The 139,432-nt window shown below is 30.6% G+C and overlaps 5 protein-coding genes across 7 annotated transcripts; 3 read left to right on the top strand and 2 right to left on the bottom strand.

Moving 5' to 3' along the window:
- Positions 1–46,305: 46,305 nt before the first annotated feature.
- On the bottom strand, positions 46,306–57,718 carry sax (type I BMP receptor saxophone). The gene is made up of 8 exons (XM_089598529.1): positions 57,176–57,718; positions 54,806–54,953; positions 54,487–54,724; positions 54,128–54,411; positions 53,513–53,881; positions 52,197–52,468; positions 47,035–47,269; positions 46,306–46,957 (listed from the first exon to the last, which is right to left on the bottom strand). Exons 2-8 carry the CDS (start codon positions 54,890–54,892, stop codon positions 46,820–46,822), a joined length of 1,623 nt encoding a protein of 540 aa, XP_089454655.1. The 5' UTR covers positions 54,893–54,953; positions 57,176–57,718; the 3' UTR covers positions 46,306–46,819.
- Positions 57,719–68,036: 10,318 nt separating this feature from the next.
- On the bottom strand, positions 68,037–133,589 carry Syn (synapsin). Of its 2 annotated transcripts, none has more exons than XM_089598304.1 (9): positions 133,417–133,589; positions 122,921–123,251; positions 120,223–120,494; positions 119,406–119,541; positions 119,203–119,307; positions 71,347–71,552; positions 70,687–70,951; positions 70,055–70,352; positions 68,037–69,720 (listed from the first exon to the last, which is right to left on the bottom strand). In XM_089598304.1, the coding sequence occupies exons 2-9, from the start codon at positions 123,164–123,166 to the stop codon at positions 69,524–69,526; spliced, it is 1,725 nt and encodes a 574-aa protein (XP_089454430.1). In that variant the 5' UTR covers positions 123,167–123,251; positions 133,417–133,589; the 3' UTR covers positions 68,037–69,523. The 2 variants fall into 2 exon arrangements, with proteins under 2 accessions (XP_089454430.1, XP_014209297.2); XM_014353811.2 differs by having other exon boundaries at positions 122,921–123,233.
- Timp (Tissue inhibitor of metalloproteases) lies at positions 75,335–117,044 on the top strand. 2 transcript variants are annotated; one of them, XM_014353843.2, is made up of 5 exons: positions 75,335–75,518; positions 114,079–114,208; positions 114,628–114,713; positions 115,094–115,324; positions 115,774–117,044. In XM_014353843.2, the coding sequence occupies exons 2-5, from the start codon at positions 114,079–114,081 to the stop codon at positions 115,981–115,983; spliced, it is 657 nt and encodes a 218-aa protein (XP_014209329.1). In that variant the 5' UTR covers positions 75,335–75,518; the 3' UTR covers positions 115,984–117,044. The 2 variants fall into 2 exon arrangements, with proteins under 2 accessions (XP_014209329.1, XP_014209330.1); XM_014353844.3 differs by lacking the exon at positions 75,335–75,518 and adding an exon at positions 97,509–97,764.
- Positions 82,278–83,217, top strand: LOC106639996 (uncharacterized). The gene is made up of 3 exons (XM_014353845.2): positions 82,278–82,446; positions 82,540–82,737; positions 82,820–83,217. Exons 1-3 carry the CDS (start codon positions 82,293–82,295, stop codon positions 83,017–83,019), a joined length of 552 nt encoding a protein of 183 aa, XP_014209331.2. The 5' UTR covers positions 82,278–82,292; the 3' UTR covers positions 83,020–83,217.
- Positions 129,461–130,714, top strand: LOC111643011 (uncharacterized). Its single transcript, XM_023389969.2, has 3 exons — positions 129,461–129,594; positions 129,714–129,893; positions 129,972–130,714. The coding sequence occupies exons 1-3, from the start codon at positions 129,540–129,542 to the stop codon at positions 130,142–130,144; spliced, it is 408 nt and encodes a 135-aa protein (XP_023245737.2). The 5' UTR covers positions 129,461–129,539; the 3' UTR covers positions 130,145–130,714.
- Positions 133,590–139,432: the final 5,843 nt, after the last annotated feature.

Here is a 139,432-nt window from a genome sequence, read left to right as displayed (position 1 = left end):
CGACAAAGAAAGTCCGTGGCTAAATTCTATAGTGTTGCTATTCCATACACTAAGGTAGAGATGAGCCATCAGAGATAAAGGGTTCGACAAAATAAGTAGACAAGGTAAGCTTCATAAACCACCTCCTCCAATCGCAAATCAAGGACTGTACTTGTAAAAGTGTTAAAGTGAGATTGTTAGATCGTGCTACAACGATGATTCCTTGCAACTACTCTAAGAATTATTGGATCCTGTTTTTTGTCTTTAAAAATATTGAAATACGTGTTAATGGGCGTGGATTGTCTACTTCCTTCACAGGACCTCCACTCGACTAGAGATCTATTCTGAAGTGGGAAACAGAATTCTTTGTCTTTTCAAGGTAGTGCATTATAATATATTACTAATACGTATCGATAATATACAATACTTAAAATTGTTCAGTTCAAATTGTTCAGCCTAGTAGTGTTTGACCCTCGTACAATTATAGAAAAAAAATTTTGTTAGTTCAAGACCGCCCATCTCCTATCCAAGAAATTTCTATTGCAACTGTAACTATAACTAAATTGAGAAGATTATCGGTCATTATCATGATATAAAAGTTGCGTCACTAAGAACATCTTGTGTCATCCAAAAAGAGGTCAACTTTAACATTAGTAAAACTTACTTATTATTTGGTAAAAAACTAGAAAATTTACCTACAATCTAATTCATTATCTCATCTGATTCTGTACAGTAAAATTAAATTTTTTTTCTGCTGTACGTAGTAAAATCTATTTTTAATGTAACAAAGCTTTTTATTGGATGTGAATACGTAAGAAATACTTTCCAAGTATTTTTTGAATATTTTTTAATTTAAAGTAAAGGTTTTCAATACTTAAAAGAAAAAACGAACAACTAATTATTATAGAAAAAAAAAATTGCTAGAGCGTTTAGCTCAAGTTCAACAAATTTTTTGATAATTTTTTTTAAGAACAATTTTATTTCGTAACTTCAATGTAACTTTTTGTATTTGTAAGCTCACAAAATGTATTAATTTAGTACTAGACAAATGAATATTTGTTATGTAAGAGAATCATAATTATCTTTAGAGATACAAAGACGCCACAACATAAATATGTTGTTTAGAAATTTACCAGAGAAATAAAGAAAATAGTGATTTTTGAGAGGTTATTATTAATTAGACACTGCAAAGAAAATTCTTTAGTAAAGTAAATACAAAAAAACGCAAGAAAATCAATTGCATTTTTTGTATAAAATCAATTACAAATTCTAGAACAAAAATTGTAGATTCCATGTATAAACCAAAAAAGATGTGTTACGTAAAAACATTTTTCGGTGGAACAACTCAATGATTAATCGTTTAAAAGCTGCCAAAAACATAAAAATGGCTACATTAACAAATTAAGAATTTTTGGATCTGTGTACAATATAGGATATGGTACGTTTATTAATTATGTGCGGCAACAATAATGTTAGGCACGTATTAGATAGAAAAATATTCTAGTGTCTTTAATAAGTAGATTAATACTTTTTTTGTTCTAGCGTCTCGAAGAAAATAATACGGTACTTAAAGACCACAGTAGATGATTTGATTTGACAGTAATCTAAGCCATTGTTTTTAGAAGATGATTTTAATTCATCTAGTTACGATATTAACCTTATCTCCACTGATTCCAAGTAAAAGTTCAACAGACAGTAGAGAAAATAACGTGTATTTAATAACCGATTTACAACAGTTTTATAGAATTAACAGTATTGTGATTATTTATACCGGTGATGAAAGTTAGTAAATTAAATGTTTTTGAAAATATTTTTCAAAGCAACTTGAAAATTCTGTTTTTTTTTTTAATGACAGATACACGATTTGTTATGGATATACTCAAAGATATTTCGCATATGCAGCACTATTCGATCGCCATTCCAGGATCAGATCTAGTTACAAAATTTCCTAAGATGAATTTATATTCAAGAACACTTTTCGTCATACTTTTGAATAGTGAAAACGATTTTGAAAAGTTTGTCAATTTTTCGAGGGAGAACAGCTTATCCCCCCACGTCTGGCTTTTGCTTTTTCAGTCGGAGGATAGTCATCAGATAGACAGTATTTGCCGGAATCCCTTAGAAAACTATCTTGGCTTGAGTTTCGCAAGCGAAGTGTTAGTAAAATGTGGTGATGATTTCACTATAAAGGAGTGGTATGCTGTAGGACTACCAAATGAGTTACACATTCAGGAATTCCTGGAGTGGAGAAAAGGGACTCCGTTAATCGTCAAAAAACATCCAATATTATTTGAGAGACGAAGGAACCTGACTGGCGTTCAAGCAACAGGTGATTTTGAGGTGTGGAACGAATGTGATAAATAAGTTTTTCATCTTGTATGATTAAAAGTTTTTGTATGGAAAAAAAGTAAAATTTGATTAATACTGTTTGTAGCAAGATTATTTTTCAGAGATAATGGAGGAGTTGGTATGGATATTGGGATTTGACTTGAAATATCAGAACAAGAGTTATACGTATGCCGATGGGAAAGATAGTGAGAACAATTTCACCTACGACTTAGGAAGAGAATCAAATGAGCACAGTATTGTTATTTCTGTTGTTACAACCAATGAAAAACGTTCTTACATGGATGTTACGATTGAAGTCTTGAAAGTTCGAGATGCATTGGTTTTTAAAACACCAGAAACAATGGATATTCCTTGGAAGGCATATTTTGAGGTAAAAAGTTTGAATAGTGATATAAAATTTTTATTTACTCAATAAAACCTTACTTTTATATCGAACAGGTTTTCAACAAGCACATTTGGGCTTTTCTGATTGCAGTTATTATTTTTTCACCAGTGATTTTCATTTTAATGATAGTAATGCTTGATGGCAAACGACAATTAAGATTTGATTTGTTTAACAATTATATGCACGTGTGGAGAATATTTTGTTATCAGGGACTCCCTGGTAAAGTATTAGTTTTGCGTCTAAGTCTGAATAAACTTGTTTTAATTTTTAATATACCGACGCATCAGTCGTCATTCACAAAAATTTTTCTTTAATGTTTAGAATAATTCAGAAGCAAAATCACTTTATATTGCTTGTGTTTTCATAGGAACATTCACAATATGGTTTTACTTCAACTTTTATCATCTATTTTGAATAATTATTAACTATTTTTACAATGACTGTATCTTATATACACAAAAGATAAAGCTGGTATCAAACAAATCATTAAATTATTGTGTACAGTAAATTCACACTCAGTGATATGTTTATACAAATCCTCAGCGAAATTACCCTTTTTTTTGTGCTCTACAGTTTTTAACTTTTTAGAATTAGTTATACATTAAATATTTGATTAATTAACAAGGTCTTTCCTTACCTAAAGGATTGTTACTCCTAATAGTAAAATTTACGGACTCATTATCTTTTTTTATTTACGATATCTAAGTTAATCACTGACTATTTACATTTCAAAACCATCATGCAACGACAGGGAATTGACTAAAACATCCTTGAATTTGTGCAAATTTACAGAATTGCGTTTGAGTTCATTGTCATTCAAGTTGGCTCAGTTGACGCTGTTTATATTTGCATTCATAATCACCTCAGTTTACTCTGGCTGCTTCACTAGTATTGCGACTATTTCATTGCCTACCATACCGTTCCGAGATTTTCGTGGATTCATTGAGGATAGGACGTATAAACTTATAGTTGTAAGGCAGCATGTAGACTTGAGATTTTTCAAGGTAAATTTAAACAGTCATGACTTTGTGTGAGAATTCACCGGAAAAATTAGGCACAATAAATAATTATGATTTTTTTAGAACTCAAGCAATGACATATATCACAAAATGAGTCTCCTATTAAAAAACGAGAATGAATTACCAGCAACTGTGATGGAAGCCTTTGATCAGGTACTCATTAAAAATTATTAATGTTGTAGGTTTTTAAATTGGGAGAAAACTGCGAAGCAGTTAATGATATATTTGTCTTAACAATACCATTGGTAATTAAATTTGACAAGAGAAAGGAATCAGTCTAAATTCTGTGAATTGAATCTGGCTGAAAATGGATATATTTTTCAATAATATTACGTTGATCTACTTGGATGAAATGAAAATCAGTATCATATTAAAAATTATTGCTAAAACAATGTTATCGTTGATATGTTTTAGGTTGCATTAAGTAAGTAAATAGGGTTCCCGGGTTCTAAGAATTCCTATACATCTTTAGATAGATGTTTGAATTCTAATCAGCTGTGAGCTTCTCTGAGAAATACATAGAAACAAATACTTTAAAATATAGGTTTTCGTAATCAGCCCGATTTGATAGCATATGGTATTCGGGATGACCATGTTTTTTAGTAAAATTTGTATTGAGAATATCTGGGAGTCTTTGTAGCTAAATTATTAATTAACTATTTTGAACATGAAAGGAACCACTAAACATTAAGTGTTGTTTTTAATACTTAAATGTTAGCTATAGTTATAAAGTAATAAAAAATAAGTTAACTTGATATTAGTGAGAGTTGTGTACTAACTTTTTAAGCTTAGAAGGTGATGATCTTGTAATACTCGTCGAACGATTTAGCATGACTTTAATTTTGTGATCATTTAACTAACAGCTGATTTTTTTAAAAACCCAAATTTAAATTAGAGATTATCAGTTAATTGTGATGTTAAAGTAAAACAGTACACGGCGATACTAGTGCGTGGGGAACGCGATTTAGAGCAATCTAATGTGGCTCTGCAAAGACTTCGACGTACACACGCACTTGTACGAGTGCACGAATTTCGAGATCACTATGTTAATTAGTTCCTATTGAGCTCAGACCAGAAATGAAGTATTATAAAAAGCACGAATTCCATAGGCAAATGAGATATTTGAATTTAAGCTTCAATCTGCATGTGATCACCAAATCATTCGTAACATACATTAGGCCCTAATAGATTTTTTTTCTTATTTTAAGTTCTTTAATAAAAGTTCATTCAAACAACCTTCGGTTGCTTTTTAATTTATACATATATACTATATATATACATACCTTTACTTTAAATCGTACGACAGTCCTGGATGGATGGTACGTGTGTGCCAAACATTGATTAACCTACCAAGGGCACACCCAACCCTAGAAAACGCCCGATAGAAAAAAAGGATAATAACCTTGGTAGATCATCAATACTTGCGTGTGCACGTTAAATCGAGTAAAAATATTTTTTACAACAATAGTTATTAGTTACATCTTTTTGAGATTTCGATACATCTTGACACGAATACAGTTTCAATCAGGTTTTAAAAACTTTTGCTGAGAGCAATCAGTATTAATATGATTGATTTTATTTTTTAATAAATATTTGTGCTCAGTTTCTTAGCTACAAATTGTTCTAAGCTTTAAAAAATATAACTGAAGCATATCTTTCTCCCTAAACTGAAATATTTTTCTTAACCTTACAAAGTAAAACAACACATATGTAGATAGTCTTAATTCTCTTTTTCGAATACGAAGTCTCCGTACCTTCGTCAACTACTCCCAAGTCAAATCATATTTTTATACTCATTGTAAAAAATGTGGTCCGCAGTTGTATTGCGTTTACTGAAACTTGCGTCGGTAATGGCAGTTGGATAAGACATTTAATGAACAAACTGGCACCTGTTTCTGTCAACATTTAGAGTTTGTTAAAATCGATAATTACATAATCAGAAGATTGTTTTTTAAGTTTTCGTTATTTTCTATCATCGGTATTCTTACAATAAGAAAACACTTGCACTTATAAACCATACATTTAATTTTTCCACCCTATGGTTTAAATTAGTATTACCTCATTGTTGCTGACTAAATATCTGTGTCAGATTTGCATTTGTAACTTGTACCATAAAAATGTTATAATAAATGAAAATAATACAATTTTGAATTAAATTTCCCAATTTACACGTTTTTGTTTCTTTATTAATTAATAGAAAAAAAAAAAAAAAAAAAAAAACGCTTAACCTGATTCACGTCTAATCAAAGCGGTCATGGAAAATTTTTGGAACCTACAAAGGTTTAATCTACTTGAATATATTATTCTTTAACCAATAAATCATTAAAAGTTAATACTCGTTTTAGGTATGCAACGAGAAAGTAACTTTCTATGTAACTACTACACAACGATATTCAGGAGCTGATTTCATGGTTTGTAAAGTGCAGATTTTCCTGCAAGGTAATACACGATACATTGGTATCGGTTTGAGAAAAGGTGATCCACTCCTTGGATTTTTTAATTATTAGTGAGTATCTGCAATTACACAAAAATTTTTATTAGAAACCTAAACAAACTTATTTTTAGCATCCAGAAATTCAGAGAGAATGGAGTAATGATTCGAAACCTTCACGATTATGAACAAAATTTACATGAAGGTACCACGTTTATACCATTTGGTATGAGAGAAGTCCTTCCGCTTTTCGTAATTCTTATTACCGGAAGCATTTTGAGTTTAACTTTATTTTTATCTGAATTACTGTACAACAAATTAAAATGTAAAACATCCATTAAAACTGTTCACGAAATCAGATTCAAAATTTCGCCCCTCTACGGTCATCTTCGAGAGCAGCAGTCACCTCCTTTATGGCCTTATACACCTTAGATTGTATTTTTTAAATCAGTGACTATAATTTTTAACTATAAATAGTGCACTTTATTATTGCATTTTATTGAATTAATTTGATGAAATCATTAAATTTAAAAAATTTTAAATGTAAGTGATTATTGAATCTAAAAGATGTAATGAAAATAAGTATTGAAATAAAGTATCCATCTTATTAAGCTTTATCTCGCGGTACGTATTTTTTTCTAAAGCCTATAGTATTATCTGGTTTTATGTTGAATCACTTTTTAAGATTTTGTATACAGACAAAAAATTCTGCAGATTCTGATACTATAATTCATAGCTACAAAACAATTTTCACTTTAAGTTATATTTAATCCACACAAGGAGCTTCATTATCTTTTTACATATATTTTATAACAGACCTTCAATTTTTTTTAAATTTGCATGCATTTTTTTTTTTTGCAGTATGGTTAGAAATGTGTTTATTTCTCTTTGATTAATAGCTAAAGCTTGAGTCATAAGATCCAAAAATTTATTTCCAGTATCAACCATATTATGTATTATCTCTATACATTTCAATCATCTCAATAGTTGTATGTAGTACAATAATTCTTTGGAAAGAAATCAAATACCGAATTATCATAACAAGACACATTCTGGATTAAAGTGATAGCAACTAGGTCTCGCAAGTTCCATGTAATTTTTCTACTATTTTATAAACAAGTAGTAGATCTTATAAAACATGGTTTTGAAGAAAATTATCATATCTTTTGCAATATCGTTGTACGTAAAAAGTTGTTTTTGCAGTAGGAATTATAAAAACTGTGTACATAAAAAATTGTAAATGGTTGTAGAATAATGTATTATAATTGTTTGGATATCCTAAAACTTAAGTTTCTACAATATATCAGTTTAGATAGAAACAGGAAACATTTTATGTTGAATAATTTGTATTTCATCTAAAAAACTCCATTACTACAGCTTTAACTTAATTCAATGAGGTGATATCCATATGTATTATCACTGGTTGTTTTACCCTACATGGCTGTTACAGACCTTCAACTTCTCAGAGCAGTGTTCCGTAGTATAATTTGGATTTGGCATCAATAATAATTCTGATATGATAAATATTTAAAATGCTTTTGTAATATACTGTGAAAGTTTTTATTTTTATTATTTTAGACAAGGCATATTTGTTTTATCAAAATGCAACTAAAAAGCCGTAGCCTATTGTAATGCAGAGTTTATTCATCAAGATCTTTGGTAAACAATTTACACCTGTTTCGTGTCAAAGAACATATTGCCAGATACATGACAAAGAAAAAAAAAACACGGTTAATGATAATGTTGCTGTTCATTTTTTTCTACGAACACAAAAATACACTTGCTTTGAACAGATGGCCGGCAACACAAAGTAAATACTGATTGATTCAAAGAACAGATTATGAGACAAAGCACATGTGAAATGTACACATTTTATGCATATACGAATAACTTTGAATGCTTTGTGATATGGTTACGTATAGTTGATGGTAGAAAAAAAATGGATATGTAATGTCCATTGTTCGCAGCATGACAACAAATAAAGTTTTTGGCTTAATTGTGTAGTGTTATTACTTTTTTCCATACACTAAGGTAGAGATGAGCCATCAAAGATAAAGGGTTTGGGACGATGAGTAGACAAGGTAAGCTTTATAAACAAGCTCCTCCAACCGCAAATCAAGTACTGTACTTGTAAAAGTGTTGAAGTGAGAGTCTTAGTCTGTGCCACAACGGCAACTTTATTGCTATCGACAATAAACTTACTTGCGACTTGTCAAAAAAATATTGGACCCTGTTTTTTGTCTTTAAAAATATTGAAATACGTGTTGATAAGTGTTGATTATCTACTAACTTGACTGGTCCTCCACTGGATTAGACAACTATTTAGAAGTAAGAGACATAATTCTTAGTCCTTACAAGGTAGTATATTATAATTATATTCTGCCAATGTGAGCTCGTTTTTCAATGTAATAAACCTTTTTATTGGATGGAAACACGTAAGAAAATACATACCAAGTATTTTTTTAATGTTTTGTAATCTTAAGTAAAGACTTTCAATATCAGTAGGGAAAAAAATGACCAATTATTTTAGAAATAAAAAGGTTATGGTTGTTCTCAATGTTGCAGAAGCGTTTAGCCCAAGTTCAACAAATTTGTTGATAATTTTCTGAAAGCATTGACTTGCATTTAAAAAATTTTCAAGTTTAACAGGCTTCATAAGTCAATTTAAGTTGTTGTAATAATGCAGCAATTATAAATAAGCCTATGGAAACAAATTAAGCTTTACCTAAGTGTTTGCTGACAAAGACCACATGTATAACAATATTCTTAAAATTTGGCAAGTAAAACATTTTTTTAAGTATCGTTCAAAACAATTTTATTCCGTAATTGCAACGTAATTTTCTATTTTTATCAGCCCACAAAATGTATTCACTTAGTATTAGACAAATGAATATTTGTTATGTGAGAGCATCATAATTATCTTTAGGGATACAAAGACGCCACAACATAAATAAGTTGTCTCGAAATTCACCAGAGAAATAAAGGAAATGGTGATTGTTAAGAGGTTATTATTGATGAGACATGGCAAAGAAAATACTCTAGCATAGTAAATATATAAAACGCAAGAGAATGAATTACATTTTCGTATAAAAAGTCCATCGACTTTTATAACTCAACTATATTATTATAATCAAAAATCCAGAAAGATGAAACTCATAATTGATAATAAAATTGTGAGGAGGATCCGTGCAGGTCACATAGAGTATGTAGGTTAATGTTTGTGTGTGTACAAATTTTTTCACTAGCTGTCAGTTTCATAAAAATTTAAAAATTCTCTATTTAGAGAACTACAAATTTTATAACAACAATTGTTGATTTTACGTATAAACCAAAAAAGATGCGTTATGTAAAAATTGTCTTGCAATGGAATTTAATGATTAATCCTCCTAAAGCTGTAAGGAATACTAAACTGTTTTAACGAGTACATTAACAATTTGAAGTTCTTTGGATTGATGTACAATTTAGGATATGACACATTCACCCATTATATTGGGTAAAAACAATGTTAGGCGTGTATTAGATAAAAAAATGTTCTAGTTTTATTGTTAAGTAAATTGATACTCTTTTTATTCCAGTTTTTCCAAGGAAATAATAATACGATACTTAAAGACAACAGTAGATGATTTGATTTGACAGTAATTTAAGCAATTATCTCCGGAAAATGAGATTCATTTATTTAGTTATTATATTATTCTTAGCCTCACTGGTTTCAAGCAAAAGTTCAATAGACTATAAAAGAAATAATGCGTATTTAATAGCCGATTTACAAAAGTTTTATAGAATTACCAGTAATGTGATTATATATAACGGTGATGACAGTTAGTAACTTGTGTGTTTTTAAAGATATTTTTTTTAAATAATTTAAAAACTCTGTTTTTTTTATGATAGACACACAGTTTGTTATGGATATCCTCAAAGATCTTTCGCATACGCAGCTCTACTCCATAGCCATTTCTGGATCGGACTTCGCTGAAAAATTTTCTAGGATTAAAATCTATTCAAGAACACTTTTCGTCATACTCTTGAATAGTGAAAACGATTTTGAAAAGTTTGTCAATTTTTCGAGGGAGAACAGCTTATCCCCCCACGTCTGGCTTTTGCTTTTTCAGTCGGAGGATAGTCATCAGATTGACAGTATTTGCCGGAATCCCTTAGAAAACTATCTTGGCTTGAGTTTTGCAAGCGAAGTGTTAGTAAAATGTGGTGATGATTTCACTATAAAAGAGTGGTATGCTGTAGGACTACCAAATGAGTTGCTTATTCAGGAATTCCTGGAGTGGAGAAAAGGGTCTCCGTTAATTGTCAAAAAACATCCAATATTGTTTAAGAGACGAAGAAACCTGACTGGCGTCGAAGCAACTGGTGATTTTAAGGTAAGGAACTAATTAGATAAATAATTTTTTCATCTTGTATGATTAAAAGTTTTCGTATGGAAAAAAAGTAAAGTTTGATTAATACTGTTTGTAGCAAGATTATTTTTCAGTGATAATGGAGGAGTTGGTATGGATATTGGGATTTGACTTGAAATATCAGAACAAGAGTTATACGTATGCCGATGGGAAAGTTAGTGAAAACAATTCGACCTACGACTTAGGAAGGGAATTAAATAAGCATGATATTGTTATTGCCAGTGATTTGACCAATAAAAAACGTTCTTACATGGATATTACGATTGAAGTCTTGAAAATGCAAAATGCATTGATGATTAAAACACCAGAAACAATGGATATTCCTTGGAAGGCATATTTTGAGGTAAAAAGTCTGAATAGTAATATAAAATTTTTATTAACTCAATAAAACCTTTCTTTTATATCGAACAGGTTTTCAACAAGCACATTTGGGCTTTTCTGATTGCAGTTATTATTTTTTCACCAGTGATTTTCATTTTAATAAAAGTAATGCTTGATGGCAAACGAAAATTAAGATTTGATTTATTAAACAGTTATATGCACGTGTGGAGAATATTTTGTTATCAGGGAGTCTCTGGTAAACTATTTGTTTTCTGAGGGATCATACCCAAATGCCGTGGATGATTTTTTTTATTTTTCGACCCACCTTTCGCCTTGTGATCTTTGTGTAAATCAGAATTAACCCCCTGCGCAAAGTTACGTTGACTTAGTTTTATTGTCTTAATTTTCGAAAAAAAATTTTAAGTAATATATCTTTCAAAATGAAAAATTTTTAAAACTTAGCATAACAGCAAACAAAGAAACGTTAGTCATAATAGGTATTAATATAATTATTAGCATTTTTATTAATTTTGTCGAAGAATGCCTTAATCAACAAAAATCATAGTGGGATTTCAAAAGAAGTGACTCTAAACAAAATACAAAATTTTTGTACTTTAACTATTAGGTAACTGTCATTTAAAAGCTAATATTTCACGATAAAAAAAAGAGTGTTTTGTAACACACAAACTTATTTGCTGTCCATCTCCTCTCCTAGCGTAAACATCCGTAGAATTTAGCCAAACCTTCCATTCCCTAAAACTGTCCACGGCATTTGAGTACAACCTCTTACTAAGTCCGAATATACTTGTTTCGATTTCAAAAATACTGACACATGGGTTGTCATTCCAAAAATTCATTCTTTGATGTTTGGAATACTCAATTTAGAAGCAAAGTCACTGTATAAAAATTGTGTTTTTAAAAGAATATTAACAATATGGTTTTACTTTAAACTCTGTTATCTATTTAAAAATACCATTAACTATCCTCACGACGACTGTATTTTAGGTACACGAATAATAAAGTTAGTATTCAAAAAATTAAAAAATACTTATGTACAGTAAACACACTTCAAGTCATATGTCTATACATAACATCAACGAAATTACCCTTCTTCTAGTGCCCTACATTTTTTAAACTTTTTCAAATTAGTTATCCTAAAGACTCAATTAATTAACAAGGGCTTTCGTTAACTAAAGGATTGTTATTCCTAATAGTAAAATTTACGGACTCATTATCTTTTTTTATTTACAATATCATTGAGTAAATCACTGACTATTTACATTTCAAAACTATCATGTAATGATAGGGAATTGACTAAAACATACTTGAATTCGTACAAAATCAACAGATTTGCGTTTGAGTTCATTGTCATTCAAGTTGGCTCAGTTGACACTGTTTATACTTGCATTCATAATCACCTCAGTCTACTCCAGCAGTTTCACTAGTATTGTGACAATTTCATTGCCTACCATACCGTTCCGAGATTTTCGTGGATTCATCGAAGATGGGACGTATCAACTCGTAGTTGGAAAATACAGTGAAAATTTGAAATTACTCAAGGTAAAACAGTCTTAACACGGTAGACATTTACTAAAAAATAAAAACCGATAAACTAATGATTTTTTTTAGAACTCAAGCAATGATATGTATCAAAAAATGAGTCTCCGATTAAAAAACGAGAATGAATTACCAACAACTGTAAAGGAAGCCTTTGGTCAGGTACTAATTAAAGATTATTGAAATTGCATATTATCAATTTGATAAAAAACCATGGAGCATTTAAAAATATATTTTTCTAACAATACTGTTGATGAGAATTGAATTTGACTAGAGAAAGGAATCAGTCTTAATTCTAAGAATTAAATCTGACTAGAAATCGATATATTTTTCAATAATATGTAGCACTTGAATTATTATGAATTTTAACAAAACGTTGAAAAACGATGAACACTTTAAAACTATTATCAAACTTGGGACTTACAGGGCATATAACATTCTTTGAAATGGATTCTGTTGAGCCACGAGAGTATAATGAAAATCAGTGTCTTACACAAATTTGTATTGCTTGAACAAATGTCATCGTTGATGTATAATTGGTTGTATTACATAAGTAGATGAATCAATTGATTTTTACTTATTGTTAATTTAGACTGTGTGTATTGATGCATAGATCCTATGAACTATGTTGTTTTATTGTGTTCAAAAAACTATTTTTTTTAATGATATATCTTTGGAAGTTTCCTGGGTATGTCTCCAAGAGTTTTCCTATTTTCACTGACTTTGTTGCTTTTTGCGAATTTTGCTTTCCCGATTGTGTTGTATCTCTTTTCTTCACATCAAATTCATTGTTAGCAGAATCGAAAACACGTCACCCTTGACACTGTTGTTCTTCAACATGGACTATTGAGATATCTGGTGGCCTTTCATGATACTCTAACATATACAGCTGTGGTTGTAGTTGTACATTTATGTGGTAGCAGTAGTAACACTGATTTTTACTGAATTTCAAGATCACTTATACATTATTTAGTCACAACTGAGCTTATAGACAAAGTATCTTAGTACCCGCAAGTTTCATAGTCTAATGAGATTTTTAACTTGAGTTTTAATCTTTGTACAACACTACGCCCAGTACATTAGTGAGACTTAATAAGATCCATAATGCAAATTCGTTCGAACAATCATTTTTTTTTTTTAGAAAATATCGTGTACATGACTTTATATTACATGTAAATAAATAACAATTTTTTTTTTTAATTTTGTCACACTACAGTATTACCATTGTTTGTAAAATCGTTATTTTCGGAGCAAAATGGAAGTACCATTTGCCAAATCGTAGTCCATAAGGCAAGATAAAAAAAATAAGCTCAGGTACAGCATTAATACTTGCGACTGTACGTAAAATCTAATAATAAAAATTTTTATAACAATTGTTACACAAAGAGGCATATTTTTCTAAGATTTTAGATGTATTCGCACAAAAATACAGTTTCGATAAGACCTCTTGAAATGTTATCATGGAAGAAATCCATTTATAAGAGCAATTTTATTTTTCAATAAATATTCGTGTTCTGTTTTTTAGCTATTCATTGTTTTTGGCCTTCAAGAAAACTTAACCTGACCATATTTCCCTCCCTTAAGTGAGAAATTTTTCAGTACTTTATAAATTAAAATAACATGCGCTGGCTTTACTTAGTCTCAGCAGCTTTTTGTTGAAAAAGAAGTCATCTTACTTTTGTTAATTTTTCTTACCTCATACATGATAAAGTGTAGAGTTTTTAATGATTTTTTTGGACACATAAACATAAGAAAAACATTAACTGGTTAAAAAAGTAGACATGTTGTGTACATGATAATAAAACTTGAGAAGTTTTTCCATCCATGGGCAACGTTTTTATTTAATATTTTTTTTTTCTATACTTAATCTTACTTAACCACTAATGATATCTGTGTAGCTTATGTATACCCGTAATATTTTTACATTAATCGTAAAAAATGTTTAAGGTATGCAACGAGAAAGTAGCTTTTTATGGAGCTACTACAAAGTCACATTCAGGAACTGATTTCATGGTTTGTAAAGTGCATTTTTTCCTGCAAGGTAATACACGATACATTGGTATCGGTTTAAGGAAAAATGATCCACTCCTTGGATTTTTTAATTATTAGTGAGTATCTGCAATTACACAAAAGTTTTTATTAGAAACTTAAACAAACTTATTTTTAGCATCCAGAAATACAGAGAGAATGGAGTAATGATTCGAAACCTTCACAATTATGAACAAAATTTACATGAAGATACCACATTTATACCGTTTGGTATGAGAGAAGTCCTTCCGCTTTTCGTAATTCTTATTACTGGAAGCATTTTAAGTTTAACTTTATTTTTATCTGAATTGCTGTACAAAACATTTAAATTAAAAAAATCCAGTAAAACTACTGAAGAGATCGGATTAAAAATTTCGCCCCTCTACGGTCTTCTTCGAGAGCAGAAGTCGCCACCTTTATGGCCTTATACACCTTAAAATAGATTTTTGAAGTTGATATCTGTACAACTATAAGTTATAAATTAAGCATCTGTCACTCATAATCTTTGATGTAAATTGCGGGAACCATAGAAAATTACAAACCAATGTTATTAGTGAATACAATGGTGGATAGAAAAAAACGGTATTTGTTTATTTATTTTATTTTGTCCTATCATTAAATATATGTTTTTTTTTTGGAAGTATCTGAGCACCTCTTGTTCGTCAATACAATTCTGATATTTTAACTATCATACGATAAGTATTGAGATTTTTATTTTAAATAATCATATTTTTGACGTAAACATTTGATTTTGAAAAGGGATGTGTAAAAATTTTTTTGTGTGCCATCGTGTTACCAAAACCATTCAAATCGAATGAATACAAAAACTCGTAATATTGTGCGACAACCAAGCGTTTTTTTGTCTCCAAATTAATATTACGTTAGATTATCTAATATGTACTTTACTAAGTTTTATTTTAAGGTCCCAACGCAATAATATGTCTTTATCATAACTTTTTCAGACATTTTTATTTAATTAATGCAATAATTCTCTTTTATTTTCTACTTAGATTGTCTGACGCATCACTTGATTTAAATGTAAAATAAGTTCATTAAATGAGTTGACTATTATTCTTATTGTTGTTTGAATTGCATCGAAGACTTGAGCGAGGGGCTGCGCACTCTGAAGTCTCTTGGAGACTTCCGAAGTCTTCTCTATGAAAGTCTTAAAATGACTTATAAAGTATTTTTTAATGACTTCAAGAGTGCACAGCCCCTCTGAATCGAGCTGTCAGACCCACTTGAGATTTTTCAAGTTTCAACCATATATTTTTCATCTAAGTTCAAATAGTTACTTACAAAAGAAATCTGTACATATGATATGTATGGTATGCCCTTACAGTACATGACATTGCGAGCAAAACAGATGTTGAATGAAAGTATAGGTTGCCCGTAAACAACAACAACTGAATGTGAATAAGTTAAAAGCAAAGCTGCCAAACAGTGGACAGAAAGACTCGACTGTCAAACACATTGTGCACGGTATTTACAGACAATGGAGCGATGAATGCACAGTTTTTCTTTTGTGTCATTATAACGAGTGTTGTGTACTCTCACACTTTTCTGATCAGTACAGGGGGAAAAAAATCAGTTACAAGAGAACTGTTATTTTCCGTCTCACTGTTGTTCTTAGTATTAAGAAACATAATTTTTCCCTAACAAGAATTTTCAGATTTATTCTAGATCTTGATACGTTTGTAGTAAAATGAGTAATGAGAGAAAAAATTAAAACCCTTCAAAAACTTTCAAAAATGTGACAAATTTTATGTCAACAACTGAGAAAACAGATTTTTGAATTAATTTTGTGTATAAATCCAGCAAGACTTACACTTTTTTTAAATCAAATAACTATCTATACTACATGAAATACAAAGAGAAAGATCAAAATTTTTTGATTATTCCACCATATTTTTGTTTTTATCCCTAAACTTTTGTTCCATCGTTACAACACCCATACCGAGATCGATATTGTATAACAACGTTTTTACGTCTGAAGTATAAACATTCGCACCATCCATTGATAATAATTAACTGAATGGATGTGTCAGTTTCATTGAAGTGAAAATTACATTAAAATGTGACGAATTCTTCTTTACTTGGAACATTGTAATGAAACTGCTTAGTTTAATAAAGTGTTTAAGTAAAGATCTTGGTTCGTGTAACATCCTTTAAAAAGAGGGCCAAAAAATGGATACCAAAGAATTTAGATTTCATGCATTGAACAAAAAATGTGTGTTATTAATACAAATAGTTTTCAACAAAACAACTCAACGAATAACTCAAATCCAAACCAAACAACTTCAACAGCTGTAAGAACATAAAACTATTTTAACGGTTACATTAGAGGATCTTTCGATCAATGTACACTTCAAAAAATGACACACTTACAAATTATGTTGGACAAAAATAATATGAGGACTGTATTAAATAAAAAAATATTCTAGTTTAATCGATAAGTAGAGTTATACTCTTTTTATACCAGATTTCCGTAGAAAACAATACTTTGATACTTTTAGGGATGATTCGATTTGAGAGGAATCCAAGCAGTTGTCTCCAGAAGATGAGATTAATTTATTTAGTTCTAATATTATCCTTAGCCCCACTGGTTTCAAGCAAAAGTTCAAGAGATTGCAGAAAAAATAATGCGTATTTAATAGCCGATTTACAAAAGTTTTATAGAATTACTAGTAATGTGATTTAATATAACGGTGATGAAAGTTAGTAACTTGAGTGTTGTTAAAGATATTTTTTTAAAAATAATTTAAGAACTCGGTTTTTTTTATAACAGACACACAATTTGTTATGGATATTCTCAAAGATCTTTCGCATACGCAGCTCTTTTCGATAGCCATTTCTGGGTCAGACTTTACTGAAAAATTTCCTAAGATAAAAATTTATTCAAAGACACTTTTTGCCATACTTTTAAATAGTAAAAGCGATTTTGAAAAGTTTGTCAATTTTTCGAGGGAGGACAGCTTATCCCCCCACGTCTGGCTTTTGCTTTTCCAGTCGGAGGATAGTCATCAGATAGACAGTATTTGCCGGAATCCCTTAGAAAACTATCTTGGCTTGAGTTTTGCAAGCGAAGTGTTAGTAAAATGTGGTGATGATTTCACTATAAAGGAGTGGTATGCTGTAGGAATACCAAATGAGTGACACATTCAGGAATTCCTGGAGTGGAGGAAAGGGACTCCGTTAATCGTCAAAAAACATCCAATATTGTTTGAGAGACGAAGGAACCTGACTGGCGTTCAAGCAACAGGTGATTTTGAGGTGCGAAACTGATTTCATAGAGAGTTTTTTTATACTATATTATTAAAAGTTTTTGCATGGAAAAAAAGTAAAATTTTGTTAATCTTGTTGGTAGCAAGCTTATTTTTCAGAGATAATGAATGAGTTGGCACGGACATTGGGATTTGACTTAAAATATCAGAACAAGGTACATTCTTTTATGAATAATAATGATAGTGAGAAAAATCTGACCGACGATTTAGGAAGGGAATCAAATGAGCACAGTATTGTTATTACTGTTTATACAACCAATGGAAAACGTTCTTACATGGACATTATGACTGAAGTCTTGAAATTGCAAGATGCATTGATTTTCAAATCGGTTGATACCATGGATGTTCCCTGGCATGCATATTTAGAGGTAAATAGTTTCGAAATTTAGAATAAACCTTCTATTCACTCATCAAAAACTTATTTTTTATCAAACAGGTTTTAAACAAGCATGTTTGGGCTTTCTTGATCGTAGTCGTTATTTTTTCACCAGTATTATTTTTTTCAATGACAACAATCTTCGACAGTGAACCATATACAAGATATAAATTATTAGATAGTTATATGCACGTGTGGAGAATTTTTTGTTCTCAGGGATTTCCAGGTAAAGTATTAGTTCTTATACTAATCCAGTAATCATGACAGTGAAAAAGGGATGTTTAGGATGGTAAAATAATTCAGAAGTGAAATTATAAAGATTGTGTTTTTATATGATAATCTTTTGTACAGATGCACCTCAACTTTATTTTTTGTAAAAAAAATTAATGACTGTCCTTACAATAACTTTAATTGTACTTGAAAATATATAACTGATATCTAAGATAATTGTGTAAAATTATAAGTCAATCATGTGTTTAAGCTTTTATTAGACCTAAAAAGCAGAAGTAAAGAATGTCTTTTATCTCTTGAGGGGAATCCAAGGACATCAAGCATGAGATGGGAGGTTTTTTTACTTATTTCCTTTGGTCAGAAATTACTATCTTTTTTGAAATTCTAGTAAAAGTTTATATTAGTTTTCTTTCATTTCTAAAATAAAATCATACACAACACCTTAATTTCAACGGTAGGTACGTAGTCAGGCAGACGGGCTAAGAATTTACAAAAATGCAATAAATGGTGTTCTTGTTGTATGCAAAAATTTTTGAGAGTATTTGAGTACAAAAAACACATAGTATCATGACAAATAGCATGAATTTTGAGAAGCCTTGATAGGTCGAGTTGTTTTTCATTAAATTAAAAAATATAATATTGACTATATTAAAAAAAAAATTTAATACTCTCATTCTAGACAATGCAAACTATGTTTAAAAAATATCGATTATTTACGTACTGTAAAAATTGAAGAAATGCAGTATGAACTGTTCAGAAGAACGAGAAAAACTTTTTCTTTTCATAATAGTCGAATTTTTCCTGTAAACCGCATTAATTCAGTAATACAGATGTCATTACAATAATGTGGCAAGAAAAAGACCCATAATACTTACTGAAGATAATAACATATAGTGAAGAAAAAAAAATTTATAAGTAAAATCTCACGTCTTGGTCACAAAAGCCGTGGTAAAGTGTAAGAGAAGACACAGAGTAGTTTAAAAGTTCGTTATAGACGTAGCCTTTAAATTTTTTTTATAATAATCACCAGAAAAAAAAAGTATAAGAAAGGAGTAATAACTCCATTCAAAAATGATTTAAAATTTCGCCCCTCTACGGTCTTCTTCGAGAGCAGAAGTCGCCACCTTTATGGCCTTACACACCTTAACATTGATTTTTAAAATTGATATCTGTACAACTATAAGTTATAAATTAAGTATCTTTCGTTCACAATCTTTGATGTTAATAGCAAGAACCATAGAAAATTACAAATGAATGTTATTAGCAAATACAGTGGTGGAGAGAAAAAAACCGTATTTGTGCTCCATAAAAAAGACTTGGATTACTTCTTAATTGTAATCCATATGGCAATCAAAAGATCCAACTCATTGATGATCTACAATCTCTCTACATATAGCTTCCTGCCAATAGACATTCTAGAGGGTGAGTCTAACGTTGATGTCTGTAACACTATTTGCTCATTTCTAAACATGTGCAGTTTGGTTGTTTAATTAGTTACTGTTATTATATGATAAATTAAGCTATTTATATAATATAATATTATTGTAGTTGTTATTACATATTGCATTCTAATGCTATACATTTGAATATTTTTACGCTTATGAAACTAATGGGCTTTTGGCCTAAATGGTTAAATAAAAAAAATAAATAAATGAATAAAAGCTTGAAAAGCTTGTGTTATTCAAATTGATGATGCTTGTTGACTAACAAATGAACAGTCAACTTTATAATAATTTAACGCCATCAACATATTTAGTTTACTGTAAAAAAATATAAAATTAAATTTTCTCAGCTATTATGTACCTTAGATGCACTTTGAAGTTCTTAATAATTTTTTTTTTTTTTACTGTATACCATTGACTTCAGAGCAGCTTATAATATACTTTAAAACTTGTGTAAATTTTTTGGTTAGGAAAAATAGAACAGTGTTAATCGTAAACTCAAAACTTCTATAGCAGTAGTGACAGTCTGATAATAGAAACTGTTTTCATACATCTACAAATATACATAAACATTTAAAACTTTATTATCAATAATGATGTGTAAAAGATTTTTATCAAACGTGATTGAAAGATCAACTACTGGAAGTGAGTAAATCTCATTGCAAAATAACAAACCAAATGTTTAAAGGATATTATTATTATAAGTCTATATAGTGTACAGTTCTAGTTTTTTCTGTATGAATGAAAAAAATTAGTTTTAACTTTAACTTCTAAAATTCAGAAGATTTAAAATATTGTTATTTTGATATAATCGTAGCAACATCATGTAATTACATATCCTAAAAATATTGTAATTTTAAATTATGGTGCACTGTGTCATAGTATGCATGTCATGCAACTATAAGCAAGGAGCTACTTTTAAACAATTCATATATTTTTACATTTATTCTTTCTATACCAGCACAAAAGAGTCGAACATCCAATCGATGGCATTGAAGACCAAGGGAACTTTGATTGATTTGGAGAACAGATTGGGAGACAAAGCAGATATTGAATAAAAGCATAGGCCATCTATAATCAAATAAATGTAAATAAGATACAAACAAAGCTGTCCAACAAGAAGACTCGAGTGGCGTACACATTGTGCTCTATATTTACAGGCAATGGAACGATGAATGTACAGTTTCTTTTGTGTTAGTACTTGACAAGATAATTAGATATTAACATTAATCTTGGGAACAAATTCGGTAAGAGTAACACTCTTTTAAAATGTAAAATATTTACTATATAAAATACAAAAAAGAAAACTAATACTATTTAATTCTTTGAATATTCTTTTTAAAAATTTTTTTTATTTACTAACTGCTGTTTCATCGTTAGAACACCCTTACTTAGATGCTTAGATCGATAATGTAAAACCAAGGGTTTTTTCATATAAAATACTATTATTTGTACCTTCTATTGATAACGATAAACTGAATGGATGTGCCAGCTTCATAGAGGTGAATATTACATTAAAGTTTAATGAACTTATCTTCACTTAAGATATTGTAATAAAACAGTTTGATTGAATTATCATTTAAGATTTTGCCATAAAAAATAAAGACCCACCACATTCTTTTATGAATTTTTAATGAAAGAGCTACGTACACAAAAGAAAAGAAACAGAGAAAAGAGGGGCTAGCAAATGCTCAGTCGATTGTCTCCAAACCAAACAATAGTAAAGTGTGTCACACCTAATGAGTAGTGTAACTATATATTATGTGTCTAGCAAAGGGACACAGCGAGCACATGAACAGATGATTCAGCACATCATCCCCTACTCATGTTTTTCTAGCATTCGAGCTTCTCCAATACGCGTTGATGAGTGTGGATTATCGACTTCCTCCACTGGACTACTGAATACTTTTATTATAAATTTATCGATAATATACAGCAGTGTAGCTCAAATTATTCAGCCTAGTAGTGCTTGACCTTCGTATAATTATAGGCAAAAGTTAATTGATCAGTTTAAGACCACCAATCTCCTATCAAAGACAATTCTATTGCAGCTGTACTTATAGGTTTATTAAGTTGACGATTTTTTAATTAGGTAAAAAATAGTGTGATTCATGTATTGTAGCACAAGATAAAAAATATTGTTGTTTTATTGTTTCAAAGTTTTTTTGTTCCAGTTTCTTGAAGGAAGTAATACTATGATATTAAAAAATATCAGAAGACGACTAAATTTGTCAGTAATCTAAGCGATTGTCTCTGGAAAATGAGATTAATTTATTTAGTTACAATATTATCTTTAGCCCCACTGGTTTCAAGCAAAAGTTCAACAGACTATAAAAGAAATAATGCGTATTTATTAGCCGATTTACAAAAGTTTTATAGAATTACCAGTAATGTGATTATATACAACGGTGATGAAAGTTAGTTACTTGAGTGTTTTTAAAGATATTTTTTTAAAAATAATTTAAGAACTCGGTTTTTTTTATAACAGACACACAATTTGTTATGGATATTCTCAAAGATCTTTCGCATACGCAGCTCTTTTCGATAGCCATTTCTGGGTCAGACTTTACTGAAAAATTTCCTAAGATAAAAATTTATTCAAAGACACTTTTTGCCATACTCTTAAATAGTAAAAGCGATTTTGAAAAGTTTGTCAATTTTTCGAGGGAGAACAGCTTATCCCCCCACGTCTGGCTTTTGCTTTTTCAGTCGGAGGATAGTCATCAGATAGACAGTATTTGCCGGAATCCCTTAGAAACTTATCTTAGCTTGAATTTCGCAAGCGAAGTGTTAGTAAAATGTGGCGATGACGTTACCATACATGAGTGGTTTGCTGTAGGACTGCCAAATGAGTTGCTTATTCAGGAATTCCTGGAGTGGAGAAAAGGGACTCCGTTAATTGTCAAAAAACATCCAATATTGTTTGAGAGACGAAGGAACCTGACTGGCGTCGAAGCAACTGGTGATTTTGAGGTGTGGAACTGATGTGATAAAGAATTTTCTCATCTTGTGTTATTATAAGTTTCTGTATGCAAAAAAAGTAAAATTTAATTAATACTGTTTGTAGCACGTTTATTTTTCAGAGATAATGGAGGAGTTGGTATGGATATTGGGATTTGACTTGAAATATCAGAACAAGAGTTATACGTATGCCAATGCAAAAGATAGTGAGAAGAATTTGACCTACGATTTAGGAAGGGAATTAAATAAGCATGATATTGTTATTGCTATTGATTTGACCAATAAAAAACGTTCTTACATGGATATTACGATTGAAGTCTTGAAAGTGCGAGATGCATTGATTATTAAAACACCAGAAACAATGAATGTTCCGTGGAAGGCATATTTTGAGGTAATAAAGTCTGAAGCGTAATATAAAATTTTCATTTACTCAATCAAATAACTGTTTTTTTATTAAACAGGTTTTCAGCAAACACATTTGGGCTTTTCTGATTGCAGTTATTACTTTTTCACCAGTGATATTTATTTTGATGATAGTTTTGCTTGGTGGTAAACGACAATCAAGATTTGAGTTATTAAACAGTTATGTACACGTGTGGAGAATATTTTGTTATCAGGGATTTCCTGGTAAATTATTAATTTTCTGACTAAGTCTAAATAAACTTAATTTGATTTTAAATATACTGATCCACTAGTTATCGTAAAAAATATCATTATTTAACATTTATAATAACTGTGTACTGTAAATACTTTCTTAGTCTCATGTCGATAAACAATTTAAACAGAATAATCCTTCTTCTAGAGCCATACCGTTTTTTAAAAAACCTTTTTAAATTAGTTATATTTATTTTTTGAACCATTTATAAGGTATTTCATTAAGGGTTGTTAGTTGTAATAGTAAAATTTAGGGTATCAATCTATGTTAATCCCTGAATATTTTAATTTAACAATCATCATGTTATGACAGGTAATTTACTAAAACATCTTTAAATTCATACAAAATTTACAGAATTGCGTTTGAGTTCATTGTCATTCAAATTGGCCCAGTTGACGCTGTTTGTATTTGCATTCATAATCACCTCAGTCTACTCCAGCTGCTTCACTAGTATTGCGACTATTTCATTGCCTTCCATACCGTTCCAAGATTTTCGTGGATTCATCGAAGATGGGACGTATCAACTCATAGTTGGAAAATACAGTGAAAATTTGAAATTACTCAAGGTAAAACAGTCTTAACACGGTAGACATTTACTAAAAAATAAAAACCGATAAACTAATGATTTTTTTTAGAACTCAAGCAATGATATGTATCAAAAAATGAGTCTCCGATTAAAAAACGAGAATAAATTACCAACAACTGTGAAGGAAGCCTTTGGTCAGGTACTAATTAAAAATTATTAATATTGCATGCTTAGTTATGTGGTAAGAAACCATTAAGCATTAAATAGTATTATTTTCTCAAGAATAGTCATTTTTAAAATGAAATTGAATAAAATATTCAATTGAAGTGAGATTTGAAGTCACCATGTTTTTTAGTAGAATTTATATTGGCAATCTATCTGGGAGTTACTGCAGTTGAAACATTTATAATATATTTTTCACATGTAAAGAACGTTAGAAATTATCTACTGGTTACAATACTAAAGTATTCGCTATATTGATTAAGTGATTAAAGATTTTCAAGTTTGGTGTTAGTAGGGGTAAACGTAAATTATTGCGGGCTTGTATGTATTATTGTACACGTGTTATTGTGGTCGATTCCAATGCTAAATTAATGGAGTATCCACAGAGATGGGCAGTATTTGACAGAGTTGAAATACTCTGAAATACTTTATTTAAACTTTAATTAAAGTTATTCAAATACTTAATTACTTTATTTAAATAAAATATCTTAACTGAATACTGCATTTATCATTTCATTTGAAATAGTAGTTGAAATAAAATACTTTAACAAATATTTCATTTAAAATAAAATATTTCATCTATATAAAATTGCATATAACAATAATTATTATTTTTATTTAAAATACAGTATTCAAAATATTTTACTTTAAATAAAAATATCAAACCATTTGTGTTTTTAATCCATTTGTAAAAAGTGTAGAAAATATTAAATTCAATATTTGAACAGAAACTATTAAAATGACTTCATTTTAAATAAATTATATGAAATGCATTTGTATTTGAAATACATTGTTTAAAATACAATTGTATTTGATTAAGTATTTTAAATAATTTGTTTAAATACATTTGTATTTTCTTTACTTATTTTGAATACCTTGTTAAATTACAATTGTATTTGAAAATCTATTTTTAAATATAGTATTTTAAATACGAATGTATGAAATCAAAGCGTTTTGGAACCGTTCTCATATGGGTCGTTCCCGAATGATTTTTGCACCCACAGGGTACCTTCCTGGCGAATGTGTAGTGGTATTCCTGGACAACCTTTCCCATTTCTTTTCCTAGTTTTATTCCTCTCCCTAGTTCCAAACCATGATTTCAATCATGTATGTATGAACACGCGCTAAGGTTAATAGATAATGAAATAAAATAGATCTTAAATTTTAAATGTATAATAAATTTAAAATAAAAAAATAAAAGCCACTGGTATTAGATCCACTAATCCCTACTTATTGTAGCTCCAACACTGTTTCACATTTACCCAGGTCCAAAGATCTATGGGGCAAAGAAAAGATCCTGTTTTTCACAGCCAACACCACTTGGTATCTTTGTCAGTTACTCGCTAGTTAAGTGATAAAATGAGAAAAATTTTTTTATCGTAACGTAAAAAAAAAGAAAGATTATTCGTTGATTCTTAAAAAGAGTCATGTGACTGGTGATAATAAAACTTACAACTTTTGCTAAATAAGCCCGAGTTTTTTTATTCACTTTTTTATGCGTATTTTTACACAACTCTTAAAAATGTAGTTTGAATTTAATTTATAAACTTGGTCATTTTTATTTATTAATCAATTTATTCAAATTATATGCACTTAATCTAATGTATGCGAAATCGAAGCGATCGTTAAAAATCCTTGAAACCTACAAAAATTTAATCCATAGTAATATATATTATTTTTCAACCAATGTATCATTAAAATTTAGTACTTGTTTAAGGTATGCAACGAGAGAGTAGCTTTTTATACAGCTACTACAAAGTTACATTCAGGAGCTGAGTTCATGATTTGTAAAGTGCATGTTTTCCTGCAAGGTAATACACAATACATGGGTATCGGTTTGAGAAAAGGTGATCCACTCCTTGGATTTTTTAATTATTAGTAAGTATTTTTGGCTCAAAACAATGTTAATTGAAAATCTTAACAAATAGATATATTTCTTAGCATACAAAAGTACAGAGAGGACGGCGTTATGATGCGAAATTTAAAACCTTGTGATCAAAGTTTAATGAAAATCAATACATTTACACCATTTGGTATGAGAGAAGTCCTTCCACTTTTCGTGGTTCTTATTACCGGAAGCATTTTAAGTTTAACTTTATTTTTATTTGAATTACTGTACAACAAATTGAAATGTAAAAAATCCATTAAAACTGTTCACGAAATCAGATTCAAAATTTCGCCCCTCTACGGTCATCTTCGAGAGCAGCAGTCACCTCCTTTATGGCCTTATACACCTTAGATTGGATTTTCAATATCAATGACTATAATTTTTAACTTTAAATAAAGCCTTTTATACTTGTATTTTACTAAATTAGTTTAAAGAAATCATTAAATTCAAAAAATGTTTAATTTATGTGATTATTGAATCTGAAAAATGTAATAAACATAAGTATTGAAATAAAGTATCCATCTTATTAAGCTCTATCTCGTGATACGTATTTTTTTCTAAAGCCTGTAGTATTATCTGGTTTTACGTTGAATCACTCGTTAAGATTTTGTATACAGACAAAAAATTCTGCAGATTCTGATACTATAATTCATAGCTACAAAACAATTTTCACTTTAAGTTATATTTAATTCACACAACGAGCTTCATTATCTTTTTACATATATTCTATAACAGACCTTCTATTTTTTTAAATTTGCATGCCTTTTTTTTTTTTGTAGTATGGTTAGAAATGTGTTTATTTCTCTTTGATTAATAGCTAAAACTTGAGTCATAAGATCCAAAAATTTATTTCCAGTATCAACCATATTATGTATTATCTCTATACATTTCAATCATCTCAATAGTTGTATGTAGTACAATAATTCTTTGGAAAGAAATCAAATACCGAATTATCATAACAAGACACATTCTGGATTAAAGTGATAGCAACTAGGTCTCGCAAGTTCCATGTAATTTTTCTACTATTTTATAAACAAGTAGTAGATCTTATAAAACATGGTTTTGAACAAAATTATCATATCTTTTGCAATATCGTTGTACGTAAAATGTTGTTTTTGCAATAGGGATTATAAAAACTGTGTACATAAGAAATTGTAAATGGTTGTAGAATAATGTATTATAATTGTTTGGATATCCTAAAACTTGAGTTTCTACAATATATCAGTTTAGACAGAAACAGGAAACATTTTATGTTGAATAATTTGTACTTTATCTAAAAAACTCCATTACTACAGCTTTAACTTAATTTAATGAGGTGATATCTATATGTATTATCACTGGTTGTTTTACCCTATATGGTTGTTACAGACCTTCAACTTCTCAGAGCAGTGTTCCGCAGTATAATTTGGATTTGGCATCAATAATAATTCTGATATGATAAATATTTAAAATGCTTTTGTAATATACTGTGAAAGTTTTTATTTTTATTATTTTAGACAAGGCGTATTTGTTTTATCAAAATACAACGTTATACTATAATTGTTCCTGAAAAGAATGTATGTAAAGCCGTAGCCTATTGTAATGCAGAGTTTATTCATCAAGACTTTTAGAAAGCAGGTCCCTAAAAATGATTGAAAAAACATATTCTCATCACATGAAGTAAGCCATTGACGGTACAAATATACACACATTAATTTAAAGAAGAATTTTACAGCTAAAAATGCTCAACCATCGAGTTTCGATGATTTCTTTTCATCTTTGGTAAACAATTTACACCTGTTTTGTGTCAAAGAACATATTGCCAGATACATGAAAAAGACAAAAAAAAACACGGTTATTAATAATGTTGCTGTTCATTTTTTTCTACGAACACAAAAATACACTTGCTTTGAACAGATGGCCGGCAACACAAAGTAAATACTGATTGATTCAAAGAACAGATTATGAGACAAAGCACATGTGAAATGTACACATTTTATGCATATACGAATAACTTTGAATGCTTTGTGATATGGTTACGTATAGTTGACGGTAGGAAAAAAATGGATATGTAATGTCCATTGTTCGCAGCATGACAACAAATAAAGTTTTTGGCTTAATTGTGTAGTGTTATTACTTTTTTCCATTCACTAACGTAGAGATGAGCCATCAATGATAAAGGGTTTGGGACGATGAGTGGACAAGGTAAGCTTTATAAACAAGCTTCTCCAACCGCAAATCAAGTACTGTACTTGTAAAAGTGTTGAAGTGAGTGTCTTAGTCCGTGCCACAACGGTTACTTTATTGCTATCGACAATAAACTTTCTTGCGACTTGTCAAAAAAATATTGGACCCTGTTTTTTGTCTTTAAAAATATTGAAATACATGTTGATAAGTGTTGATTATCTACTAACTTGGCTGGTCCTCCACTGGATTAGACAACTATTTAGAAGTGAGAGACATAATTCTTAGTCCTTACAAGGTAGTATATTATAATTATATTCTGCCAATGTGAGCTCGTTTTTCAATGTAATAATCCTTTTTATTGGATGAAAATACGTAAGAAAATACTTACCAAGTATTTTTGTAATGTTTTTTAATTTTAAGTAAAGACTTTCAATATCAGTAGGGAAAAAATGACCAATTATTTTGGAAATAAAAAGGTTATGGTTGTTCTCAATGTTGCAGAAGCGTTTAGCCCAAGTTCAACAAATTTGTTGATAATTTTCTGAAAGCATTGACTTGCACTTAAAAAATTTTCAAGTTTGACAGGCTTCATAAGTAAATTTAAGTTGTTGTAATAATGCAGCAATTATAAATAAGCCTATGGAAACAAATTAAGCTTTACTTAAATGTTTGCTGACAAAGACCACATTTATAACAATATTCTTAAAATTTGGCAAGTAACACATTTTTTTAAGTATCGTTAAAAACAATTTTATTCCGCAATTGCAACGTAACTTTCTATTTTTATTATCCCACAAAATGTATATACTTAGTATTAGACAAATAAATATTTGTTATGTAAGAGCATCATAATTATCTTTAGGGATAAAAAGACGCCACAACATGAATAAGTTGCTTAGAATTTTACCAGAGAAATAAAGGAAATGGTGATTGTTAAGAGGTTATTATTGATGAGACATGGCAAAGAAAATACTCTAGCATAGTAAATATATAAAACGCAAGAGAATGAATTACATTTTCGTATAAAAAGTCCATCGACTTTTATAACTCAACTATATTATTATAATCAAAAATCCAGAAAGATGAAACTCATAATTGATAATAAAATTGTGAGGAGGATCCGTGCAGGTCACATAGAGTATGTAGGTTAATGTTTGTGTGTGTACAAATTTTTTCACTAGCTGTCAGTTTCATAAAAATTTCAAAATTCTCTATTTAGAGAACTACAAATTTTATAACAACAATTGTTGATTTTACGTATAAACCAAAAAAGATGCGTTATGTAAAAATTGTCTTGCAATGGAATTTAATGATTAATCCTCCTCAAGCTGTAAGGAATCCTAAACTGTTTTAACGAGTACATTAACAATTTGAAGTTCTTTGAATTGATGTACAATTTAGGATATGACACATTCACCCATTATATTGGGTAAAAACAATGTTAGGCGTGTATTAGATAAAAAAATGTTCTAGTTTTATTGTTAAGTAAATTGATACTCTTTTTATTCCAGTTTTTCCAAGGAAATAATAATACGATACTTAAAGACAACATTAGATGATTTGATTTGACAGTAATTTAAGCAATTATCTCCGGAAAATGAGATTTATTTATTTAGGTATTATATTATTCTTAGCCCCACTGGTTTCAAGCAAAAGTTCAATAGACTATAAAAGAAATAATGCGTATTTAATAGCCGATTTACAAAAGTTTTATAGAATTACCAGTACTGTGACGATATATAACGGTGATGACAGTTAGTAACTTGTGTGTTTTTAAAGATATTTTTTTTAAATAATTTAAAAACTCTGTTTTTTTTATGATAGACACACAATTTGTTATGGATATCCTCAAAGATCTTTCGCATACGCAACTCTACTCCATAGCCATTTCTGGATCGGACTTCGCTGAAAAATTTTCTAGGATTAAAATCTATTCAAGAACACTTTTCGTCATACTCTTGAATAGTGAAAACGATTTTGAAAAGTTTGTCAATTTTTCGAGGGAGAACAGCTTATCCCCCCACGTCTGGCTTTTGCTTTTTCAGTCGGAGGATAGTCATCAGATTGACAGTATTTGCCGGAATCCCTTAGAAAACTATCTTGGCTTGAGTTTTGCAAGCGAAGTGTTAGTAAAATGTGGTGATGATTTCACTATAAAAGAGTGGTATGCTGTAGGACTACCAAATGAGTTGCTTATTCAGGAATTTCTGGAGTGGAGAAAAGGGTCTCCGTTAATTGTCAAAAAACATCCAATATTGTTTAAGAGACGAAGAAACCTGACTGGCGTCGAAGCAACTGGTGATTTTAAGGTAAGGAACTAATTAGATAAATAATTTTTTCATCTTGTATGATTAAAAGTTTTCGTATGGAAAAAAAGTAAAGTTTGATTAATACTGTTTGTAGCAAGATTATTTTTCAGTGATAATGGAGGAGTTGGTATGGATATTGGGATTTGACTTGAAATATCAGAACAAGAGTTATACGTATGCCGATGGGAAAGTTAGTGAAAACAATTCGACCTACGACTTAGGAAGGGAATTAAATAAGCATGATATTGTTATTGCCAGTGATTTGACCAATAAAAAACGTTCTTACATGGATATTACGATTGAAGTCTTGAAAATGCAAAATGCATTGATGATTAAAACACCAGAAACAATGGATATTCCTTGGAAGGCATATTTTGAGGTAAAAAGTCTGAATAGTAATATAAAATTTTTATTCACTCAATAAAACCTTTCTTTTATATCGAACAGGTTTTCAACAAGCACATTTGGGCTTTTCTGATTGCAGTTATTATTTTTTCACCAGTGATTTTCATTTTAATAAAAGTAATGCTTGATGGCAAACGAAAATTAAGATTTGATTTATTAAACAGTTATATGCACGTGTGGAGAATATTTTGTTATCAGGGAGTCTCTGGTAAACTATTTGTTTTCTGAGGGATCATACCCAAATGCCGTGGATGATTTTTTTTATTTTTCGACCCACCTTTCGCCTTGTGATCTTTGTGTAAATCAGAATTAACCCCCTGCGCAAAGTTACGTTGACTTAGTTTTATTTTCTTAATTTTCGAAAAAAAATTTTAAGTAATATATCTTTCAAAATGAAAAATTTTTAAAACTTAGCATAACAGCAAACAAAGAAACGTTAGTCATAATAGGTATTAATATAATTATTAGCATTTTTATTAATTTTGTCGAAGAATGCCTTAATCAACAAAAATCATAGTGGGATTTCAAAAGAAGTGACTCTAAACAAAATACAAAATTTTTGTACTTTAACTATTAGGTAACTGTCATTTAAAAGCTAATATTTCACGATAAAAAAAAGAGTGTTTTGTAACACACAAACTTATTTGCTGTCCATCTCCTCTCCTAGCGTAAACATCCGTAGAATTTAGCCAAACCTTCCATTCCCTAAAACTGTCCACGGCATTTGAGTACAACCTCTTACTAAGTCCGAATATACTTGTTTCGATTTCAAAAATACTGACACATGGGTTGTCATTCCAAAAATTCATTCTTTGATGTTTGGAATACTCAATTTAGAAGCAAAGTCACTGTATAAAAATTGTGTTTTTAAAAGAATATTAACAATATGGTTTTACTTTAAACTCTGTTATCTATTTAAAAATACCATTAACTATCCTCACGACGACTGTATTTTAGGTACACGAATAATAAAGTTAGTATTCAAAAAATTAAAAAATACTTATGTACAGTAAACACACTTCAAGTCATATGTCTATACATAACATCAACGAAATTACCCTTCTTCTAGTGCCCTACATTTTTTAAACTTTTTAAAATTAGTTATCCTAAAGACTCAATTAATTAACAAGGGCTTTCGTTAACTAAAGGATTGTTATTCCTAATAGTAAAATTTACGGACTCATTATCTTTTTTTATTTACAATATCATTGAGTAAATCACTGACTATTTACATTTCAAAACTATCATGTAATGATAGGGAATTGACTAAAACATACTTGAATTCGTACAAAATCAACAGATTTGCGTTTGAGTTCATTGTCATTCAAGTTGGCTCAGTTGACACTGTTTATACTTGCATTCATAATCACCTCAGTCTACTCCAGCAGTTTCACTAGTATTGTGACAATTTCATTGCCTACCATACCGTTCCGAGATTTTCGTGGATTCATCGAAGATGGGACGTATCAACTCGTAGTTGGAAAATACAGTGAAAATTTGAAATTACTCAAGGTAAAACAATCATAACGTAGTAGACATTTACTAAAAAATAAAAAACCATACACTAATGATTTTTTTAGACCTCAAGCAATGATATGTATCAAAAAATGAGTCTCCGATTAAAAAACGAGAATGAATTACCAACAACTGTAAAGGAAGCCTTTGGTCAGGTACTAATTAAAGATTATTAATATTGCATATTTATCAATTTGGTAAAAAACTATGGAGCATTTAAAAATATATTTTTCTAACAATACTGTTGATGAGAATTGAATTTGACTAGAGAAAGGAATCAGTCTTAATTCTAAGAATTAAATCTGACTAGAAATCGATATATTTTTCAATAATATGTAGCACTTGAATTATTATGAATTTTAACAAAACGTTGAAAAACGATGAACACTTTAAAACTATTATCAAACTTGGGACTTACAGGGCATATAACATTCTTTGAAATGGATTCTGTTGAGCCACGAGAGTATAATGAAAATCAGTGTCTTACACAAATTTGTATTGCTTGAACAAATGTCATCGTTGATGTATAATTGGTTGTATTACATAAGTAGATGAATCAATTGATTTTTACTTATTGTTAATTTAGACTGTGTGTATTGATGCATAGATCCTATGAACTATGTTGTTTTATTGTGTTCAAAAAACTATTTTTTTTAATGATATATCTTTGGAAGTTTCCTGGGTATGTCTCCAAGAGTTTTCCTATTTTCACTGACTTTGTTGCTTTTTGCGAATTTTGCTTTCCCGATTGTGTTGTATCTCTTTTCTTCACATCAAATTCATTGTTAGCAGAATCCAAAACACGTCACCCTTGACACTGTTGTTCTTCAACCTGGACTATTGAGATATCTGGTGGCCTCTCATGATACTCTAACATATACAGCTGTGGTTGTAGTTGTACATTTATGTGGTAGCAGTAGTAACACTGATTTTTACTGAATTTCAAGATCACTTATACATTATTTAGTCACAACTGAGCTTATAGACAAAGTATCTTAGTACCCGCAAGTTTCATAGTCTAATGAGATTTTTAACTTGAGTTTTAATCTTTGTACAACACTACGCCCAGTACATTAGTGAGACTTAATAAGATCCATAATGCAAATTCGTTTGAACAATCATTTTTTTTTTTTAGAAAATATCGTGTACATGACTTTATATTACATGTAAATAAATAACAATTTTTTTTTTTAATTTTGTCACACTACAGTATTACCATTGTTTGTAAAATCGTTATTTTCGGAGCAAAATGGAAGTACCATTTGCCAAATCGTAGTCCATAAGGCAAGATAAAAAAAATAAGCTCAGGTACAGCATTAATACTTGCGACTGTACGTAAAATCTAATAATAAAAATTTTTACAACAATTGTTACACAAAGAGGCATATTTTTCTAAGATTTTAGATGTATTCGCACAAAAATACAGTTTCGATAAGACCTCTTGAAATGTTATCATGGAAGAAATCCATTTATAAGAGCAACTTTATTTTTCAATAAATATTCGTGTTCTGTTTTTTAGCTATTCATTGTTTTTGGCCTTCAAGAAAACTTAACCTGACCATATTTCCCTCCCTTAAGTGAGAAATTTTTCAATACTTTATAAATTAAAATAACATGCGCTGGCTTTACTTAGTCTCAGCAGCTTTTTGTTGAAAAAGAAGTCATCTTACTTTTGTTAATTTTTCTTACCTCATACATGATAAAGTGTAGAGTTTTTAATGATTTTTTTGGACACATAAACATAAGAAAAACATTAACTGGTTAAAAAAGTAGACATGTTGTGTACATGATAATAAAACTTGAGAAGTTTTTCCATCCATGGGCAACGTTATTATTTAATATTTTTTTTTTCTATACTTAATCTTACTTAAACACTAATGATATCTGTGTAGCTTATGTATACCCGTAATATTTTTACATTAATCGTAAAAAATGTTTAAGGTATGCAACGAGAAAGTAGCTTTTTATGGAGCTACTACAAAGTCACATTCAGGAACTGATTTCATGGTTTGTAAAGTGCATTTTTTCCTGCAAGGTAATACACGATACATTGGTATCGGTTTAAGGAAAAATGATCCACTCCTTGGATTTTTTAATTATTAGTGAGTATCTGCAATTACACAAAAGTTTTTATTAGAAACTTAAACAAACTTATTTTTAGCATCCAGAAATACAGAGAGAATGGAGTAATGATTCGAAACCTTCACAATTATGAACAAAATTTACATGAAGATACCACATTTATACCGTTTGGTATGAGAGAAGTCCTTCCGCTTTTCGTAATTCTTATTACTGGAAGCATTTTAAGTTTAACTTTATTTTTATCTGAATTGCTGTACAAAACATTTAAATTAAAAAAATCCAGTAAAACTACTGAAGAGATCGGATTAAAAATTTCGCCCCTCTACGGTCTTCTTCGAGAGCAGAAGTCGCCACCTTTATGGCCTTACACACCTTAACATAGATTTTTAAAATTGATATCTGTACAACTATAAGTTATAAATTAAGCATCTGTCACTCATAATCTTTGATGTAAATTGCGGGAACCATAGAAAATTACAAACCAATGTTATTAGTGAATACAATGGTGGATAGAAAAAAACGGTATTTGTTTATTTATTTTATTTTGTCCTATCATTAAATATATGTTTTTTTTTGGAAGTATCTGAGCACCTCTTGTTCGTCAATACAATTCTGATATTTTAACTATCATACGATAAGTATTGAGATTTTTATTTTAAATAATCATATTTTTGACGTAAACATTTGATTTTGAAAAGGGATGTGTAAAAATTTTTTTGTGTGCCATCGTGTTACCAAAACCATTCAAATCGAATGAATACAAAAACTCGTAATATTGTGCGACAACCAAGCGTTTTTTTGTCTCCAAATTAATATTACGTTAGATTATCTAATATGTACTTTACTAAGTTTTATTTTAAGGTCCCAACGCAATAATATGTCTTTATCATAACTTTTTCAGACATTTTTATTTAATTAATGCAATAATTCTCTTTTATTTTCTACTTAGATTGTCTGACGCATCACTTGATTTAAATGTAAAATAAGTTCATTAAATGAGTTGACTATTATTCTTATTGTTGTTTGAATTGCATCGAAGGCTTGAGCGAGGGGCTGCGCACTCTGAAGTCTCTTGGAGACTTCCGAAGTCTTGTCTATGAAAGTCTTAAAATGACTTATAAAGTATTTTTTAATGACTTCAAGAGTGCACAGCCCCTCTGAATCGAGCTGTCAGACCCACTTGAGATTTTTCAAGTTTCAACCATATATTTTTCATCTAAGTTCAAATAGTTACTTACAAAAGAAATCTGTACATATGATATGTATGGTATGCCCTTACAGTACATGACATTGCGAGCAAAACAGATGTTGAATGAAAGTATAGGTTGCCCGTAAACAACAACAACTGAATGTGAATAAGTTAAAAGCAAAGCTGCCAAACAGTGGACAGAAAGACTCGACTGTCAAACACATTGTGCACGGTATTTACAGACAATGGAGCGATGAATGCACAGTTTTTCTTTTGTGTCATTATAACGAGTGTTGTGTACTCTCACACTTTTCTGATCAGTACAGGGGGAAAAAAATCAGTTACAAGAGAACTGTTATTTTCCGTCTCACTGTTGTTCTTAGTATTAAGAAACATAATTTTTCCCTAACAAGAATTTTCAGATTTATTCTAGATCTTGATACGTTTGTAGTAAAATGAGTAATGAGAGAAAAAATTAAAACCCTTCAAAAACTTTCAAAAATGTGACAAATTTTATGTCAACAACTGAGAAAACAGATTTTTGAATTAATTTTGTGTATAAATCCAGCAAGACTTACACTTTTTTTAAATCAAATAACTATCTATACTACATGAAATACAAAGAGAAAGATCAAAATTTTTTGATTATTCCACCATATTTTTGTTTTTATCCCTAAACTTTTGTTCCATCGTTACAACACCCATACCGAGATCGATATTGTATAACAACGTTTTTACGTCTGAAGTATAAACATTCGCACCATCCATTGATAATAATTAACTGAATGGATGTGTCAGTTTCATTGAAGTGAAAATTACATTAAAATGTGACGAATTCTTTTTTACTTGGAACATTGTAATGAAACTGCTTAGTTTAATAAAGTGTTTAAGTAAAGATCTTGGTTCGTGTAACATCCTTTAAAAAGAGGGCCAAAAAATGGATACCAAAGAATTTAGATTTCATGCATTGAACAAAAAATGTGTGTTATTAATACAAATAGTTTTCAACAAAACAACTCAACGAATAACTCAAATCCAAACCAAACAACTTCAACAGCTGTAAGAACATAAAACTATTTTAACGGTTACATTAGAGGATCTTTCGATCAATGTACACTTCAGAAAATGACACACTTACAAATTATGTTGGACAAAAATAATATGAGGACTGTATTAAATAAAAAAATATTCTAGTTTAATCGATAAGTAGAGTTATACTCTTTTTATTCCAGATTTCCGTAGAAAACAATACTTTGATACTTTTAGGGATGATTCGATTTGAGAGGAATCCAAGCAGTTGTCTCCAGAAGATGAGATTAATTTATTTAGTTCTAATATTATCCTTAGCCCCACTGGTTTCAAGCAAAAGTTCAAGAGATTGCAGAAAAAATAATGCGTATTTAATAGCCGATTTACAAAAATTTTATAGAATTACCAGTAATGTGATTATATATAACGGTGATGAAAGTTAGTAACTTGAGTGTTTTAAAAGATATTTTTTTTTTAATAATTCAAGAACTCAGTTTTTTTTATGATAGACACACAATTTGTTATGGATATCCTCAAAGATCTTTCGCATACGCAGCTCTACTCGATAGCCATTTCTGGATCGGGCTTCGCTGAAAAATTTTCTAGGATGAAAATCTATTCAAGAACACTTTTCGTCATACTCTTGAATAGTGAAAACGATTTTGAAAAGTTTGTCAATTTTTCGAGGGAGAACAGCTTATTCCCCCACGTCTGGCTTTTGCTTTTCCAGTCGGAGGATAGTCATCAGATTGACAGTATTTGCCGGAATCCCTTAGAAAACTATCTTGGCTTGAGTTTTGCAAGCGAAGTGTTAGTAAAATGTGGTGATGATTTCACTATAAAGGAGTGGTATGCTGTAGGACTACCAAATGAGTTACACATTCAGGAATTCCTGGAGTGGAGAAAAGGGACTCCCTTAATTGTCAAAAAACATCCAATATTGTTTGAGAGACGAAGGAACCTGACTGGCGTCGAAGCAACAGGTGATTTTGAGGTGTGGAACTGATTAGATAAATAATTTTTTCATCTTGTAAGATTAAAAGTTTTTGTATGGAAAAAAAGTAAAATTTCGTTAATCTTGTTGGTAGCAAGCTTATTTTTCAGCAATCATGGAGGAGTTGGTATGGACATTGGGATTTGACTTAAAATATCAGAACAAGGTACATTCATTTATGAATAATAATGATAGTGAGAAAAATCTGACCTACGATTTAGGAAGGGAATCAAATGAGCACAGTATTGTTATTTCTGTTGTTACAACCAATGAAAAACGTTCTTACATGGACATTACTATTAAAGTCTTGAAAGTGCGAGATGCATTGGTTTTCAAATCGGTTGATACCATGGATGTTCCCTGGCATGCATATTTAGAGGTAAATAGTTTCAAAATTTAGAATAAACCTCCTATTCACTCATCAAAAACTTATTTTTTATCAAACAGGTTTTAAACAAGCATGTTTGGGCTTTCTTGATCGTAGTTGTTATTTTTTCACCAGTGATATTTTTTTTAATGACAACAATCTTTGACAGTGAACCATATTCAAGATATAAATTATTAGATAGTTATATGCACGTGTGGAGAATTTTTTGTTCTCAGGGATTTCCAGGTAAAGTATTAGTTCTTATACTAATCCAGTAATCATGACAGTGAAAAAGGGATGTTTAGGATGGTAAAATAATTCAGAAGTGAAACTATAAAGATTGTGTTTTGATATGATAATTTTTTGTACAGATGCATCTTAACTTTATTTTTCGTAAAAAAAATTAATGACTGTCCTTATAATAACTTTAATTGTACTTGAAAATATATAACTGGTATCTAAGATAATTGTGTAAAATTATACGTCAATCATGTGTTTAAGCTTTCTAGACCTAAAAAGCAGAAGTAAAGAATGTCTTATATCACTTGAAAATTATCTCTTGAGGCGAATCCAAGGACGTCAAGCATGAGATGGGAGCCTTTTTTACTTATTCCCCTTGGTCAGGAATTACTAGCTTTTTGAAAATTTAAGTGATAGTTTATACTTGATTTTATCATTTTCTTTCATTTTTAAAATAATATCATACACTACACCTCAAGTTCAACGGTATAGGTACGTAATTAGACAGACGGTTGAAAAATTTACAAAAATGCAATAAAAGGTGTTTGTGTTGTATGCAAAAATTTTTGAAAGTGTTTGAGTACAAAAAAATACGTCATATCATGAAAAATAGCATGAATCTTGAGAAGCCCTGATAGGATGAGTTGTTTTTCAGTAAATTGAAAAAAAAATTAAATATTGACCCTATTTTTAAAGAAATTTAACACTTTTATTCTACACAATCTAAAGTACGTTTTAAAAATATCGGTTGTTTACGTACTGTTAATATGAAGGAATGCAGTATGATCTGTTTAAAAAAATGAGAAAAAACTTTTTTTTTGTAATAGTCGAATTTTTTCTGTAAACCGTATTAATTCAGTAATACAGATAATATTATAATAATAAGGCAAGAAAAAGACTCATAATACTTACTGAAGATAATAACATAAAGTGAAGAAAAAAAACTTATAAGTAAAATCTCATGTTTTGATTACAAAAACCGTGGTAAAGTGTAAGAGAAGACATTAAGTAGTTTAAAAGTTCGTAATAGACGTAGCCTTCAAAATTTTTTTATAATAATCATAAGAAAAAAAAAGGATAAGAAAGAAGTTGTAACTTTAAATTTTATTAAAATTAAGTACAATTTTATAAAAATCGACCTTTAAAAAAACTTTTTTAAACATAATGCCACAATAATCCTTTGGAAAACTTGAATTTGTTTGTATTATTGTTACAGTCTATGAAGAATATAACTGTTTCAACATATAGTTGTACAACAATAATTAGGGAAGAGTAAAGTCAAAAATATATTTTTAATTCTTAAAAAACTAAAAAAATCAATACTGATTTAATACACATGGGCTTATATTAAGTAAAGTATTATAACATATGGTTGTAACGTATACGGCTTAGTTATTGGTTTATTTTTAAACATTATTATTTAAAAATTATCATTCAATTCTTAAGGAGTTGTCTAAGACATTCTTTAATTTTGCACAAAATTTACAGAATTGCGTTTGAGTTCATTGTCATTCAAGCTGGCCCAGTTGACACTGTTTATATTTGCATTCATAATCACTTCAGTCTACTCCGGCTGCTTCACGAGTATTGCGACAATTTCATTGCCCACCATACCGTTCCGAGATTTTCGTGGATTCATCGAAGATGGGACATATAAATTAGTAGTTGCAAAATACAGTGAAAGTTTGAAATTACTCAAGGTAAAACAGTCTTAACACGGTAGGCATTTACTAAAAAATAAAAAACCATAAACTAATAATTTTTTTTAGAACTCAAGTAATGATATATATTATAAGATGAGTCTACTACTGAAAAACGAGAATGAATTACCAATAAGTGTGGAGGAAGCCTTAGATCAGGTACACATTAAAAATAATTAATATTGCATATTTATCAATTTGGTGAAAAACCATGGAGCATTTAATAGTATATTTTTTTTCCGCCCTCCGGTGGTTTTGGGAGGCTGGTACTTCCTCGGGCAAAAAAGCAGTTTTCCGGAACTCGTTCGAAAAGTCTCCTTTACGAACCTCGTTACGTCCCTCACCTTCGGCTCGGGCCGCAAACCTCTCGGTTCGCAAACAAAGACTTTTCAAACTCGTAGGAAAACCACTATTTCGCAATGGTGTGCGGAAAATGGGTGTTTTCCGCACTGGTATTAGTGTGGAAAATCGATTTTCCCACACAGTTTGCAACAAAGGTGTGCGGCAAAGGTTTTTGTCACACAGTGTGTGGAAAAAGTGTGCGGCAAAGGTTTTTGCCGCACAGTGTGCGGAAAAGGTGTGTGGAAAAGGTTTTGCCACACACCGGAAAAAATTTTGCTACACACTGGAAATCAAAATTCAAACCTATTTTGTACCTATTTTCCTCACACATTGCGAAAAAACTTGTACGCAACTCGTGCGGGACGATTTCCCGCACTCGTGTGATAGACTCGCACTCGTGGCCGGTGACGGTAACTCGTACCTTGCGATCACACTCGTGCTACGCACTCGTGTGCTCAACTGGTACTCGTTCCCGTCAACTCCGGCACTCGTGTGAGTCAATCACTACTCGTGCGGGAAATCGTCTTTTCCGCACTTGTTACGTAAATAACTATTAGCAATACTGTTAATGAGAATTGAATTTGACTAGAGAAAGGAATCAGTCTAAATTCTAAGAATTAAATCTGACTAGAAATCGATATATATTTCAATAATATTTAGCATTTGAATTCTTATAATTTTAAAAAAACATTGAAAAACTATGAACACTTCAAAACTATTATCAAACTTGGGACTTACAGGGCATATTACATTCTTTGAAGTAGATTCTGTTGAGCCACGAGAGTAAAATGAAAATCACTATCATATACAAATTTGTATTGCTTGAACAAATGTCATCGTTGATGTATAATAGGTTGTATTACATAAGTAGATGAATCAATTGATTTTTACTTATCGTTAATTTAGACTGTGTGTATTGATGCATAGATCCTATGAACTATGTTGTTTTATTGTGTTCAAAAAACTATTTTTTTTAATGATATATCTTTGGAAGTTTCCTGGGTATGTCTCCAAGAGTTTTCCTATTTTCACTGACTTTGTTGCTTTTTGCGAATTTTGCTTTCCCGATTGTGTTGTATCTCTTTTCTTCACATCAAATTCATTGTTAGCAGAATCCAAAACACGTCACCCTTGACACTGTTATTCTTCAACATGGACTATTGAGATATCTGGTGGCCTCTCATGATACTCTAACATATACAGCTGTGGTTGTAGTTGTACATTTATGTGGTAGCAGTAGTAACACTGATTTTTACTGAATTTCGAGATCACTTATATATTATTTAGTCACAACTAAGCTTATAGACATCGTATCTTAATACCCGCAAGTTTCATAGTCTAATGAGATTCTTAACTTGAGTTTTAATCTTTGTACAACACTACGCTCAGTATATTAGTGAGACTTAATAAGATCCATAATGCAAATTCGTTCGAACAATCATTTTGTTTTTTAGAAAATATCATGTACATGACTTAATATTACATGTACATGGATAACCATATTTTTTTTAATTTTGTCACACTACAGTATCACCATTGTTTGTAATATCGTAATTTTCGGAGCAAAATGGAAGTACCATTAGCCAAATCGTAGTCCATAAGGCAAGATAAAAAAAATAAGCTCTGGTACAGCATTACTACTTGCGACTGTACGTTAAATCTAATAATAAAAATTTTCATAACAATTATTACTCGAAGAGGCATATTTTTCTGAGATTTTTGATATATTCGCACAAAAATACAGTTTCGATAAGACCTCTTGAAATGTTATCATGGAAGAAATCCATTCATAAGAGCAATTTTATTTTTCGATAATTATACGTGCTCTGTTTTTTAGCTATTCATTGTTGTTGGCCTTCAAGAAAATTTAACCTGACCATATTTCCCTCCCTTAAGTGAGAAATTTTTCAATACTTTATAAATTAAAATAACATGCGCTGGCTTTACTTAGTCTCAGCAGCTCTTTCTTAAAAACGAAGTCATCTTACTTTTGTAAATTTTTCTTACCTCATCCATGATAAAGTGTAGAGTTTTTAATCATTTTTTTGGACACATAAACATAAGAAAAACATTAACTGGTTAAAAAAGTAGACATGTTGTGTATATGATAATAAAACTTGAGAAGTTTTTCCATCCATGGACAACGTTTTTTTTAAATATTTTTTTTTCTATTCTTAATCTTACTTAACCACTAATGATATCTGTGTAGCTTATGTATACACATAACATTTTTACATAAGTCGTAAAAAATGTTGTTTGCACTTCTATGGCATTTACTGAAACTTGTGTCAGTGATGGCAGTTGGATAACACATTTAACGAATAAACTGGCACTTGTTTTTGTCAATACTTAGAGTTTGTTGAAATCACTAATTTCATAATCAGAAGTTTGTCTTCGAAGTTTTCATTATTTTCTATTATCGAAATTCTGACAAGAAGAAAACACTCGCACTTATAAACCATACATTAAAATTTTTCACCCTATGGTTTAAATTATTATTAGCTAATTGTTGCTGATTAAGTATCTGTGTCAGACATGTATTCTGTTACATGTACTATAAATTTGTGTGTTTTTATTTATTAATGAATTTTTTTTTAAAATGCACTTAAACTGATACACGCCTGATCATAGCGATCTTGAAAAATCCTTACGACTGATACATAAAAATTTATTATTTTTTAACTAATGTATCGTTAAAGTTTAGTATTTGTTTAAGGTATGCAACGAGAAAGTAGCTTTTTACGTAGCTACTACAAAATCACATTCAGGAGCTGGTTTAATGGTTTGTAAAGTGCATGTTTTCCTGCAAGGTAATACACAATACATGGGTATCGGTTTGAGAAAAGGTGATCCACTCCTTGGATTCTTTAATTATTAGTAAGTATCTGAAATTACAAAAAAAACTTTCATTGGAAACTTAAACAAACTTTTTTTTTAGCATCCAGAAATACAGAGAGAATGGAGTAATGTTTCAAAATTTTCTAGATTCCAAACAAAATTTATATGAAGGTACCACATTTACACCATTTGGTATGAGAGAAGTCCTTCCGCTTTTCGTGGTTCTTATTACCGGAAGCATTTTAAGTTTAGTTATATTTTTATCTGAATTGCTGTACAAAACATTTAAATTAAAAAAATCCATTAAAACTACTCAAGAGATTAGATTCAAAATTTCGCACCTCTACGGTCATCTTCGAGAGCAGCAGTCACCTCCTTTATGGCCTTATACACCTTAGATTGGATTTTTTAAATCAGTGACTATAATTTTTAACTATAAATAGTGCACTTTATAATTGCATTTTATTGAATTAATTTGATGAAATCATCAAATTTAAAAAATTTTAAATTAGTGTGACTATTGAATCTAAAAGATGTAATGAAAATAAGTATTGAAATAAAGCATCCATCTTATTAAGCTCTATCTCGCGGTACGTATTTTTTTCTAAAGCCTATAGTATTATCAGGTTTTATGTTGAATCACTTGTTAAGATTTTGTATACAGACAAAAAATTCTGTAGGTTCCGATACTATAATTCAGATCTACAGAATAATTTCCTAAATATATTCCAATAATTTTAATAGTTGTTTTTAATAGTTGTTTATAGTACAAAAATTTCTTGGAAATAGAAACAAATACCAAGTCATAACAACAGAACACGTACTGGATCAGAGTGCCAGCGATAAGGTATCGGTGGTCGGCGCTGGTCGACAACCACAATTTTTCTCATATCCTCTAGCGTTGGTTCTTGATTTTCATTTGCAAGCCATTCCAAGTGATAGAAACTCTTAAGGCACTACGAATCAATAGTGGTATTAAAGATGACTTATCGCTCACTCGTTATTTATTTTCCATGCACTTAAAAACATTGACGCTCTTTCTTGTCAACATCCAGGATAAAAATTATCTTGAGAGAAAAAGAAAGTTTTATGATTTAAAATTTACTGTGTAACTTTGCTATAATGAAATGCTAACGTTCCTATTATGCTTTATCTTAAATGCCTACTGACTAGTTGGACTATATTGTGAAGAAGATATTTAAAACATAAAAAATGAAATTGTCGATACAAAAACATTAGAATTTTCTATACATATCTTGTAGTTCATTGGCTGAAGAAAAAAATTAAACTTGAATTTAAATTTATTGTTATGATTGTTACATTACAAAATACTAACGAGTTTGTGGCGATTTTAAGAAATCCCTGTCATGTTGGGGTTAATATTCTCTTTATCTAATCTTTCACAAGGAAAGTCCCTAAAAACTATTTAAAAAACAAAAAAAAGTCTAAGTTTATTGCTAAAAATACTCAGCCATCGAGTTTTGATGATTTTTTGTCATCTTTGGTAAACAATTTGCATGTGCAATGTGTCAAAAAAAATATTACCAAATCTATAACAAGCACAAAAAAGCATAGGCAATAATTATTATTTGGTTCATTTTTTTCTTTAAAAACAAGAATGTCCGTACCCTCGATCGATTGCTTCCAACACAAAGGAAGGACTGATTGATTTAAAGAACAGATTATGACAGAAAGCTCGTGTGAAACGTACGCATTTCACGCACATACGAATAACTGAATACCTTATGAACATGGCTACGTAGCTGATGATGGAAAAAACAAGTGTCATGCACATTGTCCGCAGCAATACAACAAAGAAAGTCCATGGCTCTCTATAGTGTTGCTTTTTTCCATACACTAAAGTAGAGGTAAGCCATCAGAGATAAAGGGTTTGGGACGATAAGTGGACACGATATGCTTCTTAAACACGTGGATAGTAAGTACTATTTGTATCCTTGACTTGAGAAGAAGGTATGTTGAAGGGAGTCCTTTTTTCTATTTGTATGATTTCTTTATCCTCGTGCGGAGGCAAAGCGTTTATTTTTGACACTGGTGTTAATTTTATGGAATGTACAGATAGTGCAGTACAGTTATGGTATTAAAGATTGCCACTTCCACTGGTGTATTTTTTTCCTCCTAAAAAATGTTAATCGCTAAGATCTTTGTCAGAGTAGGCAACTTGATTCGGGTTATCATGTACATATGGATATATGGGATTCTTTTCTCATTGTTCGACACTTATAGTGGTTTTAACTCTTTAAACATCCTAATTTTCTGATTTTTTTACAAATTCAGTTGGGAATACGCAATCTTTAACAACGACTGTTTTAAAATATAGACCTTCAAAGAAATGCAATTTAATATAACCTGGTCTTGTCTGCCTGATTTAAAAATTTTGGTGTCACAATTTAGGTACTTGTTGCCCGTCTTGAAATTGTCGCCTCCTGTTTTAATCGCCGGAAATATTAATAATAAAAGTGGAAATTTGTGAGGGGTGCATTCGTTGGCATGTATGGTCACAGATTGGCGTGGATATTCTCCCACTCTAGGACCCTCTGGAGACCGAGTGTTAAAATATATAATTGAAAAATAAAATTAAATAGTGAAGCAAAACTTTTTTCGCAGTAAAAAGAATTTTTAAATAATATCATTAAGCCTTATTTAATATAAAATTGAATGAAGTATGAGATATGGCTAATCATGTGTATCCACTCATGTATATTTTTTATTTTTCGTGTGAATACATTATTCTCAGATTTTTTTATAAGAATCATGCTGAAACACGAATAAATACCGTAAATAGTCTCATTAAAAAAAATTCATTGAAAAAAACGAGATAAAAAAAAGTTGGAAAGAAAAACTTAGATTTTTTTCCTTAGTTATCAGGATCTCAAAAGAAAATATGTTCGGAACCATAACTTGACATCGAAAAGAATATAAGGAATATCGATATTTTAAGACGGGATTCCAACCTATGATACCTCAATTAACCCCACCAAGGAGGTAATTGTTTTTATTAGTAAATAGTAATTAAAGTATTTTGAAATACATGCACGAAAGTTCAAGTTCATAAGTTATCAGTTTATTAGTTTACTTAAAAATTCCAAAAATTTAATTAGTGTACATTGTAAAATGCAAGTATTAACTTGTCTAAATAAATAAGGCAATATCGAAAACTATTGCTGCTGTAGTTGAACTACTTGCAAAGTGATGCAATTGCATCGTATGATTTGTTGTGAAACTGACTTCTGGTTTATTCAAAATAATTTATATAAAAACTTTTTTAGTGGTTTATCAACTTTTTGTAAAAATCATAAGTGCATTCTAGTTCGTTCTGTAATCTTGCAAACATTTTTTTAGATAAGGTACCTTAAAAATGATGAGTTTTTTCAGTCGTACAATAAAATTAAGTACCTCATTGAAGAATTTTTACATAGGTTGACAATTACAAATCACGAAAAAATTCCGTTATAATCTAATTAAAAGTTGTTTTAAATAATTATCAAAATTTTTTTCTAAATGAACAGTCATCCGACAGATAGTTGTGCTTTCTGGAACATTATTAAAAGCAGTAGGATCATTAATCTAGAGATAGACGCACATCTGGATTGTTGGAGGCTAACTTGACGAGAGTCTTTTTTATTCGGAGAATAGGAAGGCGAGCGTCAGGTTTTGTGTGCCAGCACTCTTTCATCATTGACCCCATACCAGTTAAAGACTAAAAATTAAAAAAAAAATTATCATATCAGTAAGATGTTTCAATCTAATACCAAATCATTACAACAGAACACATACTGGATCAGAGTGCCAGCGATTAGGTATCGGTGGTCGGCGCTGGTCGACAACCACAATTTTTCTCATATCCTCTAGCGTTGGTTCTTGATTTCCGCTTGCAAGCCATTCAGAGTACGGAGCGGCATAATCGAAGGCAACGCCGTTACTCATGCATCTTCGACATATTTCCCAGAATACCAGTCCAAGGCTATAAATATCAGCGTGACGGAAACTTTCAAGGCACTCAGGATCAATCCTGCAATTGAAACAAAAAAAAAATAGGAAAGAAGAAAATATGAATGGCTTCGACGAGAAAAATATTACTGACAAAAATATTTTAATTATACCTTTAAAAAATATCAAGCAGTAAGTTATGAGGACAAAAAGAGAGACTTTGAAATTATTAACAAGAGTTTTCAAACAATGGCAACATACATTGTATTTCCAACATTATAATACATAGATGACTTTGTATAATTTACTATGTATCAAATTAAAGGCTATTCAAACTTATTTATGATAAAAGAAAATTTTGATACCTAATTTTTATACTTTGGAAGTAAAATAAGTTAGATAAGTTGTAGTTTCATGATGTGAAATAAAAATTTTTGTTATATCAAATCCAAATTTATGTTAAATCAAATATTTGTATTATAAAAATTTTTGTTGTATAATTGTGTTAAAAAAAAACTTTGTAATTTTCATATTATATTTGAATTTACCGTGTAATGTACAATACATACTCAAAATATTCTGAACAGGATAGGTATAATAGTAAAAAAAAGAGAAACTTGTGAAACAAATTTGAGCATAATTTATTTAAACAAAGAGTACAATTCTACTTTTAAACATAATACACAATACGCGTACTAATTGTCACGCTATCTATAAAAATCTGACTCAGATTGCGTTTATTAAGCGAAAAACAAATTAAGTTATAGTTGAACCAAAATTTTTCAATGTAACTGATTTTCATCGTATAAACAATATTTTATTATTCTATTTAAATATATAACTACCAAACCACTATTTTCTATTGGACCATTACTTTTGCTTTTTTTGAAATATTTTTCTTAATAATTACTAAATGTATAAATGATGCTGACGTAAGTTTTTTCTCTGAGCATAATGTGAACCCAACGCACTGTAGAGCTGTCAGAAAAAATTATCAATATAAAATGAACGTCATCACATAAGTTGGTATTTAAAAAATTTGCTGAATTACATTTTTTACAAATAATCGTCAGTTATATATACTGCTGGGAAAAATTATAATAAATTATTCATTCACAGACAATCAATAATGTGATAGCTTAATACAAAAAACTTGTCACAAAATATTTAATATTTAAAAATATTTCGATATGAATAAAGTGTCTTAGGTGAACATCGTACAGTAAATCGTACTAATGTAATAATTCATTAATGTTCCAAACATGGTATCAATAACGTAAAAATTTACAAATGCTGAACAGAAACAATCAATTCTGTAGTACATACCCAGGCTAGAAAGTAAACTAGTCATCGCTTTCAGCAGGTTCAGCAATTAGCCGTACCAAAGGTGGTAGTTTACTTTCTCGCCGAGATGCATACACGTTTTTTGTAGGATACACACGTTAAAAGTGAATGTTTTACTGAAAATTAAAACTGTTAAGTTATGTCATACACTCGTTTAAATCATTCTTGTTATGTTTTTTTTTCAGTAGTTTTTTGTTAATTAATTAGTCAAGGGACAGTTTGGCAAACAGTGAAATGTGATCCTCATATCAGCTGCGCCATTTTAAGTCATTTCACTTTATTTAGGTATAACACTCGTAGTGAAAAGTATATAGCGTACAATAAATAAACATTGGATCACCCCAATCAAAATGTCTATGCATAGTGAAATGCCTTAAAGATGGTATTCATCCGCAACGCTGTCACTTAACCCACTGTAGAGAACAAAAACTTTTTGTTGGAGATACAAATAACTGCGTCTGAATTTGTGCAACTATTTTAATTCACACCTATTAACAGTAATTTTTTCCTCTGACTAAAATTAGTTTGTTACGTAGCTTGTGCCACAGCTCATTAGAAATTCAGTCTTGCTCAAGGGCTTGTTTAACGATACATAATACTGCTTGTTCAGTCTTTATTGAGCATGATAGAGTTTGACTAAAACATTGGTAACACAGAAGGCATCTTATGCATTTAATGTTATTCAATTCTCGTGTGTATCTAAGTTTATATTTACAAATACCCTTGGGTGTTTTAATTTTCACTATCATCTATCATAGGCATCTTTGGTTCGTTTGAAGGGCTCTAAGAGTTTACATGAATACTCACTCATGTCGGTGACATTGATAAAATCAAACTACAGTCGACAGAGTATGTAAATTAGCAATTCCACAAAAAATCATCAGTTAAGTAGTGCTGGGAAAAATTATAATAAAGTTTTTTTTGTACTCATTGGAAATCACTCCTATTTTTTTTTCAACGTTGTATCTCATGAGAGGTTTTGTGTTTGTCTTAAAAAGCTTATCTAGTACTTGTTCTGACTAATTTGAAATTTTGAAAATAAGTTTCAAAGCTAAGTCTACTTGTTTTTTCAAAATTCTGTTTTGCATCAAATTTACTTCCTCCAAAAAAAACCAGACAACGTGATTAATCAAGCAACACCAACAAGGTCCGCAATGCACGCAACCATGAGTATGGAAATTTGCATGGTTGATAAAGTATTTGTAAGAGCAGAGGTGACTACTTGTGCTATTTTAGTTTAACTAATTTAGTTAAAATTTTAATAAAAAGGGATTAATATGATGATTTTCATGAAGTACTTGGGTATATATTTCATTTCGAAAAAATAAGACTAAATTAGTACTTAAGAGTTATTAAGGAAAGTTTATAAATGAATTAGAGAAATACCTTATGTCATATTTTCTGCCCCCAGACCGTAAATTAAAAATTCACTGATATTGCTCAGAGTTTATTACGCAATGTAACAGCCCTTATTATTTGCGTGTGGCTGAAAAGATAGTGCTTACTATGAAACGCAACATTTACATTATGTAAAAGTATGCTACCAAACTTATATTTACCTAATTCGACTTTAAACAGATGCAAGAGCCCAACATTATTGTTCCAGTGCGGTACAAAAAACTGCTGTATCAAATGTAGTATCATCGTCGATTATTACAACTAGTATAGAAAATTTGGATAAACTATATTAGTTATTAGTATCCATAATGATGAAAAGAGGGGAATAAAGAGAAAGAGAAAAAAATTTTTTAGAAGTCTTCACTTCTGGAATCGAAAACCTGTGATCTGACACTCTTTTAATTTTTTCTTAATTCCTTGTTCAATTGATTATGATTAATTTTCCTTGAAATGTAATGTTAAGTATTAATTTTTATTGACTCTTCAAGTATAACTAATTATCTCACCCTAGCTATTAATAAAATAAATTTTTTTTTTTTAATTATTCAAATATAGCTTTCTTACACTCGTGCTGTGTGAGTATTGTACATAATAATTTAATTCAATTCTTGCCTCAAAAAATTAAATACACTAAAGTTATTTCATGAAGGGCAAATGAATCAAATCAGTTTATCATTTCAACTAAATAATTTAGTATAATGACGATATCCAAATTATGAATAATTATTCATACATACGAAGTTAACACAAAACTATGAGAAAATTTGTAAAAACAATTGTGACAAAATTATTTAAGTTATTATTATCATTACCATGTGAGTGAGGTGGATTCCTGAGACAATTTTTACAGTCTTAATAAAGATTATCACTGTAATTAAATATAAAGATGATACATAGTTTTTTGTACAGTTTTGCCATTTTACGGTTCTACCCCATCGAATTTGTAATGCAAATCATACAGTTGTACATATTTTACTTAGCGGGGAATCCATCTTTAATACAATATCTGCAGAAGCCAAATTTGATTGGCGAAACGTCATAGATTAGTATTTAATAAAAATGAATAATCAACAAATATTAAAATGAAAAAAAAAACATGTCATAGCACGAACAACAGTAATGCAAAAGAATTTTAAAAATCAAGTCTATTGCCCACCGAAAAATTTAGTGGCAATTTTTCAGAAAACATAAAGCTTCTTAGTGCTACAATTGTCACAGAGTTGGCCACTCAAGTCGTAACTGCTACCTCTCATGAGTTAAATGCGATTCGCAGTACGGTCGGGAACAATATAAAGATAGTATGATGAGTGAAAATATAGATTTTGCAAAAATTAAATTTTTTAATTGCAGTGAGTAACATCCTGATAATTTTATAGAGATTGCAAGTACCTCATGCTTGCAAAAATCTACCTAAGTGATAAAAAGAACTTGGAACTCAATAAAAAAGTTGAGAAAAGTATTTTTCCGCGTTCTCACCTAAAAGTTTAGTGGCAACTCTTCAGAAAACATAAAGCCTCTCAGTGCTACAATTGTCACAGTGTTGGCCACTCGAGTCGTAAAAATAATAAATAATTTAAACTTTTTTTACACACATAGTGTCCTGAAGATAACAGTGATCTTATTGTTGAAATATTGACCTAGTTTCATCTGAAATCAGCAAATTTTTATGTTTACGTGTAAACAGGAGTCAGATGAGAAACTTATGATTACTAATATTTTCTGCTTGGCTGATAAAATCTGCTGCTACAGAGTGGTTTTTAAGAGTTAGCGAAAGCAAAGATGCATTATTACACATAGTTTTCTTGAGAGAAAAGCCGTACTCTCTCATTATTATAATTTTCCCAACATTTAATAATCAATTATGGATAGGTATTTCTATTACGCACATAACATATATTTTTAATCTTTCGTTTTAGGGCACACTTACCACCAGCTTTTGCTAGGAAAAAACTACTATTGACAAAAATCCATACATTTCAATATTAAATAAATTTGTTCCTTACATCTCACAGATACCAAAATAGTGTATCACATGACTATAGTGGTTACGACTTTACTCTTGCTCTTAACAATACGAGGAAGAAAGTAAGATTAGTTCCAAAAGTGTATGTAAACTTTGGTTTCAACTATGTAACGAATAATTTTTGGTGGAATAGCACTAATTACTTTTTAAAAATATAGATTTTTATGTAAGCCCCCCTCTTTTTTTCCCTTATCCTGTTACAAAATTCTGATAGGTCTCGGATGTGAGTACATGGTCAACTTACGTCTGTTCCAGCACTTCGGGGCTCATGTAGCGCCTGGAGCCCGGTTTGAGATCAAGTTTCTCCGTGAGTTTCTCCTGAGTGACAGCAAGACTGAGATCAGCAATGACGCATGTACCATTTGCTTTCATCAACACGTTCTTGGATTTAATATTACGGTGAGCAATTGCTTGTTTGCCACGGGTACCGTACACACCAGTGTGGAGATACAGCAGTCCGTATGCTATGCCCAGACACATGTGGAACATCTGATGGTGGGTTAGAGCTTGGGGCAGCTGTTAACAGAGACACACATTTTTATTAAACACTAAAATTATTTTATATCACCTTACATAGTGCTAACATGTATTATTTCATGTAGCATCATTTCCAATGCGTTTAAAAAATATATATTTTAAGACAAACTAATTATGTTAGATGCACTTCTCGGGCTTTGATTATTTTGTTATTCGATTTGATTTATATTTACGAATATTTATCTATTTTGTTATTCAGTTTTAATATACAACCGAACAAAATATCTTTTCTACATTTTCTATCATGTCAAAAGTAAGAAAAATTAATTTTCTTGCTATTTTTTATTCGGATCCTTTCTTCAAACTAACAATTGTATCAACAATTTTTTATTTTAAATGTAAGTTTTAAATATAAGTAATATACTAGCTCTTAAAATGACAATTTCATTCAAGAGTACAATTAAATTAAATAGTATCTAACTCCAGAAAATTGTAACAACATAGACTAATTTTTTATTTCAATTATTACTTCGATTTAATGAAATTGATCCTTAAAACAATTTTTTTCAATAAACTATTTGATCTATTTAAATCCAAAAATACCGATTATTTTGTTATCTTATACCATAATTATTTTAAATATTCAACATTTTCACATTCGACCGCTCTTTGTGAGTCTCGTCCAATCACAGAACGAATAAAATGGCTTCAGTCACGTGACAATCAATCTTTTAAGATGGGATCGTTCTTCAAAATAACCCAAAACCTTTTAAAACCCTAGTTATGTCCGGAACCGAGAGGTACCATAAACCTGGTAGATCTCAAATACAACGTTTCTACTGAAATTTTTGTGAGCTAATATGTTGCTGACCTTAAATTTTAGAAACCTTTCTGAAACGTTGTATTTGAGGTCCAACGAGATTTGTGATATCTTATTGTTACTGACGTACTCATGTTTTTAAAATATTTTATAACTGATTTCAAGCTTATTTTGTTTCAAAATGCACGTTTCTGAAACCCTTTGAGAACGACCAATGTTGTGTGGCTAATGAAAACTTTATTTATATTACGATGAACACAAACCTCCATCAAATAGTTATAGAGCGAGCCAAGCGGATGATAGGCGGTGACGAGCAGGAGTTGAGTACAACTTGAGCGACTAGTCATGTCGCTACCGATGTAGCCCAGTATGTTGTCGTGTCGACTGAGCAACAGTTTAGAGTAGAACTCGGTTTCACGGGCCCACATGGCCTCGTCACGCGAGGGGTAAATTTTAACGGCAACGTTGACACCCTGGTAGATACCCCGCCAGATCTCGCGGCCGAAACTGCCACCACCCCGGCTTTTGCTCAAACACTCGACCAGTTCCACCTGCTTCCCTAGAGTACGCTGAACCAGCAGTGGTAGGCCAGAGCCAGAGCCACTCGTCAAGCTTTGGCCCTCCAGATATTCCTGTGCACAATAGGAGGAGATCCATTAATTTTCATACAAGCCATAATACCATATAATTTGTACTTATTTATAATTAATCTATTTTTTTTTAGCCAGGAAAGTAGTTCTCAATTAATTTGTACGCAAAGCTTCCTTCAACTCTTTAATTAAAATCATTTTATGAATTGTCTACCTCAACGATAAAATCTTTCAAAAAGTTAATATTATACGTTACAATTTAATCTAATTCAGGAAAAAAAAGTTTACCTTTAGTGTACTATCACCAGCAGCTGTAGCTCTAAGCTCATGTGAACAACTCGCGTTGCCACCAGTCGAACCAGTGGAAAAGGCAAGTAATGGTGGGTCCATGCCTGGCTCAATGAGTTTTTTGCAGCGCCGATTTGCCAGAAAAGTTGTCGTTGAGTTATCGCGATTATTGTTCTTTCGATTCCTATAGTAAAGATAAATTCCGAAAAATACGAGGATCAATATAACGATAGGTCCGAGAACTATGAGTGTGATTTTGAGCGCGTTGTTTATGCCGGTTTCATCTGTAAATAGTTGAAATAATGATTACTTACGTTGCTGTAAAGTGATTAAAATTTTTTAACAAATGATAAAATTACCAATAATCGGGTCCTGGAGTACGGGAAATGAACCGACGTTACATAAGTTCTCATGGCAGCACTCGGTGTTAAACGGATTAACAGCGGTAGGTCTGTTGTTCGAGTCACTCGTTGACGAGGCTGTTACGTTGCTTAATTGTACTTTGTTGCATAACAATGGCACTTGGTCAGGATTAAGGATACAGCCTCGGCTGCCTCTTTTGGTACCATCTGGATTGCGGACAGTTGATTTCCAACACTGAAAAATTGGGTTTTATTTAGAAAATTTTTTTTTTGTTGAAAATCTTTCTCAACAATGTCAAGAATTTTGATACATTACCTTCAATGCATTCTCACATATCGTTTGATTGTTAGGGACATCGCAGTTATCACTTTCGCACACGTAACATTTTAGTTTATGTTGCATTTTAATTTTTTAAAGTGTACTTCTTGAACGATTGATTAAGGCCTTTTTTATTTCAATGTAGCTGTAAAATGAAAATATCTGTTTGTGCTATTGTTTTTTTGTTGATAGAAATATATTTAAAAAAACATTGTATAAAGTAAGCACATAATAAAAATTATAGAAATTATATAAGTATAAATATAACTTAGCAGAAGGTATCATCTCAACAATTTATCGTTCAATTGCAATGTCTCAAATTTTATTGAGAAGCACAAATCTAAAACTATATAAAAAAAATTTACATCAACTCAGACATTTTTGATAAAATACATCATCTAATGTGAGAAAAACATTTTGCCAGAAATTTTTAAACTTATTTTTAATTGAAATGTATTGAAAATTTTCTTTAAAACCACATTATCTTACTGTAGTTTAGAAAAATGCCATCTCATTAAATATTTATAAAAAAAATTATCGAAATAAAATTAATTTAAAAATTAAAAATGTTTTAACTTCAAAATTTATTAAACAATTTTCATTATTTTATTAGTAAATAAAACATTCATAATGTCAGAGTGAAGCCCATGTCTAAATAAAACAAGTATTTGAGCTGTATTAAGTCAAAAGATGTAAAGTCAGCAGAGAAGGTAGGCATGTAAGTAACTGAAAGTTAAGGCAATAGTTGTGAAATTAATAATAATGTACGTAAGCAGGTATCCTACTTTTCTTTAATTATCAATAAATATAAGCTTGTTCATTTTTAAAAAACTGGGAAAAAAATTATTACTGATAACGAAAAGCTTATAAAAATTTTACTTTTAGCTTTAATTTATATTAGAAATCGAAAAAAAAAATGTAACTACAAAAATTCATTGAGTGTTAATTACTTAAGCTACTAATACGTAAAACTAATGACAGAGAGATGTAAAGATACTATAAAACATATGAAAAAAGAGATAATTTTTAAAATAGTCGCTAAGAACATTTTTCAAGTTACAAATAGTTTAATATCTAGTAATAGCATAAAACTAATTTAAGTTTGATCTGTTAATATTTGCTAGATTTTAGTGACATATACTCAGCGTAATATTCAGAACTTGAAAATGTAAGAATTTTAGTAAGTAAAAAATGTCAGTTGAAATGATCTAAAAAAAGCTTTTCATCAATTAAACTTCTGTAAACAGTTAGCCATAAATTCACCTTATAGACCTCAATCCTTATATTGTGAAATCATTGTGACTTTGAGTATGTCGAAAATTTGACTAATTAAAAATATAGCTACAAATTTTACTGTTATACCAGTTTTTAAAGAATTTTTCGAAAGGTTTTATCATGAAAACTACATAAAATTTTAACGTTTACACAAAGCAATTGATAAATGTTCATAAATACTTATCAACGTCAAATTTTTTAAAAAAGTGTACGATTTAATCAGTATTTGTTAGTCGTACATATGCATAAATTATAAAAGCTGTTTCACAAAAAACATCGCCTATGCAAAAATTTTGTTTAAATAACTGTACAATGATAATTTTGAGAGTAAGATATATTTTTTTGATTTCTATTAAATGTTGTGTATTTTTATACTTCTAATTCTTATAATTTTTATAGTTGTTTTGTATTTTTCTTTTTTTATATTTATTTTTTATTTTTACATATTTAGTTCGATATGTACATGTATTTTTTTTTTTTTAATTCTAATACACGCTTTAAAATAAAAGTCAAAGGTAACAAATTTTTAGGCCCGTTTTCGCGAGAATGTGTTTCATTTAATTGCTGTAAGATAAACTATTTAAAAACATAATTTTAAGATAGGTTTTTGAAAAAAAATGTGAGATGTATTTTAGTATTGTTTGAGATGATTTTTCTAAATTATTTTGTAACAATGCGTTTGTTAATCAAATATGTCAAATTATACGTTCCACGATAAAGTTATTAACGCAATAAAAAATTTAAATAAAATGTGATGTTAAATTGTTGTAAATATAAAAATTATGCCTTCAATTTCATTAATTTTATTTAATTAAATAATATTATGAAACATATATTTTATGAGATGTAGTAAATTTATAGGCTCTCGTGACGAAATTTGTTTGTAAAATTAATAAAAGAAATGTGAAATTTATTTGTAAAGCTTATGAAAGACAAAAAAATCAAAAGTTATATTAAAAATCTTGATTTTATTGTTAAGGTTGGTTTATTTGCATATGAATATTAATTTTACTTTGTTTAAAATAAAAGTTATACACTAATAACTTAGGTATATAAAGTAAGGTCCTGTATAAAATATATCTATACACTTACATTTCGGCGACGCTTTGGCGGCGGCTGGATGTAGGAGATAACGAAGAACATAACCTTACAAATCAACAAAAAATTTTAAACAGTAGATTGTATCTTTTATTACTATCTTGTGAGATCTTGGATAGTGTTGAAAGTCTGTTCATCCTGTGAAGTTGAGTTCGAACTTTTTTTTGAGAAAAGTAAGGCATTTGTTCGTATATAGTACGTTACAGTAAGTATTAAATCTTCCAACAAAATCACTTTGACTAATATTTCAACGATGCTGCTTTGTAAACAATAATATTCACGTCCATTCCAAATTATGAGATAATAAAATATAATGATAAACTTTGAGGTTTCCTATACTGAAAAGAATACTTGGTTTTTTATCACGATATTGTGTCCACATTGCACAAAACACAAGCTACAGAGAAACGAACGACAACGGCCATGTATACATGAACTAGCTGCGCTGGTGCTAGCCTAGCTGCTGCTAGCAAACTTCGAGAGAGTCTCACACTACTCTTAGTATAAGAGTTACTCTGTCCTTGTTTCAATGTATGCGCTGATCATGGTTGAAATTTAACTAGCCAACCCGAATTCGTTCGTTTCTGCGCCTTCCCAATGTGGCTATGTTCGTCTACATTTTACATCGTTTCATTGGTTAGTACCGAATGTTTTCTTAAAATGGCTAATTTTGGGAAAGCACGCGATTGGCTGATCATTTTGTAAGATGCGCCGGAGCACATTTTCTTTTTATTCTATCATGATGGAATTGTAGTTTGTCCAGGTTGGCGTCGAGGTAACTCTGTGTGCGCCGAGTATAACATCGTTCGTTTGCGCATCTTTCGTTGCTCTTTTCCTATTGTATATCTATGTATATAAATATACTACAACACGAAAGTACTGGATCCTTTTCCAGGGTCCAAACAGCAACTAAAATCGGCGGGCTCGACGTTTAAGTACAGTCGTTTAGTCCATTGACTGCAGATTTCAGATTGCGCATTGTCTCCTCCACTGCCTACGGCGGGGCGATTCAAATGTTAAGAGTGTATTAATCCACATAATCTGGATAGCAGATTTGTGCTGTATAATTTATAAAAATTGGATTTTGAATAAAAAGATTGATTTTATTTTAAAGTAGCGTAATACCTAGTTTCACTAAATGTCAATTAAGCAACAATTTTGAAAAACTAAATAAATTTTTAAGGAAACTAAATGAAGTGAGGTAATATGTATCCAAAAAGTACCATGTTTAACGTTTTTACAGAACATTTTAAAAAAAATTTAATGAAATATATTGTTTTTCACTATTTAAAATTTAGGTACACATTCTGCGTATTGCTGTATAAATCTTATAAATACTGCATCATAAGCTTTTGAATTATGTATATTTATTTTTAATGTATTTTATTAGAAAAATTTTAATTTGTATTTTAAGTACGAGTTTCTTACTTGATCGAACAAAAAAATTAACGATTTAAAATACATAAACTTAACAGAGTAAAAAATATATTTTAAATATTGTATTTAGATAACACAGAACCACAATAAACTGTCAGTCTCATAACAAAAAAAAATTGATTCGTAGCCAAAAAAAAAAAAATTTAATTCGCTCTTCAAAAGTGACTTCTCAAAAGATACAAAAAGTTTAGAAAGTTGAACTGTCAGAGTTCTTTAGTAGACCATACAAGTAGACAAGTACATCTACATCAGGGGGCATCACACTATCTCATTATCTGTTCATATATTGTAGAGGCACTCATGAGGTCATCTCGCTTTCTTCTCTCTCCCCACTCTATCTTTGAACATCTCTCTCTCTCTCTCTCTCTCTCTATCTCTCCTGCTCTTTCTTATACTCGTGCTCGTGGGCCAGTTATACTGCGTACTGACTGCCGTTGTATTTGTGAATTGCTTGAAAGAAATACTCGTAAAGAGAAGGAATAAGGTATAAGATTGGATGAGATCGTTATTCATAAGCATTGAACAACATTATTGAAACAGTTGAAATAGATTAGGTAAAGAAATTTTTAACATCTTTAGTAAACTATATAAGAAATCAAATTGTAGAGGTATATATTTAAGAAGGCTCTGCAGTGACTTTGAACATGATGCTAATTTTATAAGAAATACACTATGAATCTGTAAATGCTTTTTCAATGAGTAATAAAAAAACGATTTAAGGATTTTGGATGGACACAAATCAATCAGTCTTTTCATTTCAAAACTTTACCACTTAGGTAGAGTCATAAAGGATTTCGTATCTAATCCAACTAAAACTCAAATAGATTCTACGTGGACCGATTGCCAATTTACTTAAGAATGTTTTTTTCCAATCAACAATTATTAATATTATCTACAGCACATATAAAAATTAGTACTCACGGTTGTCATCCACTCGATAGTATAAAAACAGATAGGTTTGATTGTTATACATTAAATTATCGATTTGTAATTTCAACATAAAGTGCTTGGACTGGTTTCTGTTTGTGTTATACTGATGCTTATAATGCAATGGATTATAATCAGAAATATTCAGCTGTAAAAATTTATTATTAATTAATATTGGCATTTTTAGAATGTTAAGTTATGGACTTCCCCTAGCAAACAAATTTTCTGGAGATTTCTTGTAGATGTCTTGTAAACTTCTAATGCCCATCTTAAAGTGATCTTTGAAGGTGAAATTTTTCAAGGACATCTTTAAGATATACATTAGAAATCCAAGAGAACTCTGAAAAAATTTGGCGAAAAAGTATTTTTGCTGGGACGTGGAAGCATTATGGATTACGTTTAAATTTCATATAGAATCCTTGATGGATCAGTGTGGTACAATCAGACGAATTTCAGGATGATATAGTTTAGATTGCTTGTAGAAACTTTATAAGGCACGAAAGATCGTGTGAGTACCACCCATGAGAGTAAATACTTAGATTAAATATTACACTAAGTACAATTAATACAAGTACAAGTGAAAGTAATTTCATGTAGGTAATAGCCTTATAGCTGACAAATAAATGAATAGTAGATGTAAATAATTATTATTATAAATAATTAAAATGCCTATAATATATTTTTCTTTTTGTTTATTTTAATCATTGTTTATTGGTACAGATTTGAATAATACATCAAGTGTGTTAACCATGTTTCAACAGATGCAGATGTCTACAATAGGACACTTTTGGAGTATACATCGTGTCTTGGAGATAATTAATTATTACTAAATGGTAAAGGAATTTTCTTTTCCTTCCACATCAATGAGCTCTCTGCCCCTCTTTTTTTAATACGCACACAATACGCACACCTCATAAAGTTATATACGTGCTAACCGTCGACCTAACAGCTCATGACCCTAGATCAATCGAAAATTTCACAATAAAGAAAAAATTCAATTTCATTGTCGCTGTTTTGAATAAGTATTTTATTTTTCAAATTTTTCTGTTTGTCAATATGTAGCGTTATTTTTAATTTAATGTCAATTTCACGTATACGATAGCAAGTGCATTTGCGTCTTGTACATACGCCATTTCAGTTCAAATAGTAAAATCATTTTGAAGTCTACAGTGTTACAATGTGGGCCAAATTATTGAAAAATAAGATGAAAATTTTTGCTTTCAGTATTAATTTAGTTTGATATTTTTTTTTTTTTTTTTTTTTTACGGACAATGGCTTGGTATGTTAGACTCATCAAGCTATATAACTAATTTAATCAGCAAAAATTAAGCTTCTGTAACCTATGAAGTCAGAATTTTAATCGGTTTTTTTCCATTCTATAATATTTTTCAGATCATTGTTTTAATTGATATCAAGTCAAAAATGTGTCTATAATATTAAATACGAGTACATGTTGCTCATTAAAAAAAAAATTAAATTTAATATCAAACATCACATCGTTTGTTGCAGGGCACATGATCCGTACATTATTTGTCTGCTTGTAACTGTACATTGAATTTGTGGGACAGTCTACGAAAATGATTTGGTTACTTAAGTTTTTGCATTTCCCAAACATAATGTAAAAACTTCCATAATACATTTATTTTCAGTGCGTTATTTCTGTACGTTAGCGGAAAAGTAAAATTCTTCAACCTTTTTTTTTTTAATTTAACACAAGTTTTTAGCCATAAAAATGTTTATCACCATGGCCTCTAAAATCACAAATTATTCACAAATGAGACAATCATATACATGTTCAATAAACTGCATAACAACTAAAGAGCTATAATTTTAGTTTTTTCTTATAGTAAAAACAAACAAACTTCTCCTAGCTGCAATAAGAATACTGCATCTTACATGAAAATTATGAATAGTTAACAGATAATCATATTATATAGGTACGATACACACTAGTTTAAAATGATGACTTCATCAGACAAACGTAACATCGATAAAAACATTTTGGTGTTTCGTTTATTTCCTATTATGTGAGAAATGAACAGGAAATATGTAAAGGTATTTATATATATATATATATATATATATATATATATATATGTATATATAAAACTTGTACGAGTCGTAGTATCCTACTGTAATACATGATACTTTTGTTTAACGTTTTGTATCAATTTATATCATGTTCATAAGGATTAACATAGCATTTTTTATACGATGTAAGTAGCTTTTTTGCCTTATGTAATGTTCGTGTATCATAGAGGACGCAAAACGCAAGTGGAATTGCAAAATTGCAACAACAAAAATTGTGAATTGTGATATTTGCAATTTTATGGCTTTATGCTTTTGTCTAAAAATTATGTAATGCATTAAATAATCTGTGGTTACAAATAAAATGAGTAAATCATAAAACGCTGTTTTCGAGTGAATCAATAAGTTTGTCATGAAATCTTGCAATTTTGCAACAGCAAGTGATTTTCTCCTCCAACCATTGATGATTTCTGACTTAAACTCGTCACAATGAGATTACTAAATGGTATGTTTGTGCTTTATGTATAATGTGCAAATGTCACTACCGATTCTTTACTAACTCGTGACTGCTGCCAGTGATGTAATTCTTTTTTTTATTTCATCTCATCTCGTAATTATTTTCCCATTTCATTCAACTCTATTTTTAATGTGCGCTTTTTCCTGAATACAGAACATTATATGTATAATCCCAGCCATTAATACCAAATAACGCAAACCGAGCAATATCAACTATTACTGTTATTATTACTATTTTTTTTGTTCATGCTGGCTCTCGTAGCGTTTTCACACTTAAAAGCTAAAAAAATTCCAACAACGGAAGGGCAATCCAACCAGTTGCTGTAGCCTTCACTACTGAGTAATAATATTTTTTCCATAATCAATTACATAACAACGACGAAATTAGATACAACCCACAATTTTTGTTCCAAATTTTTTTTTGTTTTCATCAAATAGACATGTTATGTATAATCGGTTAGAATAAACCATTTTTTAACGTCATTTCCCTCGTGATGTTCATACTCTTCTTCCAATGTCCTTTCACAACCCGCATCCTCATTTTTTTTTGCAAATATACAATATGCTTTTTTTTCTCTAGTTTTCTTTTCATTTTTCTACTTCTTTATGCATTTATTTGTTTTTTCGACAAAAATGACGCGATAACAACAATAATGACGGTTGCATCTAAGCTTCCTTCGATTCATACTCATTTTCACATAGTCTTGATAAGGATTCGTTGTTCTACTTTCCTTTATCTACTCTTTCCAAAGTTATGTGTTATAAATTTTTCAATCTATTCTTGTATATTATAGTTTTACAATATATTATAATCTGTCATCTATCATATAATATATATGTGTGAATACTTTATGAGTTTTTTTAAACAATTGTTATAGAGGCACCTACATTTGCAATCTCTGTATGTAAGTATATGTATCGTTCATTTTTTGGTTCACACCTTCGATAAATAATTGACCTAAAATATAATTTTTATTTTTTTTTGTCAAGTACCTATAAGATTAATTGAAGAGAAACGCAACCAGTTAATAGAAATATCGGGTAGATTCACCGTTCTATTTAGTTTATAGATGACATATGTATATTCATTTGAAATTCAGTTAAAAATAGTATTTTTCCAATACAATTATTTGGTTTGTACTCGAATTACATGATGACCTGCAAGCAATATTGATTCACTAGAACGTGCAAAATGTGAAGGTAATCTCTCCTTGAAAGAATTATTTATAGATGCTTCTTGCTAAAGAATATTAGGTATATTGAATTCTGACTACAATTAATTTCTTGCAACGATATTTCCACCTCTCATTCCGAGACACTCAGAAACACGAAAAACATCTTGTTTTATAAATGTAAAAATTTTTCAGAGGATCAACAGCGATAACGTACACTTAATATCATACATTTATACTGATATAAGCCTCATAATATAAATTCTATGTGAGGTACAAGTACCTACTACATTTTTATTGAAAAAAAGTTTGATCTAACTATACTGATGATAATTATTTTCTCATGTTAACATGAAAAAAAATCCAATTACCAGTTAACTAAGTACACCAGTTACATCCTGCCTGATTTTTATGGAAACCATCACCCATATCTAAATAAAATGATCATATAAACCTTTTCCCTACCAGTAGAGATGTACGAGCCTATCATCGCAATCATCAACTTCAGGTACGCATCCAATATACACCGAAACTTGATCTGCGTACTGTGAGCAGATATGCTGCATTGAATTTAATCTGGATGCGTACGCGTGGGTGAACCCACGCATAGAGTCATGAACGATAAAGTTGTAAAAGGTGGTAAGATATAGTTGGGGGTATCCGTGTATAAATACAGAAGAGTTTCCATTGATAGAGACGATTGTTAAGTCAAAGGGAATAATTCACTAACAAGTGTTGTTTTAAAAACTTGGAATCATGGAATCCTACAACAATGTTGAAGACTATAATACTTGATACTAGTTAGAGAATCGTTGTTCTTTTTTGTTACAGTTAGTCCGTATTTTGAACTTTCAATCTTCAAGCTAATGTTATCAATCGAATGTTTGTTTATATTTCAAAAAAAATGCGGAACGTTTAAACATGTATAGCAAGTTTGAGTGAACCATTAGCGCTTTTTTTAAGTTTATTTTTTCTTTTTTTAATATAATATATAATATATGTTCTTTACTTCAATAATAATTTGTAACTTTAATTATATACATTTTATGTATACATGTATTTTTTTATATATTAAGTAATGTATAAGTGTATGGTACATGTGCATGTGAATTCTATACTTGTATATAAGTTATGATGCGTTTACACATTAATCATAATCACATGTATACGTAAATGTATAAGGTGTGGAAAAGTTTGTAAAAAGTTTTTCTATTGAAAAGCTGCCGGAAACTGAAAAAAAATTTTTTTGAAGTACACTTTTATACCAAGATCTTCAAAAACGTATGAGAACTCTTTAGATACTTTAATCAAATGAGATTTCAGTACCACTATCATATTTTTTTTTTTAACCATGTAATTTTTGCAACGATGATTTTTTTTTTGTAAGCTAGTGAATTTTTTTAAACGCAAAAACAGACGTGATTTCCGGAAAACAATTCTGGGACGTTTATACTTCAAACCAGAAACAAACTTTCATTTTAAGCTGATGGTTACCCAGACAAAATAAAACTAAGAATTTTATTCTTCAATTATCGAAAAGAATTGTAAGAAAATGTCTTTAATTGTAAAGATGTTTCACTTTTTGAGCATAATTAAAAATTGTCTTATGTTTTCGTAGAGAGTAAAAAACTTATGTCCTGAAAGTGTGCCTCAAAAAAAAATTTTTTTATCATTGAGCACTCCAAAGGGAAATATTTTGTAGCATATTTGTGTTAATTCATCCAGAGTATGGGGCAAAATTATTTTTCAAGATTTGTCCCATGATTTTGCAATAATAAAAAAAAAAAACTAGTTTTATAATTTTTAATTTCGACTTGATAGCACTTTATTGTTTCCAATCAATTAATTTTACTATATATTAATATAGTAACACAATAATTTGTGAGCACTATATTATATTACAGCCATGAGATACATCAATTGGTGTTTTTAAATATTCCGAATTAATTAGAACAAACATTTTCCAACCAAAATCTTACTAATTTCTGATCATCCGTGTATCGTAGATCTATTTTCACATTCATATACTTGTATGGTATGTATTAAATATATACACTTGTATATATATTATATATAAGTGGCTAGCACGCGTTTGAAATCAAGGAGGTACAACGTGCGTGTGAGAGACGCGAGGGCGCGCCTTCTCTACCATCGGCACGTCTACGTTTGTTTGTATATATTCATGATTATTTTTATTACCGTTATTATTTTTACTATAATTATAAATTATTATTATTATTATGTAGCTTACATCTTTTTTCATTTTTTCATTCATTCATTCGTTTTTGCATTATTTTTTATTTTATCCATGTGTTTTTTTACAATAATAATACACAAAGTCATCTAGGACATTTGGAAAAGTTGAGAAAAATATGATGTACGGTTATTTGAAAATAAAGGTGTTCAAAGTCTGATGTAAGACACAACTAACGTGAAATTAACGTCAATCCAGTTGTTCGTGAAAACAAGTTGAAAAAAAATGATTGAATAATTCATGTGTCTTATTATCATTCAAAAGTTTTTCGTCATGCACAAGCCGAATAGACGGTTTTTTAAATATACCAAAGACAATAGTTGAATCTTGACCGGCTCGGTGCATGCCTTTGAATAATATTGTGATCGAATACTGAATCATACCTATTAAAAGATCAGCGAGTTTTTCCTTGCTTTTTTTTTCTTTGAAAAGGTTTATAAATTTGATTATAGTGGGTGGACTCCTTATGAATGGGATTAAAATGCTCGTGTGGATCTCGTAACGATGTGATTCACGTATTTTACCGATGATGGAATAAATATTTATAAAGTCTGTGGATTCAGTATTTTTTTTCCATCATAAAGATTCGCAAAAGTCACCGCGTAAATGAAAAATTGGTATGAAAACGCCTTTTGGTGTTTGATTTTACTAGAACAGGGTCTTAGAACATTTTATCTCTTATGTGCACCATACTGTTTCTATAGTATTCATAAACATTAATGATTTTTTCGAGGTCACGTACACTTCAACAAGGATTGCTTGACAAGAACGGTTACTACAACCAAACACAAGTTCTCCAATATATTGTTTCCTTCTAGATATTTTGACACTTTTCTAATTAAATAAAAGTGCCAATTTTCTCCTTCGTTTAGCTAATCATAAATATTATTACCACTACTCTTATCAAATACAGTAGGCTCTTTCGAAATTTTAAATAGAATTTAAATATCTTTTATCAGGTATTCAGGGGATATGTGAAACGTTAGAATTGTAATGCAGGATAAACAATACAACGTATTTGCTACACTTGTACTGCTTTAAAATAATCCTCATCTCTTACACTTGCAATGATTGTAATCTATATTTTTTCCAGTATCTGCTAAACATTTAATTAACACGTACTTTTTCTGTATTATTTTCAGTAGCCATGGAAAAACAGGAAAGTATAAGAGGTATAAACAAAATTTTTAAAACAAGGTATACCAAAATAGCCATGGAAAAATTCTTGGGCTATAAAGTTTTGACCTACATTGAAAAGTTTTGGCGAGTTTCCTTCAAGTGCCTGTACTATCACTCACTTCTTGAAACGTTTGTCATTTTGGACAGTGCGTGTGTAGAGATTATTTTCAATGCCAATATATATATATACTCATACGTATTATTGCTTTTACTCTTATTATTTTCACGGCCAAGTCGACCGGCATTTTATTTCTTGTCATTTTTCCTACAGTAAATTTCGTTTTTTGATAATAAAATCAAATTGTAATAGTGTAAATTATTTATAAGCAACATCAAAACAATCTATAAAAAAAACAATTGTACTACTTTCAGCATTTTTAAAAATAGGTATGTAACATTATGTGCGTTGCGTTAAACATATGCAGTGGCTTCTAATATATTTATGCTCAGGCCAACGTTCTACAACAAAATCAACAAAAATTCGATGAATCGTCAAGTTTTTTCAACTTTACATTTATATAACATCATCAATACATTTCGTCAAAGGCATCAGTCACCACCATCTGATCTTTATATTTTGTGTTTTGTGCACACATCTATGATTACGTAACATCTATCCTATCCTAGGCAAACTACTAGCTCCCATTATTATCATTATTATTCGCGTTTATTTCGTCGATCTGCAATTATACACAACAACACTTTATTCCTTCCGCTGCCACATAATAAGTAACCGGTCTTTATTTTATCTGACATTAAATTCCTATCCCCCTCTTGGCACTCAAGATACGGAGCTACCATTGCAAGCGACTGGTCTTCTATTCTTGCTGTATCACTGTTTGTTTGTTTGCTTGTTAGTTTTTTTTTCTTTTCTAATTGGGTCCAGCCACGAGGTTCATTAACAAAATTGTTGTACATGTAAACGTATCATTTATGGATGCATATAATCCCATGTGTTATGTTTTAATTTTTCTCTGTACTTTTATTTTTCTTATGCTTCTTAAATGCATGGATCTACATGTAATATATGAATATATTTTGCGCGATTTCGATGATATGATACATGTGTATGCAAGCAACATGTCCTCTTTCCTCATTCATTTGCATTTTTAATTTTTATATAAATCGACGTAGCCCGTCATCAGATTGGTCTTTCCCTTCGGTGGTGAGCTTCTACACTATACTTTTAAGAATGTGCATTCCTCATACTTTAGCCCGTAGGCTTATCTTTTACAACAACAAGACACCTCAAAATCTTAGTACTAAAATTTGTGTTTTTCTGTTTTAGCTTTTTTTTTTTTTTTTTTTTTAATTTTTTTATATTTTTTTACCCCTTTGATTATATATACTCAACAGTTATAATATATAATAATAGTACGGCTAATAATATATCTCGTACTTCTTTCTTCCTCACCATCAACATGTTGTATACTTTATGCGCGTAAAGCAAAACGCGGTTTAAATTTATCGCCTTTTCTTGAACCTTACGTTAGTTGTGTATATATCAATCATATAAAGACTTAACGTGGATATATTAATACGCCTGCATTAATACAAAGAAGCAACTTATATTACGTATGTGGTCGCTAAGCATGTATTATCATGAAATAAGTTGATTTACGTTTTGTTTATTATTTTTAGTTTTTTATCTTTTTTTATTTTAATTTTATTATGTGTCTCATTCACGAAAATGAAAAAAGGAACATTATTTTTCAATAACATCATTACTCTCGTGCTATTCCCTGATTATACGTAATATAAAATTCCTCCTCGTCCCCAAAAATTTGTCCAAAGTCACGATTGGCTTATACAAGAGTTACCGAAGAATTCAAAGATTATTGCTATTTATTTTGGAGGAAAAATCAGCTTTCTTGGCTGTATGTAAGCGAATTATTTTTAACCTTATTTTTTAAATCTTCTAAATATGTCCCACTACTCATATCGTCCTGACTCCTCTCGGCAAGAGCCGAAATGTAGAGTTGCCATATTGTACGTCGTTCGTCCAAAAAGTCATAACTATGTGAATACGTGGTCGTTAGGAAGTTTTAAACTACTAATGGTGGCTACTTCAGAAAAAAAGTACATACATTTTTTTAACCATCATCAAAACAATTAATTTTACCGGCCCTAAATTGATGAAGATAAACGCCAGCTAACAAAAGAGATAAATGGTAAAAGGCTCAAGTGACATACAAAGTAAAATCAACAATTTGACCATCAACAATACAACGAGTCATTTAATAATGATAAAAAAACGAAGGAAGACCACTTTGTCGATAAAACAACCTAAAAATATCTCCGACACGTATACATATTTCAGATTTTTATTTGTAAAAGGGAGCAAATGTTCGAACGTTAGATGTTCATTCGTGCTTCGGTTGGTCGAAAGAAAAACGTAAAAAATGTAAAAACAATAGCAACTATTTTGCGCTGCTCAAGACCAATGACCTCGAGGACGGTGCAAAATTTTTGGTTCTCTTCATACATCGAGAAAGCGTAGGTGATACCAAAAAGAAACGCTGCAAAAACAAGTAGCGCTTTTGATATCCCTTTTACTTCCTTTGCTATGGAGTCTTTGGAGTTTTCAGATTTTGTGCATTTAACGTTACTTACACGTACTTTTGTATACATGCTTTAAAAACAACGACGTGGAATCGTTTGAAACTCAAAAGAGCATCAGGAAACGTGTCTCTGTCAGTCTCGTGAATGCAGTACAATATTTTCAACATTATATCGATAAAGGAGAAATAATGTGTGTGTATAATACGTATATAACAGCGCCTGCTATTAAACGGAACTTTCCATGATATTTCGCTTAACGACCTGCGCTTACATGTCACCGAAAATACCGGCAAAGGTCTTGCGCAGATTTTTCATAGTATCCTCCGTGTCTTCGCTCGGCGCCTGCGATTGGCTGCCCTGGCGTTGGAATGGCATCCGCGAGGTTGGCGGCACTGGTGGAGGCTCGTCCGGCTGGCGTCTACTCACTGATGGCGCCCCACTGCTCACTGTACTCGATTGAGACGCTGTGAACATTTTTTTTTTTTTTTTTTTTCTTAACCAAAACATGTATGCAGGAATGCAAGAAGGGTCATTCCATCACTTGATAGCACTGCGAAGCACGTGAGATAAATCTAGCTAAATATGCATCTTGAAAAAGCAGTATGACATGGCGTTTTCTGCAATATCCGTACAACTTTCGCAACTTTAATCTTCGAAATCGAATAATTTTTAGAGAAACGAGGTTGTTAAAAGATTTGAGAAACGGAGTTTTTGAGATTGTACTTTTTTTATGGTTCTGAGGAATGAGCCATTGACATCCTTGAGCAAGCACGGCCAAGTCCTACCACGTATACTGACCTTGCGAGTCCCGTCGTTGGAGTGGCGGATGTTGATCCGGGGGCCCAGGTGGGAGCATCGACGGTGGCCCCGAGGTAGTGCTCGTGTCGATGTTGGCCGAGCTTATCGAGCCTATACCGCTGGTGACCGAGCTAATGCTGCCGTGCGAGCCGGTGGCTGTTGGAGCACCGCCGGCACCCACCGACTGACCCCCGGAAGACAGGGTGCGTTCTTCCGTTGGGCTCGTCAGCTGGGAGGAGCTGGACATCGAGCCCCGAGAACTTGTCTTCGTCAGCACTGCCGGTGGCCGACAGAAGGCCTGGGATTGAAAAAACCAAATTAATCAAACGGCTTTCCATCTCCTTCAAATACTCTAGAAGACATTAAATGTTGTTCCATGTCTTTTGAATTTTCAGACATTTTAATGAGACTTTGAAGTGCGAAGACCTTGTTTTCGTTAACTTCATTGATTCTCATTCAGAATGAAAAAGGTCATTTAATCCAAGAGCGGTTTCATGTTAAAGAAAAGGCTCATGCATTTTTTAAAACACGTGAGAGTTTGAGAGCGACGAACTTTTAAACGTATCTTAAGGATTGAACGAAATGAATGAAAATTGATAATTTTCCAGAAGCAAAAAAAACGCCGTGATTACCTGCATCTTAGCGATAACTAAATCGGCGATCTGGCGCCGGTCCTCTTCCTGTGTGTCGCCCATGAGCGAGAGCGCGCTGTCGTTGACCTCGATAATGTACTCTTTGTTGTCTTTGCCGACGAGCAGTTCGATGGCGCATATGTCCAAACCACCAAACATCTGGGCCACATGGTCGACCCAGGTACGATGTCTCTCGGTCACCGTGACCTGTTCCAGCATCGCCGAGCCCGTGTTCGACTTCCAGTTGCCGCTGATGCTCTTGCGCCTGTGCATGTTTTTTTTTGTTTTTTGTTTTTTTTTTTTGTTACTATTTAATTACAACTGATGCAGTGCCAAAGTGGTTACTGTGATGCTCTGATATTCATTTTTCGAAAATTTAATGAAATAAAACAAAAAATATTATGCATAAAGAAAATGAGTACGAAAAATTTCACGGACGTTATTTACTCAATTGTGAATAAAACTCAAGTGTACAAGTGCTCATGTATTACGAAAAGTGCAGACCCTTGTAAAGTACTGAACATTTGGTGTTTATTTTGTGAACTACATAAATCAAGAATCTTGAATGTCTCGCAATTTAGTAAAAAATTTACATTACAGTCTTGTTTTTATGAAATTAAAAAATTAAAAAATTCGCAAACCACGAGTGAGAGGACTCACATGAAAGCCTTGTAGTTGGTGCCGATTTTTTGGACGTGAACGTCGAATTTTGTATCAATGTAAGGCTCGCTCGTACAGTAGCTGTTGGTGAGGGCAGCAAGCGAAGCCAGGTCTTGGAATTCCTGGACGTTTTCGGCTTTGGCTTTGCCAACACCGCTGTGAGCATGGCCGAGCTTTACCACTACTGGATAGCGCGCTGCGTTTGTCTGCAAATGTGGTCAAGAACAATAGAAAGCATGAATAACTTATTTGACTCACATCCATATTTACTCAAGTATTGATTATGTTAAGATTTAATATTGTTTATCAGAACTTTGGTGGCTTAGTGTGGTTAGCATTATAGCTGGAGGGATTCGGGGGGTTATTTAGGTTTCAATTCCATCGATATTTATTCGACGAACGCGATGGATCATTCTTCAATGTTAAATGGATCTTTCATAAAATATCCATTGTTTTGTGACTACAGCCCCTTCGTTTGTTGCGTGATGGCTAAAGATTAATCAAGTACAAATTGATTAGAAATTTCTTTTGTTGATGTTCCTTACAATATGAAAATGTAATATATATGTATGTATACATAATATTGAGGGTTAGCCCACTTAATGAGCAGGGGGTGAAGCCCCTTAAATTATTGAACTAGTTCTAGGTATACTTATCTTGTACTTTGTAAGTATTCGTTTTTAAACATCCATTTCAAGTTCATAATATTAATAAACCAACCAAATAGTTATGTATACATGAATTATGTAATAATACAAGGGAAGTGTAGTTTACAGCTGACCACATTGTTAAAATCGATAGCAACATAAGTTTTTTTAAAATAATAAAAGCTCTTTGTACTCGGACTCATACAGTGGGTAGTGTTTCAGTTGGAAACAATCGTCAAAGAACAGAGAACCATTTGTGCATTGTATATATACAGACCCTCAAACCGACACTTTTCTTCAAGAAGCGTTAGTTATCGACTTCTTTTCTTACTCCTCTTTGTTTTCAGGAATATTTGGGGGTGGGAGAAGTCATTTCGCAAGGCTATAGAGTCAAGTTCTTCTGAAACAGTTTCAACGGAAAATGGAGTACACAATTTGTAGTTATTACGAGGCAAAGAGTCGAGGAAAGACCGTGAGATACGTATTTCACCAACTGTATACCTATAATAGCTCTTGGAGGGCAAAAGCAGTTAGTAAGTTTTTAACAGGTTTTGTCAAGAGCTACCTTGACTTTTTATTTGAACGAAATCTAAGGATCCTTACGTTTTTATCGCATACGTCGCAACGTTTGACATTTAGCTCAAGTAATTGGATACGAAAGTCGTGTTGCTGAATTTAATTGGATCTTTTTTTTTTCATAACATAGATCAAGTTTAATTTAATAAACTACACGCTATTTTTTGCTTCTTGTTGCTGTGAGTGATAAGTGTTATTACCTAGAGTTTTTATTTGATCTGATATATTTTTGATTAATATTTTATTTTTAGTGGCTTTATTTTCAAAGCTTACTTTTTATTTGTGAAATGGCATAAAAAAAATAAATGTTGCTGATTTCTATGGAAAATAAATTAATTGCAAAGAACAATGAAATGGCTGATAGAATTTTCATGAAAATTGTGGGATAGCACAAATTTCCTTGAGATCCGTCAAATTCGGTTCACCCACTTTTTGACGACTGTAAGCTGTACGTTTCAAACTTGGTTGCTGAGTCTTTGGAATTTTTAATAAAGACAAGTGCTGTGACTTTAGTTCAAATTGACTTTAATCCTCAGCTCATTCACGTCATGCTAGACCGCAAAGTTTAATATCGGTAGTATTATAACATGGATGGAAGAGAGTGATAATATTCTTCCCATTATTTAAGTGAATTAACACACATTTACAATCTTTAAAATATAAGTAATAATTACTTGGATTTTCTCTGTAATATAATTTAGAAAACACTAGCAAAGCAGGCAGTACCAATTGCCTTAGTATTTTAAATACCTATATAGTTACAAAAAAGTAATTTTTAAGATTTTACCGAGATGTATTATATCTATATCTAATAAATAATGATGCCCTTACGGTTCTCTAGTACATTAAAAAGTTTTTAATTGCTTTTAGGTTGAATAAAAAAACTCAAAACTTTAAAAAAATTTTAAGTGATCTTAAAGCTTTTCACTTGTGATGATACAAACAACGACACAATAACTTACTATCTTCAAAGAGAGAAAATAAAAATAACCCATGGCAGTTTATATTGAGTATCGTTTGTAGAAAGTGTGAGAAAAGCGATTTGGATTCACGTAGTAACGTTTTCAGGGGATAACCCCTCTAGCGTTATCATGTATATTGTGAACTTTCTTATGTAGCAGAAGTCAAAAGTATAAGTTATGTGATCGCGCAAGAGTTCCTTTTCCGTTTTTATCTTTAAGGAAATTAATCGACATCGAATACGTACTCATGTTTGTAGTGATAAAGTGTTGTATGATTTATTGATTTCATGGGAATGTGAATAAAGAAATTTGTTCATTTTGTAGGTATAAATGAATTTTTTTTATTCATCCCAAATACTGTTTTGAATACAAACCATTTACACGTAATTTTACTGTACTATAAAAACAAACATATTTAGTAATATATTTCAAACTAAACAATGCAATTTGAATATTTGTATGGTTTGATAAAACAGGAACTAAGCATTTGAAAATACTACTTTTATTATTCTTAATTACTTTTTCTTTTTTCTTTTTTTTTTACACAATTTTGAGTTTACACTCATCACCATTATGATAAAAAATTTTAATGCTCTTTTGTCTTGGAAAATTTACCCTTGGGATTTACTGTATACCATAATAACCATCATTTTATCCATCCCATTGATATTATTAATCGATAATTATTATTTTGGGTTTTTAACATTTTTTTATTTTATTTTAACAATGTTTGCAAGTCTCTGTTTGAAAACATATTTACAGTAGTCATCGATCGCACGATCGGTTTTAACTAATTGATAAAATAAATTATTCGACAAAATAATTAATGGTAAAATTATACGCCTAACTTACTGATTCGAGAAAAATAGAAAGTGGAAAAAAAAAAAATTTTTAAAACCTAAAAAGTAACAGTAAAATCCTGCATTTGTCGATACGCCCATACATTCCAATCGTATTAAAGTTTCCGTGAATGCAAGTATGCCGTACATAAATCACCAGCACGTTTCTTCCGTGAAAACGAAAATGAGCCTTACGCTGCCTACACCTCACACCTGCCTCGATACTAAAAATAAAAAATAAAAAAATCCAGAAACAAGGAATTCCCACCAGATAAGCGAGCAAGTGTCCAACAACCAGCATCCACGCGCGCTGAAAGTCTTTGAATAAATTATTCTCCATCCCGCCTTTCTAGTTTCCTCGACTTGCCCTTATCGCTATCACAATGCAGGTATACATTCATATCAAATGATACTCGTGTAAATGGTAAAAAAAAAAAAAAAAAAAAAAAAAAACCACTTGATTTCAAGATCCGCTCCAAGGGAAATAAATACCAACCCAGCCGTCATCACGTTTTCCTCCCACCTTTCCAATCAACGAAATACCTGCACCAACGTGGGCAAAAGAAACGTCTTTGCAACGGTTGTACAGGAACAATAAGGGAAGTAGGTGTTAAGCGTCCCGCGATAATGAGCTCAGGACAATAGACGAGGGGGGGGGGGCTGTGTGTGCAGTCGACGTGAGGTCGGTGGATGGCGATACGATCAAAGCTCGTGGAGTCGGTGGCTGGGAGAAGCTCGCGATCGTGTATGTAAGTACTCGCGGTGGAGGCGATCATCGAGAGAGGAGAGACGAGGAAGAGAGAGAGGTGACGTAGGTCGACCGCGTTTATGTGTGTTTTGGTGCGGAGGATGGAGGTACGTGGGCTCTAGAAGGAATGCGAAGGAGGGAGAGAACCCAACGGGGGTCCAGCGGCGCGGAGATGAAGACGAGTTCGCGCAGTGGTGTTCGCGCTTTGCACGCGGATGGACGTTTAGTCGCGTGGCTTGTTTTGGGAGTTGCTTTTTGTTTTTTTGAAAGCTCGCACGTGTGGGGTTTCGTGGTGGTATCGGGTGGAGTGCTTTTTTTTTCTTTCTCTTAATTCTTTAATTGCTCCGGCTGCTGTTTGTTTATTTTTATTGCCTCTGAAGAGCGGAAGGATAATTTCACGGTGAGTTTAAGTACGCATTTACATGGAGATCGGGATCTCTTGTCATTGACGATCTTGGGATGAGGTGGTGTGCCAAGTAGCCATTAGATAATAAGTCACGGAGAAATCGCAGGCTTGTAAATCAATGTTGTGCGTGTATGCGATAAGATTATCTGGTAGCACGTGTACGTATGTACCTGCTTTTTCTCGTCTGATTATCGTCACGCGGTTAACTTCTTTCTAATTGTAGACTTGATCCAGATCGTAAGTCATTTGAGTTATGTCACTTTTGCTTCTGTATGACATAGGTCCCCCTTTTTTTTTTTTTTAATTGCTTTGCTCATGTAATTGAAAAAATAATTGAACTTTCTTGTGTTGTTGAATACGAAAGTAACGCACGTATAGCAATCATGTATAGTGACGTTAATGTATTCAGTACTGATGCATTGTACAAATTGTTTAATCAAAGTAAGTATACATAGACTATTGTTATTTAATCTGTGAAATATAAGTTGTAATAAAAAAAAATTCAATTTCTCTGATTACTTATGTATGTAAAACTAATAACATGAGTTGTCTTTTTGGTTAATCATCCGTTGCTGTTGACATCTTTTAATTGTGTCGAACTTATTTTAAAAAAATTATTTGTAATCCTGAATGGAAAAATTTATTCAGTGATTTTAAATGGTTTACTAAAAATTAACAAAAACTATCCCATCCAAATAAGAGTTTTAGGGCATTTTCTCTGATGAAGGAAATTCATGGTGTAGAGCTTATGTATACGACTGAAGAATGTTGATTACACTCAATAAAGGTTTAAAAAAGCGACGAGCTATCCCTACTCAAACGACGTGTAATAAATACCAATAATTGTAATGCTTTGTTGCATTTTATTTTATTTTATTTTTTACAGTAAGTATTCACCAGTAATTTGTAATTATAATTGAAATTTAGCTATTGTATTCATACCCTTGTACGAATAGTTTTTTTTTTATTTAACCTCGATGATAACACAAGGTTTAAAGAAATCGTAAATGGTAGGATTATCATCAAAAGAATCCAACCATAAAAAAATAATGCCGTCTAATATAAAAAAAAAAAAAACAGTGCAGGTTAAAAAAAAGTAAAACGTATCCAGCTCACCTACGTGATGGAATATACACTTTGACCCGAGATTTTGCATTTCACCGCGAGTGTACACGAGAACTACGGCACTATCCAAACGAATTCCCATCGGAACTAGCTCCCACGTGTCCTCCTTCTGTCAAATGAATTTTAAAAGGTAGGCAAACACTGACCACCACTTTTTTCCCTTGACTCTTATTTGCGTTTATCGATTTCTAATTTCACAATGGTGCTTCAATCATCAGGTTTTTTAGTGGTATGTATCTTTGCGAGCTATCCAAGATTAAAAATAAAACATCATTTTACAACCCATGGAGGTATCAATGAATGCTAGACCAAGTTTTTCTGTTAATATTCCTGTACTTGAACAACATCACAACACTATTATAAAAATTGCTGTGGTTGTTTTTTCCTGTGCATCATTTTTCACCCCAGTGATATTAAACACTTCTATTGCGTTTGCACAATTTTGTGCACTAACCTTACATGCAAACTAAATATATTTAGATTTAATGAATTAAGCAATAATAATGGTTGTATGGATAAAAGCACTATTTTTATACCTCTGAACTGACAGATAAATGAATTCTGAAATCAAAAAACAATTGGATAAGTATTTTTACACTCGATGAATGTTTGCCCATCAATAAATGGTCAATATCAACATTAAATCATTTAGCAACAGTTGCATGTCCCAAAAGTCGTGTGGACAATAATTATTCGAAGTAAATTACGCTTTTAATAGAAGCATACGACACCGAAATTCGTAAATATTTCATCAGAGTGTTTTAAAATAGCTCAGAGAAAATAAACAACGAATGCTAAATCATGGTTAATGGAAAAAAGATACTTGTAGATTGAAAGCAATTATATTTTTTGAAGTAAAACTATTTAGTATATGACAGAAAGAATTCTGATAATTTAGTTGGTGGACGAAGAATTTGACTCTTTGTAAACTTGTTTGTAAATACATTCAAAGTATTGTACACATGTAGGTGGGGAAAAAAAAAATTTAGAATCAATGAAAACACATTTTTTATTTTAGTTTATTACATGAATGTTTTGACACTTTTATTCCTTTACTTTGATCTTTTTCTTACTTTAAATACTGGATGTCTCATAGTGGTTTTCCAACTTCCAATGATTTGGTGCTATTTGGCCAGATTATTTATAGATATCAAGATCAAAGGTAGACTGTATTCAATTGATTTCGCTAGTTTGGAATGTGACATTAAATGAAAGTGATACGATAAATATTGAGCAGAGAATAGTTAAGAAAATTTAAAGTGACAGAATCACTTTGGGATTCTTGTCTAAAATTAGAAACAGCACTAGACGTGGTTGAAAAAAAAATTACTGCTTTTAGTCAGGATTATGTTTAGTTGAGCGAATATATAGACTCGAAAATGTGATTGGTTAATTTTAAATGATGCCCAGCGTAATAATTGTGCATACGAGAAAATATGTCACACCAATAAGCAACCGCTAGCGAGAAAACCACCTTTCAAATATACGAATATGTATAACGCCAGCGCGTTTCTCTCTTGATCACATTCCATCGTCTGAAAATTTAGCCTATGCGAGCTACCATACCATTATGTTGTTAATAAATCAATTTAATGTAAAAAAAAAAAAATTTTATATTTAACGCATTGCAACTTCATTATTCAAAAGTATAATCACTTTATTTTGACATAATATCGCTCAGTTTTTAAAACCTTTTTTATGATTTTTTTTTAAGACAATTTACAAATATTTTGTTGATTTATAAAACATTTCTATCATTATTATTTTTTATTTTTCATGTACAAACAATACAGATTTCTCTGATTTTGCATCATAATCGTCCTTTGAAAAATGGTATAAATTAATTGTATTTAATGATGATTAACAATTAATCTTGACTATGTAGATGCCTCACCTACATGACTCTCCAATCACATTAGTCGATAAAAATCCATTTTTAATTGTTGATTTTTATTCTTTCTCGTAATTTATAAAACAGAAGCAAAACTTTTTATAAACCATTAAACATCGTCAAATAATTACTTTTGTAATGCAAAATTTTTTTTTGTTTAAAGTTAATTTTTATTTTAATAAACAATAACTTTTTTTTTGCTGACACGACTAGCATGTCATATTATAAGATAAAACCGTGTAATAAAAATTGTAATAAAAAGCTATTGAGCGATTGCAATTAAATGAGCAATTTAAATCACAAGTGTAGACAAGTTTATTGTCCCCGAAAAGGCGTTACTTCAACTACTGTGTCGTACATTTGAAAACGATCATGTGTAACAGCTATCATAAAGCAGTGGGTTTGCGTTAGTTATATGAAAGTAAGAACTTTGTTAGCATATTCACTTCCAGCTGGTTAGAAAGTTAATTGATTCGTAACGAAATCCAAGAAAAATCGGTATTTTCGGGACTTAAAAGAAATTATTTCACCATCGAAGTACTCCTCAACGCAATGGGCTATTTCTGTTATGTATGTCGTAAGTAGTACTAGAAAAATTATAATTATAATAAGATGTAGAATTTATTTGGAAAATAATTAGAAAAATCGTAATTACGTTGAAATACAACTTTAGGTTGAGAAATTAAAAATGCTCGCTTGAAGTATTATTAGATCGAAACTATTTATATTTGTAATATTTTCTGCACTTTTTGGATTGGTATTGTTTAGCGCACTTCATCATAAACTATACAGTCGACTTTCATCACATCAGAGGTGCCCACAAAGGCATTCCATCGGATAACCCCTTGGTCCGATCGTAAAGGGCGATAAACAGATGATCCCCTTTCCCGTCCTAATTTACAAAGCCACGCGTTTCACGCTATTTGCCCGTGTTGTGTAACGCACAAGAAATACAAATTCAGCTTCGTGTCCACGACTGTACGTATAAATTCCTCTTCCAGAATTGAATGGAATAAAGTACAAAAGTGTTTTACAAATGTCCTGCCAAACGGTGTACACTTTTATCGTTCACTTTCAATTACACGATATAGCAACGCGAGCAAACCCGCTTGATGTTTGAGTTCCCCGTGATTTCGCGCGTTCGCCACGTATACGATCGAGTTTCGCAATAACCTCGTCGCTGTTTTCATGCAAATTTTCTCGCGCCGATTATTCAATTTCCTTCTCTGCGTTTTGTCTTAGCACCAAATTCCTCATTAGGTGTACATACGCTTTGCCAATAATAAATCGCACGGGGTAATTAGCACCGAAAAAAATTGACCATTTGCAAACTAAGACTGGAGGAAAAAAAAACCAATCACGTTACCATTATCGGGCGTACATACATTATGCACGTATATAATGTAAGGGAACGCACGTGCAGTGTGTGTTCCCGAGAGTAGTGCCGAAGTCGCGAGACGAGAGAAAATTATTGCGGCGCCAGGGACCGAGAGAGATTATACACGTTGTATGTGCCATATTATACACCAAGTAGCGCCATGTCCCTGCCCACGTGTTTTTAGGCTTTCGCAAGCACCGTATACAATACCTGCGTACGTAAGTACATTTATGCGAGCCACGCAAGTGTGCAATGCAGTCTCGATATACCCTCCCGCTCTACGAAAAGAGAGAAACCTGATCCTTGTATATGAATTGCCGAGAGTGATTTTTCTCGCTTCGATAAATCCTGCACTGCATATATAGATCTGCGTGTGGCCTTTTTCGAGCTTGTTGGCTATATATACGATGCGCGCATGTGGTGTCTACGAACCTATCAAGTGCACGTCATACATAGAGGCAGAGATGCTCTAATCGAAGCGCTGCCGGGTGTAGTGTTTGATGTCTTGATTGAGGAAGATCGATCTGGCTCCATGTGTATGCCCAACACTACTGTTTGCCTGGCACCTATATGCTATGATGTATAACTAACAGTAGAACGGGTTATTGAAACGTGGCGACGGGCCGATGGAGAAGTAAGCGCTGATTGACGATATATGTTTGAAGTTGCACTTTCATAGGTCTACGGATGCGTTTTTTAATGCATCAGAGGGACCGATTACTCTCGATCGTGGATGAAGATTGTGAATATTGGTTAATCGTATCGGCTCGTCGATGTGTTGGATCATGGACGACATCTATATTTGAAAATTACTATGTGCTTGTGGTACTTGTAAACAAGTGGATTCGTTGATATTAGCTGTGGAAAACAATAACACCGAATATAGGACGATATAGCCCACGAACACGTAACTTTTGTTGATTTCGTCGTCCCGTTCAAGGTGTTGCGTGTGATTGATTGCTTATGACACATTTAAGCCCATTGCTATCGTCTAAGTGGTAATCTAGAGTTTTCTTGTCGATGTTATTTTGTTGGACTCTGCTGAGGAATTTTTTTTTTCAACGGTAGAGTTAAATAGTTTTTACTATCACGTTCCACTTTAGTTCAAAAGGTTATCATAATTTTGGTGTCTTTCATCATTTTTTCCAAAAAAATTTCCTTCTATAAATATAATTATGTCAATGTTATCTACCCACAATTACTGTGACCTTAGCCAAGTCAAAAATAATACCGCAGTTTTCCAGGTATTCATTAACAAATACTGTTGTTGATGCCTTATGCTTTTAACTTTCCAAATTTTCGTATACGTTTCATATAGCTTCTATGAAAATACTACCGTAGTTTTTTATGAATAGCACTACAGTTTCTATTATTAAACAAAAGGTCAAATGTATGCGTTTACTAGTTTCTTATTAGATTATTATAGCAAAAAAGCTCAAGTATATGTATGAACTCTAGATTGCATTAAGTATTGAGAATCTTTTGAGAATGTTTTTATGGAAAACAGATAAATTCCATAAGGCAATCTTGTAAAAATGGATAACATTGAGTAGAGTTGGCAGGAGATGACACTATTAATCTCGTGGATGCAGAAAAGCGAGTTGCCCATTTATTTCCATTTAAATTTCAGCAATCAACACTCTAAGGAAAAGTTTTTTTGATCAGAACTTCTCACAAACGTAATAATGTATGATTCTTATTTTTATTGTTCGATTAAAAGTACAAGCTTTGACGCAAATAACAACTGACATTTACTATACTGTTTATTAGAACCGTTAGAAAGGAGGATTATTGTCAATGGTTTTTATTAAGCAATGTATAACAAAGCCTGGATTGGGATCTTTATTTTATAAAAATGGCAAAGTCTTACTAAGTAAGGGGTACAGAACATTGAAACTTTTATTGTGACAGAATACACACACGTATTTTGAAAAATTTTCCAAAATAGAATTCTAAAAGTTGTATTTGTCGTAAGTCATAAATGGCTGTCTAAAAAGGCAAGCCAACCCAGCAGCATACTCGACGTCTACGGAGCTGCAAGGGAACCTGTCATCGTATCTTTGTAAATATCATTTCTAAAGTTTCTTCTTATTTTCATAACTTTGTAATCAAAGTAGATGTTGACTTGATACATAATCGTAGTTTAAACGTCCAACTGCTTTCAGCAAAACTATATTTTCAGAGAAATCAATTCCCCTATCCCACGACAGCCCACATTTACAATCAAAAGTACAAAGATTTAGTTTGGAATTACCCGAAAATTGTACTGTAAATCGTAGTAAACTATGTTCACTCTCAAAATTTCCAACCAATAGCGTTACGGTGACGAATCTTCCGCGCGGCTAGTAAGGGATTTCGAGAGCTATATAAGGGCATGGCCCAACCGTTACGGTGTTCAGTGCTTTGTCTGTTGCCAAACGGTGAAGAATTATACCAAATACCTTTTCAATCCCTCCGCACTGAAATGTTCTCTCATAAGGGTGTCATCTGTCTCGCTCTGGTTGTTGTTGCCAGCTCGATCAACGAAGGTAAGATTTTTGTATTTATACTGTTCATTTGTACATGGAAAAAATTTTAGCCGCAAGTTAATAATTTGTATACGTCATCTGTTATCATTACAGCCTTTGGATTCCAGTGTTATCAATGTAGCGAAGAAGGAAACGTAAATGGAACCTGCCGAAGTTTTTTGAATCTCACCGCCACTGAATGCGATAACCAATCTTTTGAAAATCAATATAGGAAAACGTACTTTCAGAATGCCGCTGAGATACCTTTGACTGAAAATATCACGACATGGGCGTGCATAAGTGGAGTATCAAGTAAGTTGATCATTATTTCGTACAAAATCGATAAATACTAGATGTCACGTCAATTAAACGCACGTTTGTTTGTACTTTTCAGAAGTGGGAGTGAAAGAGTTCTACGTAAGATCATGCGCACCCAAGGCGCCCAAGGACATAATTTGCAAATCATTGAAGGATAATAATGACACTGCCTTGCACTGCTGTGACGAGCCAGCTTGTAACTCATCGTTCAAAATCAACGCTGGATTATTGACTCTTGGTGCTTGTTTGATGTTTATCAATTTGTTTTGGAAGTAAAAATTAACGTGAAATAAGACATTTACAGTCACAAATTGTAAATTTTTATAATTAGAGCTCCATAGTTTACTTTACAGTTGACTTTATCTTTGTTTAGTCTTGATATTATAATGAATTTTCATAAGTATTTTTTTTTTTTTTTGAATGAATTAATATTATAATCTTTTGTATAGTATCAATAAATTTAATTAAATGTAACTTTCTCTTCTATTATTCATTTATTTACCTTGTGTTGTAGTTTACCAAAACACAGTGTCAATGGCTAGACTAAAATAGTTTAATTAAAAATTCTTCATTACTTAATACTTTTGCAATATTGATAAATTAAAACTTTAATTATGCATGTAAAATATTCAGTTTATTTGTAAGATTTAAAAAAACTAATTTTTCTTAAAATATTATTTACAAAACTTATTAAAGAATAGTTTTTCTATTGTTGGAAGTGAGTTAACAAGCCCATAATGGTCATACTTTACATTTTACTCATACAGAGATACTTTGAAAATGAAAATATTTCCTATTATGATTATATGTACTTACATAATTTACACGAGGAAAAAGTTTACACATTAGAAAACACCACGAAATAGTTTTACAGGATACAAAATACATTTTCTCTCGGTCTTTGTTAGCAGAAGAAATCAATGTCTTGACTCTCAATTGCACAAAGTATCATTGATATTTAATAAATTTAATTAGAATATAAATTAAAGTTTTTCTTTTAAAATGTAGTAAAAATGTATAAAATTGATTTAAAAAAATATTTTATGTAGTTCCACTAGCTGGATATCTCATGATTTTTTTTTAATTTTTTTTTTTTTTTTAATTTTTTTTTTTTTTTTTTTTTTTTTTTTTTTTTTTTTATCTATAAAGTTAGCCAGACATTTTCATTTGACTCGTCTGCAATCTAATAATAACCCGCGAAAAGACCACAATGTAAGATTAAAAACGAAGAAAATAATTTTAGCAGTTAACTCATTATGAGCTCATCATTTAGCTGGAATATCTCTCTGTCTCTATGTCTCTATCTTTTTCACTTGTTACAAATCATACGTGGTCTATGAAATAGTTGACCTAGATACAACGAAAAGGTGTGGAAAAAGAAAAAGGTCACTGTCAAAGTCGCAATAGCTTTTCAAAATTTAACTGTAGCTTTGAAAAACAGAGCTCAAAACCACAAGTAAATATTAAATCCAGTAATCCTTGTAATTCAAACGTATAAAAGCTTGTGCTTCGAATTCCAATACCTCGATATCATGATATGACGAGAGACACTTCTGAGGTGTGAGTAAATAGAATTTGAAGTAAAATCCTATATGGTTGTATCAAAGATTATTTATTCAATTATTAAATATCGAGCGTCAAAATCTACATAAAGTGATGGGACGCATTTTTTTCCATTTTTTTTAAAGCACATTAAATCTGCGACAGAAATCGTTCATTACGCTTTATCTCTCGTACTCTTTTTATTGGCAAGAGCTAATCAAATCAGATTTTTAGTTATTGTACACCAAAGAACCATTTAAAATACATTTATAAATTTTACAAATAAGTAAAAAATACACATAGTAACCTTTATGTATAGCATTTATTTTGTACGTTTACACACATGATATTTGTAACTTTTGTATCAGAAACATAAGAATTGCCTTTACAAACGATGCTATGCTTGAAAAAAAAACACTTGGTGTGTGATTTTCTTTAGCTTACATGTATATTTATGTTTTGAAATTCTTGTTTTCTATTTGGGTACTTATTTAATTCCTTTATTCTTTTAAGTTGCACCCATTTCTTGTTTTTGTTTTTCAAGCTTTACAAACTCCGTTTAGCAGTTCAAAATTATTCACGTAGAAATGAACATTATTGTTTGAACTAAAAAAAAAATTTTGATATCTTAAGATGATTTTTAAAATTGTTTAAAACTTTTTTCTGTCAAGTTCTTTAACTTGACGTATAAAAGTAAAATCATTGTAAATTAAAAAACCTTTTTGTTCCAAAATATTAAGTTAATAAGTTGTGTGTAACGTTATTTAAAAGCTTCTTCTCTAAGGAAAGTAAATATTGTAATCAAAATCAGCTTTTAGTAAGGTATATCATTTGATTTTTAATGAATAAATTAAAAATTTTTTAATAAAACAACTCACCAACTTTAATAATTTTTAAATAGAAAACCTTTTTATGATTCTTATTCAAGACAATTTCAAGGAAACTACAAAAAGTATCGAAATTAAAACTAATTTTTAAAAACAAAAGAATTCAAATGAAGTAAAAAGTATGAAAAAAATTCTATTCTTCAGTAAACGTAGACACAATAGTAAGCAGATTATAGATGTTCTTTAAAATTAACTACTAAAGCTATGGCCCTTATGACTTCATAAAATCTTTTTTAACAGCCAATAATTTTGTTCAGTAACATTGGTAACGATCATTAGAATATGCCTTTATTTTAACGCAAATGTAGTATTTGACGAGAGAAGTTTTTAATTTTTCAATTGAACAGAAAATTATAATTCATTATAGCCTGCGTAAAATTACTTTAAAATCTTAACATATTCGTATCACCCTATAACGTTCTAGAAACGACTTTGTTTCCATAACTAATAAAATATGCTTCACGCGTGTGGACATAAAACTTTCATCGTCAACATACAAGTCCATTAAAAAAGCAATAGAGATATAATTTTTCTAATTGTAACCAAATTATTAGACAAAATATTTATTGTTATAAATATTTTGAAAGAAAATTAAGTTTCAATAAACTCTATCGCTTCAAGCTTATATAGGCGATTAAAAATATGATTCATGAAAATTCTTTGGAGTCAAAACTTTGGCCTTTTTATTTTTTTATATGTGAGCTTGTGAATTTATTAAGCTTAAGAGAAAGAAATCTTTGTTATGATAAGTATTCATAAAGTTGGTATTCTAAAAGTCAGTTATTTTGATTCATTTAATACTGTAAATTTTTTTAAGTACAATTAAACTTTTTATAAAAAATTATGTGATTGATTTTTCAATCCATATTAACATTTCAGTGCATATTTGATAAAAAGTACGGTGAATCTCATAGAATCGACTGTTGAAACAGTAATGGTAATTATGGAATACGTGAATACATTTGAAACTTCATTTAATTATAAAGTTACGACACTCCTGGGGTGACTTAATTTTAAAACAATTTTTAATTCAACAATATTTCCTTGAAGTGGCCAATAAATCAGTTCTTATTAAAATTTCTGAGATTCATAAAATTTTGTTTTAGGTATTATTTATTGTATGAAATAAAGTACGTTTAAAAGTGCTCAAAATTAATTTGGAATCAGGTACGCGCTTTTTTTAAATTTACAAGTGAAGTGGTCTATTTGGTATAAAATTTTTTTATAAGTAAACTATTTTCCGTAAGAATCCATATTAAAATGACAGTTTTTACAACATTATTATCTTTATTGTAACAAGATAATATAAAAATTCAAAGTAGAATTCATCATGACTCATTAAGTAAATAAAATCATACATACAAAAATTAAGACAGAGGAAGAAGATAAATATTCCTCACAGAAGCATGTAAAAGTTATGCTAAAACTTTTGTCCAACTTGTCTTATTTGCGGCTAGAAAAGACCGCACGCGACGGTCGTACATTTCATCAACGCGTGAACGGTTAGAAATGTATAGGAATTCATACATACACATACACACACACATATATCCTTTTTTCAGTACCATGATGAACTCGCGTACATGCACCACACACTTTATAAATCATTTGGGCGCTCATTGACGGAATACAAAGTGTTAACCACGTTTGGGTGCACGTTGTACACTAAAGTGACTTCTAAACATGAAATATGACCTTGAGTTAAATTTTTTTTTTCTCAAATACCAAGCCTTGTAAACGCTATTGGCGCGTTTTTGATAACTTTTGTATGATTCTTGTATGTATTCGTCGTCAAGTTTTCACTTTTCCGACACTACAAGTCACAAAAAATACGGATAAAAAAATCGTAGTGAATTTTTCAGGTAAAAAAAAAACACGGATACCTACGGATACCAATTGTACCCAGAAATAACTACGTGCGTGTGGAAATATTTGTTATCTCGTGTGAAAGTACACACAAGCGATAGCTTCTTTCTTTCGCTACTCAAAAAGAGCGTGCGTGGGCCTTTTTCGAGGAAACTTTTTAATGAAAAGAGCGAGAGCTTTTTTTCCATGGTAAGTGAGTATAGTCATAACAATTTGGGAGTGTGAAAAAACAATTCACAGCGTGCAGTGATTGAGAATTGGTAGCAGTGCAAATAATTTGAGAGAATCTGAGAAAAAAGGGGAATCCCCTTTTTTCACCAGGCAAAGATGCTGCACACGCTTGAATCATTTCTTGGTTGGATACTCACTCGGATTTACATTTTTGTTATTTTGTGTGGATAAGTACATCATTGTGGTAATGATACGAAGTTCCATGAAATCAATCGATCAGAGTCGCAAATATCGATCAATCGATAGTTGCACTTGACCACAAAAAACACACCTCGAAATTGAAATGATAATTTTCATAACGCGGCCATAAATCAGTCAGCGAATCTTGATAGAACCTAAATTTTCTCCTCTTATAACTACTCATTTATAAAGAGAAAAAATTAAAAGGAGCATTATCACCATTGATTCTTCAAAAGATAAATGCTTTATCCAACAAATTATCCACGTCCTCCATTGTTCTAACCTCTACCGTTCAACGCATGGAAAGCTTCATTATACTCGTAATTTTAACTCGGATGTATATGTATACAAAAGCATCAGCGTCATCAGTATGATGCTGTATTCGCAAGTTTCACCAACTAAACGCCTGTACACGTAGCAAAATCGACCACAGGCACTATAGGCTACGTTGAAAGCTTGAGAGAGAGACACGCGCGGTAAAGACGGACGAACGCTGATTTCATCTCTCAAAAGCGACGACGACGCAGTGGCAGCAGTGCTGGGTGTTAATGGGCTACGTCCTTGTACGACCTTACGTGTATATGTGTGTTATGTCAATGACTATTTTTGATGGCTGGGTATTTTGGTTCGGCTGTTTAGAGACCTTTTTTGGAGAACTACGTCTCAGTTATTAAGTAACCTTAATTATGCACTATTTTTCTACAGAGGTAAATCACGAGACTCTACAATATTGATTTTTTTCACCTGAATCAAATGTTTATGGCTCAGGGTGGGAACAGACAACTAAGATATTTTTCTGATTTTCTTAAAAAAAAAGGGCAAAAAGTTGACTACTGTCGCGAAAGAAAGTGACAAAATACTCGTGATTACGAAGTACCGATCTTTCCTTGCACTTATGCAGTCACTCGAGAAAGTCTTGAATAACGAATGCTGATTTACGTAACGTTAAACTGGTGAGACGAATTTAAGACACTTTGATTTCTCTTTTCAGTTTTCGAAAAAATGAAATAATATGAGATCTATTGTTGGTTAGCAATGTAAAATATGAAAAAATAAAAATTTCAGCAAACAGTAAAAATTTCGCCAGATATTTCTCAAAAAACAGGAGATAAAGTTAAGCAAATGTTCCAGACATTGGCACAAATACTTTTATTTTTTTTCAAAAAATGTAACGCATTATTGATATTAAAATTTTTTTTTCAATTATAATTTGTAAAAACATATTTCAACGAAAACATTTTCGAGCAAAAACCATGCAGTGCAATTTGAATAAGAAAAAATTTAGAAACAAAAAAAAGCCAACGTATTTAAAAAAGTATTTATGTATTTGCTTTGAAATACTGTAAGAAAACACTTAATTATAAATCATTGATGCATCTAAGGAAGTAAAAAAAAAAATATCGTACGTTTAAGTTACGAAATTTTTTTAAGTATCAAAGACGCTGGCCTTTACGTGTGTCCACGAGTGCAGTTACATATTTACGAGAAAGATCGGAGGATCGGTCGCCGTCTGTTATTATCTCGCCGCTCTTTCTTGCCTCGATTTACCCACTCCGTACTCATGCGAATCTTCAATATTACTTTCTGCCATTTTACGCGTACTTTCGTTTTATGCTCATACCACAAGTATACGGACTGACGTAAAAAAGTAAAATTGTATTTTTTCCGAAAGGACAACGTTGGTACATATAATAGTGGGTTACCACCCGAGAAGAGCGACAAAGGAAAGAAGTAATATAATAGACGCGACTATTCTGGCAACTTTATTGGCATTCCACATCCGTTTGATGGGCTCGTAAACTTTTCCGCTCCACGTGAGCGATTTATGTTTTCAATAATGAATAAGAGCATACCACGGGCTAATCTATATTGATGTGACGTACTTAAAATGCACGTTTTATGCTGTTGTGGTCATTGGGTTGCTTTTACGATTCATTTTTCGGATTTTCAGTCGCTTTTCTGCAAACGTAAATATGACATATACTTTTATGATATTTTTTTGTATGAGTAATAAAAGCTTTGTGATCAATGAGTTTTAAATTTATCATTTTCAATTACATTGCTTCAACACCCATATTCAGGATTTACTGAGAAATAAATTGGACGCTTCTCTGACAGGAGCCAACCTTCAAGCAATTTACAAAATTTTGGTTTGAAAGTACTGGAATACCGCGTAATTAATCATGTTCCTAGAATTGTCAAGTGTATTAGATGTAAACGTTTATTCTGTAACTTTCCAACTATTGATAGCGTTTTGGTTACAAACCTTTTCCTCAGTAATTTATGAAGAACATCGATAAATGTCTCTCTGTGACGCTGTGGTGATACTCGAACAAAAGAAAACAAGAACAAAACTTTTCCATTCATGAGAACTGAAGCAGTAGAGTTAATAACATATTTTTAAAATTAAAATATTGACAGTATCAATGCGTATCAATAACTGAAAATCTTTCAAAAATTAATTTTTTTTTTTTTTTTTTAATTATTTGATTTTTTAAATACCTATTTCATTTGTTTAGGAAATAGAATATTCTGGTTAATTACTTGTAAAAAAAATCAGTTGGATTTATGAGGTATAGAAATTGTTTAAAAATTGATTAATTGATTAATTTTTAACACTGCAAGAAATTTTAGTATCAGCTCGCAAAAGTGAAATAATATTTTTTATACAGTAAGCGTTCTTACATAAAGGTACATTTGTTTGAACTTTGCATCGGTGCTCATTGGTATGGTATACCTACGTGTCGATACTTCCAAAAATGATAAACGTGGAATGTAGCTGTCAAATAGTATTTTTAACTACTTCAATTAGTGTTAACTTTCATTTCAAGCGGTGAGGAAGTCACGTATACTGTAAATCAAACCAAGTCTAAATGTTTTCTCGTTGAAATGTCATAGCGCTTACTCTGATTATGTTCTTTACTAATGAAGGTAACAATTTGTTTTCTAGTTATTGAAAACAGTAAATAAATACATAAGTAAATAAAAATAACCTAACATAAACGTATGGTAAATAATTTATAGGGCGTGGATGGAAGTGTTATCAGTGCCATGACGGTGACGGTGAAACAGAGTGCCAAAATTTGATAAAAATACGTAGCCAAGATTGTAGTATCGAAAAATACAATAAGCTCGAAATGCAGCTGGGAATTTTTAGAAAAATGAGGTTGACTGGTAAAGTCAACTGGAATTGCAGGAATGAAACAACTAGTGAGTTGCTCGAGGGTAAAAAATTGGTATTTAAGAGTTGGTGAAGTCTACACTTGATTTTCTTACGTTGAGTGAAGTGATTTTATTTACGCGAGAATTTAGAAAGTTTAAATTAAAATTTTAAAGAAAATCTTTTATACATACGGAAAGAAAATGATACAGAATATAGGTATTCATTATTTATTCGTAGTCATTATTCGTAGTAATATATGTTATATATCATATCAAACTATATTAAACGAGATGCCGATCGATTCAAAATTGTATGAGCTTTCTATTGTTCATTTTTTGTAACTATATGCCATTTTCAAATGCCTCTTGATAAGTGAATAGATTCAAGAGTTTACTGCTTTTTAAAAGTGGCTATTTTGTAAAATTTAATATTCAAATAGCTATTTTTCGAGATTTTTACCACAAACCTCATCTTAAATTGGTTAAGATGGTGTTTATAACTTTTTGTACATCAAAAATGATTTTTCTAAGTTTATTTTATTTTTTTTTGTTATTATTTAATTTTATTCGCAAATTTTTCAACTTATTACATAGGACCTACTCAAACTCATGTTGATTTATAAATTTCATAAGTGGGAGAAAAAGCGTTTTATTTAAGATCATGTGCACCTGTAGAAAAATGCTTGGAAATAGAGGAGGGCCAAAACCAAACCTCCTTGGAATGCTGCTTTAAAGACTCCTGCAACTCATCGTTTAAAATCAATACTGAATTATCAACTTTTTGTGTTTGTTTGTTGTTCATCACTTTTTTCTACATAAAGAATTAATGTGACTATTTTAGTTATTTGTTTATTTTTTTTAATAACTAGAAAAGTATAAGATTTTATTGTTAATCAAGTACATTTCTTCAAAGTACTAATTTTCGTAAAAAAACATTTGAATTTAATTTGGTATAATATTAACCATTTTTGCCAGTAGCTTTTTAACGTAAGTTAGATAATAAAATTTAAAAAACAAAATTTTAAGACGAAAATCCAATAAAAGAGAATTGTTAGTTTAAGAAGATAACGCTATTTATTACCTCAGGTTAGACTAAAAATATAAAAATATCATGGTCAAATAATTATTTTTTTTCATTAAATTACAGTCTTGTACAAGTATATTTTATCATGCTTAAATAAATTTATTATGACTGACATAAAATGATCATCGCTAAGATACTCTTATTTATCAATCGAGAATTTCATGATAAAAAAAGCTTTTTTTTCTCATCGTGACGACATTGTTGGCGAGTTTAAAATAATGAAGTTAACAATTTTTGTACATTCTATTTATATAAATAATGTCATTACTCGTGATAATAGATATGATTATTTTCCATTTCCATGAAACGTCTATCAGAAAAACATATGTATTATTGTACGATAGTATCATCAACCCTTTATAAAAACAAAGCGATTCTCTCTGGGACATTTTGAAAAAAAAAATTGGTAAATGAATTACAGTATGGAATTTACTTCACAACTTAAGACACCTGATTATTTTATTATACAAAAAATTCTAAACCACGTAAAATCGATAATGTAAGCATTTCAAAATAAATTATTAGTTGATTTATTATTGCTAAAGGTTAAAGAGGGTAACAAATAGTTACCGGTGTACACAAGCCTGCAATCGGTCTTTGAGTCAATTACGGTTTCCCGAATGCCTGGCCTCAGGCTCGTATCTTAAATCAGGCCGCACATATTGTGGTATAAATTAGAGGGACGTAATGGAGATGCACAAAAGGAAGAGAGAGGGAACCGCGCTAACGTCATTTCCCGTCAAAGAGCCACGAGTCGCAAAGTAGGAAGCTGCGCATCGAGTCTATACTTGTGACGAGAAAGTTCCGTACCTTTCATTTTATCGGAGGACCGTGAAGTGATCGACTATTGCATGCTTTGTGCAAGTACACATAGGATAATAGAACCTTTCACGTAGGAAATTATCTAGGCCAAAGGGGAAAATGTGTAGCTTTTCATATCGATTGATAAATTTTTATGTGACGGTTAAATTTTTTTATTGAGGTTTTAGATGTTATGTTATTAGTGGAGTTTATAACAGCATCAGAATTATAAGTTATTTTTTAATTAAAAATAATTATTTGTATTACGTCTTTCTTGTTGATTCTTGATTTGTTGTGAAATTTAAATGTATGTGTTATTTAATATTTGCATAGGAATTCATTTTATGTTTCACGTCATTCAGTTAGTAATTGAAGAAAATAATACGTTTAATTGGTCGTATTAAAACATCCTTACTTTTGTATTGGAATTTTATCTATTTTTTATTTCATATTTCATTTTTTTTTAATTTTCTGCTACTGATTTGCAATCACAAATTCTTAAACTACTAATTCCTTAGTGAGTCACTAATATATTTTAAATCTATTTTTTTCTAAATTATTAGAAAACATGCTATCGTACTTAACACCTTTTTTTATTTAAAACTTTTTCATTATTAAAGTAGGACAAGCCATTAATAGGCAAAGAAGTTAAAGTGACTTAACTTGATCTGACCATTCTGTTGAAAAAAACTTTTATTTACAAGAAATTAAAAAAAAAAATTTATTTTAATACAATAACATCACACTTTATTATATAGATAAAGGGGTATAGTAAAGTAATGTTTTATTTCTGATATCGCGTTCAATGTGATTGATAACTGGAACGAATGTAACAATGAACATTTAAGTAGATATGTAAAATATAATATGAAAATGTTCGGCACTGAATCATAACATCAAAAATTCTTTTGTGTAGAAACATAAATAATGAGTGATTTAGAGTTTTGTTTTAGAAAATTTAAAAACTTACACGATGTTTTTTAATACAGCATGACTTCCATACTGCATGTCCCTTTTGCTTGGTTACCAATAAAAAAAAATTATTATATGAAAAAAGCTATATCTAAGAATGTTTTTGTTCTAAATGATTTCGTTTTTCAGCCGATTTTTTTTTGCACAAGTTAACACAAAACTTTCACTTTGGGATACGAATTGCAAGCTTTATTGAGAAACTTGAGATTTATGATCTGCACGTACTCGCGTAAAGGAAAAGTACTATATTGTTCTTTGCATTTCAAATGCAATAATCTTCGACTGAGTGATTTGTTATTCTTTGAAATTAATTACACGCTGTGTTGAAACATAGAAATGCATCGTAAAAAAACAATGATTCCTATGTGACGCTGGCAAAACCAGAGACTTATTTTGGAACGATGGAACTATTCACGTACAAGTCTAGATGATAAGTTTTTGGCAAACATCTTGTTAAATGATTGTCGAAACCACAAAAAGTTATATAAATCTTAAAATAACAGCTATTTATTATTTTTATGATTTATTTTATTATCATCTTTACACCTTTGATAAAGACCTTTGATAAAATATGAGGTTTTTAATATAAACTGAAGACTACATGTAACTAAGAACAGGGTGGATGTAGGTACCAAAAATCTAACGTTTTTTTAATCATACACTTTTGACGAAAGAAAAAAAAAGAAAAAATTTATTAATCCAAAAAAATCGTGCACTGAAAATGACGTACGATCGTGAAATCACGGATCACATCACAATAATCACACCATTTCCATACTAGCTGTAACATCCACAACACACGTTTAAATAATCAGCAGTACAAGATTGCTTTGATAGTTTTGTTCAGCGCAACACAACGTTTACCATCAGCTCGTTGACCCTCTATATTATACACTCCATAAGCTTATTACCAACGCTCATAGGTATATACATTTTTACACGTATATATATATATATACACATCAACTTAATGCCCGTAATGCACAGCCCTCCAACTTATTAATAACATACACGTCGTTCCTTTCGCATGCTCCATGCATCTTTCATTACAGGCCATAAAAACGTATATTATATATATATATATATATATATATATATATATATATATACATATACGTTATACATACGATGTCACTCCCCTCCTTTGAGATCAGAAGATTTTAAATCACTCTGCCATTACCTCTTCTTCCTTCACCATGCATCTATTGCGACCTAATGGTATACTTGAACATTTTATTTTACTTAATTGGGCTCTATAATCACTAATGCCACTGTTAATTAATCGACTCGCGTGCAGTGAAGTGGCTAGTCATATCGTTCGCACGATGGCTAAAGTCGAGTATTTTTCAATACGTGTAATTAATACCCAGCCTGACTACCTGTATGTGTCTACAAGTAAAATTTACAGGTATGTACATGGGAATAACTGCCGGTCGTGCGCTAGAATAAATTATCTTGTTACCGGCCATTTGTTGAGAGAAACAGCGGCTGCCGCTGGATGACCAATACATTGCTTGAAGAAGTACGCGTGTGTAGGTGCGTTTAATTAGAGGTTTTGGTCGCGTTATTCATCACTTTATTAGTTTGCGTGCGCTGTTGTTGTTGCTCGCACATGCGCCAACGTGATTACTTTGTAACGCAAATTGATTCGACTGGCTATGGGGGGACTAACGAATTATCAAGAGCTCTCGAGGTGGTATTCAGTTGAATTAATTTTCAATCGAGATGGAAGGTGTATGATTATTTTGTCGGTGGATCTTTTATAACTTATTTAACAGTATGCCACAGCGGTGTGATGAATCATTGGTACGATGATTTGCATTAAAGTAAATGTGCAACGTATATTTAACACTACTTTTTAAATGTTTCATCTATATTCGTTTGTATTGGATTAATTTATATTTTGAGAACAGAACAAAAAATAATAATGTGATTCAATACCGTGGCAAAGACAAAAAATACAAAGAGTTTCTAAAATTTGCTTACTTCGGAAAGTGAAATTGCTATAAAATATTTTCGATGATATCGATCATTGTATTTTTTATTGAGAAATGTTTTACAAACTGTATAATTTATTCCGGTTTTGTCATGTATATTCACGAAAAAGCACAAATCAAAACCTTCTATTTATGGATACAACGTCGGCATGATAATATTATTATATCATGTACTATTATTTTAATGGCTGGTAAGGTTTTTCTAGTGTAGTTGTCATCTTAAATGTAACTTAAAATAATATGCAAACGCATTAAAATAAATAATGTATTTTCTCATTCTGGACATCTGAGATTACATCAACCAAAAATCTGTTTTACTCTGTCAACAGTGGTAACTATTTTTATATGAGATTTCTGCTAGTACCAAGTAGAAGTTTTTTTAGTCATGAAAACAATGTAGTAGTATTAATGATAATCTTGATTAATCTTTCTGAATTGTTTCCGCATTCGATGAGAAAGACAATCAACATCTTGCACAAAATTTTGTAAATAAAGACTTTGAATGAAGATTACTTAATTAAGAATCGATAATTCTAACAATAATGATAAATTTTTTACCAAAGATACATCTGTACAGAACAAATAATTTTTGTTTTATATAGAACAACCGTGAATCATTATAGGAAATAATAAAAATGTTGACTCACTTAACAAAAAGGTACATTAATAATAAATAAAATTCGGGGGCGTAAACAATTTAAAATTACCTTTACAAGGCGTAATTAAAAGTATATAGTACGGTTTTATACTCGATTTTATTTAAGTCATTTTTATTATCTTAAGTGGAAATATTGTGATAAAATAATTAAAATAATAATAATATTCTTTAAGTAGAAGAAGAAAAAAACATTGCAAATCTCTTATTTTTATGCCATTTGTCGAGATAACTACACAATGTTTAAAATGAGAAAAATGCTTGTATTTGTAAATAAAATTAATCTTATCAAAAATTAATGCACCACTCACTCAAGCCTGTAGGGATTTTGATTTTTTCTTGTGTTGACTTTACCATTAGACCAAATGTATATCATTAAAGCTCAAATAACAAATAATTTTAATCACTTTTATAATAAACCTGCTGCTTCAATACTCGTTTTAACCAATAACCCAACAAAAGAATAACAAATCATCTATTCGGGATCTTAGACTTCCGACCAAAAGTTGTGGTTGAAGAAGAACTCAAAATTAAACGACTGTTTAGCTCGATATCGATTTAAAAATTTCATTAGTTATTGATCATTACCAATTATATGCGCTTTATGATTTTTTCGCATCAACTGAATCACTTGAGCAATCTCTTTTATTATGACAATAACAAGTAGCTGCTTAAACTTCGTACTTCTCGAAGGTCAAGATAAAAAAATTATGAGAAGCGGATAATGAAATTACAAGCAAAGTTAAAATAATAACTACAGACGTAAACATGAACGCATGACTGTACAATGTTTGCGCTGCTTATTACACTTTTGACGAAAGTTTCTCCTTTGATGAATTGAACACGTCATTTCGCCAAAAGAGATGTGAGACTACTGTTACATTATTCACTCATTGTAATCATGAAAACTCGTAAGGATAGAATTTCCAAAAATTCTCATTTATAAGAAAAGGTTTGTAAGATAAAAAAAACAATCATCCATATTCCTCCAAAACCTTTCATATACACGACCATTTAGATCATCGACCCCAAACATCTGTGGATTCACCGAAAGCAAAAACAAACGAAGCCCACACGCGCGTGACCATAGGCAGGCCCGCTCTCCTGTCAGTGAGTTAAAAAAAAAAGGAGCTAAAAAACCAATCAGCGTCATCGGAGGACGTGACGACAAACGTGTTGTGCCGAACATAATCCCAAAGATGCAGCAAGGCATGTGCGTGCGAGGTGTGCATTTACCTACGAGTGAACGGAGCGTGTATGTGCGAAGTGGAGGGTATACGACTGGGTGTATATCTATACCAGGACATGGGAGAAAAGGTAGGGAGATATAATAGCCGGTAATACGATGGAACTGGGCCAGTCTCGCTTGGAGCCGTGGCTAAGGAGCTTCCATCGGCTGGTTCGTGGTCTCTCTTGGAGCCGCATATACTATATGTAGAATTTTGAACACGCGCGTGTGACGTATTAATTGATTTGAGTCAGATTTTTTTTTTTTTTTACTTTTAAAATTGTGACCAAAAAAGACAATTCTTGTATTAGCATCGACGTGGGAGTGATAGGGCAGACAAGAGGTGGGGAATTGCCGAGTGACAACTTTCATTTTGTATTGGAAGCTGAGCAGTTTTCTGAGTCCCACACGTCAAAGTTAGTATATCTAGCGTCTTGAGGAATATTACGAGTCTTGCTTGCGAGTTTTGAAATTTTTTGGAAACAATTTTTACTTATTGTTATTATTATTTTTTTCTCTCAAAGCTTTGATATTTTTTCCGTCACACCAGCCGTGAAATAACAAAACGGGCTCTGTTGTTCTTGCGATGACAAAAGTATCTATTGAGAACGTACGTGCTTGTACTCTACGAATGTTAATTTAATTAGAGAAAAGTCGCACGTAGTTTCGAAATTGTAATACAAAGTTTTTAACGCATACGTATTTTTCGAGCAAATAACAACTAAGGAGTGTTTTTTTTCTCGTTGTTTTTTTAGTAGAATTTGAAGAATTTTTATAGAGCGTTAAAATTTTTGAATTACCACGTGTCATATATTTATAGTTGCAGTCGGTAGAATTTAAAAATAGACTGCGCTCGCGCAACACTTTCGTTCATCATTTACTAGATCTATGTCTTTGAGTATAATGATTTTGGTCTATTCGGGTCTGGTTTTATAATATACCTATGTATATTTTGGACTGGATTCCGAATTACAATTTTATCCAGCAACAAAATGCGATTGAATTGGCCTTTTGAAGTGAATATGCAAAATTTTCGTAGTTAAACATTAATTTGAATTCGGGATTATTAAAATTTACGTATATTTTGTAGAAAGTGTAACAGAAGTTTAAAAATGTTATCTTCTTACATGCACGCATAAATATGAAAATGTATTATTTGTTCAAGAGGTTTGTTTTTTAACCTTGATAAAAATATCATGTTTATGTTTATTGAAATTCCAATGAATTCATCAATTTTGCTATAAAATACTTGAAACTCATTAGTCTGATAAAACTTTGAAATTGTCTTGACATAATTATTAAAAAAAATTAAAGTATGTATGGTACAAATTATTTCTTAAAATTAGATTACGAAGAATTAACAATGGAAGTAATTTAGTTAAAAAATTTTTTACGATCTGAATCGTATGGTATCGGTAAAATTTTGCTGATTTGAGGGATTATTCAGATATCATGTTTATTGAAATATACCGATTGTGCTTCAATATAAATCTCTACGGCTTACATTTAATTGAAGTTGAAACATAAAAATAAAGATTACACACGTCTCAACCGGTGACTCGATAAGTTATTACGGTCTATGTCCTTGACCTTGAAGAATGATCCTATTTGGATTTCTTTACCATGTAGGTTAACGAAAGCCATATTTACAGAGTATACGCACTGACGACTTGTAGAGTTTAGTAATATGTCAATGATTTGTCTTGGAACAAAAATTTTTTCCTCTTTCTTATGCACAGTGTTTTGTACTATCATAAGAAAATGTATTGTTTTGTATACATAAATTATGTGAAGTTATGCAAAAAATTTTTTTTATATGATAGACTTCATTACAAATTCTTGTGAGACACTTTTACAAAAAAGTTAATCTTTATAAATGGGAAATTATTATGGTGCTATAAATTTTAAAACAAAATTTATCAGTTTCATTTTGAGAGCTTAAATCAATTTCTGAATTCGCAAATTAGATAATTACTATTATTATTATTATTATTATTATTATTATTATTGCTATTATTACTATTATTATTATTACTACTATTACTGTTATTATTATTATTATTGTTATTATTACTATTATTAATATTATTATTATTATTTTTATTATTATTATCATTATTACAACTATTCATAGTAAAATGTACAAAAAATTTAGTTCCTTAAGAGCATATTCAAAAAAAACTTCTGGACTAGTCACTAAGAAACTCAAAAGCCACAGTGACGTGGATTAACAGCTTTCACTTTAAAAAAAAAAAAGTTACCTAAAATTGACATGAAAATTAAATTTTCATCAATACGGCAGTATTGTAAAAATGCAGAGCCTCATTTTAATTAATTTCATCAAAGCAGAACGTCGTGTTTGACAATCTTGTAAAAATGAATTTTTTCTCCAAAGAAATCATAGGCCAATAGTCCAAAGAAATCAGTTAAGCATAACATTAGAAAAAAATGTACCATTTCAATCCTCAGTTGCTACCCCATTACATGTGAAATGACATAAGCTCTCCGAATATTAATAAATTCATGCACTGGCATGTAGAGTCGTGAAGAGATCGACATAGATTACCGTCGCCACCGAGTCACTTAAAGTAAAAAAAAAAAAAAAGTTAAAAAATGCTACGATAAAAAAAAAGGGACGGAAAGAAAAGTGCGTGGCTGTCCCAAGGGTGTTGTCGCCGATCACTGCAACTGGCCGGTTTCTTCGCACGTGCAGGTAGAAAGGGAGAGAGAGGGCGAGACAAGATTTTACGATTCCTTAGGCATGCTAAGGAGTGCTGTAGATGTTTATGCATGTACACGTAAGTACATACGTGTTGCGCGGCGCCTATTGCCTGGGGGTGCGTCTGCAAGGTTCAATGCAGATGATAGCAGATTGTAGAGTTTTTCTTGTTTTTCTCACAAGAAATTGGCTGAATGGATAATTGAGGCTTGACTTTATTTTTATTAAAAAAACGTATGTATGCATACATATCTTGTTATAATTCAGTAATATTTTTCGTATTTGCTGGATATTTTTTCAAGAATAAAGTATTGAGAAATTTTTTATGAAATTAAAGTAGGCTTAGGATTTGTTTAGTTAAAAAAAATTAGTATCTGGTTACTAACCATTTGATGCTTTTAACATTCATCATAGAAAACGGCGTGTTAAAGTACAATGTTATCTGTGTGCAACTATTTTAATACGTTTTGTGCATTAGAATAATAAAAAAATGAAAAATTGTATTATTTGACTAGAAAAAAACTTACACTAGTTATTGTTGGGTTATTGTACAACAAAGTGAAGGATACACAACGTTTCGTGTAATAATAGAATGAATTTTAAAAGGTTTAAATAATTTTGTCTATTATTAATCTTTAATCAAGTAATATTTAAAAACTTACGTGACAACGAAGATAAGTAACATAATGAAGTTTTTTGAAACTTACCTGTAACAAAAAGTAAAAAAAAATTAATACATTCATTAATGCATAAAATCAATGTGTTAAAAATATCGAATGTTTAAACCGTTATTACATTTTCTGATAAAGTTTTGCTGTGAAAAGTAACAACACATTCGTTTAACCAAAAGGTTTTGCCATTAGTCACGTAAGGTCAAAAGTATGTTTAAAAACAGACGTGTCATAACGAGAAAGATTTATGGTAATTGGATGGAAGAAACATGCGTTTGACAAGTCATAGTAAATTTTTTGTAGAATCGTTCAAATGTTTTTTTTGCTTGACGAGTAAAATGACGTTTACTGGTTAGTTTCTTCTACTAATCAGAGTTTACAATCAGTTAAAGAAATTATAAAAAAAAGTTTTGCTTAAATCAAAGCTATAAATGTGATACGTTCTTTAGTGTTTATCAGGAGAAAAAAGTAAAAGTGGTACTGAATGACAATGACTTACGTTATACAATTTACGTTTTTTTTTTTTTTTTTTTTTTTTACAGTTGTTGTCAATCTTTTTGAGTGTATTATACGTATTTTATCATATTTAGTGTAAAATACTTTACTGGTGTACGAGGAAGGATTAAATATATAATTTAAACTTTACTTATCAGAAAAAACGTTATTAGTATGACATTGTCAAATCTCATATTGTATTAAAAGCACTGTAATGAAATAGATTCATATTCTTTGAATGGATCATATTACACTTTGACACCCGTAGGTACGGTTACTTATGAGTCCACGTAGCATAAGGATTAATTATGCGGATCTGCGATTACATCTTTACTTAACAACTTTTGTGAAAGTAACATTGGATATTGATGAAGTGTTAGACTGTACTTAAAAATTATTTCTGAAATAGTGTCCAGATTACGTGTGTTTGACTACAGTCGAAAAACGTTACGTTCAAAAAAGTATCACCAAGCGAAATGTAATGCACCAACTTCACATTTGAATTCAGCAATCCAAATAACATTTAGTACACGCAGTGTCCTTTCCTTGCGTATTCAACTTTTTTTTTCTCCTGCGTGATTAAAATTCAGGCGCGAATCGAGAGGCCGTATATAAACGACTATCACATCGACACGCCCCATCTCCGCACAGGCAGTCACGCACAGGCGGGCATACTTTAATTAAAGTCGGCGCGCTTGTACTGCAAAACAAAAATAACACCCAACCTCGCGTGGATGTCTTTATTATTCGGGTTAGCCGATACGGGACGCGTACAAAAGAGAGAAAGAGAGAGATAAAGCAAATAAACGATCGTGAGAGTGCAATCATTGGCGTGAATATTTACTCCTTAGATTGATGACCGGAAATATTCGTTCCTCTCTTTGCAATGCATGTGTAGGTATACCCACATGCATATATGTACAACGTCCCGTTAGGAGTCAGTGAATACGTTGACTCTGCAGTTCCCAGGGGGAGTATACCTTGTGGTGATTGTCGAACACCGGCAGCATACATGTATGATACAGTGGATATGTGCAGAATAAAGTTTGCCTTCAATATTTTTCGCGATTCTTGTACCATATCTCAAAGTTATGCATCAGGGTTGAGAATTTATCGATTGTTTTTGATGTTTGTACTGCGGTATCTACATTCAAAAAGTCTGATACATTGTAAAATTAGTAAAAAATTTTAACATTACCAATGTTGGTTACAAAAACCTTAAACAATCCAATTACAGATAAACTGTGTGAAGTAAATTCAACTCTATTGTGTCAAAATAAATTTCAATCTTTAGTTGGTGTTAGCCGGTAATGTTTTGATATTCCAAAGGAAAATATTAAAAAATTTTTTTTTAAATCTCTGAAAAGAATGATATGATGTAATTATTGTTTTCTATAAATAAAAGGATAGGATTTTTTGTATGCACTTTAGTTGTGTATCGAACTACTTCAATAAAGCCTCTTCAAGAATTTTATAAAGGGTTGGATGAAGAGTATCGATACATCGCAAACTTGTTTTGCTTCTGTGACTTAAAACATTGTAAGAAATATTGTAAAAGTTAGATATTTATGATACGAGAATACAAGATATACTATTTAAGGATGTTTCAATACGAGTATGTGAGTATAGGGTTTCTATTGCCGTATCACCATACACCTAATATGCTATGATACATTGTAAAGTTGCGTTACTATGAGACGTAATTTGCTTTATTGTGAAAAATATAGAAGCTGAAGTTTAAATCCAAGTATTAAAACTTGGGTAGTGAAGGTCGGCGTTGTGTTACTTCGACTTTTCGATGCATCACATACCATGATACACTAGTGAAAACTTGATTTTGACTGGTGCGAATTGTTTTTCTAATGATTATTATCATACTCTGTGTAATCAGTGTGAAATGTGTACTAAAAGTTTTAAAACTATAATTGAACAATTTTTAAAGGCTTAGGTGTTAAATTTTAATTAAATAATTTTTAGGTTTTAAATGCTCAAAAATCCGAAACGATTGAGCAAGCTTACTTTCAAAATGTTTCAAGTACAGATATGGTTTGAGAATTATTTTTATAACCAGAGCAAGTGTTAAAACATTTATAATTGCACCATCTATTCTAAGGCAATGAGCGCCACATCCTCCCAAGAGCTTCCCATTCATCATAGTTTCTCATACTCCCTCAAACACACATGCCTAACATCTACACTTTTCATCAGCCGTATGATCACCAAATGCCATCACTTCCTACGATCTGCTGACTTCCCTATCGTTGTTATGAGTATTATGCACGCGTGGTTGGTGCACACATCCACGTCATCGCATCATCCTCCGACGCACCGTAAAAAATCAGCGTGGTACACGTCGCTGGATTTTCCTGCGATGCATATCTGCGTTAGGGATTTTCGCGCGTTTCTCAAACGTCAGCTGGGCAAAGAGAAATACGAGCGAGTGGCTGATAAATTAGAGACGAGTGTGGCAACCAGGCAGTGCTCGAAGCATGTATTAAAAGCAGGGAAAGCTGTTTACTGGTGCACAGTGCCTCTTTCATGCACGGACTATGGCGGCTTGTTTGTACCTTTCTTTTTCGTTGAGGCCATCATACGAAGCGACGTTTTTTCGTCAAATCGCGAAAGTATAAATTATTTAACGATCAACTTTCGACTCGAAAATTGCAAGCTTGGAAAGATTGTTTCTGTCGGAAGTTAAATTGATGTGCATCGAGTATAACAAAAGCAGTTCAAAAAAGTCTGATAAAAGGTAAAAGAGTTTTTTCAAATTTTTTTTTCAAGTAATGAGCCAAACTTAACATAAAAATAACTTACAACTATAGTTTTTAAACCAATTTTTAAATAATGTGTCATTAGAGATATCTATAATTCATTCATTTAATCGTATTGATTAATTTAATGTGAAATTAAATGAATCATTAGCAATTATATTCCCTTTTATTTCAATTAAAAAAGTGTTTAAGTATAGTTTTATTATTACAGTTAATTTTAATTGAATTATTTAATATGAGAAATATTTTTTAACATTTCAAACAATTGAAAAATTTTATAAGTTATTTTTAAAGTTAATTTTCTTTGAATTTTATAAAACCTTAAACAAGTTTGAGAAAAACTAATTTAGAATAGAAAATAATAATTTTTCAAATTTTAAAAATAAAAATTAAATTAATAATTATTTATCAATGATTTTTTGTGAAAAAAAAGTGTTATGTATATAATAAAAATCAAAATATTTAAAGTAACTTTTAAAAATCAGCAAAAAAAAATTTTTTTTGGACTTAATAATAAAAAAAGACATATGGCATATTAAATAGATATTTATGAATGAATAAATTACTACAAATTTTTTTTTAATATCTTAAGTAACAAACAATATTAAAAAAAATAATTGTTAAGATTTTGAAAATATAAAAATTTTTTTGTGAATCAATTAAATATACAAAAGGAATTCTAGATTTAAAACGTTTTTGATTTTATTAACTAGAAATCAAAAAATAAAAAATAAATTTTTAAAACCGAAAAACAATTTTTTTTTAGATTTAATTATGAAGAAAAGCACTGTGTAGTTTTAAATCAATATACACGTATGGAAAAATTACTCAAAAGTTTCCTTTAATATTCTCAGAAATACAACTTTAAAAAATACAGACAGAATTAGGATTTTCAAAATTAAGTAATTTTTTCTTAATTTAACTAATTTAAAAAAATTAAAGTTTTCTCAGATAAAAAAAATTGAATTTGTTTTCCTAAAAATAAAAAAATTTTTAAAGTAATTTTTAAAAAATACAAGAAATTCATTTTTTTTACTTTAATAATAAAAAAAGCCGTGCGTCATTTAAAATAAATGTCTGGATGAATACATTACTACAGAAATTTTTTCAAAAATTTTAAGTAGCAAAAATAAAAAAAAAAAATAATTTTTACGATTTTTAGAATACAAAAAAGTTTTTTTTAATTTAATGAATTAAAAGAAAAAGTTTCAAGAATTAAAAAAAATGTTGTTTGATAAAAAAAAAAATGCAAAAATAAAAATTCCTTTTCACAGACCAACACAATTTTTTTTAAATTTAATAATCAAGAAAAGCCCTATGTCATTGTGAATCGATATTCATGTATAGATAAATTAATCGAAATTATTTTTAAAAAATTTTTAGAAAAACAATACAAAAAAAATAAAAGAAATTAGTAGGATTTTTAAGAATAAAAAATTTTTTCTTAATGTAACTAATGTTAAAAAATTAACAAATTTTTGGACATAGAAAAATTTTAAGTAATTTTTAAAAATCACCATTAAATTTTTTTTTTTTTATTTAATATCAAAAAGGAGCCGTACGGCATTTAAAATGAATATAATTGAAAAGATAAATTACTACTTAATTTTTAAATATATAGTCTAAGTAAACAGAAATTTAAAAAATTTTGTTGACATTTTTAGGATAAAAAAAATTTTTTAATTAAATAAATTCAAAAAAATAAGTTTCCTTGATAAAAAAATTTCTCTTAATAAAAAAAAAAAATTTTCATTAAAAGAAATCTAAAAAAAAATTGTTCTTTAGAATTAATAATCAATAAAAGCTTCATGTCATTTTAAATCAATATCCAAGTATAGGTTAATGACTCAAAATGATTTTAAAAATATTTTCAGAAATAAAAATACAAAAAAAAAACTATTAGGATTTTTTAGAGTGAACAATTTTTTTCTTACTTTAACTAAGTTAGAAAAGTAAACAATTTCTAAGAAACAAAAAATTTAATTTAATATCATAAAAATAAAAAAATGTCAAGTAATTTTCAGAAATCTCGTTAAAAATTTTTTTTTTTAATTGAATATTGAAGAAAAGCCGTATACTATTAAAAAATAATTTTTTGAAAGGGATAAATTACTACAAAATTTTTAAAAATATTATCAGTGAAATAATTAAAAAAAAATAATTTTTAAGATTTTTAGGATACAAAAAATTTTTTTTTATAATCAGAAAAATCTGGAAAATAAAGTTTTTTGATGAAAAAATTGTTTCCAATTAAAAACGAATAAAAAAATAAAAAAAATCTTTTTTACAGACCAACACAAATTTTTCTTTAGATTTGATAATCAAGAAAAACCCTATATCATTTTGAATTGATAATTATATATGGTTAGTTACTGAAAATTATTTTAAAAATATTTTCAGAAATACAAACACAAAAAATAAAGAAATTATTAAGATTCTTCAGAGTAAACCATTTATTTTTATTTGAAGTGATTTAAAAAAATAAACAATTCCTTTGATAAAAAAAATTTAATTTAATTTTTTAAAAATAATAAAATTTAAGTTAATTTTTATAAATTGTCATAAAATAATACATAATTTTTCTTAAATATTCGAAGTAATAATTTAAAAAAACGATTGAATAAGGTTTTTTAACTACAACAATTTTTTTTTAAATTATATGAATTCAAAACAAAAATCTTCTTGTTAATAAAAAAGGTTTAACTAATTCGATTAAAATTTAAAAAATTTACGCTAATTTTTAAAAACCGACACAAAATTTTTTTTTACATCAAAAAATAAAGAAAAGCCCTTATATCATTTTAAATCAACATTTATGTATAGATTAATCATTCTAAAATTAAAAAAAATTTTTTTTCAGAAGTAAAAATAAAAAAAAAAATTAAAAAATAATAAAGATTTTTGATAGTAAACCATAATTTCCTAATTTGACTAAATTTAAAAAATAAAAGGTTTTCTAATAAAAAAAAAAATTTAATTTAATTTCATAAGAATGGAAAAATTTTAAGTAATTTTAAAAAATGGACATACATTTTTTTTACCTGATGAATAAAAGCTCTATGTCATTTAGAATAGAGATTTATGTATGGATAATTATAATTATAATTTATCATAAACATTTAAAAAAATATTTTTAATGATAAAAACCAAGAAATATCGTATTTACTAAGATTGTTAAAAAAAAATTATTTTCTAAGTTGGTTTAATTTAAATGAAAAAAATTTATTTGAAGGAAAACTTTAAATAATTTTTTTTTAATTATTAAAAATAGTTTCTTTTTTTTATTTAAAAAAATTAAAAAATAAATCGCACATAAATAATGAAATATATTGAGATTTAAAAATCATCGTCTTTTAATTTATTGACAGCAAAATAGTGTAACACCATATTAAAAAAATCAATGAATCAATTTTTTTTTTATTTGTTCATAACGAAAAGCACTCTTGGCATTTTGAAAACTGAGTATTTTGCTTATGTGTATTAAAATTAATTTTTTTAAATTTATTATTTGAAATTCATAACCAATAGACTAATTGTGATGATATTTAAGGATTTTTAATGTCAATTAATGTCAGCTTACGTATTTTAAAAATTGATCACACAAAATTTATAACCAATAGACCAATGATGATAAAACTGAATACATTTTTTGAGAAAAACGCAAAAATTAAACGAATAACTAACCAGTTCTAGAAAATAAATTAATTTCTTATTAATCTTGTAAGTGAAAGTAATTTTTTTGTACAGATAAATGAAGATAAAAAATTTATTAATACCGAAACACACGCGCTACTGCCCTCATAGAGAAAAGGATCCAATTAAATAATTATCGACATAATTCAAACTTCTATTTTATTGGCCGTTCAAGAAACCCACGAAACAATTTTTAATCAGAAAAATTAGATAACAAAATCTTATGAGGAATGTTAAAATTAAAAAAAAAAAATTTAATGAAAAACAAAAAAACTGAATCAAAAATGTGAACTTAGCAATTTATGCCAGTAATATTATATCAGTGGATAATCAATGTAATAAATCGTTCTAGCCTTCTTTGTTAAAAAAATTTAATCAGTCAAAGGTTGATTACTAATTGTTTAATATAATTTTGTACTCTAATATTCAGTTTCAATAAATGCATCAATTTTGTTTTTAGTATAAATCACTTGTTTCATAAACTAGATATTAATGAACTCAAGCGTGTTATACCAAAACATATCGTTACACATTTACATACTAACACCTCTCATTGAAGTGCTTTGAATATCAATGATAGAATGTCAAAGTTCTCTATGCATGGTATTCAAAGTCTAAAACTAGACAATTATAGTAAGATCTTGCGATTCAACGTATTCATAGATATTTCAATTCATTGCTTGCGATTGCAATATTGCTATAGGAAAGAGATAATATGGTATCATAGTTATGTGCGTACAATAGTATCAAAAGATCGCAATTTTTCTTATCAGAATGATTTGCTACCTAAAAATATCCTGTGCAGTCAAGTTACAAATTGAGAATTAAAATAACAATACAAACGAATTTTGTCAATGTCTTAGGCGTGTTTTACCTTGACTTCGTTGCCGCTATATCGTCGAGACGTCTGAATCATGGATTTTTTTCGCAAGATGATTGATGTTTGAATAAATTACTCTACCTGCTTGCAAAGGAATGGTTTTGAAAAATGCTTCTAAGGGGCTAAAAATCACGCATGTCTGATAAAAATTTTTAAGAAGATATAAACTAATATTGTTTACCTGGTTTTCTACCACAAAAAAGTAGGAGTCATGGGTATTTCTTTGACCACCTCAATTTATTTATCAATTACGATAAAAGAAAAAATACAGTCCTCGAGCCACGTATACGTCTACAGATCTGCAGACCCTCGTCCCTGACCCAGAATCCTTCGTCGTCATTGTCATAAGACTCCAGGTAAAGCACAAACACTCATATTCACACTCACACATACGCTTCCCTGAAAGGAAAACTCGAGTCCAAAAATATCTCAGTGCACTCATCGAATATTCATGCGAGTAGCAAAGGTCATAAAAACGAGATGCAAGAAAGTGATTTTTTGTACCCTGGCACGTGCATATAGTCTGTTTACCAATGATACGTGCTGTGCTAAACTCTCGCGCGTGCTTCAATGTTCAAAGTACGAATGTAGGTCTGTACCCTCTTTGAACCTACTGGGGAGTTTCACAACGTGCTCGGAATATCATGTACCGAAGGGAGAGTTTTGCTGTGCGTGTATTGTTACTATTCTTTCTTTTTCTTTTTTATAAAGGATTTTTAGTTTTACAAATTTATCTATGTAGTCCAATTCGTCACAATCCACTTCAAAGACTTCGTTATGCGCATATTAACATTGATCTTATCAATCGATCAGACAATATAAGGTGAGCGAATATAAATTATGAAATAGCGAAGTGCACGACTGATAAGCATCACGATCGTCTTTATTTCCTTTTATTATTCCGCGAATCTTGAGTGTATACTTAGGCTAGTAATTTAATTTTTCTGCTTATACTTAAGAAGCTCTCTGTAAGTACATCAGAGTAAATCAAATTTATATTACTATGGTAATAATACGAGAGATTTTGCCACAGTCTTTCAGTTTCTTCGGATTTGGCATAGATAATTAATTTTGTCTTCGCACCTACTTATTTAAATAAAAAAAGGCTAGCACTCATGGGGTTAGTAGTCAGATGATGGATTAACATCCTTCAGATAGATATGGTAGACTAGAAGAAAGAGGATCTGCAAAAATTTTCTTATGAGTTGTACTACTAGGAAAAATACAGTGAAATGTCCGACCATACATCATTATAGTATTAGTTAAGTGAAACAACATATACCTATATACAAAAAAATATGACTTACTTAACTCCATACATGTTAATAATGTAAAGACATATTACTATCATACAATTAAAATGTTTGCCCCATGAAGAATAATAATTACTATTTACATAAGTAAACCATTTTTAGGAGCTTGATTTACAAGATATTTACATGAGTTACGTGAGGCATTTTTAATGTATGGAGAAAAAAACTTGTCTAATTGATTTTCTTGGGCTCGTTCTTGGGTGAAATCCGTTTCACTTCTCCGTAAGTTTTTTTAATTTTTAGACCATATAAAAGACGATTTTTCGTGAATAGTCGTTTACACACGTGCAAAGTTTGCACAAGCTTTGCCCCACTCCAACTAGAGACGATCAAAGCATCACATCCATATCGTGCCGAGCACGATTGATTTGCTCTGGCATGAATACCTATAGGTGCACGACCAAAATGCCGCGGGAGAATCAAAGAGAACACACATCTGCATTTATGCATGAGCGTATGCACCAGAGAACGAAGAGATTATAGGTAGCCTGTGATATGGAATATATATGTATCACCATCATTGTTGCGTTATAGATTAGCGCCTGCAGACCATGTGGGTGTGTTTGTGGCACAGCCCGCATGCGTTTCTCAATCTTCAAAGTATAACACATACATACGAGGGATAGAAAGAAAAATCATAGGTGAGTCACGCAGCTTTTTCCCTTCTAGTTTTCATCTCTCGTTTATACAAGAGACAGGGGCGAGCTGTCGTTATTCTTTTCCAATGCATGTGACGTACAATTCGTTACCAGTTCAAAAGTTCGAGTTATTTCAGACGCTTTGATGCTTTTTTTTATTATTGAAAAGTAAAATTTTACGACAATGCATGTGCTCTCGAATCTGGTAGTTTGTAGAATTTTGAGGGTACGAAAATATCGTGTTTTAGGTTTGGGTTGTTTATATGCTCGTGTACTCGTTTGAAATGTTGGTGCGTAAAAATTTTTAGGCCATGACATGCTTTTGCTTTTTATGATTAAAATACTGCGCGCTTTTAATTAAGTTTTTCTTTCATCACCATTTTTTTTACTTTCCAAGTGGCGCTAACTTGTATTGCTTGTTATACGCTGAGTTAACGTGGCAGGCTATGTTGGGACATCGTTTATCACAGGATACCAAGAGATAAGGCAAGTTTGAAAATGAGATATCACGTTTAACTTTTGAGAATTGAGAATCAATATTATATCATGTCAGAGACTTTTTTGGGTAACAAATAAAATACACACAAATTAATACACGAGTCAGCTTCTTTGAGGTATGTCGATTATTATTTTACTTTTGTATCTTAATGAACAAAAGGTTTAACTGGTTAATAACTCTAAAACATCTACATTCAAGTCCTTTCTAATACTTTGAATGTTTCATTTTTGGTTTGGCACTAAGACACATTTATGTACACAATTCTTATACATATGATATTCTGCATACAAAGATAATTAAAAAAAAAGATCGATGCACCTATCTAATTCATACCTCGTTTGATTATTGCTGTTACAAAGTAAAATATTTTACCTTCATATAATAAATATCCTATATAAAATGTACAAAAATTAGAGTTTGGATAGAAATAGGATAATTTTTACAATGACAAAAAAACAAGTTGTTTTTTTGATCCTTGTAACTCTCAATCTACAATTCAATCGTTATATAGTTCCCACATAAGAGAGCATTAATGACAAGGAATAAGCTTAAACCGTATTATGTTCGTAAATTTTCTAACAAAGGACAACAATGAACCTTACGACAATAGAGTAGAATGCATCACAATTACATGAGTATCTTGATTGATGTCTGATAACATCAGAGCTCTGAATGAACTATACGTCAGTCTTATTATACACAGTATACATAAGTACATTTGAAAAGGATGTCGTAAGATATTACAAGAGAAGTTCATTAATTGAAAAATTAACCAATATTCTCCCAACTTTATGCATCCGATACGCACACTTTTAGATTAAAATCTACGTGTGAATTATAATTATAATTCGTCTACGTCAGTTTTCAAAATTAATCTTTTAATTTATTCATCACTACTTAACTAATCCATCGGCCAAGTGATCCGTGCATTAGCATAGAATAGCAGGTATTATGAGGCAGATTAAAATGGACGTGGGCTGTTTCTCCCAACGTAACATTGTATGAGTGTATAGACACGTGCTCGGCAATAATTAGGCGCGTATTATGCGGTGCTTAATTTTTCATGATCATCCAACGATCGACGTCAAAGTCAACCTATTTGAGCTTAATGTATCGTTATTGCTATTTTTGCAAAGTCAAAGTTTCAATTAGTTTTATTTATTTGTTGATTTTCATTTTTTTTAATGTTTGGATAATTGGATTTATTAAAAATTAATTGATAATTAATGTTTGAAAATGTTTGTTGTATTAGAAGCAGAAATAAAGAATACAATTTGCGTAATTTTTTTACATTCCTTACAGAAAAGTTTAATTGGAAAAATCAAATTGGGATATCATAGACATCACCTATGTATTACTGTCCACTGATAATTAAAAATACATGTATAAATAAATTTAAAAATACTTCTATGACGCATGGATTAAAAAAAAACATAAAAAACCATTGTATACTTGAAACGACAGACAAACATTTAAATTTATTCAGTTAAAAATAATGGCATGACAATAATAATGTGCTTCTCTGAAAATAGTAATTAAGCTTTAATCGACAAGTTCAAAGTAGCAAACAATAAACTTAAACGTTACATGTCCTGAGATTTATACTATCTATAGATAATCGAGAAGTTTCAAACCATGTTTTACTGCCTGTTAATAACTTGACCAGATCAACTTCAACAAATTCAAGGCACAGACATTACGCACGTACAGATAAAAACCATAAGTCTCGTTAAAAATGCCATTCGATAGATCTGCTTTCGATCTCACACAGCGCGCCTTTTGCTTCAAAGAGGAGAGATCAGAAGGGAGAGATAAGTGCAACCGGCTTTGTGGCGGTACATTTATATGGAAATAAAAATGCACGAGCACGCACGTTGCATCATCATGCGTGGGGGAGTGCCATGATCCCCGGTGGCGTTTTTTTTCATATCTTCGTTTATTTCGTCTTTTAGGGCCTTTGAGAATGTGTCTTTCCTCACATTCTCGTTTATCAGGAAGTTAGATTTTCTTTATAAGTTATAGCGAAGGGGAAGGGACGAAAAGGTTATAGTAACCTAATTTCATAAATTACTTTGATGCTTATCAGTTTAAAATAAGTTCCTTTTTTATGTAATGCTTCTTTTTCACGTATTAAACAATTTTTTTCTACTTTAGACTTTTTTTTTTTTTTTCTTAATCTTTGAAATTTTATTGTGTTCTCCGCCCATGTATACTTAGGCAACAGTACCTACGTCACTTGGGCGCGAAGTAAAAATCAGAGCGACAAAATCTCGTCAGTAATTACAAATTATTCATGTATATACAAGAATACTCGACTAAAAAAAAATCACTGAAGTATACTGCTGCATTTGGGGTACCAAAAAAAATTCAGGGCAATTATCGTCCTCATTAAGGCTTTGGTAATTGGAAAAAAGGTACTAATATTTCACGTAACCATTACTAAAAGAGAAAAGTCGTATTCACTCTTTTATTCATTTCTTTTTTCCCACCAATGCCCACACAATTGTTTCATTTGCCGGACGTGTTGGCAAGCACATCGATCCAATTTCATGTCGTTGGGCATGCAAACGACTTATAAGAGTCTATAGCTGTAGGTAGAATTTCCGCTCAACATTATTTGTTCAATGATATACGAGTCGAGCTTTGCAAAAGAGGGATAAGGTGAAGAAGAGTAATTCGAGAGTGGACCGAGTGTATAAGGGCACATGGTTGTACCTACGTTGCATACGAATATTTCATAAGCACATTGGATACATGTACATATACTTTGGAGACGTTCAGGTGGTTACTGACTATTGGGCGATTACTCGTTCACTAATGACCACCAAAATATCCCAACTGAAATATTAGAGACTGGACAGTGGAGACAGATCGAACATTGTACATTATTTACATCTGATACTTAAGGATCGGAAGCGTTAGTAAAGTTTCATTAAGTTCGTAAAAAATTATTACATCCATATGAAATAATTTGAGTTGTACCAAAATAGTGATAGGAATATTTTTGCGTTTTAAGCTCGTAATTTATGATAAAATTGATTTATGTTTTAGATGGGGTTACCCAAGGGACTTCCTGCATTGGTCAGCATGTTTTTCGTGGCGTTATTGACTGCCAAGACAACAGAAGGCTGCTCGTGTGCTCTCACGCATCCACAAACACAATTCTGCGAAGCTGATTTTGGTAAGATACCATAATCATCGGTACATGTCTAAGTCTACTACTTACGAACTTTTTAGAGATTTACGATCTTTTTTAGCTTTTAATGGTCTCTTATTGAGATTTAATGCATAAATATTATTAATATACATGTTGCACATAAGTAATCAACGACTTTTCGAATAGACTATCGGATTACCAAACGAAAGGTTACCGATTTTATTCACAGTCTGTTTAATGTGATGATTGCACAAAAAGCTCAAAATAACTATATTCATAAAAGCATCTTATAATACTCACGATCTTTTCAACTTTTATCGTCTTTCAGTAATTCCAGTACAGTATTTGAAAGGTGTTAGGAATGGTGAACTATACATTTGTGTGAATGTAAATAAAAAACGTTATTACTTCTGAAAAAAAAAAATTGAAATTCATTATTTCAGTCATGCATGTTCAAGTCATGGACAAAACTGATACGCTAGATTCAAGGGACACAGCTTACAAAGTGGAAATGAAAAAGATGTTCAAGGTGAGATAGATAGCTTTTTTCTAAAACATTAATTTTTCAATAAATATATCCTTCACATGAACCTCACATTTTTCATTAATCAATGGTGTTGTTTATTGTTAATGATTTTTTTTTTTTTTTTTTTTTTTTTTTTTTTTTTTTTTTACAAGTAGAGCATGAAAACCAAAACTCACTGAATTATTAACTGAAACTATTTAACTGAAAATATTTCCTGCTTTATCTCCAATAATTTTTCCTTTGACTAAATACATGATTATGTTCATTGATTATTATTTATTTTTTAAACTTGTAAACCCATAACAACCTCCATCGCAACCATTCATGCCACTGAAGTCTTGTAAAAATCATAGCCTACATCCTGTTTCATAATTTTCTTGCAGGTATCCAATTCGAGCTATCAGGATCTGTTCAAAGAATACTTGTACACGTCAAATTTGGAATCAACGTGTGGTGTGAGCCTCCATACTGGCGAGGAGTACGTGGTCAGTGGTCAAATTTACGATGAAAAATGGAGACTAAGTCTCTGTAACATCGTGATGCCCTGGAAGAAGGTGACACAGCGGCAACGTAGAGGGTACGAGGGGCTCTATGCTAAAAGCTGCGCGTGCAAAGTAAGTTTTTTTAACCTGAAGAATAGTACTCAAATAGACTTAAACGACTGTTACCCAAAAAATTTTTCACAAGGTGAGCGTGTTTTTAGACAAAAAGTGTGTCTATTTATCATACCAAAAACGGTGATTATTACGTATGATGGTCTGATGATAGTTACTGCTCTGTCTCACGTACTAGTAATTTGAAAAAAATCGTGACGAAATTTTGTTCAACTTGAAGAATTCGTTGATTATCACGTTGATTGTTCAATTAAGAATGGTTTGGAGAATTTAAGTAATTATAATATAAATTCTACACACTGACAAGAAAAAGTAATTGAAAATTAATGAGCGTAACTGAAACATTCTCATTAATTAGCTATTCACCCAGTGTAATTCATCTTTCTCATGAGACAATAATTTTTTTCTTCAAAATTCCAAGAAAGCTAGTAAACATCAAATGATTGCAGGTCAGATACACGAGATTCAAGGACAAGGGTAAAGTACTGAATCGAGGAGGAGGAAAATTGTGTCTATGGGAAGACAGACCCGGACCGCTGGAGTGCCAGGAGAAATACGGAATTTGCATGCTAATCGATAGCAGGTGCAGCTGGAAGCCCTCTAAACCTTACGACCGCTGTATCCGCAAGCACCAAAGTGGCCGCCGGCAACTGCATTAGAAGGCTATTCAGCGATCCCATTTCACTTGTCCCTTCCCTTTTTTTTATGAGTAACTCTTGATTTTTTTTTTTTTTTTTTTTCATCATTCTTTATAGTTAATAGAGCTGTGCTAGTAGATGTATGCTTTTTTTGTTGTGTTGTACTTGTGGGGTTAGCGGTAATGAAGAGTATCATGATTGAGTAGAATTATTTTAAATAGATATCTTGTACTTCAATGAAAAAAACTTCACATCTCTTTGCAATTCAATAATTTTTACAATTTTGTATGCATTTCGTATTGAGTCGTTGAGGTTGGCCATTTTTAATCATTTTTGAGATAATTAATTATAAAAAAAAAACTGTTCTGTAGTGTTTCGTATATTTCTGCTAAAAAGTATCGCGATCGCTAATTTTTTATGGAACAAATAATTTTGAACCTGATGCGAATGTAGTCTGAACGGTGTTTATGTATAAAAATACGATACCTGATTATCTGAAAAAGTTTAGCCTGAAATTCAATACGGTGTTGCTTGCAATGTAAAAAGTTTAATTTAGTAAAAATACTGATAATCATGCTAAAATTTTCAAAAGTAAGCACAATAAAATTAATGAATGTCAAAACAACTCTCAGGCCTTTACTTTGTCTCGCAACTTTAATTGGAAACGATTTTACTAATAAGGACAATGTATCTTGATTGTAAGAATGTATTATGTATACATGTGGTTAATGGTTTTATGAAAGGCTTTTTTCAATTGAATCTAAATCCTGAAGACTTTATGATCTAAGTTTCACACAACGCGTGTTTCATTAAACTGATGAAAATGGTATTTTTTTAATCTCGTTGAAATAAATTTATAATAATTACGATGTACTATTGATGGTTTGTAGTAAGGGGAAAATTTTGTACCATGATCGTGTCAAATTAAGATTGTAGTTAATACATTAACGTGGATGTTTTAATATATTTATTATTTATCGTAGAGCAATAACTGAGTATTGTATCTACATCAACGTATGATAGGTGTAAATGTCCATATTTTATCGATACGATTTTTAGGATGTGTAAAACTTATGAGTATAATAATACGTAATAATGATTGTACTATTTATATTTCTTTTCAAATTTTGCTAAGAAATGTTATTCAAACATTTTTATAATTGATTTAAATATGTATGGACCACAATGTGCGTTTTTTAAAAAATCGGACTTGTATTAAATTTCATAAACGCTTTGAGTTGTACATAAACTAAAATTATGATTGAATAAAATCAATACTAAAATTGTTGACTGCTTTAATTATTAATGAATGTCACAGCTAAATATTACAGTTGACAAGTGTTTAATAATTAACATACCTACATACTAACAACTAAACTTTTTCTTTTAACAAGGTCTTAAATAAAATCCAATGAATTCTGTTAAAAAAACTGTGAAAACAATGTTACTTATATCAATGAAAGTTCTTACTTAACTGATAGCCTTACTTCAACATATTTCCAATGATTGTTCTCATTACAGTAACTTCCTTGCAAAATAATGAGAAGAGACACAAAGCTTGTACTTTGGGGAATTAATCAAACATAAATTTATCATGAACCATTGAAAATTAAGGTCAACGTTGTCGTAAATCATTCGCCTACTTGCTAACAAGCGTTGTCGTGCCAGTTATTAGCGAAGTACTCTACTGATAAAATATAAATTCACGTGAAGGTGAACGGTTTTGTATAGCGTATCGATAAATTTAGTACTTAAAATTTTTTTTTTCCGAAAGCCTATGCTTTACCTAAAGAATGACGCGTACATGTATATACCTACACACTGCACATTACAAATATGCCAATACTTTAAGTTAATACGATAAAATTTAGTCGGCTGTAAAAAATATTATAAATGTTTCTTAATTACGTTCTTCAAAAAAGTATTTGCACTCCTTTGAAAATTCACAATTGACTACTGTATGATAATCGAGCTTGAATTCTTAAAAAATAATTTTTTCTGAGGTTTAATGATTTTTCAAGTAAAAATTATGATGTTTTTCCTATCTTTGGGTATGTATATTACTTGTGCTCCTGCTTAAGTAAATCATTAAATGCTGAATATGAAAAATATTTTCAGTTACAATCACAGTTAGAGCACAGAAAAAGTGGACCTAAAGTACTATAAAAAAATAGTTATGAAGTATTAGTATCCCTTTATAAATTGCAGAACGATTAACATCACACGTAAAAATCGTGTACGATCACAGTTGGCTCACATACTATAAGATACTTTGACTCTTATTTTTTTTATTTGATACTTTCATTTCAATTTTACGGACATGCATTGTTAGTAGATATATGTTATATGAACCTTATTAACATAAATTTTTTTCGGCAGTCATGTAATAAACGGTCAATTTAAAATTAACGTAGATTTTTTAATATTTGTCCACTTAAATACGTTAATAAACAGTCAACGTAATATATTTTAAAGACCTGATGAGAATAAAACTAAGTTCATTTAATATGTTATAGAAAATCAGCAAATTCCTTTATATATTTCATTTCAGAACCCAATCTCAAAAAAAATAATTTCATGATGCTATGTTAACATTCAAGTTTACTACATAACAGAAGGTAATGTAACACATTTTACTTTACTCTATCTAAAATACTCTTTTTTTTTTTTTTCTTGAAAATGTACATTTTTATGCTTTGAAAGGTTTTTAAAATCAATATTTCAAAATTTTCCTGCATGACACGATAGGGTGAAAAAGAAACAAAAAAAAATGTATTGAAATATTATGAAATTTTTTGTAGTGTAGGGCAACAGTGTAAATACTTTTTGTGTGTGAAATAGCTCACTAAAAATAAGACTGTTACAACTTTTTTTCAATTGTAGTAAACAGGTATATATATAGTTTACTTTAATTTTAAAAACTTATTGCACACTAGAAATGTTTTCTTGATCATCGAAAAATTTTAATTTATGGTTACGGATTTGCATTTTTATTTTTGATTATTGCAAATAAACTCATTCCTAATGTGTGACTTGCAGAAAGTTACAACAATAAATGTGTCCTAAAGAAAAAACAACAAAAATTTGCAGTTGTTAAAAGCCCCAAAAAAATGTTACTGCTAAAAGAAACATCAAAAAAGGAGGAAAATAAAAGATCACCATACGAGAAAGCAAGTCAAGAAGAAAAAGAAAAAGAAGGAGATAAGAAAAACAAAAGGTCGAGGAGATCGCGCGACTCACCATTTCGCGATGGTTGGGGTAGTACGTCTGCTCGATCAGCGGGAAGCTCTCCTTGCCAAGCCGACGCTGGATGCCGATAAGATGAGCAAAGACCCAGGGCTTATCCTGCGAGCACGAGGTAGGGTGTGAGAGAGATGGGTTTTTGTGTTAAGTGGGCAAAAAACGAGCTCACGTGTTAGTGAGCACAAGTGCGTGGGGCTTACCTGAAAGTTGTAAACCGCCTGTATATTGTTGACGCTGGGTATGCCGCTGTACATGAAGCCGAGAAGCAAGCTCTTGTAGTCCTCGCTGGCGTCCCGCAAGTTTTGCCGAAACAACACGAAGTCTGGCTTGAAAGACCTGTGACAAATTGCGCGATTTTACTTGAAGACTATACGATGCTTTTATTTTTAGGTCCATTCTTTTTTCTTTGGTATCACTTGTTCTTTCATAGCTACCAGTGACCAGTAAAATTTTTTGGAAATAATTATTGAGAACCGTCTTACGGAAAAAAATACGAACTCTAACACTCGCTTGCTATATGCAAATCGGTAGTTTTTGTTTTAAATTGTAATGTAGTAAAGTAAACGCATCTTTTTTCTCGATCCAAGTACTACTTCTAAGAAAAGAACTAACCACGTAGAAGTACATTACAAGTTTTTATAAAAGAGTGTGTATAATTGTTGTGTACATAATTTGTTGTATAAATTTTTATAAAACCTAAATACACACGTAGAATAGCATGCATGTAAATTAAAAGAAAGAAAAAAATTTCATAAAAACTATTAAAATGTTACATGTGTATACCATAATTTTTTTCATCAAACCTTTACAGAAAAACGGTGATTTTTACTGACGAGAGGTATATTTTTGTTTAATGTGCGTATTATTATTATTATTATTATTATTATTATTATTTGTTTATTTTTTTCAATAGTCATTACAAATTACAAATATTAAGCTCAACGCTCTTTAACTGAGCTCGAGAAAAAAGCTTGTCAATCCAAGTATAATAAGAAAATTTGAATAAGCATCACCCACCTAATGACTTTGGACCCATTGCGCACCACTGCCATAGAGACAGTGGTGCCGGTCTCGTTGGCCGTGAGCGTGAGCTCGCGAAACTCGGCCTGCTCAACGCGGATCTCGTAATCGACGTGCAACCTGCGTCCCCGGAAGTACTTGCTCCAGTCGGTGTTCTGGTCGTCGATTACCAGTAGCGTGAAGCAGCGCTCCTTGCCTCCAAAGCCCTGGCCACGCGTTGCTCCCGTCACCGCGGCGCCAAGAATCGAGGAGCCTTGTATGTTTTGGATCTGCAATGGGAGGAAAGAAAAAAAAAAACAAGAGTGAAAAAGTCGTCCTAGGGTTTGTTGCTTTTGCCGTATTGGACTATGTGAACAATGTGGTATAATATGTCACGTGTCTTCGAGGATGAGGTTGCTAATGGATTTTATGGTTCACGTGGGTCCATACTCTCTTCCTGTTTTCTTTCAGATTATTCATAACTAGTTTCGAATTTCTATGCTTTCGAGTACTATTTATCAAACATCTAGGTAGATAAGCTGTGAGAAGGTAAATAAGGCTATTGTTTTCAGGCCAATGTCCCATGTGCATTTTTCATGTAATATTGAGCCTACACTTTTTGCTGGGAACCAGCTGGGAATGAGAAAAATCTTATTTTTTAAGCCAATTCAACTAGCATCCATTTAGACAATTTTTTATTTTTATTTTTTTTCTAAAGATTTAACTTTCTCTGCTTGTCCATGTATTTAGTCGGATCCTTAATTTTAAAATAAAATTACAATCTTTTAGTGAAAATACTTTAGAAAAGAGTTTTAATTATTTTTTTTCATTTTTAATATCTTCTATTTCATTTTTTTCTTTTTTTTGAAACTACAGTTACTTTTTAGGATGGATCAATATTTGTTTACTCTAGTCGAGTTTCTTTTGGTCTTCCAAGAAAACATTATTTTACAATACCAACTAGATTTCTAATATTTTCAAAATTAATTTTTACGAAGAATTAATAAACTCCAAGGGCTTACTGTTCAGTCTTTTGTTCAGTTGACAACGTTTCGACTGCACTTAAGGCAGTCCTTTTCAAGTCTAAATTATGTAGAGCAGCTTAAAAGATTATATTCAGACAGCTTAAAAACCAGTCGGTTCTATTACAGCAGATATAGATATTATTTAATATTAAGTGGACGTTACTCTACATAATTTAGACTTGAAAAGGAATGCCTTAAGTGCAGTCGAAACGTTGTCAACTGAACAAAAGACTGAACAGTAAGCCCTTGGAGTTTATTAATTCTTCGTATCATTTTCACTGTTCTTGGAGTCCTCTTATTAAAAATTAATTTTTATTTTTACTGTAAAGTTCGATTTGACCCCTTCATTATTTCGATAAAATTAATAACTATATGTTAATGTTACAATTTCTAATGATTATTCAAATTTCAGTGTGGTTTATTTTAATCATGTTTGAAAGTTAGCTTGATTTATAAACTGACTTCGAGATTGCTATATGTTGAGCTTCAAGTTTAAAAACTTTTCTAATATCTTGAATATTTTGTAGAGGGTAAAGTAGTAAGGACAGTTCCTTGGAGCTTTGGAATATACACCTAGTTGAGACTCTCAAACTGTAATTCTCTTGAAAAAAACAAAACTTAAGCCAAGTTATTCAAACTAAGTAAAGTATGTTTCGAAATGAATCATTAAAATTAATGGCTTAGTAAATATACACTGTACATGTTCACATGATATCGTTTAAGACAAAATTTATAAAATTTTTAATTACTAAAATTCTACAATCGCAGTTTATACAAAATTAAACTTCTCTCTATCCAATGAAAGAAAGTCATGCTACCAATTTTGTTCAGCTTTATTTCAATAAAGGTTCATTCGCAAACTCTGTTAGCAGTTAAAACTAATAGTATTGATACATTGGTAGTCAGCTGTATAAATCCGCTCACAGTTTAGTATTGAGGTATACTTAAATTTCCAACGTTAAAATAACCATCAATGGAAAATTGAGAAAACGAAGATACCAATTTACCAACGACAATGTTAAGTCAAATAAGTACCTATTTGTAAAAAATATAAATTATTTATATTTATAATTATAATTATAATTATATTTAGAAGTTTCTTGCTACAACGTATGTTTTTATGTCTGTTTTTTTTCACTTTTCTTTTGTTATCAATACCCTATCGATAAGTTCGAGAGTTTAAACAGTTCTGAAAATACTGAATGTATATTTTTTTGACGTTTTTATTTACAACTGAACCACCTATTAAATTGCAGTTTAATTTAAAGTTTATACTAATTCTTCAACAGTTTACACTTCTATTGATAATTAAATTCAATGATTAATTTAAAAAAATTTTAATTTCTCATAATTTTAAATGGAATATTACATTTTATTAAATTTTATTGTTGAGAATTGTTGTTCAAGTTTTCAGAAAAGTAAAAGGTGCATCAGTAATAAAAGTATCATTTGTCACGTATCTTATGAAACAATTAATTTTAAGTGTCAATTGAAATACCGACTAATGAACAATTGAATAAAATGACTTTTAATTGTAAATTAAATTTTGGTACAAATTGTTTGATGAAGAAACCAAATATTTCATATCTGAGTGGCAATTTGTACACCAATAATACGACCTTTACGTACGTATTAATCTGAAAAAAAAAATTACTCAAAGCTGTAAATACAAAGAGAAAAAAGTGCCTTACCTGATCTCTAGCTGCACCAGTCAAGCTCTGGACCCTCTGTAGTAGGCTCTCCCGCGTTTTTGCGGGCGACGAAGGGGCACTGGTGGTCTTGGAGTTGGGCTTAAGATTCAGACTGAGATCGGAGCCGGGCGGGGGGGCACCAGGCACCGGCTGGCTCGGCGGTGCCATCGGCTGCGGCTGGGACTGTAGGGGTCGCTCGGCCAGACCCTGGTAGTTCTGGCTCGAGGTTGAGTCCTGGCGACCCATGGAGGCCAGCCCCGTGCTCGCGTTCGGCTCATCGTCGAATTCCGAGCTCAGGTCCCCCGACGAGAACCTGGAAGACAAGCTCAGGCTTTTCTTTGCTTTTAGATAGGCCGTTTCTCGCTTAGCCACTTCTGGGAATTGCTTTTTTTTCGGAACAGTCTTAGGAGTTTCGGTTTCTTTGCCACCAATAAAAGAGCTTTTTTGTCAAATGAAACTTTTACATTTGACGATATCTCATGTATTAAATGTAGTTTATTTAAGAATATTGAAAAATGACAAAGAATAATAAGATTTGGTAAGTTAAAATAACATTTCTTAGAATCAAGAAAATATTCCTTAGAACGGTACCATTACATGTTCTTTCAAATTAAGATAACATTTTTCATATCACAAGTTTTTGTTTGTTTGAAATGAACATTTTATGAAATAAAGAAAATATAATTCTATTTTACAAGATTATTACTGGGAACTGTTCAAGTAAATATTTTCTGGAATCTGAGAAATTTTGTTTCAGTGTCTATTTAATAAAAACGCAGTAGAAGTAATAAAATATCTGAATTGAAATAAATACTAGTTTTTTAAAAATGTACGAGACTGCATTTACTTTAAAGAAAGCTTAAGTCAATAAACATTTATGATGCAAAAGAGATAAATGCCCATCGAAACTCCACCACTGCAAGACTGTTCTGAAAATTCCCATTTTTAGCATACTTATACTTTATCTGCAGGATTTTAGCGAGCGTGTAAGATTCTTGTTTGTTTGGATCTGAGAAATGATGATAATAATGATTATAAAATTGCAATGATTCTTGACGTACACCAGGGATCGACACATTTTGATTATTGCAACCTTTAAGACGATCTTCAAGACATTATAGCTACAGAATAAAGTAATTTAATCGATTGAGGATATTTACTATTCAGTAAGATTCATGATTTTTTTTAAATATCAATTGAATCAGAGGAAAAGTTACCCCATGGGTAAAAAAACTCTAGAATTTTATTACAATTACTGTTCCTTTCTTAAAACATTGATTATCACGTGATTAAATTACTTCATCCAAGATTTGATTGGCATACACCGAGCACGTGGTTTGCTTATAGCGGAAAATTTCAACGAATTAAAATATTGTCAGCTATAAAAAAGCATTAAAAAGAATGCTTGATTATTTTAAAAATTTGTAGATGATAAAAGAAGTCGATTTAGATAGGTCAGTTCAAATTATTAACGACGAGATAACTGAGGGTAATAATCATATTTAAAATGAATTTAGTTTAAATGATGTACACACTAAACCGACTATATGCTTATACTGTAGAGAATAAGAAAAGTTTTTAAATAAAATTTTTTTATTTTCAAATTAGTTTAATATTTACAAATTTAATACCAGAATACCCTTCGAATAGCTTATCACAAAACAATTTGTCCAAAAATATCACAGGATTCTAATTTAGTTTGCTATTCACGTAAAAAAACTTTGGCATTCATTACTTCTAGCTATCGTGTATTTAAAGTGGAGAAAGTTTGTTCATTTCTACCATAATAAAAAATGTACTTCTACTTCATCACATGTTTTCTGTCTCTCTCTCTTTTATTAGAGCATCGACAAAAAAGTACATCAAGGATCATTGTGGTCATTCCCTCGATTTTAGTTGACACAACATCCAGATACAGGCAGGTCCATAATAATAGCAGAGTCGATGGCAGTGAACGCACATTGATGATGAGAGTTTATTCTTGACAGGAGTATAGACACGAACAGAGCCATAATGTTATAGATATACACCACATGTAATGCACATTACGTACAGAGATGCTGCAAAGGGAGATACTTGGTAGATGCATTCAAGGGTTCGAAGGATGCGGTGATGTTCGCATGCGTGGTTTGTACTTAAGCAAGGATAATGTTTGCGTTGTGTATGCGTGTGAAAAATGGAAAAAAGTGCTTTTTCTCGCACGTGTTAAAATTAATCTTCTTTTTTTTTATTTTGATCTTCAATTGTTCTGAGGATAGAGCTCGTCTCTGTCGATTACGGATTTTCTTGTCGATTGTAGCAAAGTAAGATAGTTTATTGTTAGTAAACAGCAGTTATTAATTACATGTTTAATGTAGATCTACTACTACTACGTTTGTAAGTTTTCTAGTTTGGTATAGCCAGATTTTTTTTAATTTGTACAGTTTAATTTTAATATAATTATTTATTTTATGAATATTTATAATGTGGTCAATAAATGTTGAATGTAATATCTACGATAGTTTATTTACTACTAACTAGCAATAATCTAGAAGGAAAATTAATTATTATGTACTCGCCAGCAGGAGCCTACGTTTAAAAAAAGTAATAGCTTACAAGTTCAATGCAAAGTTGTATGTCATTTACAAATGTCACATGTGAAAACTTACATCAACTCGAGTGTGTTCGTCTTTTAATTTGCAAAGATCCACGCAAACAGAGGAATCAAAATACAATTCTCTTATAATGATAATTTGAGCTGTCCTCCCCCTATCAAATGACAAAGTAACGTGACGAAGGAGCACCTATTGTCAGAAATATATTTATTTTTATTGCCATAAATCCTTCTTGGAACTCACATTCATTTTTTATTTTTTAATGGTAAATGAACAAAGAACAGTCCAAAAATCAAATTCAAGACCTTTTTTAATTTTTTTAGGATTCTTGATTTTTTGTATTTGTTGTCTTTTTTTATATCTTTATACTTTTAAGGCACTTTGAAAGGTTATGACTCTTTGCAAAGGGATTTTGGCAGGGAAATATCAACCATTCCATTTTTCAAAAATTAAAATTTTTTGTCGGCTGGATTTATATCTCTGAAGTATTACGCTCAGCATTGTTTTGTGAGCAACTTTTAGGACACAAACCCCAAGAGTTGTCTGGCAGCATGCACTTTTTACAAGATATTGCATATTTCACAGAAATGTAGTGTAAGAAGATTTTGTTTCTTGTGTTATGCTAAGTTTATAATGATTATACGTGTTATTTAAGTTGACTAAAAGGCTTGTTAACTAATTTACAACCCTTAGTACAAAGTTTTTATATCAAAATTTAACTTCGGAGAGTTTTACGATATATTTTGAAAGTATTGTCTCCAAGGCAATTAATATGTTTTCTTTATCATTGTTTTATCGTCGATGACACTAGAGGAAATTCAGAAATAAATTTTTGTTTAAGAGTATAAAAAACGCTTTTAACGATGTAACTTTCATACGGTAATAAAAAATTTATTACTAGATGTTGAAATGTTATTTTAAGGAAGTTAGCCGTTTGGTGTGAACACTCCAAATTGAACACAGTTTAGTTCACTCCAGATAACAACTTTATTAAAATAAAATGATTTGTTTCCAAGTATTCGTTATCAATGATTAACTTACGATAGATAAAAAGTTTGAAGCAAAGTAAAACGAATACATCCATGTAGAACTTTTCTGAATTTTCACCTTTTGAAAAATAGACAAGAAGTATAAATCGTAGTGGAGACGAAATGATTTTGTTTTCATGAAGTTGTTAACTGAAAACTTGAATTAAAAAAAAACGCACCTGAGCGTATGATTTACAAAAAAAAAGAAAAAAATTTTTTTTCATATTTCATTAATTTTTTTCCAGTTTGATGAACCCTTTTCAGGACATTTTGTTTTATACTGGTGTGACCTTAATCTCACGAAGCTTAATGTATTAAGGAGCTACAAGTGATCTTATACGAAGTAAAATGCTATTATGACAGCACAGACATATTGTATCTGAATTTGCTCAAAGTTACATTTTTTATATCACGTAGAGTATCTTTTCTTTTCACTCCTAAGCTTGTATCATCGTTGACTGTAGAAAGAAAATAGATACTGAAAAAATTGTTGTGCCATTTTTAAACTCTGCTCATAAGATCACCGGAAAAGAAGATAATTGTGCTACGTTTCACTAAGTCATCGCAAGAGTGCGATGGTAAACTAAATATTGTTTAACGCATATAACACATATAACAAATTTTTTTGCTATTCTACTATGATTCCTTTTGTACAAAAAGTTAAAATTACATTTTTTGAAAGCACGTGACACCCAGTACGAACCTAAACTTTTTGCATTGGGTCAGCACAATGTAAAATTCACCACCTAACAACGAAAAAACATTTAGGTGTGTCCTATTTTGGTGACTAACTCCACAATATATGTATGCTGCTAGTAAATATATATATATATATATATATAATTAAAGTATTCTCCGTATATGAAGACACCAATTCTTGAAACTGTCAACTCACAAACTGCCTATAGATATATATTTCATCATCATGAACAGATAATCGGAAAAAATGTTAAGTTATTTTATACTATAATATCGTTAGAAGAGTACAAAAGATATTTTAAACTTTAGATACATTGAGTGTAGTAATCTCTTTGTATTTCAACCATTTAACCAAACAATCGTAAGAAAGATTATGTATTTATACTGTATTTACCACAAAAGTAAGCAGTTGAATATCTTGCGAATGTCACGCTAAGACATTTTAAGACGTTGTCATTCAAAGAGCAGTTAAATATCTAGTCAAAATCTATTTTGAAATAGCATTAGCTTTTTTATGTTAATTAATAAATTGACGAATTTAATTACAAAAGTTGATTAATAAATTTACTGAAGAAAGTTTTACAGGGACAATGGTTCATTTCGTGCATTATAAAAACTATATTTTTTAATACTTAGTGTGTCTCAATCAAAATTCCAAAATTTGAAGTATGCTTATCGAATAAACATTACTTATGATTATTTTAATAACCTATTAAAACAGGAAGCTAAAGCAATATATTGAAAGACGTTTCCAAGTGATTTATTAAAGTAATGTATTTTCTGAAGGTAATCTTAATTTTTATTTTATCAAACATATATATTTCATTCTTGGTCACAATTATAATATGTACCTCTATTAAACTTACACGATTGTTCATAACGTATTGATTTTTGTCCGTAGTAAGTGTAATAGAATTCTTTCAATTTTTAAGAAATGCTGTTTACAGCTGATGAGATATTTTTGGACATTACAACAGTAGTTTCTTCTGTTATTTAAATTACGATGTCGAAACGCTAAGCTTTGGCATTTCAACTTTTTTGAAACCTCTGCGCGTGTACAGTTTTATGTCTATATTATTACAAAGAATATTCTTTATAATAAAATTTTCTGTAATATTACAAAGAATATGAAGCTCCACATCTTCAATTAACTTTGAACTGCTGTTGTTACTATTAGTACAGTTTTCTGTACTCTAAGTAACAACACGAATTTTATGGACTTACAGGACTAATTTAGCTATTACGGTAATAATATATTTTAATTTTAACGTAAAAAATGAAGCGTATATTAACAATAAAAAGTTAACCGCCATATGGTATACGTTTCTTAATTTCTTTGAATTTTTTTTTAATTCTTTGGAGGATTGTTCCCGTGTGTGAGTTTTCACGATTGTAACAAAATCTTTATCAATACATTTCTTAAAGTATTTAGATATCATTACAGCCTTAACATATAATGAAGAGTCTGATGAAAGCACTTGTAATCATAAATTTTTTTGCACTAAATCGCTTCATTTCAGCTCTAGAACATACATGCATCATTTAGAATTAAAAGAAATTTACAACTCATATAAAATATATGGTTAGGAAAACTTCATCAGTTTACCTGTTATACCACACAGTATAAAAAAAAAGCAAGGATTAAAATGAATAATTGATTGAATAAAAGCTTCAACCAATTTTACAAGTCTTTAGTCTAATTTTTAAAGTTACGTATGAAAACCTAACGAATAAATGTTGCGTACAAAAATGTAACGAAATTATCGACGAGGCCTCGTGTCGGTAGGACGCCATTTTGTAGAAGTGTCTTTATAATTTTCTTGACTTATTTGTTGGATTTGATACTCTTGGTTGCTACTGTTATACATATATGCAAGATGATAAAACAATAGTAACGACAGTGGTAATAATAATTATTACTATTATTTTGTTAATATTATTAATATAAACAGAATTTTTGATTTTAGAAAACATTGGAGTACATAATAATTGTTACAATCATATCAAAAAGGGTGGAAAATATGAGGGAAATGTGTATATTCTGAAAAGTTAGTTAAAAATTTGTTGGTTATATATTTTGTCCAGAATGCGCGTACTAACACATTGAAGATAATAGCGTGTAGAAGTATAAGCTTCCCCTTCTCCTCAACTAATCGGCACTACCCAACTAGCTTAAGTGGGGCACACTTTCGGTGTACATTATAAAAGGTACAGCCAAGTCGTGGCAGTGTTCAGTTCTTTGTCTCCAGTCGAACGGTAAATAAGTACTTCGTACCTTGTGAATCCATCGACACCAAAATGGCTTTTGGTTTTTACTGCATTCTCGTTGGGATCGCTTTGTGCTTTAATGGAGGTAATACATTCATACCATTTATTCATTTATTTATTGAAAAAAGTAACTTTCGTACTTTGGTTGTGCTACGAATCTTCGTTTCTAGTTCCTGACTTTAACACGATCTAATATCTTTACAGCGCTTGGAATGAAGTGTTACGAATGTGATTCGGAAACAAATAAAGACTGCCTAAACGTTACGGCACTCATTTCTACAGAATGCAAAATAGGTGGCGAATCACTAATAATCGTGAAACATTTTAATTCATCTTATCGAGATGCTGGAACAAAAGAATGGGCATGCATGAAAGGAACAACGGGTAAGTTTCATTTTTTTTTTTGTAACAATGTATCGTTACTAACAGTTAATTAAATACATGTGTGTTTGCCGTTTTTAGAAGATAAAAATGTGCATCGTGTACAGCGAGCATGCATAAAAAAGTCTCAATGTATGAATTTGAAAAACGCCGAATGCTGTTACGAGGATGTTTGTAACTCATCGTTCAAAACCAACGGTGGATTATTCATCCTTGCCGCTTCTTTGATGTTCATCACTCTGTTTTATAAATAAAACATCGTGCCAATGATTGTCGTACAAGCGTTTGTAAAGACGCATCTTGCAATAATGCTAAGTTATTTAATCATCACGTATGAAATTTTGTAGTGAGTCGAAGCCGAATGAACGTTTTATCCACGAAATTGTCCCATACGTAACTTTTCTGTATTTTGATGTTCAATGTGTGTTCTTTTGTATTTCACTACGGTTGATATGTAATCACTTATAGTTCCAACCATTTTTTACTTTTTTTATTAAAATTTTTATTTTCCTTATACATTTAAATGCAGAGTTTAAAAAATTAATGTTGGTTAAAACGACATGGGTCTTAATTGTGCGTTTTAACGTGTACGACAATGCGTGAACATTACTACATAACTATAATTAATATTAGTTCTGATGCCTTCAATCGGGGAGTCTTTACTTGTTCCACCTTCTGAATCGACATGGATACTAAATTTTGTACCTGCGGATTTTATAATTACATCATTTCTTTTACTTAAATATATGATGTTTAAATCACCAGTTTCAAATATGTAATAAATGTATTAACAAAATTAAATAAAAATTTTTGAAGAATTTTGCTAAAAATCATTGTTTTTCTGTACAATACCACCTTGCTCGACTTAATTGCTAATTAATTGCTGATACTATTATCTTACAAGGTTTTATAACTATGATAGTAAACCTTCATGCATAAATTGATGTAATCGCACTTCGTGTGAGCAAAAATGATGTTAGTATCAAATAGGTTAGGGAGTAAGTATAGAAGAATAAAAAACTCTATTAAATCAGACTTGATATCACACAGAAAAAAGTCGTATATCCAATGTATGCTTTTAAAGACACCTACGTGGCTTCTAACTGTAGCTGAAACTTGCATGCTTTATCTAAAAAAGATAATCGAAAATTAATTGATTTTTGGAAATCAATTAGGATAACAATTTTGTCACAACACGATAAAATAGACTATCAGTGGATCGTAGTAGAAATTTTTCATGAAGAATATCTTGTTTTCTCAAACTCACACATAATATTAGTGCATCTTATCTGCAGATTAGTCCATCAGTCCATCAAAAATATTTTTTTTAATTGTTTGAAGGTCTTTTAATAAGGAAATTTTTTACGGTCTTGGAGAAAATGTACATGAATAAAAAGTCATTACTAAGCTACTTTTTTTTGTTATCTAAAATACAACATCTACCCGCGATACCTAAGGTTTCCAAAACTTTAATAATCCAGTATGTGAGATATTATGAGTGTATTTTGATCACTATCGGTACGCAACAATCAAAGCGTGAAATGGTAACTTCCTACCACATAGTATAATAAATGTTTCTTTTTTCTGCTTAAAACAACGCTTTTTTCTTGGTGGTTAAACTTCGTATAATTCACTTTGCAACATCGTTCTCCCTACACATATCTTATACGCCAAAAACATAAGCCATTTTGTTGTTTGTCAATTACATATCAATAATGCATGGGATGTTTTAATGCATTATAAATTGTTTATTAAAGCCACATTTTATTAAAAAAACAAGTTTTAACCACTTCTTTTTTCAAAACTTTTTTATGTTACTTTAAAAGTAATACTTTGTTAAGCCCACAAAATCGTGCATCTTCGGGCATACATTACGTCATGATGTCTATTTTTACGTTTTTTTCCATACCAATTGATGGAGTTCTCTAAATTTAAAGAAAAATAAGTCAATAGATAATAAGACATTTCGGCCATTACAAAGATAATTTTTCCTGGCACCTAAAATATAACCTTCAAGTCCAATGATTAAACTATCACAAATTCTAATTTTTTCAGTGCATACAAAATTTCATATCTGTATTTCAACCAAAATATGAAACTTCAAAAATCTTAATTAACATTAGATTATTATTATTCTTATATTTTTATAGTTTATTTGATTATTAACAAAATAATAATTTAAATATTAAAAAAAATTATAGCATAAGAGTGTTTAAAAAAATTGTTTAATATTGATTTTTAAAAAGTCATTATACTTAACGTTATTGTAGGATAGGTATTTAGTATATTCTAAATAATATAAATTAGTGTTTTATCCATTACTTGATGCGTATTAGTTATATCGTCACACATCCATGCATTTATTTGGCCGTGAGTTTGACAACTGTTTTGCAAGTGTCATATGATATTATTGATGATTTTCATAATTATTCTACTCATTTATTTTCTTGTTCAAAAGTAGGAAATTTCAAGAATTTTTAATTGTTTCTTAATAGTGTGTAAATTCGAAATCTTGCGGCTGTTAGTGCAGTGAGGTAAAAATAAGAAAAAATTAATGTGTTACTAAAAAATGCGAAAATATTGAACTAAAAATATAAATATATCAATAAAGTTATGTTTCTATTTGCTACGACAAGAAATGACAGTATGTTTGGTCATAGGAAATTTGCAACTTCAAAGAATTTTTTAAGTTTCTTGTAAAAAATTTCTGAAAAGGAATCTTGTTTAAGTTATTTAGAATATTAAAAGACAGACGAAAAATCTCATGAAAATAAACACATAGAACATTAACAAAAAGCAACATTTTAATAGATAAGTAGAAAATCTTATTAAGTTTACACTGGAAATATTTCAAATAATAAGTAAAATACGTAAATTTTTATGAAAACATTAACTTTTTTTATAAAAATTTAGTGCTTCAATATATTTTAAAAGTAAAAAAATGTATATATAAACTTATAGTGTTCATTAAAAACTGTTTAAAAAATATTTAAACGAAATGAAAAAATAGTTAGTTAACATTATAACCCTCAAATGGCCTTATTTTTGCATTCATGGAATAACTGTATTTAAGTTCTAGCATTGACATACAATTTTTTTTGTTACCAGAATAAATTTACAGTCGGTAATAAAAAAAAGATAAGTATTTTAGCCATCGTATATCACTTTTTGAAACATTTTTGAAGTGTACATTTTGATTTTGAACACTGAAAAAATAATTTTTGCCGAGAGAAGATTTTTTATTAAAGTATAAGATCTTATGAACTTGCGGTACATAAGTGTTAACGGTTATGGAAAAACTAATAACATCATTCGAAACGTCTTAAAACAGCAAGTTGAAAACAAATTTTTTTTGTTTATTCTACATTTTTCAAATGTTTGTGATTTCTAAACATGAAAAAAAATCTTCTCCCAACGCATATCCTCGAATAAAGATAAATAAAGGTTGAGAAAAAACACATAGAATTACACTTAACGCCAAGTGAACTGTAGGTTATCACCGCTGTTAGCCATTGTTTGAGCTCACCTTCGTTTCAGGTAGTTAACATTGCTGGTGAGCGACTGACGGAAGCTGGTGAAAGAAATGTTGGCGGGTGACGGGGCAGTGCCGCAATATTTGCCGCAAGCGCCGCCGCGACCGGTAATCTTGCTGGCTGTGAGTTGCCTTGATCGCTGCTGCTCCTCTTCAAGATCCCTTGCTGATCACTTTTCGTTTGTCTTTTATAAGGCTACTGTAGCACGATTGCTCGATGTGTAGATTATTATTGTTATGTGGAAGATTGGTTAGCTCGACGAGATTTGCCGCGTTGAATGTATCTGAAACAGATGATTGAAAAATGGTTAAGTTGTTTTATTTATTTATACCGTTTTTTCATTCATAAAATTTATTGAAATACTTATTATATTTTCTCATTAATTCTATTAATAATACTTTTTTTTTTAATATTGGAGGTGTAGTAATGAGAAGTGTGTAACAGTTGTACAACTAAAAACGAAATGAACGATTTTTACTGTTACTCCTCCTGTTACTGATACTACTCTTCCAAATCTTAACAACTTTTGTTCGAAGACGATTAAGAAAGATTCATTAATTTATTCTACTAAATAAATTATGATTAGTTATTAAGTTGACATAAATATGGAATAAATTAAAATACGATATTTCTAAGTTTAAAGTTCGACATCTTCAAAGTCATTAACTCCTACACTGACTTTGGAGACAAATATTTAGTAACACAAACCAAAATGAAATTGTTTTAACTAAATTCTCATTTTAAGTGACTATTGACTCTGTAATTTTCTTTTTGATTCAAACTAATAATTGTAGTAACGAGTACAGTATTCTTAAACTCAATTGTCAACTAAATGTTGTAACCAACACGAAGCAATACCCGCAACAATGTCAATAATTTTCGTCTAATAACTGAAACTATGATATTTTAGTAGCAGCTACCATTTCTTTATAAACTATTAACAAGACTATTGCAAAAAACATCTGAATTACAACAAAAGCCGCAGTAAGTTCTAGAAAATAGTAAAAATACAGAGCTACCCTTGCCACAATTTAGGCTTTATCACCAACAGTATTTAAAAAAGCTTTTATACGAATGAAAGGCTGGAGAAGACTAATTACAGGGTAATCGAGTGTCATTAAATGGATGTTCGTCCGCTCGCTGTGCAAAAAAAGCTGTGTATCCTAGGGCTGTTTTTCTTAGTTAAAGGAGATGAGATGTAGGATGTGGGAGAGTCAGGCTTACTGGAAGCCGTCCAATGAGATTCTCCCTGCTTAGCTGCTCCTGATTCGATCAATCCGCTCTCTTCACCCCTACCCTTCTCTCACTCTTCTCTCGAGCAATACTTGCGTGTACACGTACAGCGGCATCGACACCTCCTTATACACATATAAATATATGTGGTCACTCGTTCAGTTACGAATAATCAATTGTGTCTGTATGTGAGGGACATACAACACCTTATGATATACATTTATATACATGTATTAAAAGTTTTGTATTAAGTAAAGCCCTTGGGGTTGAATAGTTTACTTAGTGTATTTATTTCCAAAAATACTTCGAATGTGTTAAAAAAATCAAGAAATAGAAATACATGAATCTGAAATATTTTTATCAATCCTTTTAAAGTCGATCGAAAATTTTGATATTGTCAAAAGTGAGGTATATTAGAAGTCTTTATTTATGTTACTTCAAGTTTTCAAATCCATTCAATAACTTTCCAGAGTCCAACAAATTAAATGTCATTAAAAAAAATTTTTTAATATCTCTAAATTCTTTCAGTTTAGTAAAACATTTGAAACTCTTTGAAGTTATTTTAGAATTTCTACCCCGATTTCAAAGCTGTTGGACCCTTATACCAATTTCCATCGGAATTCCTTTACCAGCAGCCATAAATTCTTCTTCTTAGCTTGAATTCCAGATTAACTTGAACAAATACTTTTAATTTTTAGAGACAAATAATATTAAACTTAAAAATTGTGCACTAATACTACAGTTGACAAGGTTTTTCTTGAAAAATAATAAGAATACTCTAATACAGCATTTATTCTATATACATCACCTTCTTACTCAAAGTGTTGTTAGTAAAACCACCAACAAACACAACCTGACATCAAATTAATACAAATATTGTATTCACACTAAGTGATCATAAAATCACAAGAACACAGGCTTCTACACAACCTACGACTAATTTTTAAAACAAGCTTATGGTTCTTCGCATTGAAATCGTTACCATCTAAAAAAAGTAATAAAGAAATATTCAGTGGGAAAAAAGGTGTATGCCAAGCGACTTTGCGCCCAATTTTCGTCAGGATGTATAAATTTCCTATCGAGGAAAGACGTCTTTCTCTTGGATGAGGATGTGTTTCTTCTCCATAACTTCTAATTCTGTTTTTGGAATGTCAGTGAAAAAATCAGCTTATCTCATTTTTAGGTTTCTGCATCTTGAGCAAAATATGATGTTGAATTTTCTGTTAAAAATACTGCAAATATAAGGCTATACATACATATTTGTTCCACGTTGACAAGTAAGCGAATATTACTTAATCTTAGTAATGTATTCAATAAATAGTTGCATTAAGAATATGTTAGATACTTATTACAAACAGTATTAGAACGTATAAAAAAAATTACTCACAATTTTTATTAATAAATTTATTAAAATTCAAATAGGTGTGAATATGTAATGTTTATTGGATAAAAAAGTTGATTCAAGAATACGTCTGGTGTACTTCATTGTGGATGAAAATTTTATAGTAAGATTTTTTTAAATCACCGTACTTTATATTTTCTAAACTATTTATTAATACAAGAACCTTGTAAAGTCCGAGACACTGCCTTCCAAATTTAGAAATAAAATTTTTTTTTTGGCATCACAACATTATTTTAAGTTTTACTTAAATTTTGTAACAAACTAACTATATAGTATTTTTATTTATGAGTTGTATAGATGACCGTGTTGTCTACAAAGGCATTCACATTAGGATTCGCACAGAAAAAATTGAAAAAAGGTTCTAAGTATTTATACCAATGGATCACTGTTTTTTTTATCACATATTGAATCTTTATATTAGGAAGCACAACTAAAGTATCATATTTATGAAATTTTTTTTTAACTGTACAAGCTTCACAGTTAAGATAACAAAAATATATGTATTATGAAGATTTTAAATTTTTTAGATCAAACTAGAGAAAAAAGAAAACTAAAAAAAAGAAAGAAAGCTGCAAGGTGGGCAAAAAACTTTTATATCCTCTACCTCTCTAGACCTGCTTTTTTCTGTTTTGTTCTTTTTCAAAGCACCGGACGTCGGGTTGTAGACCAAAGAACGAAATAAAAAATTCACCACAAGTACGAATGGGATTTTTACTCTCGTGGCCAGAGTGTATGATGTATACGTAGGTGGTTGTGTATAAGGCGACGACATTGCAGAGCTATTTCCAGCATCTTTGGGGTGGAATATGTTTACGGTAGCTTTCGTGTTTTAATGGCTTGATGGTTACTAGGGTTGTAGAAGTATTTTTCACATTTTAATGTATCATCCTACTTTATTAGATTTTTTTAAAACATTTTTTCAGTATCTTGCAGGAAACATTAATTTATTTATTATAAAGTTTATTCAGGGTATACATTTTAAAAGACGTAGAATGATACACATTTGCCAATATAGTTGCTAGCGAGCAACATTTAAGTATTTGTTATAAAATTTAGTTACCATATAAATATTAAGGCATTTATAAAATTTATTTTATATTCGTGTTTTCTACACATTATTAAGAAAAGTTTTGAGAACTTTTTCTTGATAAAAATTCAATCTCATTTTTTCAAACGTCCTTTGAAATTATCATTGGGTTGATTTATTCTAATGGACTTTATAACCCCATTTATTGTTTGTGGAGCGTACTCGGAAGAATATGATTTCCGCCATAAAGGGTGCATTTTAGAATGTAACACTATTTTATCGTATTACAATGTAGTCAATGAGACTCAACTGCATTTGATTTCATTGCAAAACTTAAAACAAGAAATCAAAATAGAAAATCGCTAATTGTTGTTGCAGAAAAAAGAGCAGATGATATTTGTAATCAATAAAACATTAAAAACATTTTTATTGATTTTAAGAGTTGATGTGTAAAATTAGAACGATTTTTAGTGATTATTTTATCAGTTTTATTTTTGTGCTTTTATTGAATCAAGTATATTTATATGTAACTTATTTGACCTACAAGATTCATATATCAAGACTGTCATCGAATGGGGTGCCAAGATAATTTGAATACGTCAAGACGTGTTCTATTCATTTTAATCTTGGGACCATAAATGCCACCAATATTAAGTATTTTCAGTTCAGTAGACAAAATTGAAAACGTGACCACAATTTATAACGTAACGCTGGTCCCTCTCGCTAATGAAAAAAATCTACTGCTTGCGAATGAACTACCAGTAGTTAATAGATTTTTGCTTGCAAGAAAGTGTAATTTATTTTGCTCAGTGTGATATCATAGTCAAATTCTATAAAATATGGTATGCGTCGAACAATATCTTTTCAATAGTGTGATACTACCTTGTTTATGTTACTGATAACAAGCATGAAACACTTTTATTCCTAACTCTCCGATATACTTTAAAACCATCATAAAAAAAGACGTTTTCATCACACATTCATAGTGTAGTGGAAAAAAGGAAAAAAAAAAAAACTTGTATAGGTACAATGACTGCAAAGCTGTTGGTGCCCGGAGGGGAGACTTGTGAGTAAGTGTAAGTACAAGCCAGTCAGTAACATCTGCACGAAGCGTCTTGCAACTTATCGATCCGTCTGTACACGAGTAGAGGAATTGAATGTTATAAGTCAAGAATCGGAGAGCACCTAACGCTTACTGGGTTGCAAAAGAAATTTTCTCGAGGAATAAAAACATTCGATAATGGAAGATGTTTGTGCTATGGCCTGTTTCAAGGGTTGTATCTCGTACATTTTTTTTCTCCTTTAAAGTTATAGAGGGGCTTAAGCTTCAAAGAAGCGGAAACTATAAGCAAAGCAAAGAGTTTATGGGACGCAGTTCACGTATAAAATTTTATTGTGTCGTGTAAGAAAAGGATGAGGACAGTTCGTTGGGCTCATTCAATACAAAGTATTTATTTTGCTATAAAAAATAAAACAGCACAAGTTGTTGAAATTTTTTTTCAAGATAAAAGGTGATTTTGCGAAACATTGATTTGTAAACATTTTTATCGGATTTATATTTATTACATTGACATCTTTCAAAAAACAGAACTGATCACTGTAAAGGTTAATGTAGAGATTTAACTTTTCTGAGAGTGTGATGGGATGATTGATAATAATTGAAAATAAAATAGCGCACCTAAATGGTCTATTATCCGTCTATATTCCAACTCTGACTATTAATAATAAAGTTTTATGTTTTTCACAAAACAAACTTTAGTATAAAAGTGGAAAGCAGAAAATTATTTTGTACCTTACGCATGATGAATGCAAACTGAAATTACCAAATTGTTTTTTTCAATTTATAACATTATACAGTTATACTAGAGACCCCTGCTTTTATCAACCACGTATGTGATTAAAAATAATTTAAACGCTTTAATTCAACTATTGGTAAAGTATAAAAAACACGTTAAGGGTACTTTGATTAAATCAAACTACTTTTTCTCAAATCAATTGAGGTTTCTTGATCAAACAGAGCAAGAATAAACATCTAACTTCCGAATTTTTCGCTTTTTTTATAATTAGATGAATAAAAATTACATTTGTGTCATTTGTGATTTCTTATAAGTTCTTTTACTTAACTTTCTAGTCATAATTTTACTCTGCAACTAAAGTTAACTGAATGGTATAGTTATTAGACTTCCAACCTAAGAGTATATCGGCTGCAAAATTAAGTAGATGCAGACGAGTAAGGTAAGACGAGCCATCGATGGGTGAAGAAATCGAAGGGACCTGACCTGATTTAAAATCCGTTATTTCCAATTTTCAAGAACTAAATGAGAAAAACATCGCTTAAAAAAAAGTT

The sequence above is a fragment of the Copidosoma floridanum genome, unplaced genomic scaffold (genome assembly GCF_036245765.1).
Source record: "Copidosoma floridanum isolate Cflo_tuat_1 unplaced genomic scaffold, Cflo_Japanese_pri ptg000006l, whole genome shotgun sequence".
Taxonomy (NCBI): Eukaryota; Metazoa; Arthropoda; class Insecta; order Hymenoptera; family Encyrtidae; genus Copidosoma; species Copidosoma floridanum.
Note: the sequence above shows the minus strand (reverse complement) of the source record. Positions and strands in the feature narration are given on the sequence as shown.

Excerpts from the sequence above, each read along its gene's own strand:
- LOC106639996 (XM_014353845.2), top strand. The coding sequence starts at position 82,293 with ATGGCCCAACCGTTACGGTGTTCAGTGCTTTGTCTGTTGCCAAACGGT. Across the intron at positions 82,447-82,539 it reads TGCCAGCTCGATCAACGAAG|CCTTTGGATTCCAGTGTTAT; the intron begins GTAAGATTTTTG and ends TTATCATTACAG. Across the intron at positions 82,738-82,819 it reads GTGCATAAGTGGAGTATCAA|AAGTGGGAGTGAAAGAGTTC; the intron begins GTAAGTTGATCA and ends TGTACTTTTCAG.
- Timp (XM_014353843.2), top strand. The coding sequence starts at position 114,079 with ATGGGGTTACCCAAGGGACTTCCTGCATTGGTCAGCATGTTTTTCGTG. Across the intron at positions 114,209-114,627 it reads ATTCTGCGAAGCTGATTTTG|TCATGCATGTTCAAGTCATG; the intron begins GTAAGATACCAT and ends TCATTATTTCAG. Across the intron at positions 115,325-115,773 it reads CTAAAAGCTGCGCGTGCAAA|GTCAGATACACGAGATTCAA; the intron begins GTAAGTTTTTTT and ends AAATGATTGCAG.
- LOC111643011 (XM_023389969.2), top strand. The coding sequence starts at position 129,540 with ATGGCTTTTGGTTTTTACTGCATTCTCGTTGGGATCGCTTTGTGCTTT. Across the intron at positions 129,595-129,713 it reads CGCTTTGTGCTTTAATGGAG|CGCTTGGAATGAAGTGTTAC; the intron begins GTAATACATTCA and ends ATATCTTTACAG. Across the intron at positions 129,894-129,971 it reads ATGCATGAAAGGAACAACGG|AAGATAAAAATGTGCATCGT; the intron begins GTAAGTTTCATT and ends TGCCGTTTTTAG.
- sax (XM_089598529.1), bottom strand. The coding sequence starts at position 54,892 with ATGCAACATAAACTAAAATGTTACGTGTGCGAAAGTGATAACTGCGAT. Across the intron at positions 53,882-54,127 it reads CTGGTGATAGTACACTAAAG|GAATATCTGGAGGGCCAAAG; the intron begins GTAAACTTTTTT and ends TATTGTGCACAG. Across the intron at positions 47,270-52,196 it reads CCCGAAGTGCTGGAACAGAC|GATTGATCCTGAGTGCCTTG; the intron begins GTAAGTTGACCA and ends TTTCAATTGCAG.
- Syn (XM_089598304.1), bottom strand. The coding sequence starts at position 123,166 with ATGGGTCGCCAGGACTCAACCTCGAGCCAGAACTACCAGGGTCTGGCC. Across the intron at positions 119,308-119,405 it reads AGGCGGTTTACAACTTTCAG|GATAAGCCCTGGGTCTTTGC; the intron begins GTAAGCCCCACG and ends TCGTGCTCGCAG. Across the intron at positions 70,952-71,346 it reads ACCAACTACAAGGCTTTCAT|GCGCAAGAGCATCAGCGGCA; the intron begins GTGAGTCCTCTC and ends AAACATGCACAG.